The sequence below is a fragment of the Cyprinus carpio genome, chromosome B13 (genome assembly GCF_018340385.1).
Source record: "Cyprinus carpio isolate SPL01 chromosome B13, ASM1834038v1, whole genome shotgun sequence".
Lineage (NCBI taxonomy): Eukaryota > Metazoa > Chordata > Actinopteri > Cypriniformes > Cyprinidae > Cyprinus > Cyprinus carpio.
Genome location: NC_056609.1, coordinates 15,187,054 through 15,291,234, shown reverse-complemented (window position 1 = coordinate 15,291,234; position 104,181 = coordinate 15,187,054). Strand labels below are relative to the sequence as shown.

At 38.0% G+C, this 104,181-nt stretch overlaps 6 protein-coding genes across 12 annotated transcripts; 2 read left to right on the top strand and 4 right to left on the bottom strand.

The window, feature by feature from the left end:
• Positions 1–797: 797 nt before the first annotated feature.
• Positions 798–44,507, bottom strand: zswim8 (zinc finger, SWIM-type containing 8). 4 transcript variants are annotated; one of them, XM_042736748.1, is made up of 26 exons: positions 42,877–44,501; positions 37,573–37,726; positions 36,949–37,043; positions 34,008–34,180; positions 28,638–28,745; positions 19,704–19,785; positions 19,480–19,600; positions 18,960–19,161; positions 18,217–18,392; positions 16,873–18,067; positions 15,663–15,794; positions 15,391–15,570; positions 14,934–15,117; positions 14,729–14,827; positions 14,466–14,590; positions 13,683–13,971; positions 13,387–13,539; positions 12,895–13,117; positions 12,422–12,711; positions 9,303–9,526; positions 8,686–9,177; positions 8,155–8,395; positions 6,429–6,599; positions 5,974–6,093; positions 4,268–4,446; positions 798–2,381 (listed from the first exon to the last, which is right to left on the bottom strand). In XM_042736748.1, exons 1-26 carry the CDS (start codon positions 43,052–43,054, stop codon positions 2,178–2,180), a joined length of 5,790 nt encoding a protein of 1,929 aa, XP_042592682.1. In that variant the 5' UTR covers positions 43,055–44,501; the 3' UTR covers positions 798–2,177. The 4 variants fall into 4 exon arrangements, 3 of the variants coding, with proteins under 3 accessions (XP_042592682.1, XP_042592683.1, XP_042592685.1); XM_042736749.1 differs by having other exon boundaries at positions 8,155–8,335; positions 42,877–44,500; XM_042736751.1 differs by lacking the exons at positions 798–2,381; positions 4,268–4,446 and adding an exon at positions 6,304–6,346 and having other exon boundaries at positions 42,877–44,507.
• Positions 44,508–45,306: 799 nt separating this feature from the next.
• si:ch211-51a6.2 (neurotrypsin) lies at positions 45,307–62,747 on the bottom strand. The gene is made up of 14 exons (XM_042736747.1): positions 62,215–62,747; positions 60,161–60,203; positions 56,460–56,702; positions 53,908–54,046; positions 53,632–53,810; positions 52,378–52,525; positions 51,062–51,240; positions 50,777–50,918; positions 50,389–50,603; positions 49,261–49,402; positions 48,891–49,169; positions 48,666–48,788; positions 48,264–48,544; positions 45,307–47,495 (listed from the first exon to the last, which is right to left on the bottom strand). Exons 1-14 carry the CDS (start codon positions 62,278–62,280, stop codon positions 47,176–47,178), a joined length of 2,499 nt encoding a protein of 832 aa, XP_042592681.1. The 5' UTR covers positions 62,281–62,747; the 3' UTR covers positions 45,307–47,175.
• Positions 62,748–64,835: 2,088 nt separating this feature from the next.
• chchd1 (coiled-coil-helix-coiled-coil-helix domain containing 1) lies at positions 64,836–67,665 on the bottom strand. 2 transcript variants are annotated; one of them, XM_019076166.2, is made up of 4 exons: positions 67,557–67,665; positions 67,306–67,454; positions 66,169–66,281; positions 64,836–65,781 (listed from the first exon to the last, which is right to left on the bottom strand). In XM_019076166.2, exons 2-4 carry the CDS (start codon positions 67,433–67,435, stop codon positions 65,677–65,679), a joined length of 348 nt encoding a protein of 115 aa, XP_018931711.1. In that variant the 5' UTR covers positions 67,436–67,454; positions 67,557–67,665; the 3' UTR covers positions 64,836–65,676. The 2 variants fall into 2 exon arrangements, with proteins under 2 accessions (XP_018931711.1, XP_018931712.1); XM_019076167.2 differs by having other exon boundaries at positions 67,550–67,612.
• An 8,042-nt stretch (positions 67,666–75,707) lies between these two features.
• Positions 75,708–87,054, top strand: si:dkey-191g9.5 (rap1 GTPase-GDP dissociation stimulator 1). 2 transcript variants are annotated; one of them, XM_042736745.1, is made up of 15 exons: positions 75,708–76,260; positions 76,351–76,420; positions 77,573–77,677; positions 78,762–78,884; positions 80,026–80,151; positions 80,788–80,916; positions 81,645–81,770; positions 81,960–82,103; positions 82,255–82,386; positions 82,510–82,644; positions 83,356–83,481; positions 84,027–84,166; positions 84,266–84,392; positions 85,292–85,420; positions 85,579–87,054. In XM_042736745.1, the coding sequence occupies exons 2-15, from the start codon at positions 76,402–76,404 to the stop codon at positions 85,704–85,706; spliced, it is 1,689 nt and encodes a 562-aa protein (XP_042592679.1). In that variant the 5' UTR covers positions 75,708–76,260; positions 76,351–76,401; the 3' UTR covers positions 85,707–87,054. The 2 variants fall into 2 exon arrangements, with proteins under 2 accessions (XP_042592679.1, XP_042592680.1); XM_042736746.1 differs by lacking the exon at positions 76,351–76,420 and having other exon boundaries at positions 75,710–76,260.
• A 3,340-nt stretch (positions 87,055–90,394) lies between these two features.
• Positions 90,395–96,142, top strand: si:dkey-191g9.7. Its single transcript, XM_019076170.2, has 3 exons — positions 90,395–90,573; positions 92,588–93,114; positions 93,667–96,142. Exon 3 carries the CDS (start codon positions 93,683–93,685, stop codon positions 95,036–95,038), a length of 1,356 nt encoding a protein of 451 aa, XP_018931715.1. The 5' UTR covers positions 90,395–90,573; positions 92,588–93,114; positions 93,667–93,682; the 3' UTR covers positions 95,039–96,142.
• Positions 96,143–100,151: 4,009 nt separating this feature from the next.
• On the bottom strand, positions 100,152–103,470 carry mtg1 (mitochondrial ribosome-associated GTPase 1). Of its 2 annotated transcripts, XM_042736744.1 has the most exons (11): positions 103,188–103,467; positions 102,883–102,947; positions 102,694–102,798; positions 102,481–102,567; positions 102,301–102,357; positions 102,139–102,229; positions 101,989–102,050; positions 101,811–101,907; positions 101,634–101,715; positions 101,406–101,518; positions 100,152–101,276 (listed from the first exon to the last, which is right to left on the bottom strand). In XM_042736744.1, the coding sequence occupies exons 1-11, from the start codon at positions 103,288–103,290 to the stop codon at positions 101,179–101,181; spliced, it is 960 nt and encodes a 319-aa protein (XP_042592678.1). In that variant the 5' UTR covers positions 103,291–103,467; the 3' UTR covers positions 100,152–101,178. The 2 variants fall into 2 exon arrangements, with proteins under 2 accessions (XP_042592678.1, XP_042592677.1); XM_042736743.1 differs by lacking the exon at positions 100,152–101,276 and having other exon boundaries at positions 101,283–101,518; positions 103,188–103,470.
• Positions 103,471–104,181: the final 711 nt, after the last annotated feature.

Here is a 104,181-nt window from a genome sequence, read left to right as displayed (position 1 = left end):
TTAATTTAAATTTATAGGTTAGCATTAAACACAAAGTGTCATTTGGCACCAAAACCAATTCCGTGATTGAATAAGCAAAGAATGTCAGTTTGTGAAAGTCAGTTCCTCATTCAAACCAACCGGAATCCCCGACAGACCGCAACATTTCTGCAGTTTCAATATTTGACCTTCTAGCGCCCCCAGGCGATGAAAAACCCTGTCGATGCTGCTTCTCTACAAGCCAAGGTAAGTTTTAATGAGGTGCATTTCTGACACTTGTGACTTTTATCAGATCTGTTCATCCCACTGCCGATATAAACTACCGTTCAAACCTTTGGGGTCAGTAAGAGAAAAAAAACCCTTGCTTTTATTTAGCAAAGATATTAAAAGTGGCATTAAATACAATTTAACAAATTATTTATATTTTTTAAAAATTCCCACAAATATTAATCAGCACAGCTGTTTTCAAGAATGCGCACCAAATCTGCATATTAAAATGATTTCTTAAGGATCACGTGACACTGAAGCCTGGAGTAATGGCTGCTAAAAATTAGCTTTGCATAACTGGGATAAATGGCATTTTAAAATATATTAAAATAGAAAACACTTACTTTACATGTTAAAAAAATATTTCATAGTAGCCTAATATTTAATATATTTCATAATAATATTACAGTTTTTACTATTTTTGATTAATTAAATGCGGCCTGGTTAAGCATACGAGATTTCTATCAAAAAACAAAAACTGACCAACCCCAAACTTTTGAACAGTGGTGTATATAATGGTTAGAACCACATAAACAGACACAGATAGACTCTTTTAGTGTTTTGATTTATCTTTATTAAGTAAACTCTAAATTTGTAATATTGCTTTGTTCCAGTTTAGTTTTTCTCTTTTCCCAATTTATTCTAGATTACATCCTCTTGCAATCAGCAGAGTTTATATATTTATATAGAATTTTTTTTTTGTTTGTTTGTTTGTTTTTTTCCAACCAAGCTACACTTGAAGAATACAAAAATATCACAGTACATTTTCTACTCAGTCACTCTCCACTAGCGAGTTCCAAGCTGGGGCCGACGCTGGAAACACGGGAATCTGGCAGTGACAGTTATAGACCACTCAACTAACGTTAGACAGAGGGGAGCAGTTAACCCATTTTAAAACGAGAACAGAAAAACGAGATTGTGTGGTTCGACTAAACCTCAAAAATATTAAATTGCACAGACACCAAAGTCTATTAACGGTATCAGAAACAGCTAGAATTCAAATATAAAACAACCCAATTTAAATGACAGGAAGCCCGAATTGTTTTTGACTGAAGTCACGGCTGACGTCTTGAATTTCCAAAATTAAAGCTGGGTAATCTGGTCCAGCCAGACTTCTCTGTTCCAGCACTCAAGCCACCAACATCTGACCGGAAAAAGGGACTCGCAGAGCAGTCCGTAATAACATTCTTCCATTCCTCATCCTGCTCTCTGCAGACACACCACACTATACAAAATATTAAAAAGATAAAACAAAAACATTGAAGAATCCTCACCCGTACTTTGATTATTGTTTCATAATAAATGTCTCTTTTATTCTTTTAACAAAGTTTTGTTTTTATTCTCCTCATGTTTACAATGCCATCGCTGAAATCCTTAATGACCGATGGAGGCTCTGTTCTCCAGGCTAGAGGAATGTTGCAGTACGAGTCTGCCATTTAGTGGTTTTGTTTAAACGTGAACCAAACATCAACATAGCAAGTGAGAACCTTTGTCCTCGTATTAACTATCTAAATGAACTCAGGGATTGCAAAGCATAGAAATCAGTGAATGAAAGATGTTAGGACACAGATAAAACATAGATAGCCATCAAGTTACTCAACTGAACACACACAGAGAGAGAGAAAGAAAAAAAAGGAACAAAAAAAAAAAAATCAGACAACACTGGGAGCAACAACTCGAGGAAGGAGGGACCCACTGACTGGAGTGATTCACTCGCCCCAGTATCTCTGTACCACTTTCTCATGACTTCAGGGCCTGAAGGACTAAATGTTCGGTCATGTGGGTGGGCTTGTACAGGAAGTCGCCATGGCTACACTTCCTAACGAGGGGAACGGAGAGAGCTGCGTGTCGGATTGAGCTGTGTTAGTGGTCTGTGGGGAAGACAGCTGCAGGAGATTGGGCGGCTCTGTCCCCGCTGGTCTCTAGAGCAGTCAGGGTGAGAAAGTGGCCATCTCCAACGAGATCCGCTGCCATAGTTCTTTAGTCTGTTTGCCCCTCTTCAGGTTCTGCAGCACATCGTTGAACTGCATCATGCCAACTGGTGTCAGGCAGAACGCCCAGTGGGCACTTCGGATGATGTTCACAAAGTCGTCGTAGTCCGCGGGAGTCAGATGGATCAGTCTATGGTGGATGTACTGGAACAAACATAGAAAGACTGGTAGGACATGAATTCACAGACACATCTCCATTTTATTTTTATATTTTGGTAATTGGTAACGTTAGTAATCAGCTGAGGAATAAATGTTCATGTGTTATGTATAAAATATGTTTTAATGCATCTAAAGTAGAACCATCAGAGCCACATGTCAAGTTTTTTTGCAATTATAATTTGCAGTTAGCAAGCCGTTAATAATGTCACACATTTCTGATTGAAACAGAGCACATAAAAGGGACAGCGATGGAGAAAATGTAATATAGGTGGAAAAATTGAGATGGACTGGAAAAAAAAATTAATTTCTATACTTTTGCACTTCCTTGAGAAAATTAGTGTTGGCTCATAAAACCTTTCTAGGAGGAACTTGAAAGTTTTGCAAGCAATTCAAAAATGCTGAAATATAATTTTTCCTCCCATCTCATATTTTTTCCATCAAGACGCCCCTTTAAAGGCTTCATAGAAACAAGATAGGAAGGAAAACCACAAAGAATATTTTGGTTGTTGAAATGAATTGATAAAAACAAGACTCTTATGAGATGAATGCTGGATGAAAGAGAATTTAACAAAGATAAGTTACTTCAGCTGCAGATAAGAAATTAATATTAAATATTGTTTAGTGTTGTATTGTTGCTAGGCCCATTTTTTATGGAGTAATGGACTACTTTTCTTAGCAGAAACTTAAAGCTAATCTATAAGATAAAACTATTTAACTAACTTAAATCAATATTTCATGTTCATGCGTTTAGTTTGCAAGTGGAAGAATATACAAGAATATTTAATAAATAAATAAATAATACATGGCGCTTTGTTCTGGGGTTTGGAGTTCGTTCAACAACATTTCATTACGGTCATGCCTTTTCGATCTTCCTGTGGTTAAACATGTGCATAAATATTCTTGCTACTGGATGGCACTAACCTGAACCCCTTTTAATAAAGTGTAAACAGGTTATGAAGCGTCAAGTCCCCGGATGTTTATAGGGACATGCAGCATATGGAGCGCATTTCCCACCAGCGACCTACAAAATGACTCTGTGACAGTCTGGGTAGGTTTCTACTCGAGTACAGCCTCTCGGTCCCTCATCTCATTATCCACGCATGGAGAGAGTGGATTGGAGCTGGCACTGTCTCCCTTTCACATTTACCCAACATTCATCTGCAAAGATTTACAGTGGCAGACATATGGTAGATTCTCCCCTTGATCTGGGCATTTTTAAAATGTAAGGCCACTACGAGAGTGGCCACTTGCGCAGATATGTGCATTGTTTGCCCATGCAACAACTTGAAACCGCAACATAAAGCCTCTGAGCCGGCTAGCAGGTAACTGCAAGAGCGTGTCTGTGTGTGAGGGAGAGATAGCATGTGTGCGCTTCTTCTCTAGGAAGCCACTCTTGGCTTTGGGCTGTCACAGTGTGTTTGATGCTCTCTCATCAGTATGCTCCATCCTGTGAACAGACTCAGGCTTCCCTCTCTAGCTTTAACACTTCAGAATTGTTCATGTACAATTTATATTCAGCGTGGGCGACAATGCCGTCACAATCCAGCCTCGGCACCACTCGAATGCTCTAAAACCCTACTCAAATTCTCTACTTGAAACTTGAAACTAAGTCTAACGAATATGAAAACGAACTTTGAGATGGCTGCACCGCATCCAATACAAAATGTCAGCTGTGACGGATGATCTCATGTGTTCGAGTGGAATTTTAACTGCTTCTGTCAGTGGAAGAATGCATGTTGCTCCTGCTGGATCATCGTCATCATCAGGGTACGGATTTATTTCTGCATTTCATCCAATTAGGGATGTTATTGGTAATAATGTCAGCGTGATTAGTTCCCCAGGATGAATCTTAGGGATTTGTGAGGCTGTACCTGTAAGTAGGCCTGCTGGCAGCGCTGCACGAGCTGGTGGAAGGCAGGAGTGCGGAGGTGTGCGTGGATATGTGCAGGGTTTAACCTCTGCAGAGCCTCCATAATGATCTCCTGCAGGACAAACGGACTAAGCACACCTTTCGCTGCCCCCACACAAAACTGGTACACGTGGTTCACACCTAAGGAGAGAAGAATAAGAAAACATTTTGAAATGAATCACTAATACATTGTGTTCTTTTTTAATTCTTAAGTTTCTTTAAATTTAATTCGAATTTATAATTCTGATTATTTAAATCTGTGCAAAAAGCACTGTCAACCATTCTTTTTCTTGCCCATCAGTGCTTTGCTTTTTCTGTTTACATTTTCCTTTTTCCCCACATACATAAAATACAATGAGCCTATAAGTCCAAGACAGAATATCTTGGGATCAGAGATAGCATAACACCTCAGTAAATTTAAGAAAGACCATGTTTATGAATAAATTATTCATAAATCATACCCAGACCGGATGTTTTATAGTGCTAAAGTAATTTGCATTCTTTGTATGGTGAAATGTAATTATCATCGAAGCTCAGCAAGTGAAATATCACCCATCAGTTAAACATCAAGTGGTAGAAATGTTAATGCAAACAACTGTGGAGGACTGCATCTTTATAGATTACATAAAATGTAAGATGTTTTATAATATAATAAATCTTATATTGTTGTATTACCTTTGCATGTCCCGTGCATTTTGATGCAGTTTGAGAAAATATAGAACTGAAGGGCCCAAAGTACTACTACAAAGGGTCAAGATTAAAACCCGACTGAAGGCCGTGTGCTGAAAGCATTACAATATATCCAAATACAATAAAATGTAATTTTTAAAATAAAATTCAATAATATTCTCCAATTTTCAGTGCAAAAATAAAACAGAACATCATAAATTAAGATGTGTTTCAACTTAATAATTACACAAAGGCCTGTTTTTTAGTTATCTTGGAACTGAAAGCATTTTGTCATTTAATATTATGATCAACCAACAGTCCTGTAATTATATTTGTCAAGTTGCAATTCAAGTGTGCTGACATTTAGTATTAAAAAGCAAACTGGAATTTTCACCACCCTTTGTTTGTGTTTGTTATGTTCCAGACTAGAGCAAGTGGAGAATCTGGAGCAAAAAGGGGAAATTGCTGTCATCCTGATGAAGGCTCTCATGCCGAAACGTTGATAATAAAAGAAAGTCTATACTTCAGTGAATGTGCAATAAGTTTCTTCTCTTAACTGGCACCTCCAGAGGTGTGCGTTTGCGTCACCATTGTAAAGGTCTATGTCATTACCATCGTCTTAAGTTATTCCTCACTTCCAGTGGGGACCATTAGGAAAGCATCAAGAAATAAACTAGCCATTTCATAAAATGCCTAACCAACCTGAACATGGCAAAATATTGTCTACTTCTACATTTTCAATTGTAACATTTAGGCCCATAAAAACTGGGAACATGCTGTGATCAGCATGGGATAAAGCTCAGAGTAAGAGGAAAGACAACAGGATGTCAATAACTCTGCTGGAGACTCGCTGTAGAATCACCTCAGCTCTCTTGTCCGCTGAAGGCAAGGTAAACTGCCCAACACATCATTTACAGTCTACTTCCAGCTATTACAACAGGTAACAGAAAATGGACTTGTTTTTCCTAGAAGGCATATTACAAAGATATGTGGGCATACCAAGACGCGCAGCCAAGCCCAACAGCCACTTGACGTCTTCGGTGTACGGGGGGCTACGGGAAAAGTTGTTTGGATGATCGTTGTGGGCCCTCCTTCCCAACATCTCCAAGGCCAGCATGCCTAAATGAGGACAGGAAGATTTCACCATCAACTCTCTGTTCTGTATGACACTTTACTGTATCATGTATTGAATTGACACATGCACCCAACGTCCTACTCTCCAGGATTTATGAGTACTCATAAAACTGAAATCATGCCTTTATTAATATTTCTCACTGTGAGAGTTCTTTGTCAGTCCTGCAACATGGACTCAACCGATCTCTCCCTCACCTCTCTTGATAATTAATCACCACAATTCAGGACCAGATGGATCCTAATGGGTGCAAAACAGCAACATAAGGACAGGCAAGCCATGCCCTAAAGGTTCTATGTAATTAGAAATCAGGCGTCCTTACCGACTCTGTAGGCCGAGTGGAGGTAGTGCAGGCCCTGCTGGCTGACTGGTTGACTGTGCTGCTCGTCTTCCACAGGGAAGGGTGCGCTGACCAGTGAGGAGGGCTGGGGCGAGAGGCCTGGAAGAGAAGCCCCCTGAATGGCCTGGATGGTGGAGCCTGAGTGTACTCCTCCTGTGGGGGCAAGAAAAATAAAATGGTGAGAGAAGGTTCACGGTGGTTCACTGGCCTTGAATTTTGTATTCACAGCTAGAGGTGTGATCTTTTTGTTACCAGTGCCACTGTAGAGCTTTGCAAACACAAATACAAAAATCTCTTTTCTGCACTTCACCTCTGCTTTAGCTTGTTTAATAATCTACCTTTCTGAAAGTGACTTCAAATGAGGTACATAAGCAGTGCTTATATATCTCATTTTAAGTCACTTTGGTTCAGATCTTCAGCTAGCTAAATGAAAAATGTAATATCTGTCATTCATAAATATTATTCCACAACTGAAAGTGTCTGATAATTAGGAGTGGGAATCTTGGGCATCTCACAGTAAGATCCAATTTTGATTCAAGGAGTCACAACCCAATTCTAAAACAATTCCTGATTTTTTCACTGATTATTCTATCATGCCCAGGTAATTTTGAGGCATGATGTCTCTTAAACTGTGACCTGTCCTGTGACAGAAGGCTCTATGCTCAAGATTCAGAGGAAATTACAAAATCCACACTAAACCCAACTTTTTTTTGGTGGTGGTCATTGCTTGTTGCCTTTGTAGGGCTGCATTGTCATTTTGAAAAAGCAAATACACTGAGGCCATTTACACTGCTTATGAATGAGCTATGAACAAAACATCAAATATCCATAAAATTGAATAAATTATTATTTTGTTGGAACACTGTTCAAAAATACAACATTCACACCAGTATGGATTTCATATGACTCTTGTTTGCGGTATTCAAGATGCGAGTTGCCATTCACTATTAATGCAGTGAGCCGAAATAGTGACAGGATTTGCCCATCTTGAATGGCTAAGTTAATTATTTAGTAAATGAGCACCTAGCCAACTGTTTCACAATGATATACTTCAATAAACAACATATTTTCTGTGTTTGCCTCAAAAGCAACAGGAGAAAAATCATCATAGTGTTTCTATGGCTTTCCAAAAGAGGAAAAATATTGAAAGACTCGTTACGGTTGTCAGAAGACAGAAAGATGGTGAATTTGCCATCGCCCCTTCAGCCGTTGTATTAGAAATACTCACACAGCAGATACAAGGTAATACAAGATCTAGTCTTACAATGTATATTTGATGTTAATAACTGGAAACACATCACAGTCTGTGAAAATTATCCATTTGTTTTCAATTTTTGTGGATCAATACCAAATCTTCAAAGAAAGATGAAGACTAATGAACTGCCCCCCCCCCCCTCAACTCTACTGAAAACAGGGGGATTTCTGAGATCAGATTAGTTCTGAGTTGGTCATATGATCTCAACATGGCAGCCACTGTGAAGAACCACCCTTACATAGAAAAAACAGCTATTTAAAGGCCTGATTTGACTCTCTCATGCAAGTATAAATCATTTCAAATACATCAGATTAAAATACTATTCATTTCTGGCAAATTGCTGCAAATGTGAAAAACCTTGCATTTATTCAGCATTCAACTAATTAACATTTGATATGCCCAAAAATTTGTCTTCCTGTTAAGATGGAATTAAATCTATCTTGTCGTTCTTACCTGCCACAGTAGTGCTAAGAGGCAGGGCTGCCTCTGCAGTATGGTACGGGTGGACAGCGATCTGAGTCATGGACGGCACTGAGACTCCAGGGAAAGTGACAGCAGTAGCTGCCATAGGAGGATGAGGGCCAGTAGCCACAGAGAATGGGTACTGAGCACCAATAAAAGCAGGGTGCATTCCCTGAGAAGACAAACAGACGCTCTTAAAACCAGGATGATACGTCTTCCTCACGTCATATACCTGCCGTTGAAAAAATTAAAAAGCCACAAAATTAAGTTAATCCAAGGGAACAGTTGTAAAGATCATCATACACGTATAAACAAACTGTCTTTCCATTTATATTCTGCCAGGAATCTGGCACTACGCATCACTGAATGCCAAGTAAGAGTCTGCATTAGTGATTAAATTTAGTATTTATCACCTTCAGTTAAATGCAGACAAATAATATTACAGACTAAAAAATAAAAATGCTAAGCACAGATGACTGAAAGCCATAAATCATATCACAAAGAAAGAAAGAGAGCTCATACTTGTGGGTAGGCCGCCCCAGACACGGGGAAGACAGCAGGACGTGGAACGTGCTGAAGGGGGTGACCCAAATACTGCGGGGTGCAGACAGTGGGCAGATGGGTTTGGATGGTGGTGTAGGGATGCAGGCCTTGCGTGTGTGCTATGGCTGAGCCCGGCAGCGCGTGTGACTGGTAGATGGTGGAGCCGACAGAAATGACAGGAACTACAGCGGCAGCAGTCACGGTTGTAGTTACAGCTGCGACACCTGAAGACTCCAAGACACCCGTGTTATCCAGGATACCACAGATTCCCTCGGGTGGCGTTCTTCCTGCTCCACCATTGGCCCCACAGCGGCCAGACCCCTCTCGCTGGGCCCCAGAGCCTCCACCCACTGTTTGCTCGTACAGCCAATACCACTGGTGAGCCACCTCAAACAAGACCTCAGGGTAAACACCGCCTCCCTTTGCAGCCTCCTCAACTGCCATGCAAGCTTTCTCCAGCATCACATTATCCTGAAAAGAGAATAAGACAGAAAAGTGTTCTTTAAAGGAAACAAGCAGATGATTATGATATAATTAGAGTAAAAATGTGTAAATAAAAATGATGTACAATGAAAGTAGGCTGTGCTGGAAAATACCTGCTCTTTGCACTGCACCAGGGCTCTCTGAATCTCATTGGGATTGAGGGCGTGAGCATGAGGCAAGCAGCTCAAGGCCAGCTCTGCTGCAGCACGCACCATATTGGGATCCCGTGCTCGCGATGCGCGGTCTGCAAGTGACGCCACCTCCGGAGGTGTGAGGTGCCCATCCCAGCATTCCACCAGGATGTTGAGGGCAGCGCTCCCAATCTCCATGGCCTGGCCTGTGAAAACAAGACATAAAAATTTAAAACCAAACAAAGCATACTGTATAAACTGCATTATCCATCTTATCTATCCATCTATATCTTTTAACCAATATGTATCCACCGATCCATATATATCCGTCCATCTAAATCTATTTCGACCCATATCTATCCATCTCTCTCTCTCTCACTTTATAAATTATATATACACACTCATATATACATATACATCTATCCAACATATATGTGACCCTTAATATCCTAATGATTTTTGGAATAAAAAAAAAAAAAATCTATATGAGACAGAATACCAAATAAAAAATCCAGAAAACACACATTATATAAAGGTTAGAAATTGATTAGCATTTCTGTGGGTGAAATAAGTATTTGATCCCCAAGCAAAACATGACTTAGTACTTGGTGAAGAAACCCTTGTTGGCAAGCTCAGAGGTAAGATGTTTTTTTGTAGTTGGTCACCAGGTCTGCACACATCGGAGGAGAGATTTTGATCCACTCCTCTTTACAGATCCTCTCTAAATCCTTAAAGTTTCCTGGCTGTTGAAGTTCCAGCTCCCTCCAAAGACTTTCTATAGGATTGAGGTCTGGAGACTGGCTCGGCCACTCCGTGACCTTAAAGGGATAGTTCACCCAAAAATCAAAATTATGTCATTAATGACTCACCCTCATGTCGTTCCAAACCCGTGAGACCTCCGTTCATCTTCGGAACACAGTATAAGATATTTTAGATTTAGTCCGAGAGCTTTCTGTTCCTCCATTGAGAATGTATGTACGGTATACTGTCCACGTCCAGAAAGGTAACAAAAACATCTTCAAAGTAGTCCATGTGACATCAGAGGGTCCGTTAGAATTTTTTGAAGCATTGAAAATACATTTTGGTCCAAAAATATCAAAAACTACGACTTTATTCAGCACTGACTTCTCTCCCGGGACTGTTATGAGCGCGTTCACAACACTGCAGTGTATTGATTTCTGGTTCGCGAACGAATCACTCGATGTAACCGGATCTTCTTGAACCAGTTCACCAAATCGAACTGAATCGTTTGAAACGGTTCGCGTCAACAATAAGCATTAATCCACAAATGACTTAAGCTGTTAACTTTTTTAACATGGCTGACACTCCCTCTGATTTCAAATAAACCAATATCCCGGAGTAATTCATTTACTCAAACAGTACACTGACTGAACCGAGCCAGATAACGAACGAAACATTGACTCGTTCTCGAGTCAAGAACCGTTTCTGTCGGACGTGTCCGGTTCGAGAACCGAGGAGCTGATGATACTGCGCATGCGAGATTCAGACTGACACACAGCGCGTCTGAACCGAACTGGTTCTTTTGATGATTGATTCTGAACCGATTCTGTGCTAATGTTATGAGCGCGGGTAAACCGAAGGCTTGAATCAAGGGCAATCATCGCCAATGAAGTCATTACGTCGAGCGCAAAAGAAATGGTGAACCGTTTTTGGCAACTGGGTTTATTGAATCAAACTGTCCGAAAGAACCGGTTCGCGGAGAAGAACAGAACTTCCCATCACTACCGGTGATCCGAAAACCGATGCAACCGGTTCTTGACTCGAGAACGAGTCAATGTTTCGTTCGTTATCTGGCTCGGTTCAGTCAGTGTACTGTTTGAGTAAATGAATTACTCCGGGATACCTTTAATGTGCTTCTTCTTGAGCCACTCCTTTGTTGCCTTGGTGGTATGTTTCGGGTCACTGTCATGCTGGAAGACCCATCCATGACCCATCTTCAGTGTTCTGGCTGAGGGAAGGAGGTTCTCGTCCAAGATTTTACAGCACATGGCCCGTCCATTTGCCCTTCAACGCAGTGAAGTCGTCCTGTACCCTTAGCAGAAAAACAGCCCCAAAGCATAATCTTTCCACCTCAGTGCTTGACTGTAGGGATGGTGTTCTTGGGATCATAGTCAGCATTTCTCTCCCTCCAAACACGGTGAGTCAAGTTAATGCCAAATAGCTCTATTTTGGTCTCATCTGACCACAGAACTACCTCCCAAGCCTTCTCCGAATCATTTTGGTGTTCTTTGTCAAAGTTTAAATGGGCCTGTGCATGTGTCTTCTTGAGTAGGGGGACTGTGCGAGTGCTGCAGGATTTCAGTTCATTGCGGTGTAGTGTGTTACCAATGTTTTGCTTGGTGACTGCGGTCCCAACTGCCTTAAAATCATTAACAAGCTCCTCCTTTGTAGTTCTGGGCTGATCCCTCACCTTTCTCATGATCATCCTTACCCCATGAGGCGAGATCTTGATGGTTATTTTGTATTTCTTCCATTTCTGAATAATCACAGTTGTCTCCTTCTCACCAAGCTTCTTGCTGATTTTCTTGTAGCCCATTCAAGTATTGTGCAGATCTACAATCTTGTCTCTGACATCCTTTGACATCTCTTTGATCTTGCCTATGGTGGTGGGATAGGTTAGAATGGCAGATACAGATTGTGTGGACAGGTGTCTTATACACCTAACGAGCTGACATTAGGAGTAATACTTAAAGTGACAGGACTAATCTGTGTTCCACATGGGCACATAACCAATCTGTGGGATCCAGAATTCTTGCTGGTTGGTAGGGGATCAAATACGTATTTCACTCACTGAAATGCAAATCAATTTCTAACCTTTATATAATGAGTTTTTTTCTGGATCTATCTATCTATCTATCTATCTATCTATCTATCTATCTATCCATCCATTTTTAATATACTGATATATATAGTATATCTATACTTATAGTACTCTTTCTATACTGTAGTACGCTTTCATTCTGATTTGATGCTCTGAAGCCAGGTTTATGAATTTTAAAGATTACATTTGCATTTCAAGGGGATAGTCATAAATCATATTGAAGTTTGTGATCCCTGCAGATTACGCAGTTATCTCTCACCTGTAATCCAGGATACATGTGAGGAATACGTCCTTGACAGCCAGTTTGGAGAGACAAAATTATGCAGGCCGAGGGCATACAGGCCAATTTCAAAGGCACACAGATGCAGGTTGCGGTGGGGCCCTTGATGGCCTCCGCTGGCAGAGGGTTGAGTGAAAATGGAGGTGGAGCTGTTTCCACCAGCTTTAATCAGCACAGTCTTGGCCAGCTCAAAGTAAAAATGGGCAGCTGCCTCGGATGGCTGGTTGGGTACATGTGGAGCGTGGCATTCAGGTCGGCGGCCTTTATACCTAAGAGGGAAAGAGGTAATGTATGACAAACTATAGACATAGAGGATCAGAGAATCTACTGAATTAGAGATTTAATTGTTTGCTGAGGGCTCAAAGAGAGATACTAATGAACAAGCTCTCAAAAAATGAGCCCAAATCCTCAAAAGGGGCAAAGAGGGTAAAAAGGGCACAGGCTTGTCTCACCTGCTGGTGTCAGTACTCTTGGCTCTGGCTCCTCCTCCAGCTCTCCGTGAGCCGCTGGATGACGATGAGCCAAGTGAATCGGAGGAAGAGCTGCTAATGCTGTCACTGTCCTGGCCTCTCCCCCAGGAAGCAGCTGTCCAACCACCTCGAAGGGGACGTCGACTGAGGGTAGGAGAGCTGTCTGAGGTGGTCTCTGGAGCGCTGCTGTCAATGCTTGCCATGCCTGAGAAAACACGTCAGAAGAAACATGACCTTCTCAGACTCTCAAAAATCTCTTTATGCACAGTTAAAAATAATAAAGTAAATAAATTAGTAATATACATGAAATACTAAAATATCATATTTGGAAGCATCATAAAGTTATTTTAAAAAAGGCTAGCGGATAAGTGAATTTGTATGAATTTTTGCAGTGATTTTGTGACAAAATTAAAGAACACAGGTGTTGCATCAAATGTTCTCTTCTGTCTAAGTAACAAACCTACTGTCTCTCACCAGTGTGTTTCTTTTTCTGCCGTACAGGTGATCCCCAGCAGCGTGTGCCGTATGCCCCACGGCCCCCCAGTGCCAGACGACTGGGCACAGTGCCTTCGGGCTTGAAGGGCGCAGCTTCGCTCTGCTGCTCACAGGATGTTGACTGTGCACCCTCTGCCAAATCAAGAAGTATGAGAGAGATAAAATTAAACTGGGTCACTGCAAACTACAAAAGGACCCAAGACAATAACATTTCAGCAGTGAATTTCCCTCTGACATTTAAGTGTCTACTCGTGATATTGGTGGATGTTGTTCACCTTGATCTCTGTTGTCAGCGATGCCCTCTCCTGTCACTGTGCTCTGAACTCCACCACCCACCAAACTGCCCTGCTGTCCCGGCGCTCCCCCTCCAGTCACGCCCTGCACAGCAGCTGATGTTGCTGAAGTGCTGTGCTTTGACACTCCTCCCGTGGCTCCGCTAGCACCATGGGTGGCATGTTTAGATGGGCTCTTTTGGCTGCTGGTGGCTGGTTTGCTCGAGTAAAATGAGCTCAGAGTTTGAGGCTTGTGGGTCTGGCTCTCACGATCCAGGAGCTTGTCCAGAATCTACAAAAGGATAATATCAAACATTAATAGGTTTAAGGCATGCACTGCATCTTAAAAATGATACCATGGCTAAGACTCTCAGCATAAGTATGGATGGTCTTAAAGTGGTAGATAACGAAGAAATCATGCACACAAAAGTTAAAAAATTTTTTTTTTTTTTCAGTCATTTTATCTCATCTTCAGGAACAAGTCAGCATATTAGAAAGATTTCTGACACTGAAGACTAGAGTGAGTAACAGCAGATGAAAATTAATCTTTGCCATCACAGGAATAAATATATTTTAAAGTATATTCCAATATAAAAATGTTATTTTAATTTGAAATCATATTTCACAGTATTGCTGATCTACTAACATTTTTAAAAATCGTATCATCCTCAACCTTTTGAATGGTAGTTTACATTCAATTAATTTCCTCAAACTATGCCATCACTGTGCTTCAGAAGACTGTAATTTTAGCTTATGTATATTACATGAATAACTTCAAACCCTTGCCTTTTTAAGCTTGCTTTGGTCATCTTTATAAGTGATCATCAGTGCTAGAGCCAGGTCTCCTTTCTCTCTCCGTGTGCCTTCACATAGCAGAGGATGCTCTGCCTCACTGACTGTTGTCTTCATACCTTCAAAAAAAAACAGAGAGAGAGAGAAAGAAGAGAAAATGAGGGACAATCGAAACACAGAAAGAAAGAGAATATACTAAACAAAACACATCAGTGCAGGTTGGTTGTGTTTTTTTTTTTACATAAACTGATTCTTACCAAGAGCTGCTACAGCTGCCTCGAATCCCAGCTCCTCATCACCAGGCATTTCATTGTTCCGGTTCCGGCTAGGAGGCCGAGAGCCCGTGGGAGAGACCACTGCAACAGGCAAGTAAAAACACACAAAAAAAATTATGAAAAATGAGCATGGGGATTTTTAAAAAGCTTTTTTTAAATGATTGGAAAAGGTAGATGTGGGACTTACCAGGGGTGCACAGAACGTCAAATATGAAGCTTGCCAGCATGAGGGGCAAAACCGGTCGATAGTCACAGAAGTTTCCATCACGGAGCTGCTCTGCTCGGTCCCTTATGGAAGTCATTTCAACAAGACCCAGAGGAATCTTCTTCAGCAGAGCCACCACCTCTGACTCCTGATATGCCAGCTTCACCTAACACAAGAGCACAGTAGCTCAGATTTAAAGCTTCACTGGACACATTTAAAACAAGGAATCAAAACATTACAATGCATTTTTAGTTTGTCGTCAGTTTCAAAGTGAAAATCTGGCTAAACTCTCTCCAATTTGTGTCCCATTTACTAATGTTAATGATATTATGTTACAGACTTCCTATAGCAGTCAAACCAGTCACATCCCCAACAAGAAACTAAATTGTCGTACTAGCAGATCACTAGGTTTATAGGATGAATGTAATTGCTGCTTTACCTCCAGAGCTTTAGTAGAAGCTGGTGGTCTCTGCAGCTCCAGGGAGAACATGCCAGTGTTGAATGCCAGGTTATGGAGCTCAAGCCTCTCACTCAACACAGTCAGCAGGAAGGCTACTTTAGACAAGGTGTTAGTGGCCACCTGTGTCTGTTTACTGGTTGACACCTTACTCTTTTTACCCTAAACAAGACAGGGAGAGGTCAAAGGTGAGCACCAGCAGGATGTCACAGGTAAAACCTCTGGGAAAACACTGAAAAAGTCTGTTTTGGTACCTTTGTCTGCGGCTGCTCCACCTTCAGGTCGGGCGGGTTAGCCAGCAGATCTCGAGCAAGTTCAACAGCCAATCGGCATGCTTCATTACTATAGCCATGAGCATAGAGAGCCTCCACACAGGCAAACAGTATCTGCAACACATCATTATACCATTGAAAATCTTTTACAATTCAGTGCAATTAAATTGAAATAAAAGAAGAAGAAAAAAAGTTAAAGTTTTGCAACACCAGCCATTATTTTATGTATTTTACAACAATTTTATGTATTCTACTTATGCTGAATTTAAGCCATAAATATCTAAATTATAAAACAACCATCCTCAAATTGAGTCACTACATCTCATCCTTTTACGAAAACATTTATTTATTCAAACAATTTGCTGAATTAACGCAAACAATAGACCACCTGTGTCACCAAATGGAGCAAAGCAAAAAAAATAAAATAAAAAAATACTCGTTTTAAATAAAAAAATAAAACATTTTATTTATGCATTCCAGATAAACTTGATAGATTTTTCACTTTGACAAAGTTATTTAGAAGATAACTGGTCACATTCTATTCCACCAATTTACTGTTTTCTGCCATTTTGGAGAGTTTCACAATGCATACACACACTTTCCCCCAAGCGTAAAAAACGCTGATAACATTCATGCGTGCAAGGTCTTACGGGTTTGGAACGACATGAAGGTTAGTAATTACTGAGAGAATTTTCATTTTGGGGTGAACTAACCCTTTAATTTTGGACCCTACTTTTACATTTACATTTATTCATTAAGGAGACGCTTTTATCCAAAGCGACTTACAAATGAGGACAATGGAAGCAATCAAAATCAACAAAAGAGCAATGATATACAAGTGCTATAACAAGTCTCAGTTAACCTAACGCAGTATACGTAGCAAGGTTTTCCTTTTATATATATAATAAAAAGAAAACAGATAGAACAGAAAAAGAATAGAGCAAGTTGGTGTTAAAAAGCCTTTTTTGCTTTTGTTAATTGTATAATAAATAAAAAAAGAAAACAGATAAAATACAAAATGATTAGAACAGCTAGCGTTAATATATATATATATATTTTTTTTTCTTTTTTTTTTCTTTCTTTTAATAACAGAATTCGAATAGAGAGTGCTAGAGTTAGAGGGTCAAATACATATCAGATAAATAAATCAATTCAGCACATTATGTGTTTGAGAAAAAAAAAAAAAATTCACCTCCATCCTGCCCTCCTGCTCCAGAGGTTTAATCCCAGTAAAGATGTCTGGCTCTTCCTCATGGTTGCCGTCTGCAACCCCTCTATCAGCTCCCTCTTCTGATGCAGCACTAAGGTAATAAGCTTGATAGTCATCTTCACCCACAGCATCTGCTCCTGCTGCCTCAGCTGCCTGAGGTCCTGAGGCCCCTGAAGCCCCGCTCCCATCTCCCTCTCTGCGTCCTCGCTGAGCCTTGCTGGGGAGCGATGCAGAGGGCCGAGTATCATCTACGGGGTCTTCGTCTCCTCCGTTCTCATCCAGATCTGCCTCCACTTCCACCTCTTTCTCCATAGCTACCACTACTGGAGCTGCAATGGAGCAGGCATGGGCATCAGCAGCAGAGGGCAGCACACGTTTTGTCTCAAAAGCACGCTCTTTTGAAGCAGTACCACTGTATTTGAGTGGCTCTCGGAGAAGAGGGCTGGGTGAGGGCAACATCTCCGGCGGAGGAGGGAGGAAATCAAAGGTGTTCGAGGCCTCCGCTCCAAGAGCCAGGCTGGAGCCATCATCCAGACTCAGCTCTGCCATGTCAGGCTCTAGAGAGCTGTCCTCACTGCTAGTTCGCCGTTTAGTGCTGGGGTGCTTCCCGCTGACGCCAGTCGAACTTCCACATGAACCCTTGTTGCTCTGTGTAAGCTTGGCCTTACTACCAGCTGATGGGGAGGAGCTACTAGCTTTATACATGCCTTTACCTCCCTCCTGAAGTGAGAGAGAGACCCTTCCACTCAGACAAACCAGCACGCCTCCACTGTTCACGCCTGACACTCCTTTCCTCTTGCCCACAACGGTCTCCTTAGGGCGGACAGCCACCTCCTGCTGGGGAAGATGGGAGTTGCTCCGTGACTTGTGCTCAGAGGAAGTACCTTCTGACGTTCCACCGCGAGCTCCTTCTCCTGGTTCCCCACTGGTCCCAGCTTTAGCACCCCTCTGCTGCTGCACCATCCTGGCCCAACAAAATGAGCCATTTTTCTTATCTGCACTGCAATAGGTGATGCCAGGTAAAGGGTAGGCCACTTCCCAGTTGAAGTAGCAGCACTCCACAGCTGGTTTGAAGCCCTGGAAGAGTTTGTCAAGAGACTTGCGGTGCTGCCCCCGTTTCACAATCTCTATTACCTTCAGATGCCACTGTTTTAGCTGGGCAGCAAGTTCCAAACGCCTGAAGAGTCACAAAGAGACAAGCGAAGAACATTACTTTACCTAAGTGTTGACAAACACAGCCACAAATCCTTAAGTATTACAGATCAAAGTCACTACAAATATGAATCAAGTTCTTTAGAGCCTAACCAACTCTACCAATCTGCTCACCTCTGGGGACTCATGGTAGGGTCTAGTACTGCCAGTCTCCACAAGACAACCATTTCATCACACATGCTGGCACACGCATGTGCTGCAACCTCTGTCTGGCCATTACTGCGACCTGTGTGCCCACTAGCACTGCTGTGAGAGGCGGATGTCCTCACACTATACCACCAGCCAATGATCTGGAGGAAATACAGAGAGAGCAGTAGACTTATAGAACAGAAGTCAGATTAAAATGCATCTCCAAACAAATATTAATCAGACACAGTCAAAAACAAAGTCTAGAATATATTTAATAAAAGTTTTAGGATATTATCTAATTTCCCCAAAATAAACCTATATGCAATAAAAAATTAAGAAATTAATATTTAGGGCCAGATTAGTGTTAGAGCGCAATTCCACATTAAAGAACAGAGATGCAACATCTCATTGCCATAATGACATAATGGAAACCACTACAAATGCATATTCAATAAGATGAGTCGCAAAAATAACTGTGTCCACACCTTTTCAGCGCTAATTTCCCACTGTGGTTTTTAACCCCAAATGAGGGTTTGCACTGACGCAAGCTGATAGAAAATCTGCCCCTTAAGGTGTTTACAAATGTTTGGCTGTAGATATTCCTATGAATTTGCTATGGTTTAAATGCAGGCACAAATGTGGTAGGTGTTTGCATCAGGATGATGCAATTTTTTTACACATGAATCTGTCACCCTGGTGTGTGAAGTGTGGCCAAGTCAGGTTTGTACCTGTTCATGGGTGAGACACTGTTCGGTGAGGATTTCTAACAGAGGCGCAGCGTTGCTGTCTCTCCTCTTAAACATCTCTCTGACAATGGACAGAAGGTTCCAGATGCCCTCTGGCTCTCTACCTCGCAGGGGCCTCAGCAAACAAGCCCATTCAGCAGCTGCTGGAGGCTCAGTGGATGACAGGTACATGGAGTTCACATCACTGAGAACAACAAGTGACAAAAACAACAGTTAGTTCTGTCTGTTGCTCATCCATCTGTTTGTTGTTCATCTTCATCCACACAAATGCAAAAAAAACAAAAAAAAACAACTTATGCCGTTTTCTCTCTTTAAAGAAAAAAGTAACCAAATGTGTCCAGCCATTACAAATTTGAGGTTGCTTTCAATTTTTCAAGTGAAAATTTGTTTTATATGTTTAGCAAAGCAAAGTCTGTGAAAAAGCACCCAACAGGGAAGGTATGCCTGTTTGGGAAACTCTTCTTCAAAACAATATAGGCAGAACCAGACCGGCTGTTTTTACCTAAACACAACAGGTGATGGGCCACAGAACTTGTGCAAGGTCTTCTTTATGTTGTCACTGAGGGTGGACTCATCTAGATACCAGGTGCTCTGGTCAGAGGCTGAAGGGCCAGCAGTAGGATCTATTGAACCAATTGTTAGAAAAGAAAAATGAAGATTTACAAGGTTTACAGAGAACGAGAAATTTAGAAATTCATTAACTGTGGTTTGTAGGTCAGTCCATACCCGGGGCTCCACACACGGTGTTAATAGCGGTAGACTGGGAGGACAGAAGCTCATCTAAAAGACGCTGAGCTGTCGGCAATATCTGCAGATACAAAACAGCAAATCACAAAGCCAGAAATTAATTTATCATTAGAGACATATCATAAAGAAAAATGTTCTGAGATGGTGGTACTGAAGAAAAGAAACTGAGACTCCATCAATATACTATATTAAACATTTACATATCACATATCTAATAGAAACATATTTACAAAAAAATATGTTTTATAACTTTAAACATTTTTTATAAATATTTTTTATTTAATATTTGAGTATTATTTATTATATATATTTATTCCATGGTCTAACTGGATTCTGATTGGCTGGCAGGTATGCAGAAAAATCACCATTCTATATTAATGCGCTGCTTTAATTGATGCACACTAACCAACATGCATCACTTGCACACACACAGAGAGAGGGAGATCGCAGATTGCGCTACACACACACACATAAACTTGTTGTCAACACTTCCCCGTGATTTTTAATAATAAAATAGCCTGTTTTTGAAATAATTAATTAAACACGCTATAATTCATTCAAATAAATGTGATCTTATGCACTATTTCATCTCTGTGTCTGATTTGAAGTGGGCAGAATGCTAGAGCTAACATGCCATAACTGAAGAATCATTTTTACCCATTTGGTCAAATATTGCGCTGTAAAGAGCAATACTAGCATTAAATAATTTTAAATATTTTTCAATGTTTAAATTTTAAAATCCTTACACACACAAACACATATACATATATATACACATGTTGTTTACTGCAGCATATAATAGATATATGATGTAGATATATAATAGAAGTTTAATTTCATAAAGCACAAGTTGATTTCAAAATGCTTCTACATTTTTTGCATTTTGTGTTTTTCAGTTGAATAAAATACTTTTTTCTCCTAAATATTTAGTCATTGAGGCGTCTCGTCACACCCCTACTAATTACATGATGAGGTGATTAATTAATCGCAAATTAATTACACCCATAAGATAATTGAAAGTCATTGTTGTGTAAAGCATCAAACACGCATTACAAAAAGTAGCTTCTGCAAGAAATATTTAGTTTGATTCAACATAAAATTTAGTACATATACTCTTTTGCACCATGAGGGTGAGTAAATGACAAAATTTTCATTTTTGGGTGGATGAACTATGCCTTTAACAGTTATTATTATTAATTTTACTTTGGAAATATGAAAATCTTTAATGAAATGATATCATAAATAATCAATTAAAACTGCCAGTAGGTGGTGGTAAATGTCTTAATCATTAAGTCGTTGAGTCATTTATTCATTCATTTGATTCGTTCTTATGGCTGTTTCATTCAGGAGTGAAGTAAATGGTTCTCTTTATGAATGGTCTATTGAATCTTTAGGCTTGTTCAACTTGAAGCGGATCATCACCATCAGATCGATCGGTGTGTGACATCAAAGTACCACAAGAGTTATAGAGAGCAGACAGCTCCTTATGCTTTTGAATCGCTCTAACGGTACTTTGATGTCATACACTGTTCGGTTTGTGCAGTGCCGCTTCAAATCCAACGAGCCTAATGCTTCACCCAATTCATTCAAAACGTGGATTAAGAAATGAAATGCAGCTGAGTTGCTTGGACATGAACAGTTCTGATTTGTCCTTATATTTATTTATGTTGGCAAAATTGAGCAAAACAGACAACACTGTGTCTAAAATAACACAATATTAACTTCTTATTTATTGAACTGTTGTATAAGATCACTATCACATTTGCACTTGTGTGATATTGCTTAACTATATACAGTAATGTAAATATGAGACAAAAACCCGAACGGGTATTTTTGACCCATATATTGAATTTTAGGGACATTCTACCTACGATCTCTCGGCTTCATCATGCAATAAGTTTGTTGCCCTGCATCATATTTGTCATAAATCAACTGTATGGAATGTCAGATGACCCACTTAGATCTGGGGCGGGGCAAGTGTGTTAAATGCATTAATTTTAACATGTTATTTTTCACTGTAATTAATCTAATTAACACGTCAAATGAACAGCCCTACTATATACACACACACACACACACACATATACACATACCTACATTCATACATACACACACACACTGGGGCGCAACTGCACATTTGCTGAGGGGTATGCAAGATCAGTGTTAGTGCCCCCCTGTATTATAGTAACCCTTAACACTTACTCCCACACAAAACTTTCTGCAAGTCAATGGCCAAAAGCCCAGCTTGTGCATGGAATGATGCAAACTCATCAAGAGTGGAAAAAGTGACAAAGTTTGAATCCCCTTCCCCCATAGGGGAAAAAAGTGAAAAGTAAAAAAAGAAAAGTTTGTCATATAATATCCCCTTTAACTCCTGATGGTGGACCCCAGACAGAACACATTTTTTTATTTGTTCTTATTTACAAACACATGCAATACTGCTCACTTTTTAGTTATGTAATTTGAAAAAATTAAATAAATAAATATATATATGTGTGTGTGTGTGTGTGTGTGTGTGTCTGTATACACACACACACACATATATTATTCATTTGCCTCAAAGATATTCATATTTTTGCACATTTGTATATAAAATGAATACACCGCAAGTATAATTTACTTTAAAGAACATTTAAATTTTTTCCTTTTTACTTAGAGATAATTCATAGAAAATATGCCATGCTAAGTGGAAGATTTCTGCCAAGATTCACTTACTAATACTATTAAAATGAATGTCATGACTGCCACTATGACCACTAGATGGCAGCAGAGTAATTTGTCTAATTTACCATTTCCACTCTTTAATAGTTCTTTTCACACGTTTTACTAATGGATTTATATTTAGAAATTATAAAATTACTATTACAGCATTAAAAAATATTTTGACTTTTTTGTCAAAGTTCAGCATTGTTTGGTATTAAAGTATGAAGTGGCAAAAGTTTTCAACTCATCAGATCTACTTGAATCACATAGATGGCCTTTGAATTCAAAATGGCAATTTTGGGCAAAAGGTGGCTAGTGTGTATTTGTTTATGATCTTCACACTTTCTCTCAAATGTAAATCAAACGCCCATTCACAAATTTGTTTGACTGCTGTTTTAGTGTTTAAAACACAACTGAATACAGTTAATTTGTACTTGATGTAATTGAGATCGTTGTGAATTAGATCAGGTAATACTGAGTGAATATGAAAATTTTTGTATTATCTTTGTATTGTATTATAATTTTTTTTTAAAGGGCTCACTATAGCTTTATTGTTCAGTCAGCTTGGTTCTGGGTCTCAACACCCCCAAAATCATGTTCTCCATTATTGCATATAGGCCTACTCATGGATGATGTGAATTTTATATAATCAATGAACTTTGAAAAAGTAAACGGTCAATGATCAGCATACTATTAGTTGTTTTAATACAATGAATTAATTGCAACAGTTTTGTCATACCTGTCAAGCTATAGAAAATCAAAATTCTATAGCTTGAAATACCAAAATTAATTATTTTATGCATTTAAATATGGTTTCATTTTCGTACTTTACAAATTAACAAAAAATGAGCGCATAATTTCTAGTACAACTGCACTGTGCTCACATTTAGCCTACTTTTGCATTAATTACAAATGAAAAATTACACATCATCTTGGACCTTATTGTGATCACGAACTGCAGGATATTTCAGTAGCCTACATGCATTTGAGAGACGTTCTTAAATGTGAGGCAAAGCTATAAACTACATGCATGCACAGTTTTGCATCTTTAATCGCCATTTTGGTAATTTCAAGACTTAACTGACGATGCATGGTCGTAGTTTCTTGTGTGTTTGAAGTGATATATGCTAGTGTGGCGCCTCATATTCACGTACAGTTGAAGAGCATGCATCGTGACCACAGTACACAGCTGACAGGACAGGAACGTTTGTTTTACTGACATATGACAACATCTAATCAGACCGCAGTTCACTGTTGTTCTACTGAAGCTCACTTGGCACATGTACCTTTTCAGCGCTAGTTTGACAAGTGCCTGGTGCTTAGATACAGCCGTTCCACGTCTTAAGTTTATAATAAATAAATACAAGGTTGAACAAAAAAATAAAAATTCAATACATTATTATTAACTAAGCTTTTGATTATTTATAACATTTTATTAAAGAAAGTTTTTCACAATGATTTCAGCAAAATGGCTCCCCCTATGTGTGGCGCCCCTATGCACTGCATACCCGGTTTTTGCGCCACTGTATTAGGGTTGCACGTTTTACCGGTACTACGGTAGTATCGCGATACTAAGGGTTCAAAATACTGCCGGTGCCACTGTATTTTTTAAACGGTAGTATCGTCATTACGGTTCTACCGTAAGTACTGTTGTACATCTTGTACATCTTGTACATCTTGTATCCAAGATGGCGCCGAGCATGGCGGCCGTGTTGCGAGCTCCGAGTAAACTTTGCAGTTTTTCGTCTGTTTTACTTGTTTTTTTGTTGTTCTACGTGTTGGATGTTGTTTGTATAACTGTCTACGATAGACACACGCTTCTGAACATCGGTTCCTACGTCGCGGAACGCAAACCGGACTTTGAGTTCTTGAACGCCGGCGCTTTGTTTACAGACACCGCATCAGAGCCCTTTGTCTGGGCTGCGCGGGGCGCGACCGAGGAAACGCCGCCGGAAAAGAGGAAAGAGAGCCGGCGTCCTCGTCAGACTCAGACGTTGTCCCCTCCGACCTCCTCTCCCATCCATTTTGCTGGCTAACGTTCAGTCACTGGACAACAAACTTTGCGAACTGCGGGCACGTATCTCATACCAACGAGAAACAAGGGACCTGCTGCATTATTTGCCTCACAGAAACCTGGATGTCTGCAGTGGTTCCAGACTCAGCCATCGAGCTTACGGGGTTCTCCGTGCACCGCTCGGACAGAACGAAAGAGCTCACAGGGAAAAGCAGAGGTGGGGGCGTTTGTTTCTTTATCAACAACTCGTGGTGTGATGAAAGGAACCTACACTCTATAAAATCCTTCTGCTCCCCTGATCTGGAATTTCATATGCTTCTGTGTCGACCATTCTGGCTACCGAGGGAATTCACAGCGGTCATAATCACCGCTGTTTACATTCCCCCTCAAGCCAACACAGACCAGGCACTCAAGGAACTGTATGGGAATATAAGTGAGCAGGAAACCGCGTACCCAGATGCAGCGTTTATTGTTATGGGGGACTTTAACAAAGCCAACTTCAGAACAATAGCTCCGAAATATTTTCAACACATCACCATCAACACGCGTGGTGATCGTCGTGTACTGGACCACTGCTACTCTCCTTTCCGGGACGCCTACAAATCTCTCCCACGCTCACCTTTCGGCAAATCGGATCACTCTTCCATTCTGCTGCTGCCTGCTTATAGGCAGAAACTGAAACGGGAAGCACCCGCCCTCAGGACAATTCAGTGCTGGTCGGACCAATCAGACGCTATACTACAAGACTGTTTTGATCACGTGGACTGGGACATGTTCCGGGCAGCGTCTGATGACGACATAGAGGCGTACTCAGAAACTGTAACGTGTTTCATCAGGAAGTGTGTAGAAGATGTAGTGCCGACAAAAACAATCCACATCTACCCCAACCAAAAAACCGTGGATTAATAGCGATGTTCGAGCAGCCTTGCCAGCGCGGACATCCGCTTTTAAATCCGGAAACGCTGATGATCGCAAACAAGCCAGTTACGATCTCAGGAAATCCATCAAAGCCGCAAAAAGACAATACAAAAACAAAGTTGAAGAACAATTCAACACCAGCGATGCAAGAGGCATGTGGCAGGGAATCAATAAAATCACAGACTTTAAAGGGAACAAACCAGCTACTGTGAACATTGCCGCCTCTCTACCGGACGAGCTTAATAACTTTTATGCTCGTTTCGAGGCTCACAACACCGCCCACACAGAGAGCGCTCCCACAGCTGTTGCAGAAGTGGAGAGTGCACACTCCATCTCTGTCGTGTATGTAACCCGATCCTTCCGACGGATGAATATCTGCAAGGCTGCGGGTCCTGATGGCATCCCAGGCCGTGTGCTCCGAGCATGCGCATTCCAGCTAGCCAGTGTTTTTACAGACATTTTCAACCTCTCCCTCTCTCTCTCTGTGGTTCCCTCGTGCTTCAAAAAATCCACCATTGTGCCCATACCAAAGAAAAATAAAATCACATGCTTGAATGACTGGAGGCCTGTTGCTCTCACACCCATCTTCAGTAAGTGTTTTGAGAGACTCGTCAGAGACTACATCTGCTCTGTGCTGCCTGCCTCACTGGATCCGCTACAATTTGCATATCGTAGCAACCGTTCTACAGACGATGCTATTGCTTTCACTCTACACACTGCTCTCTCCCACCTGGAAAATAAGAACACCTATGTGAGAATGCTGTTTGTGGACTACAGCTCAGCATTTAACACCACAGTGCCTGCCACACTTGTTGCGAAGCTCCAGACTCTGGGACTAAACAGATCTCTGTGCAGCTGGATCCTGGACTTCCTAACAGGCAGAAGCCAGGTGGTCAGAATGGGCAAAAACACTTCATCCCCGCTGACCCTCAACACTGGTGCTCCTCAGGGCTGTGTCCTCAGCCCGCTCCTGTACTCCCTGTACACACATGACTGTACAGCCACACACAGCTCCAACGTCATCATCAAATTCGCTGATGACACAACGGTGATAGGCCTGATCACCGACAACGATGAGACGGCCTACAGAGAGGAGGTGAGCACCCTGACTAAATGGTGTCAGGACAACCACCTCTCACTCAACATCGACAAGACCAAGGAGCTGGTGGTGGATTTCAGGAGACAGAGCAGAGAACACACACCCATCACCATCGACAAGACACCTGTGGAGCGGGTAAGCAGCTTCAAGTTCCTCGGTGTTAACATCAGTGAGGATCTCACCTGGTCTACACACACTGATGCAGTGCTGAAGAAGGCACATCAACGCCTCTTCTTCCTGAGACGGCTGAGGAAGTTTGGAATGAGCCCCAGCATCCTCAGATCGTTCTACACCTGCACTATAGAGAGCATCCTGACGGGCTGCATCACTGCCTGGTTTGGAAACAGCACCGCTGGCAACCGCAAAGCTCTGAAAAGGGTCGTGCGAACTGCCAGCCACATTGTTGGTAGGTGAGCTTCCCTCCCTCCAGGACATCTACACCAGGCGGTGTATAAGGAAATCCCGGAGGATCATCAGTGACTCCAGCCATCCTTCCCACAGACTGCTCTCTCTGCTGCCCTCAGGAAGACGTCTCCGCAGCATCCGATCCCGCACTAGCCGACTGAGGGATAGCTTTTTCCCTCAGGCTATCCGACTTATGAACAGTCTGAACTAATACACCCTACAGCATACTCCACAATATGGTATGCCACACACTGCACTTTAACTTTGACAGTTCAACACCGAACTATTTAACACAATAATCTACCTGCTACCACTGGATTCCATCCAATGCACATCCATAACATTTCTGTATCCAGCCCACGTACACTTAGCATATTTTCATGCGTATATATGTCTACATAATCTAGAATGTGTACATTCTGTGTATAGTGTATAATGTGTAGTGCTAACTGTATGTATGTACATATTGCGTAAAATGTGTAGTGCTAACTGTAAGTATGTCCAATAGTACACTGTGTGTACTGACTATATGTATGTGCATATTGCATATTTTCACCTGTTGAAGTCTGTATGGTTATATGTTAACTGTTTCTGCAATTTCTGGTGCACGCTCCCAAGAATTTCACTCACCAAGGCACATGTGCTGTGGTGATGAAACAACAAAACAAATAGACTTGACTTGACTTGACTTGATGTGGCTTGTGGGGCAGTTGATAAAACGTCCGAACACTTGAGTTGCAAATAAACAATATAGTGTCTTTTTGTCTTCCTGTCGTCTTTCTGCGGTGCCCTTTAAGCGCGCAAAAAACCTGTGTAGAATTTGTGCCTTATATACCATATATGGTATTGTGTTTTTGTTTTTTTTCGACAAGCTTCTGATTCAGTTAATTTCATTTTAATTTGCAATGTTCTGTTCCTTTGAATACAATGCATTTAAACACGTTTGACCGCGACAATCTCTTGAAAAAGAGCAACTCACGTAGTGAAATATGGAATTACTTTGGATTTTTACCTGATGAGACTGGAAAACCTATTGATGACGGAAAACCAATCTGCCGTGAATGCCGTCAATCAGAACCATGCTGCCCTAACTAGTGCCCAAATCCACACAGTTAACCCTGCCCCCAGCAAGTCGCAGCCCACCATCGACAGCTTCTTTGAGAAATCCAAGAAATTCAATTCTTAATGCGGTTTTAATATTTCGTACACTGAGAAGAGTTTCAATTTGCATGACTTCATTATTGTACAGATGGAGTACATGCATGACACATTTTAATTAGTTGCTTCATGACTGTTCTTGAGTTTTTCAAAGAGCCAGTTATTCATTCTCATTAAAAAAAATATTCTGAGTACAATTTGGTCTGTTTTCATTTATATCTTAGTATGTCTGACATTTTGCTTCATTTTGTAGATCTGAATTTTGAATTAATACAATATGGCATGGTATGGCGATACTACTTGGTATCGTGATACTTCAGCTGGTATAGTATCGTAACATTTGTTTATGGTATCGTGACAACCCTACACTAAACATTTTACACACAGCATGCATTTAAAATTTTAATATTATTAGTTATTGTTATCTGCCTCAGTGTTTACAGAACCACACCAAAGCCATGACACAAACCAAACTATAAGAAATCTGAGCCGTCGCACCATAATAAGGACAATGAGGCCACTGTGTGCACTTCATCAGAGTTATTTAGAGCCGTGCAAAGAAACTTAGGAGCTCGGAGAAGCCATGAGCAAAACTAATAAATAATGCATGTCTCACCTGCTGTGGGAGTTCACTGATGAGGTATTGTGCAAACTTCTGGAGTTGATCCCGCTGTAATCTGGACAGGGACTCTGACACAGGTGCTCGAAGACACACTGCAGAAGCCTATAAACAAACACATGCCAAGAGTCACTGATACTTGAGGTTGACATTGACTGACATACATAACTGAAATCAAGCTTCACTGCTTTAACTCCCACTCACTAGTGCAAACTAAACCAGGAGCAAGCTGCTCATTAGCAAACACTCTGTGCATTTTTAATGCGTCTGGAGGCTTTGATGCCTTCAGGTGGCTGTCCCAGTGTGCCGTCACCTGGTACTCTCCTCCAGCATGAGCAGAAAACCCCTCATTTGCAAATGGCCCATACATAATATATGAGCTCCAGATAGACACGCTTTGAGCCGATCAGAGCTAATTCTCTCTTTAGCTCATAGTGAGGTTATTAAAGAGAATGCGGAGCATCCCGTGGGGGCAGCATTGTGAGCTACTGGAGTGAAATGTGTTGGCCGTGTCTGGGAGATGGAGGATGGGGAGGAGAGCATGGTGGATGAAGGACGGAACTGGAGAACTGCACTGAGGAGGATAAGGAGGACGGAAACGTTTAGGATTCCTGGACAACACCCCAGTACGGCTGAGTGCAGGATTAGCCATATGGCTGAGAGTCTAACTCTATGAGAAACCACATACTTCATACTTTAGCCAGGGACGGCTAAACGGACCGCGATCACACTAGTCAAATGAACCGGGCATTGGGGGCCAAACGGACTGAGTTTAGGGAGCAGGGTTAAGATTGCCTAGTGTGAGTATACACATACTCTCCCGCACACATGAGTCTCTACCCGCCCATCAAGTGTTGTCCCTCAATGCACTCTGTTGGGTCCCGCGGTCCTGTTTTGGGTACTGCAGGTCTCTACTCGGAAGCCACCTGTTATAATGTTATGAACGAGGCTCTGGACTCCTGCTCTTCTATAACAAACTATAAAATAATTTTCTATAAAAATGTTAATGCTCTGGCAGTAACTTTGGTTTTATATTTAATTTGATTAATGTTATAAGTAGGGCTGTGACAGTCGCTGTGACGGTCGCCGTGACAACCGCGTCACCTGCCACCGGCGGTAGTGCACGTGACGTCACGCACTCTAGGCACACTTGTTTTGTAAACAGTAATAGTAATAGTTGCCAATTGTTTTATTTAGACTATAAGTCTACGGTAATTTACAAATTACATCAAACGCCATACACAGAGTTTCCTTAAGATTGGCAGGTTTGAGCGCAGGAAAATACAGTTTATGCATTCAGCAAATTGATTTTGTGTTGGGCGATGGACCTTGTTGGGAAACCAAGTAATACATCGCTGATCTGGTGCCATCTCCATTGAATAAATTATATAATTAATATTAATTATACATGTAAATCAACACCGCGCCACCGGCGGTAGTTGATCCATTACCACCGCAGTGGTAAAAATATGCCACCGTCACAGCCCTAGTTATAAGTTGAGATTTACAATAAATATTTTAACTGCTACTATGTAAAAAGAACACTGCTGTAAAAAGGCACCTTATTTGTTTAAATTGTTTGAAAAAAACAATTGTTATTGCACTTTTGTTCATATAGCAGTACTTTTTTATGAAAAATTACGCAATACACTACTTTTGAATTCATTATTGAATTTTGTGCATAATGGCAAAGCAAAACGTTTTTAAACATCTTTGTAAATTTATTGTAATACAAATGATTCCACTGGATAAGTAATCATACCCTTATCTGGGACAGCTGAAATTTAGCTCAGGAGCATTCATATTGCTTGTAGATGTTGCTACACTTTGAGTGAAGTTAACCTGTGGCAAATTCAATTGAATGGACATGATTTGGAAAGGTACATTCGTCTTAATAAAAGGTCTAACAGCTGAAAATGCATATCAGAGCAAAAAAAAAGAAAAAAAAAAAGAAAAGAAAAAAAAAACCTGCCTGTAGAGCTCAGAAACAGGATTGCATCAAGCCACGCATCTGGGGAAGAGTTTAGAAAAAATTCTGCTGCACTGAAGGGTCACAGAAGCATGTAGTCTCTGTTACCCTTAATGGAAGAAGTTTGAAACAACCAGGACTCTTCCTAGAGCTGGCCAAACTGAGCAACTGATGGAGAAGGGCCTCGTCTAGACTGATGACAATGAACCTAATGGTCACTCTAGTTGAGCTCCATGATCATATGTGGAGATGGGAGAAACCTACAGAAGGACAAACATCACTGTAACACTCCACCAATCTGGGCTTTATGGCAGTGTGGCAAGAGTCAATCCTCTCTTCAGTTAAGACACAGGAAAACACACATGGAATTTACAAATAAACACCTAAAGGACCCTCAGACTCTGAGAAACAAGATTCTCTGGTCTGATGAACCTCAATTCCAAGCATCATGTTTGAAGGAAACCAGCTCTGCTCATCACCTGCAGAGTAGCATCCCAAAAGTAAAGTGTGCTGGTAGCAGCATCATGCTGTGGGGCTGTTTTTCAGCGGCAGGGACTGAGGGACTCAGAGTAGAAGGAACGCTCAGTGCAGCAAAATATTGAGATAGCTGATAGCCTTAATGGAAACCTAGTCCAGAGCATTCAGAACCTCAGACTGGGCAGAAGGTTCATCTTCCAAGAGGACAGTGACCCTAAGCACACAGCAAGAGTGGCTTATAGTCAACTCTGTGAATATCCTTGAGAGCCTCAGCCAGAGCCTGGGATTGAATCCAGTCAAAAATTTCTGGAAAAACCTGAAAATGTGCATCTGGCCTCATCCAACCTGACAGAGTATGAGAGGTGAAGAGATGAGGAGAAGAAGAATGGCAGATAATTTCTAAATGATGCTGTGCAAAGCTTGACGCATCACACCCAAAAAGACTTGAGGTTGTAAAGGTGCTTCAGCTATGTACTGAGTTAAGGGTATGAATACTTATGCAATTAACTTTTTTCAGTTTTATATATATATATATATTATATATATATATATATATATATATATATATATATATATATATATATATATATATATATATATATATATATAAGAAAATTTAAGAAGTTGTGACAATTCTGTTTTTGCTTTGTAATTTCGGTGAATGGAGTGTAGACTGATGTGGGGAAAAAAGTAATCCAAAGCAGTATAACATAAGGCTGCATCATAACAAAACGTGAAGAAAAAAGGCACCGTATATATTAAGTGAAAAATATTAAGCATTTCTTCAATTTATCATATCTGTACTTCAATATTTTTTTTTCTAAACAGCCTTAAAGCAAAATGAAAATCTCTTGGAATACCCAGTTTGAAAACCTCCTATGATCATTATGACAGTGTTCATCCCGACAAAATGTGGGCACTGCGATATTGCAAATGGTTTTAGGTTTGGGTTCTTGCAATATTTGAAAATTCAAGTAAACGGCAAATATGAAAAGTGCCACAAAAAAAAAAAAAAAAAAAAAAAATACATGCATTAAAGCAATTCATTAAAACTAGCTCAAAGACAACATTCCAGCAAAAGGTTGCCCTGTAATTACTCTGGTGGTGACTATTCCAAAACAGTTTAGGGGACATTATGTTCATTTTGGTCAAGATTAGGACCATTAATAATGTTTATAACACGGTTAAAACTAAGAATGTTTTTAATGCAAGCTGCAACCAGTTTTTACCAGCACAATTAGGATGGTGGGATGTATTGATGCAAGTTTAGCTGTGAGGACAAACTGACAGCTCACCAGACATGAAAAAAATAAAAAAACCACACAAGCCCACTCAAATAGTTAAAGGGCACAGCGATGATAAAGAACGAGAGGCCTAATGACTGACACGCACAGTTTATCACCGGTATATGCCCCTCTTGCTACTAAATATATAATATCATAATCCAATAGTATGTCTGTTTGAGTTTAATGGCAGGTATCTTTCTTTTTGTCTTGTTGTACTAAAGATTTAGAAAAAGCAGGAATGCACAATACTTTATGGCACTCTTGATGATACTGTTGAGTAGGTGGGCTAAATGTCAAACTTGAAGCATTTGAACTTCAGGCTTTGATGTGAGGAAATGATAGGTAACCTCCTTAGACACCAGCCTCAACGCACAAAGCAGCAAATGAAGAAATGCTATAGCAAAATTAAATCTTAATGTCAGTGTTTTACTGCAATTACTGTGTGTCTGATAAAGGTCTCATAGCATAGCAGATCTAAGTATATACTGTTTATACAACTCACAATAGCAGAATACACACTTAAGCTGTTTGCAACAAACAGGACTGCACAATAAGTGTAATTGCATTAAAGTCATACATTCTCAAAGCTATTTGCCAAGAGACACCTATCCTACAAATACAGGCAAGTATCATATTGCAGACACTACCTAAAGAGTCTTATTCTGCTAATTCTCTCCTTTCTCAAATTTATAACACCATTTACAAATTCAGTGGATTTCTAGCATTATTTACAAGAAACCAAACAGGAGAGCTGTGTATTTGTTATTTACAACCAAACTAAACATGCAAGAAAAAGTTTATGCAAAATAAGTTTGTTATAATTTCCCCCAACGGCAGCAAACAGAAGAAAAAGCCCACATGCAAATGCTAAACGCCACCCACGGCCCGGGCCGCCGGGTCTATCTGACTGTGGCAGGGCCTCCTACGGCGGGGTGGGATATCACAGCAGTGCAGATCCTTCCCTCCACCCTCCTGACTCCACAGGGAGGCATCAAACCTAATCAAAAGCTTCTCAGTGCTCTCACGCCCACGGTCACTCCGAAAAGATAGAAACCTAGAGACAGATCGTGCATGTGCTGTATGTGAAATCCTCCCCACAGATATGTCCATCTGAACCAGGCCATTGTGCACATTAAAATGCATGTGTACATTGTGTTCTGAGACACAGAGAACTTTTGCCTTAAGTAATTGGTTTTTGTTAATGCATTAATTTTTTTAACCTTCAGGGAAGATTTTCAACTACGCTATAAACAGATCTGCGGTGTGAGTTCATGAACAGGCATATTAAAATATGCTTTTCTATTTTAAGCTCTGTATTTTACCACATTCAAAATTCCAGCCTCGTTGTAAAGGTATTTTGCAGCATTGGCAGATTGTTTACTTCAAAGGAAATATAAGTAAAAATGCAACAGAAACACCAGAAAAACAATAGACAAAACGTGTGATAGGACAATTACTTTCATGACACTTATTAAAATTACATTTTATTTTATAAAATAAATAAACCAAATAAAATAATTTTACATTATATTACATTAACAAAAAAATAAAACACTTGAAGTCAATTTAATGCTGCATTTAACGATATGAAATGTATGTGTGTAATACATGTAATGTTCATCTAAAATCTCTTACATTGTGAATTCTGAAGAGGCAGAGGGCCACAACGTGGGCACACCATTTGGCTCCTGCTCCACAAGTGCAGCTGCAGGAAGTGATGCGGCAGCGGTCAAACATTACAGCCACATTGTAGGCTCCTTTTGATTGGCCGGCCTGGGGCGACACTACTGTGGCACTGAGGTGGAAGCCTGTTTGAGAAAGCAAAACGCTATCAGTCTGTGATAACACATTTCGACTCAAAAAACTAGTTCATATTCTCCTTTAACTCTGGACAAAAATGTTTGTGAAATACAGCAATGAAACTTTGCCTTCGTTGTTGGACTGATTATTCTGAAAACAGGCCATTTATAATTCTTTTTTTTTTTTTTTTTTTTTTTTTTTTGCATTCTATATAAAACAAGCAAAAATAAGAGCACACATTATGAAATTTGTGCCCAATGCAAGGAGGTTTTGGGGAAAAATTGGGAAAGGTTAATGTTTAAAAGTCTGAGGGAGTTTGTTGATTGTAAGGCTGAATGATATAACAGCAATTGCACTGTACACAGACCATACAGGAAATGAAAGACATCTGAGATGGAGAGAGAGAAAGAAAGACTCCAAATGTGTGTGTGGAGAGTTGAGTGCAGGGGGTTGGCCAAAAGCTTTTACCACTGGACAGCGGCCAGTGCTCCTCTGGCCAGTAAGAGCAGAGGTGGGGGTGGTGGGTAGTTTCAGCTTATAGCTCCTGTTCCAAATTCAACAGGCCTCCTCAAGCCAACTCTACTACACCGCCTCTTTTTTTTTCCTTTCAGTCTACCTGTTAGTGCCAAAAAGCACCCTTCTATTCCTTTATTCCTGACCCACATTCTCCTGTCAGCTGTCCCGGCTAAAACAAAAGGCCCAAAGAATTTAATAATCAATCTTGATTTAAAAAAAATAAAAAAAGACTTTGTATAAAACAGTGTCTTTCTTTAATTTAGTGAATCACTGCCTGAGCCAATAAGCACATCATGACTGCAAATGTCACTTGGTTGTCATCAGTAACACATCATGAAAGAATATAATACTGGGTTGCATTTACAGTGATGTAAAATACATCACTGAAAACTCTCACTAAACTGATCATTTACCTCACATGCACCATGAACAATTAAGTGACTGAATGGGTCTATCTGACTCATATCCCAGCAGGCAATGCAGCAATTCTGTTGAACAGACCAATAAGCCTGCAGCAGCAACCAGGCAGTTTGGGCAGGTTGTGTAAAGGCTGATCCTTGGAGATTTAGCATTGTATTCTCAATATGAGGTTAAACAAAGAGCAAAGGGAAGAGTTTTGGAAGCACTTCCCTTTTAGGTGCAGCCCTTCTGTGTCAAGCCGTTCTGGCTCCACTCTGGTGAAATGAGTGAGAACGTCTGATTTGGCCTTGACAGGCAGTTGGGAGGTCAGTGCGGTGAGTGGTCACTGATTGGCCAGGGCAGTTAGAGGAGGATTTCTTTTTTCTGGCTTTGAGGAAATTTTCAGTGTCATATAATTGACCATAACCCCCCCCCCCATTTGCTAGCATACAGTAAACAGAAAGTGTTGAGCGAGACGCATAATTCAGAGGAACCAGGCACTTAAGAGTGTTCAAAATGCAACCAAAACATGAAGCGTGCTTCCGAAAAACAAGCTAGTTAGATGTTTACCTTCTCATAAGGCAAGCTGATTAAACAGCAAAATCACTATTATTTTTAGAACTACTGACACATCTTTCCCTGAAGCATCTTGACTCATTTAATAACTCACTGCTAACCTTGAGCAAAAAAAAAATAACATTTTATATTTGACAAATTTAAAAAATTACTCGGATATGCAAAATTCTACATCAATGGATATATCCAGACAGCAATATGAACAATATATTGTCAATAATATAGAATGCAATTTCTTTTGTATGTCTCATTTATGAACATACAAAAAAATGCAGATCAAATATATGCACATCATCTATACCTACCGATATACACTTCCATTTAAAAGTTTGGGTTCAGTGCTTTTTTTGTTATTTGAATAAATTCATCAAGGATACATTCAATTGATCAAAAGTGACAGTAAATACATTAATAATGTTACAAAAGATTTATATTTCAAATAAATGCTGTTTTTTTTATTAAGAAAAGAAACAACAGTTTTTAACACTGATACTGATAAGAAATGTTTCTTGAGCAGCAAATTAGCATGTTAGAATTATTCTGTCTGACAAATCATGTGATACTGAAGACTGGAGTAATGAAGCTGAATATTTAACTTTTTTTAATCACAAAAAAAAAACAAACATTCAATTTCAATATGCGTTATATAAATCGAAAAAGGTTATTTTAAAATTGTAATATTTTACAATGTTACTGTTTTTAATGTATTTTTGATCAGTAAAAACACAGCCTTGTTGAACATGAGACTTCTTTCAAAAATATTTCTTAAAAAACGTTTTGAATTGACAGAGTTTAAGGTTATGTTTTATCCTTTTGTCTACACTCTATGGGCCATTTCAATACTCTGTGAACAAGCATGAAGGCAGACCCCTGGAGGGTGTGAGTGTGTGTGCAGGACAGGTCAGGCTTGGGCCAGCTGCATCATGATTTCCCTCTTCTGCTGTACGGCCCACTGCCTCAAACAACAGCATTCATTCACAGCCTGAGCTCAAATCACTCACATACACTTATGTACCATGCCTCTGGTTTTCTCTCAGGGCATATGAAGACATGGCACTTAACATGTACAGAGTGCATCAGAGCCAAAGACCTGCACCTCAGGGCTGAAATGACTCTTAACTCAAGGGAGGCTTATTCTGAATGCTATTTTAAGATCTGCATCCTATAAAACTATTTTAAGATTCATGTCGAAAGTGCTTAATACAGCAAAGCAACTTTCAGAAGCTTTTGCTCAAAAACAGAGCACTTGTGGCATGGTAAATGTGGGATGTCTTTGATTTCTCACCTATCTGCAGAGGGTCTTTCACAGCTCTTACTCTATAGAGCTGTTCACCACGCTGGAACTCATCAGGGCTGCCGTTGGCCAAACAGGAGTACAATCTGCAAGGACAGAGAGAAGAAGGATATTAAGCAAAGCATTCAACAGGTCACCCTGTCATACTCTTAATCTTAAAGGGCATTCTGGTAACTCGCTGGTTAATCAGATTAATCGTAAAGGTAATCACAAGCATTTAAAAGCAAGCCTTGGTTTTGATGGTTTTACATCTAAATCTTCACATTCATTCTTGAATCATTTGAAGTTAACATGTGTCTTTTCTTCTCCCCCTGCTTCACCACCCCTTCTTTGCAATTTCTGTAGTGCATTAGTTTTTAATATTTCTCATGGGGAGTTAAACCTCTTTTTTGGCTCATTTTATCTGTAAAAGAAAACATGCCTAATAATTCTGCACACCTGAATTTAAGGAGTTTTTAACTTCACTTATAAATGATTAAATACAAAATTAGTAGTTATTAAGATTGATGTGGTTTGGAATTGGTAAAATGTGGTTGGGAAAAAAAAAAGATCATCAGAATATCAATGTGCCTAATAATTATGCACGCGGTGTATTAGCTATTACAAAACTTTCACCTGATGTCCTCCTCATTTTCTGGGAAGCTCCAGTAGGCAATCCGCAATTGCAGCTGCTCAGGAACGGGAGGATAGACCTTTTCCACCACCTCAAATGGAATATGGAATGCCACCTGCTTGGCCGACAGCTCCACCAGAGGGATGACTTGTCCATCTAAGAAAAGAAGTGATATGAGTTACTGTTTTTGTTACAGGCAAACTACATTCTCAAAGACTGAAACTAATGGCATCAATGGATATTCAGCAGCAATCTGAAGATGTGTTTACATCAAGAAAAATATCTAGTGCAAAAGTTCTGTGTGACAAATACTTTCATTTAAATGAATGGCTATCAAAGTTAGGGCTGGGAACCGAACACGGTTCTGGTTCTTTTTTGAAAAGAACCAGAACCGTGAGCAATTTCTAAGTTTCGGTTCCAATAACAGTTTTTGTGCGACACGTGACCAAGGGCTGTGAGCAGCCTTGTGCTGGTGTTCTGATGATTTGGAGTTTCCCTTAAAGGATGTCTCAAACCAAATAACAGAAACGCCGCCCTGCCTCTTTAAATACTGAGCACACGGTTTCTAATAACGCGCACTCCACAGACGCGCGTGCCGCGTCATGTCTTTAACTGCCGAACACGTTTCCCCATAACTGTACATGCACTCGCGCCTTTGATAACTGTGCACATCGTTTTGTCTGACTATACACATACCGGCAGAGCGCAGCACCTGCCGCCACTAAATTACATTATATTTGTCCCATATTGTCATTAATATACATACAGACTTCACCTTGGACCACTAAATAAATAGACTGCTATTGTTATGCAAGTATGAGGGTTATGAGTGATAAACAAAGTGATAGAAAATATTTATTTTCATGCATTTTAAATGTTTAAAAATGTGGAAACCACTCATTGCATCACATCATCTCCTGACTGCATTGTTATTTGTAAAATAGGGGCTTTATGGAGTGTGTGTATACATGGTTATAAGTATAACAGTTTATATTTCATTAATTTAGGGAAATGAACAAGTGTCTTAGTCCTCAAAGGACTATTTGGCCGACCAGCTTATTCCTGCTTGAAAAGCAAAAAATGTTATTGATAGTATAAAAAAAACATCAACTTTGAAGCACATGCTGATTGATGGACTAGCATTACTCAACATTACTTACTACCTTCCAGCAACACTACATTCAATGAAGGTAAAATAGTAAAAAAACATAATAATAGTTCATTTAAATGGAATCGGAACCGGAAAATTTGTATACTGTAATATATATGTTGAATTTTGACATTGCCAACCTTTAAATTAAGTTGACAGTAAATAATAAACAGTATTAAGCACCGAGTAGTTGAGTATTGTGCATTTTTCCTTACCGCAATTTTTTTTTTTTTATAGTTGTTTAATGATTTTAATGAAAGACACTAAAAATAGCCATGCAGTAAATGTGACATTTACTTTTAAGGAGAGGTGATCTTATCTCTTTTCCATTGCACTGCAAAGAAAACTGCCTAACCAATAAGATTTCTGCTTTTGTACTGTAAAAAAAAAGACTTTTAGATTACGTTTTACAAGAAAATAGTCTTTCAGTATTTCTTCTTTAAAATTTGAAGTTTAATTCAGTGTTACTTGCCATTTCTTTGTAATTATTTGTGAAATATACCAGAAATGTATTTCAGTGAAAATCCTACACCAATTTTTTTTTTTTTAATTATGACTTGGTGGCACTCAAAAACTGACTATTTTACCAAGCAACAGTGAATAAGACAATAAGTCCAGAACCAGACCGAATCAACCAAATTTTCATGCTGGTGTGAACAGGCCTTGATCAGTAGGGTGATAAAATCACTACTTTCCGGTCACAGCCACTCCACATCAAACAAACAAAAATACTTGGCATTACAGGCAAATAGCTGAACAATAGTTACATAGATGGGTGCATTTCAAACGTCTCATTTTGAAACAGAGGGAACAAAACTGAGAAGTGAGGTTCAAGACCTCAGGCAACCCATTTTGTTGTAAACCAGACTGCTCATATACACTCAAGGCTAAACACAAAGAAAACAGGACAGCTGCCAACAGAGACTAAATGCTGTCCACTGAGAGAGGTGGGGTGGGGGTGGGGTTCAAGTATCCTGCAGGGTCCTGGATTCAAGTCACCAATTTCCTCCAGACAACGATAAGAGTGGCCAGGCTGTAAGAATGAAAAACACTCAGACTAAAAGACACTCCTTCAAGAGCAACTGAATATTTGTGCCTACAGCCTAAAGTTAACCCAGGCACAGGTTTCAGTGGCAGTGCATATAATGAAACTTAATTTTCTACATTGAGCCGCAGGGCTGTAGTGACATACTTATCTCATTAGATATTATTAAGATCCATCTGAAATGAACACCAACATCAGGAGGTCATTGTAATAACCGAGCTTTAGGCAATGGGACTGTAATCCACTGCACTCGGTCACCTTAGAGCTGAATCTCACATTACATTCAGGCAGACACTGCATTGATACACTGTCACTACAACACTATGGAGATCTCACATGAAACCATGATACATTTTTCCACACATTATGACCACAATGCATGTCGTGCTTACTACAAACTTTAGACCTGACTAATTGAGTATAATAGCACAGCCTTAAGTGTCTTAGTGTTTTTATTAAGTAGTTACTACTATATAATAAACTATTAAGGACATACACTTGAAGGTCCCAAATTAAATTGCAATTGCAAATTCCAAGTGCATTTAGTTTTTAGCTTTGTAAAGATAATTTGTAATTACCTTATTAATCAATTAAATACACTGACTCATTCAAGTACAAATCAAGTGACTGTCTTTATGGGCTTGTCCTAATATCAATATTTGTGGTCTTGGTCACTTAAGAGCATGTGCATAGGACAGGAAGTGCATGTTCGAGACTGTCCTTGGACTGACACAATGTCTTTAACACATACTAAATTCCACACTCTAGAATCATTCATTCAACAGAGTCATTCACACGCTGATTCATTCAGGAATTAAACAACTGACTGTGAGCAAGTTACCAAATCTTACTCATTTGTTCAAGAACACTGATTAATTCAGGAATGAAAAATCAGTTCGTTGCTTGAAGATGCTCAGTGTTTTTCCTGCACTGACATTTGGAACTTTTTTTATTTGCGAAACAAAAGCAAGAACTTACAGTATTGTGCAAGTTACTCAATAGAAACTATTGAACCTACCACTAAACAAGCTCCTAAATTTGAAGATTCTTTTAAAACACACCATACATATTAATCCTTTTGAAATACAATCAGCAGAGCTGTCCATTTACACAAAGTGTGACCATTCTACTAAAAATTAGTCAAGTTGTGCATTGTTTTATCTAGGGTTAAATCAGACACCCTTAACCATAAAGGTCAACTGTCAAGTACTGTCAAAAGAATTAACTTTCACAAAAAAGTATGCCAACATGCCATTTAACATTTTACCATACTGTTATCAATCTACCTCCAACCTGGTATTTAAGCTGTCATGCAAAGCATTAAAATAAGTGTCATGATCAAATAGTAGATGCAAACCACACCATTTCCAGACACCCACGTAATCTAAAACCAACCGCCAAAAGATGAGACGCTACTACTTTGGAGACGAATTACCCAGACCACAAGCAGATGCAAGAGTACATTATAGACAGCCAGTGGGAGTCATAGAGACAACGACTTCACAGGGGACAGGTGACTCATTAAAGATGCTGCCAACAAACAGCTGCTCAGCAACAAGATGTGTAGAAGTGTGAGTGAGATCCCAATGAATCAGGTGGCACACTCATAGCCAGTTCTGTCTGACTAAACCATGGTGACCAACAGAAGAAGAGTTAACACAGGCTGCGAGACAGCTTTGTCTTTTTTGAGGCTGTGAATACGTGAGACAGTCTCTCATGAGCGGTCTGCTGTCCCACTGCTCCAAACTCTACCGCCCGCTACCCAACAACCAGAGAACAAAGACAGCCGGCTCACAGAGTGCTATATAAACAGCCACGTCTGAGCGATCGTGTTCCCTCAGTTCCAGCGCCAAGAAAACGGGCACGTGAAATACCCCTGATTTACTTTCAGAACTGATTCGGACAAAAACCAGGGGGATTTGGTGTCTCAAACTGGGCTATGCAAGATCAGCAGCATTATGCAGATTGATCAAATAGGGCTTTTTTTGTTTAACCACAATCCTCTGCTCTGAGGCAGTGACCTGCACAAGACAAAGCTCTTTTTACAGCCCTCTGCTGCTTAACTCCACCCAACCCCCCACAACACTCACTCGCTCTCAATCTAAACACCACATAAGGCCTCCCTTTCCAAACTCCCTTAACTCATCCAACAAATGCTACACACTCTGCTCACGGATCTGCAGCCGCACAGATCTCTGTCTTCACCACTGACAACCCTCTCCACACATGCACAGCACGGGGCTTTTGGTGGGCCGGAGTTTCGGCAGTTTAAAGAACTTGCAGTAATATGGAGTGACTGACCAAAGCTGTTTCAAACATCATTTTAACACATCACAGTTGCGCTGCAATATCCAAGTTCTAGACTTACAGCTTATAAAGGAATAAAACACAAGGATACTGCAAAATAATATTTTCATAGAGAGAAATTTAAGTTAAAAATGAACTAAAAAAAGTAAGTTATTTTTGAACAATGTTGAGGTTAAAACAACATTGGATCCCACTGACATTCATGATTTTGCTATCTCACTTACTTTTAAAGCAACTTCTGCATTATTCTGCTATTAGTTAATGGATGTCGTGCATTTTAAAGAAACCCTTTACCTTAACTCATATTTCACAAATAAATCATCATTATGTCTGTAACAGTCTATATGGACTCACTTTTGACAGATGCAAACCAATTTGCTGTTGTACTACAGGTTTTTAAGGAAGTGATCTGCTGTTTTTTTAGTTGCCATCACATCCTAGAGGCATTTTATACCATTGAACCTTATAGTGAATAGTACAAATATATGTATTTTAATAAGTTGCACATAAATTATATATTATAATAATGAAATGTATTACTTGTGTCCCCACTAATGCAACTTGTACCAAAACAACTCAACCTATATCTCCAGTACAAGGTAACTCATTTGTCCACATAGGCCCACGTATGGAAGAACAGTTAAACTTGGTAGTTTTAAACATGCAGGTCACATGACATTGTTGCCCATAAGTTAAGAATACAACCTGAGGTCAAAGGTGCAGCCATGCCAAGGCACGGTGTGCTCACATTACAATGACAGCACATAAACCACTTCACAGCACATGAAGACAATTTTCCATTACCTTTAATCTTCACAGTGGGTGAATTTGGGCCGGCAGACTGTTTCCTCCATCCTCTCCAGTTCTGGCAGAGACTTTCCGCCTCTGATATGAACGAGCACAGGGAGTCCTCTTCAAAACGGTCCGAATCTTCAAAGGAGAACCTCTCGCCGTCTTCCCACTCAGCGAACATCAGTTCCATCACATCCGCTGTGTGGAGACCTGAAAGCTTCAACTGAACGTGCCTCTGCGCTTCTGTTGTTTTGAGAGAGTGACACTGGCTCAGGGGGAGGGGAAACTCACACTCAACCCAAACACTGTGTGAGGGGCCCTGCGAAGTCCCTCAAGAAAGTCTGTGTTTCTTGAAAAAATGTATTTAGGGTGTCAAATGGAGGATCTGCACATGACTGCGGTGCAGTTAAGTGAAGTTAATCCATGCTTTTAGAACTGCTGGAGACTCTCAGGGGTCTAGTTCTTCAGAAAAGTGACACAACCCATAGCTAAAATTTCATAACCTTATACACTTCTCACTTATTTAAACCTACGTAAGTGTTATCTTACATTGTCAAGTGTGGACTTACAAGACAAAAACACTCCAGAAATGTATCATCAGACATTTGTTGAGGTTTAAATCTCCTGAAATAAGATTTTGAAATCAATAAGCCCTTCTCCAGGAATCTGACTGCCCTTAAGTTTCCAAACTACATAGCAAGTTGTGTTAATCGACAGCAACTGTAGTGACTCGCTTAGTTAGTAAAGTTCAGGGCGTTTAAGCAAGCATAAGTTTTTTTCACTAAAATTTTCATTTAAAGCCCCTCTCCTCTGTTTGTCCCACAGCTGCTCTACGGTTAACAAAACAAGACAGCGCTGAAGAAAGACCAGCTCCCCGAGTACATCTAATAACCCTCCCCGGGTTTATTTCTCTTAAACAAGGCCATTTCACAATAGTAAACCTGTGTTAACCCAAAACAACTCCTGCACGGTTGTTTTTTATTTCGTTCGAGGTAGCTCTGCTAACTCCGAAAGGCTAGTCGGTTAGCCTGCTAGCTTTCCAGCTAGCCCGTAATCACAAACACTTAAAAAACTGTCAAAATAAGCGCTGACACGAGCTGTGCTTATGTCCGTACAATAAATACAGACGGAATAACGCTGTTTTTGGTGTTTTGGAGCAAAAGCCGTGGTCCCTAATCCGTGGTTTTGTCGATCCAAGTTGCTGGTTACCCAAAACAAATGACTCGCCAGTGCTTTTATCTCAGCATTGTGCCTCTATGTGGGTTTACAGGAAAATCAGACGACTAAAATGCCGATGTGACCCCTCGACCAGGACAAACGTCCATTCGGGGAAAACATAATTAATTGTTTTTAAGCCACCTCTAGCTGCCTCGTATGTGTCTTCTCCTTTGTGTGTAAAAGCTTGTCATCCGCTTGTCTTCATGTGTCACCGGCCGGTTCTTTTCTAGTCCTCCGTCGTTTCTAAGCAGCCAGCGCTCTCTGGATCCAAAATGTATTTTTAAGCCGACAATTTGGAGTCGAGATCCCCCTGTTCTCTCTGTCCTGTCCCCCTCCTCTCCTCTGCTCTGCTCTGCTCGGGGAAGATGAAGATGGCTCTCCAGCATCAGCTGATCCGCACTTCCGCTCGACATTAAAGCCAGACAAACACTAGTCTCTCGTTTCAGTGCATATTGTCTTGCATTACACATTATGTGGCAGTTATTTGTTCATGGATATGTAGGTCTGGCACTAAACCATTAACCATTTAGAATGCATTTCAATTGTTTGATTTACCGTAATACTTTAGAATCAACAGCTGAATATTGTGCAACAGATTGCCATGTATGTGTCGGACTGATTTGGGATATTACATTCAGATAGCCCACATTAATAACAATAAATGAATGCAATGTGGTGACTTGGATAAAGCTTCTTTGATCGCCAGAGTTTAAAATCCATAGTATAAATCAAATATTACACAAATTAACACTTTCATAAACACTTTCAAAACCAGACACCACTCCAGTGTACAAAACTTGTTTGTGTGTGTGTGTGTGTGTGTATTAATTTGGTGCCATCTAAATTAAAGGTTTATGTTTGATTGCATAATAGTACATAATAGTCATTTTTAACAAAATATTCCACAGAAGAATAATTAATAATTCTAAATCGGTTTATGGTCAAATAAATTACTGTTAAAATTAAGTCTAGAGGTGAAACTGTCATGATAAATTATACTATCACAATGGAAATGTAATAATTTATACTATATATATTTATATGTTTATATGCAAAAACAGAACAACAAAACAGTTACCTGTTTTTCAAAAGAACTCTTCATATAATGTCCATATTAAAGGACAGTCATAATATATTTGCAAAACTGATCCCCCCAAAGAAATTCCAAGTCATATAAATTCTATAAGTGAGAGAGAGAAAGAGAGCGATAGAGAGAGAGAGAGGTGTAGTTAATATGGTCAATGGCGATTTTCAACATTTAATACAATCACAATGTGTTGGAAATAGATGATTAATATCATGATGCCAGAATAATCACGCTGCATTTCTGATTAACTTGTTTTTGCTTTCCCATCAACATTTTGCAGAACAAAAAAATAAAATAAAATCTTGGTGTCTAAACATCAGAATATTCACAGTTTTGCTAAAATAGTTTTTAACCAAGGCTAAATATGGCAAATTAGCAGCCTTTACATTTTTATATAATTACATCAAGGTTTCTGTTTGGGATTGATTAATAACAGACTGTTAATAGAAGAGTAAGAACCAAAGCGTCTACAACATTTGAACCATTTGGACTACAGTACATGGAATTGGAATTGTGTTAACTTGACTAATTACTAAAGTGATCTTCTCCTTCTTCCTGTCTGTGCCTAATTTCAGTATTTCTTGATTGGGACACCAACTGGAACAAAACAGCATCACTGTTATAGCTCAATTCATTAATCAAAGCAAGAAACAATAATTTATAAGCCTATGTCATCTTGTTATGTAAATAAATACAATGAATGAACACCTGTCTACAGAAAAAGCTGAACACTGCAGGAAGCAAATGTAACATAACATCACTCAGCAGCAGATTCTGACCATGTGTGAAATAACGGTGTAGTTCAAGTTAAACACTTTAGTTTAAGGACCAATTCTCACTATTAACTATGAATACGGTGATGAAAAAAAAAGAGAAAAATATTTAAATCCTTTGGCAATAATTTGCAAAACCTTTCCATTCTTTCACAAAAAGTGAAAATTGTGTTCTCCCAAGAAAATCTGCACTCGTTTGCTAAAACATTTAATCTATAGTTTTCCCTCCATGATCATAGTATTTCCAAGACCAGTTTTATGTTCTCTCACAAAATGCAAAGTTTCTTTGGGAACATAAGAATTTTGCAAGAAACACAAACATTCAACAAGCAAATGCAAATTTTCACAAGGAAATGTAAAACTTTGCAAAAAATAAAAAATAAATAAATGTTTGTCAAGCACATGCAAAGTTTCAAAGGGAAACAAAGCCATTTGCAAGTCAAACCTAAAGCACTGATATATAATTTGGGCTCTCATATTTTGTCCATCACCAAATCCCCCTAAAGAGACTCCATAATATCCAGCCGATTAACAGTCCAATACTTCACATCACTGATATTATCACATTATCTGTTGGGTAGGAGCTTGAGAAAAAAGTGGGCTTTGTTATATGTATAAATAAACTGAACATACTATTTTCTGACACTGGTTTTCTGCCAAATTAAATTAAAAGCTCAAAAATGGTAGTCGTACCCTATACACCTACAACAAGAGTACAAATAATCAACATACAAGTGGAATGTTGACGAATCTTTACATACAGGCATGCCGTTCCTTATCTTAATTAAATCACAAAACTAAAAAAAACTAAAAATAAAATAACACGTTTAAGTGCAAAATGTGAACTGATTTAAGAACCTGATCCAGAAGAGCCAGACCAGAATACAGACCTCCCACAGATGCTCCATTTATATGGCATGCAGATTTAGTGCAAAATGACTTATTTACAAAGACTTAACCGTTGAAGACCTTTCAGTCCCGGAAAACTCTGCTCACTTAATGCAGCTGTCCCTCAAAAGCATGTGGCTACATGTTCTTGTGCATATTCACGAACGCTTCAAGTGCACAGAAATGGAACTGAAATGGCATGGTGTAAGTAGTAAAATGTGCAACACATAAAACAGGATCAAAGCAGCTTTAAACCTAATGGCCAGCTGGTGATCCCTTCATAGGCATTACATAACATATATTTTATACTATGCGGTAAGTGGTTTTAATGTTACCACTGTAACATCATGCTTTGCCAGTGCTGTGGGTGACTTTCTCTATCCACTTCAGGAACCGGCCGACCCGTGTGTACACACCGGGATAGGTGGGGTCACCACAACCGTGACCCCAGGAGATGATTCCTGTGAGCATCCAGTGGCCAGCCTCACCCTGGCACACTAGTGGCCCCCCACTATCACCCTGACAGCTGTCCACACGGCGATGGTTCGACAAGCTGCCTGCACACAACATTCGGCTGGTGAAGCGACTGCCGTAGCGTTTTTTACACTTCCAGGAGGGCAGTAACGGAACCCAGGCTTGCAGCAGTGTTCGGGAATACTCCGAGTCTAATACAAGATACAAGAATAGAAAGAAACATTAGCACCTATAAGAACTTTTTATTTTAAAATTAAAAGTATGTTAATATTACATAAAATATACACTACCATTCAAAAGTTTGGGATCAGTTAGATTTGTTATTGTTTTTGTTTTCAGAAACGTAACTTTTTTTAAAGAATGTGTTCAATTGTAAAAGTATAGACATTTATAAAGTAACAACATAATGTTACAAAGGATTTCTATTTCAAATAAATGCTGTTCTTTTGAACTTTAGAAATCAAATAGTCCTGAAAAATTGTCCACAAAAATATTTAGCAGCACAACTGTTATCAACACAGATAATAATAAGAAATGATACTTGAGCATCAAATCAGCATATTAGAATGATTTTTGAAGGATCATGTGACACTGAAGACTGCAGTAATGCCTGTTGAACATTTTGCTTTGCCATCACAGGAATAAATAACATTAAAAAAACACACACAAAAAAAAAAACAGTTATTTTAAATTGTAATAATATTTCACAATATTACCGGTTTTAATGTATTTTTGGTCAAATAAAAACAGTTTTGGTGAACATAACAGACCCTACACTTTTGAACAAGACTGTATTTAAATTTTAACAATAGAATTTTTGCATGTATTTGCAAAATTATTTGGCTTGCAAAGTTTTTTTTTTACTCATTTTGTTTGTAAATATTAATACTTATTTGTATTGATTTTATATTAATTTTATTTATAATGTTTTTGTCTAAATATGTTTGAGTTTGCAGTACCTGTAATTCCCCATCCGGTGATAACACAGGCGATAGGCCTCTTGCCCCTCCTGTTGCTCTGAGGCGGAAGGCAAACTGCATTAGTGTGGGGGTTAAAGGCCACACAATTCCCATCTGTGCCCTTCAGCTTCAGTAAGGCGATGTCATACTCCCAGCCCTGGCTGTGGTACTTCCCGTGGATCACGATGCGCTCAGGAGAGAGAGTGCGCTCAAAGTCGTCCCTCTCCTCTGTGTGGTAGTCGCCGAGCCGCAGCACATAACGGGACGGGTCTGAACCAAACCTGAAAAAAGAAATGTTCATGCACAGCATGGCCAAACTGTCATTTATTACAGACATTGTAATAAAGTAAAGTGTTTGTCATTCTCCATAGAGCCACTAGATGTCAGTAGAGTCTCTCTCACCTCTTAAAGCAGTGAGCAGCAGTAACGACCCAACAGGAATTGATGAGAGTCGCCCCACAAAGTGGATGGGTGCCTTTCGATTGAGACCTAAGCCACAAAGATACTTGCCACGGCCAGTCTCCCCTACATGACAGTCACAGATGGTCAATTAACAATAAAAAAAGGATTAATAAATATAATGCACGTTACAATGCTAGTGAACAAATAAACCCTAATGTTCATTACCGTAGAGATTTGTCTCCTCCAATGATCCTTCTTCTGCGCCTTTGTGTGTTGGGTCTCAAACCACATTCCTGCTTGTTCATGCTTCTGTACTTTATGGGTTCAGTGGTGTAGTCACAGATGACTCCTGCATCCTCACTGTGCCTGCAGTCATGGGCGTCCGGGCCTACAGCTGAACACTCACCCAATGAAGCCTCTGTCCCGACACACTTTACATTATCCAGATGGATGGGTCCCTGACCCTCACCGAAATAAGCCATGGAGCGGGCCTTCGAGACCCCGCTGAAATTGAAAAGGGGAAAGAGGAACAAATAAGTAACTGACAATGTTAGGATGTGTCTTTATCTTCTTTGAACACATGAAACATGCTTACACAAATCCTAGCTGTCTGCAGACCACTCCAGCATTGATGTCATTCCAACCATCATCACACACACTGCCCCACTGGGCGTTAATAAACACCTCTATGCGGCCCTCCTTACGGCTCTCGCCATCCACCAGCCTCACCAGGGGACCTGGAACCACAGCATAACTAGAACAGCACAGAAAAGATGGACTTCTATATACCTGGATAAGCAGTGAATTATATGATTGAGAACAAAAAAAGTTGCAGTGTGAAATCCTTATATTCCCTATATTCCCCAGAGATATTTAATAGACTAAGGATGCTTTATGGGCTCTCTTGTTATTCAGTGCTAGAATTTAGTGCCTAGTTATAAATAACAGAAAACAGATTTATGGTATATTTATATAACTATAATAATTAAAAGCATTAATTAATTCAATTAAAGGTGATATTACATTACACATTATACTGCTAAAATTAAAAAATGTAAATTTTAACTTAGTTTTCAACCAGAAGGCCGGGACCCACTAGGGGGCCTCAGCAAACCTCTAAAGCCCAAAACTCACTGCACGATTTTTGGCTCTCCCAGACGATGTTTGGGATTATGGATTATCTTAATTATAATTGTTTTATTTAATTGTTTTAGTATATCGATGCTCCCACTTTCTGAAAATAAAAAAGGTTGGAAATAAGCAGCTTTGTGAATACAGCAGATTCACCAAAAAATATCTTGGGGGTCTTTTAAGTATTCAGATATTGTCTTTGACTGTGAGAGCCTTGGAGTCAAAACAATTGAGGACCACTGCTTTAAATTGCAGGAAATAAAAAAAGCACAGCATGTTAACAAAGATTTTTCTGTTTGTCACAGAGCAACAATTCACTTTCTGACAAGCGCAATAACTTTTTTACACCATGTCTTAATCATATTCATCAACATAAGTATGAATTTCATTATATGTATGCACTTCATTATATGTATGCACATGTATAAGCATGTCATTATAATAAAAAGTTTTCTAGTATCCAATTTGTTTTGGAGGGCTCTTAAAAATGTTAAGTGGGCTTGTTTCTTAACATCTGGTTCGGATATCAGTAACATCTGTTACTCTTGATGATAAAAACACTAATAAAAGTTTTTACATGGACTTTACGCACCTGTGGCAGGAGCCACTTCAGGGATCTCATTGTTCTGTCCTTCTCTTTCACAGCGTATGCCCACATCCTCACTGTGAGAGCAGTCATGCTGCCCCCACTGACCATGAGCACAGTCCAGCAGAGAGCTCTCTCCCCCTTCACATGTCACCTCATCCAGCAGGATCAACCCTGTACCCTCTCCATACATCCCATCTGGAGCCACCTCACCTCGCCCTCTATTGGACAAATAGCAGTATTGCAGTAACAGAGCAGAAAGCTAAATGAAACAAACTTCCCGGTCTCCTCCTGGTCAGACTTGAAATGTACTGCTTTTAATTACTCCAAAGTAGCACATTACATGTTTACATTCAAGAATTATGTTATCAACCAGTCCAAAAATACAGCTTACCGATAACCCAGCTGTCGACACACCACCTGGGCGTGACGTCCGTTCCAGTTGTCATCACACACTGTGCCCCATTCTCCAGCGTGATAAACCTCAAGGCGTCCTTCCCATGGACTATCACCTCCTACTAGACGCAACACTCCATCTACAGCAGCATTAGCATGTCTACATTTAATCAGTGCACTTACACACACAAATAAAATGGCGATAAAAGTCCTTGAAGTACTTTAAATGTGTTTTCATAAAGACAGCAGACACAGCTCATGTCACAGTCCGTGTCATCTTTACCTGTAAACGGGTTGCACGAGACTCCAGCATCCTCCATGTGATCACAGTTGTGCTGGTCCCAGGGCGCATGAGGGCATTCCTCCAAAGATAGCTCATTTCCTGTGCAATGCACTCCATCCAACATAATAGGCCCAGTGCCCTGCCCAAAGTGTGCCCATGTCCATGCCTTTGGCACACCACTGAAAACAAACACACGCCTGTGATTCATTCCCGTACCAAAACCGTTTAAAAGTTTGGGGTCGGTAACATATTTTGAAAGACGTCTCTTACGCTCACCAAGGCTGCATTTATTTAATCAAAAATACAGTAAAAACTGTAATATTGTGAAATATTATTACAATTTAAAAATATATATTTTAAAATGTAATTTATTCCTATGGTGGCAAATTTGAATCTCATTACGCCAGTCTTCAGTGTCAAATGATCCTTCAGAAATCATTTTAATGTGCTAATTTGGTGCTTAAGACTTTTTTATTATTATTATTATCAATGTGGAAAACAGTTCAAGGAAACCATGATACATTTATTACAGGGTTCTGTAATAAAAGGGTTCTGTTAAGAAGCATTAACTTCTTTAACACCTTACTGACACCAAATTTTTTGAATAGTAGTGTATATTTAAGATCATAATGATCATAACAAGGATGAAAGAAGTATAAAGGCATATAGTACTACTTTAGTTTATTTACATAAATTTGCAGTGATACTTACATTGCAAAACCATTCAAAACCAGGACTGATGTACTGAAAAGTGTATGTTACACAGATAGTGAAGGGGAAAATCAGTTGCTTTCTGTCTCACTGCAGATTTATGGAGTGAATCCCTGCACCCCATCAATCATTCATACACTCCATCCATTCATCTATATTAATAAAGTATTAATAAAGTGCGTTTGTGTGTAAAAAGGACAGTCCTTATAGTCTGCACTGATTTGGGCATGACATTATCAGTGTTTCCTAGCTCTTGTAAATGCTGAATCTTTTGTGCAAAGCGTTTCAAAATGTTGCTAAACAAACACAGCTCAGCAACATCCTGATGATGATACAAAAGCTTTCAAGCAACATTAGAAGACCTTGCAATAGATCAGTGTGCAGATCCTTGTACTAATGCTATAAGACGGGTTTTTCAAATGGAAAGCCAAAACACATTTATTGAATTTGATATCAGTACAGTTTCATTCTTTATGGTCTAAAATCAAATAGTATTTTACATCAAAAAATGCTATCTGTTTTTTTTTTACATTTTTTTTCTTACACAGTACAAATTTATTCACAGCTCATATTTGGAGACATACATATGATGACAGATTTCTTACCCCAGTCCCAACTGTCGGCAAACAACTTCAGCATCAATATCATCCCATTCATCATCACAGATAGTACCCCACTTTCCGTTATGGTACACTTCCACGCGCCCCTCGAAATCCTCAAGGCCTCCCACGAGCCTCAGGGGGGCACCATTGCCTAAACAAACAAAAGTCCAATCAATCGATATTTCATTCATTTATTCACTGCAGTGGAGGATGCATAGGACAAAATAATTAGAGTAATATTTCACACTTCTTGAGAGCAGAAGCTTAAAACTCTTCTATATGCTTCAGTAGAGAATCCCTTTTACTGCTTTGAGGCATGTATGTGTGTATGGTATGTGTAAGGACTCTTGGCAAAGCCTCAGCACTCTCAGATTGCTTTCTGCTTCCTAAAGTTTCTGTGTGAATAATTCACAGCTCTCTCTAAATATACCTGACCCTGTTCTAGCAAACCGTCCCATTACAACAGGCACACTGTTTATGACCCTACTTCTGTCTCTCATGAATTCGGTCTTCATTTAGCTTCACAGAAGGCCTTTCCACACTATAACACTGTTGAAAATATAGTTGTAAGAGTATGATCAGCAGATACAGGAAGCTCAGCTGCTGCTTTATGAACTGTGACTCTGAGAAATGAAATTGAGAGCATGGGACAAAGATAATATTTTTCAAACTTGCATTTCTTTATATATATATATATATATATATTATACACACACACACACACACACACACACACATATACATATAAATGCATGTTAAGGTCATTAAGTATGTAATGTAATGTGTAAATTGCCTAATGTGTAAAAAGTAATTTGTTTAAAAAATATATATACTGTTCATAACTTTGGGGTCCCTTTTTTTTAAAGCAAGGATACATTTAATTAATCAAAATTGACAGTAAAGCCATTTCTAATGTTAAAAAATATTACTATTTCAAATAAATTCTATAACATATATATGTGTGTGCTCATAACTTTGGGGTCACTATTTTATTTACTTTTCAGCAAGGAAAAGGCATTTCTAATGTTATATATTATTACTATTTGAAATAAAATCTATTCTTTTTGTTCATAAAAGAATCCTATTCACAAACATATTAATCAGTTCAACTGTATTCAACGTTGATAATCATAAAAAAAGTTTATTTAGCATCAAATCATCATATTAGAATGATTAATCATGTCTAATTCATCAATGAGGATCATGTGACACGAAAGACTATAATAATAATAACCCACTCAAATTAAACAAACTTACCCTCAGGTACTGCACACACCACTCCGGCCTCATTTCCATGGTTACAGTCACCAGAGACGTACTTCCTGCTCCGGCACTTCAGCAGAGAATCTTCATTGCCATGGCAGCCAAGACGTTCAAAGTGAAAGAGACCAGACCCTGGTCCGAAATAGGAATGCCGAAGCGCAGTGCCGATTTCACTGTTGGGAGTTAGCAGGTAATTAAATGACAGCACATGCTGAGTGTTAATCAATACAGAGCCTCTAGCTGATCATGAATAGAATTTGCAGCTTATACCCGAGCCTCAGTTGTCTACAGACCACACTGGCATCTCGATCAGTCAGGTGGGTGTCACACACTGCTCCCCACCGGCCATTCAGGTACACCTCAAGACGACCACTCTTATTAGACGAACCCCCCACCAACCGCGCCTCACCTGGGGGAGAAGATGCACGGTCAAACATATTCAGGGATTTAGGAATGATAACGTATAAAAAAAATAAAATAAAAATACTTTTCTTTGAACTGTTAGGTTTTGAGAGGGATAACAAAAAAGGAAAAAAAAAAATAATAATTTAAATGAAAATTAAAATAATTTATAATATAAATAAATATAAATATATACATTATTTAAATAATGCATTTAATTATAAAACAATATTTAGATTATTGAGATTAAATTTTTTTCTTATCCCTCTCTCTCCATCATTTTTAACTTTCAAACATTTTTATATATTATATTATATTATATTATATTATATTATATTATATTATATTATATTTATTATATTATATTATATTATATTTAATTATAATATAAATATAGGTTTGTTATATTATATTATATTATATTATATTATATTATATTATATTATATTATATTATATTATATATGGTTGGTTTATTGGCTGATTTATGATGTTCCTGAAGGTTTATGGAAAAAATCTGCATCAAAAATGAGAGATTGGAATGGGATAATTGGATAGGTTTTTTTGTGTTTTTTTTTTTTTTTTTATAATTTATGGCCATAATTTAATTTAAAAGGTCAATCTTGCACATATTCTCCAATTATTTAACTTAACTCTTCACTTGATAAATTGTATGAATACACAATTTTTTATTCTTTAAAAAATCCTATTTTTATAGTCTTATGTTGCGGATGCTGTCTTCTTTCATTTCAGCAAAGAGCAGACATCCTAAAATGAAATTAGGTTTTACCTCCATCTTCTTTCTCCTTGACTAGAGGACAACTTGAGTAAAAGTGGCACATCTTACCCCTGCCTCCCCCATTTACATTTACAGACTCTGTGAATCAGCTCTCAATAATAAGTACAGAACGATCACATTAGAAACACTCTGTGTCTTGCCAATTATCATCTTGTTACCACACGTCATGCTCACACAGACATGAATTTCAATGCAGACTCTAATTGTTTGAGTCTGTAACAGTGTTTAATGTTATTACATAGAAAGGAAAAGGAGGAGAGAGGCAGACAGAGATAATAACAGCTCACAGAGATAAGGCCAACAGATTTCAACACCAGCTCGGTACTGAACCACAGACACAGCCAAGTGATGACAGACCAGCACAAAGAACAGACACTTACCCAATAGGAGTAACAAATGCACATGAGTGATGTGAGCCTGATTGATTATTAGAGCGGGGAAGATGAATAGAGGACAATGAAAAGAGAGGACAGAGAGAATCCTTGACTGCTGTTAGCTCACTGGCTGTGTATAATAAACGTCACTCAGCTTCTGTACAACACCTACACTTATATGACAGTTATGACACAAATACTCACCAGGACACGTTCACTTAATAAACACAAACACCATGGTCCAGTAGGAACTTTTTTTAGGTCAAATGAGGCTAGAGTAGAGCCACCTACAACTAAGCCTACAGCCCCAAATGTTTTTGTTTTCTGCATTTTTGAACATTCCAGGCCTTTCTACTATAATAACTTAAACCAAAACCAGAACAAAACTTTTGTTACCTGAAACATTTTTTAATTGAAATAAAATAAAATGTTTAAAAAATTAAACTTACTTTATCTCAGCTAAAGGCAATATTTCTTGTGTTTATTTAGTTTAACTTGATGTACTAAAACAACTAAATAAAGCAGACAAAACCACACAGTATTAAAAACCACAAAAGTATTAAAACTTTCAAATGGAAACAGAACGTATAAAAATAAAACTAATTCAAAACATTAATAAATACTATAATAGTATCTCAGTGAATTAAAACAACACTGGTGTGTACTGCAGGTATTTTAATTGTAATGACTTTAAAATTGAATTTATGTATTCTAACACCCCATTTATATGTAAAGGTCCCTATTGAGTCAGTTACTATTTAAAGTGTATGTCTAGGAGTTTATAATGTGTAGCATTTAATGTTTTAGTTTAAAGCCTTTCTAGGAGCTTAATGTACAACTTAGCTTGATCTTCAATCAAAATATGTAAATAAATAAATATATTTATTTAATCTTTATTAGCTCCAGAAAGGCATGTTTTGGTCATATTGGTAAATAATTAAACTTTTTAAGAATTAGCCTACACTTTTGTCAAATGTACCAGCCTATGGGTGCATTTAATATCGTTAAAAGATATTTAGTGCATAATTGAACTAATAATCACATAGCTGGGTCACAGCATATGTCTGATTTTTACAGGTTAGTCAGACGCTAATGTAATGATAACTGGCTGTTTGTAAATGTCTTTTTTTATTTTGAACTCACTTCTCCTCAAAACTCAAAAGTAATACAAAAACAGCTATTAAAATGAAAATTGAGCTTTTGTAAAATATCTTTAAATATGAAAAAAAGCCAGTCAGGAGGGCTCACCCTGGTGGCAGTCGCAGTAGGCCCATCCGATGGCTCCTGACTTCTGTCTGAAAAAGCACCAGGGGTTGGATTCACGGTCAGGGTTTCTACAGTGGTTGTGGTCGCCCAGTCCACGGTTGGGGTACTGCAGCACGTAGTCTGGAAAGTCAGTCCATTTTAGACAGGAAGAGCCAGAATCTGTCTGAGACACAGATCCATTGTAATAACCCAGCTCAGTGAAGCCCTGAGAGCAGGAAAGAGGACCTAAGGGAAACACACACACACACACACACACACACACACACAGAGACACAAGACACATGAAGACATAAATAAAATCCAGCATTTGACTTATAAGAGTATGCCCTTGATGGAGCAAAAAAGACAATTTTAATGCAGTTGCAAATAAAGGTCAACTCATTTTAAAATTCTTGGCATGAAAAAATGCAAAAGCATGACCTAAAACGACCCTGCGTTAACTCAAAGTGGCAGTGTAAACTGTGTAAACCTAAGGTGGTCTTATTAGCTTTCTTATTTGTCTACTTTTTCTCTATCACTGAAAACCCCTACAGTGCTGCCTCTTGATGCAGTGGGTGAGGACAGCAGTGTGAGACACTAATGATGGCTTACTGCACTGCTGGAACAGCAAGACCTGTGAAGACCCACTATGATGAGTCACACATCCAAACGTGTTATACAATATGAGTGTGTGTGTGTGTGTGTGTGTGACAGAGAGAGAGAGAGTGTTTGAATAACATAATAATATTACTTATAAACCTAAAAAATAAAATATTACAAATAATATAATCATACATAAGAAATAATACAAATAATAATGTAATAATATTTAAAATAAAATATTTAAGTAAATATTTTTTTTTTATTATATATATATATATATATATATATATATATATATATATATATATATATATATATATATATATATATATATAGTATTATAAAGTATTATAATTTATATAATATATTAACATCTTTTTAAATTACTTTTTTTTTACTCTTTAATGAAAACATTTTCTTTTAGAGGTAGGGTTTAGCATTATATAAAAACAAGTGTCTTGTGTATGAATATGTGTGTGTGTTGTTTAGGCACAAGAGACACACAGCATATTTTCAGACTAATTAACATTATTGAATGATTTTGATTACTAATGTACTTTTGCTTGCTTGGATCCATTAGTCAAATAATCAGGAAGAATCCTTCTTCCAAATGATTCTAATCAAGACCATTAAATTAAACATTAGTATTTTGACTTTGGGCCACAGTGAGCAAATTACATGATCTAGTCTCTTGTGAGAGAGCATTCTTTAATAAATGTTATGGGTTGCAGGCGGCATGAAACACAGTAATGACGACAATCCAAGATCATGCTTTACTGTGGGCTGTTAAATTAATTTGAAAGCATTTAAACTATCATTTAATACAGTGATTCATAACTTAGTAGAAACATTCTTATGCTGTTCCGCATATGCTGCCAGTCTGCCCTTTATTTCATTTCTGGAAATGTCACTAGAAAGGGAGAAAGCCCTGGGCTTTGTGCCCACTATCCAAGTGCAAGCAAGAGACAGATGTTAAATCCATCCACCTAGACAGGAGACGGATATTTAAATAGAAGAAGTCACTTCACTGGGTGCTTTGGAGGCATTTATAAAAGCGAATGAAATTAGGTTTTAAAGAATACTAACAGAAGACCCTCTTTAAGGCAATTAGGGGTTTACTGAGAAGCAGAACACACATAATTTCAGATTAAATCCAACATTTTTGCAAGCAAGTAAAAGTTTTTCCACCCCAAATAAAAATGTTAGAAATCTTACTCAAAGCTCTTGAGAATTTATGGGTCTGCTATCAGATAGTGCTGTGCAGGATCAAACAGAGGCCAACGTGCCCTAGTCTCTCTTTAGAAGCAGGTGCTAAACCCTCAGGGAGAAAGAGTTGAGACCATCTCAAACCCTGAGCATTATGGGCCAAAATTCTTGCAGAGGTAACGCCAGAAAAGTATGCATTACACCTGCATGTGTATACAAATCTATGCCCAGCGGATACGTAGCCTAACCGTGTCTTTGCTTGTGTAGATTGCTTTAGCATAGACTTATTGAGCTGAGATGAGTGCTGATGGGCAAGATGAGCATATTAGAGCTGGAGCATCACTGAAACTCTATTACACTCTCCTGTTCTGTCTACATTATTCCAAATATAACTGTAAACAATGTACTGAAAAAGACCTGACACAGTATCATTCCCCATCTTATTAAAAAGCATGTTTATCATCAGAGAACAGTATTGGATTTCTTAGGTGAGCCGTTTTTAAACCTCCATCCATTATGATTGTTTTGATTTAAATCAGGCAGATGGAGCATATATATATAGTATAATATAATATAATATGATAATATATATATATAAATGTTCATATTATTAAATTATTCATGTTTTCAAAGATTAAGCGAGTGTTAAATGACAGCAAAGGTTATTTAAAATAAAAAAATAGAAATAAGCAAATAAATAAAACTTAAAAAATCAGGCAATAACTGGTATACCATTGTACATTCCTATATAGAGCAAAAAACTGTGGAGAAGAAATTTGATCTTTGGTGTTTCTTTTAATGGCTTTAGCATGATTGGTCTTCTGTACAGCATAAATATTTGTTAATAAAATATGTTTAGACATTATAAATAGTTTCCATTCTTGTACACTGGCTGGTTATTAGTTCAACAGTCCTGAATCTTTTCTTGTACACATTCATGTCTCGTCTCGTGAGAGCTCAGGTTCCACGATGTATGTCGGTCTGGACATACAGTAAAGCAATTTGCTGAAATAGCATCAGGGTAGAGTTCCAGTCATATTTTCCATGGTGTTACAGTTATAGAGCATGATAAAGACCACCAACAAGACTCCTGGTGATACCACAAAAGACTAAATATAAGACGTTTAAAAGCGTAGACTGCTGGTCTGAGTAAAATAGTCTACAGATGAGACAATCATAGAGGAATCTCACACTGCCTCAGCATGAACTGGGAGTAGGTTGACGATTCTGTGGGAAGGTTGAGTATATTTCAGAATCCTGCCCTAAGGATGTCAGCGCACAAACCTGTCCAGGCTTGGAAGACAAGGAAAGCATTAAAGTTCACAGAATATGAATATGACACGTGTAATAAGCAAAAACAGCGGGGCATTCAATCTCAAATTAGCTACTTCTCAAAGCCCATCAACGCCACAGTTGTTTCACATCCATTCACTGTCATCAGTAAATGTTTGTGCTTCACTCATATTACAAGCGCATTGAATATTGGGTTTCTCTCCATAGCAATCTTGTCTGAAGAGCAATTGTTGCGGTTGAGTATTTCTTTAACTCTGCCGTAGGGAAACATCGACGAATGCATCTCTTGACAGCCGAGTGGTTTTGCATCAGTTAATGTTGTATTAGATATAGTGCCAAGAAGGGATGTGGGTTTTGGCATTGAAAGAGATGCTCTTTACAAGAAGAAAATACTGTGACATTTCAGCCGCTCCCAGTAATGAGTATGTGCCTGAATTAGGTGGCATAATTTAATTTCCCAAGCAAATGGTGACTCAAAAGAGATGCAGGTATATTGTCAATTCTCATTAAAAATGGATTCTAGCTTGCACCTTTATTTAACCTTTAAGAAATAGTAAAAAACAAAACATATATATAGACTTGTAAATGCAGTGAGTGCCTACCTGAGCTCTGCAGTGTATTCAGGTACACAGCGCTTTGTCCTGCCTATGAAGACAAAATAAGAACAGTAAGTTCACTTCTTTCACTTAAAGTACCATGGACATATGTTTTTTTTTGGCCATGTACCATAGTATTCTTTGAAATACCTTAAAGAGACATTTAAATGCCACAGTAAATTAATAGGTAAGCATTTGGTATTGGCATTTTGTTCCCTCTCGCCTACAGTCACTGATTGGTGCCTCGTTATTCCTTCACAATGAGGCATGAAGTCACCTTCCAGCACCTTCACCCTCTCTGTTCCTCTCCGGTGGAATGAGTTGCTGACACTATCACACCTTCAAGAAGTTCTCTCTGAACTTTCTCTACTTTCCTCTAGCTTGTTTCCCAAATTTGCATTCTAATGAACATGCTTATGCTCTTCAATTATATGTGGATAAAAGCATCTGCTAAATGCTTAAACGTAAATAACGTATCATATATATTTAAGAAAGTACCAAGGTATTAAAATTTGATTCTATCACTGTACTTTGATACTCTTTGTAAAGGTATGACCACTAGGCATGAATTATGACTTAAAAAGGTTATTTTAATAGGATGCAAGCCTTATTTTCAGTTTATACCATTTGTTTTGTTTTGATCCTAGTTACCAGCTGCAAGCCTTAGTCAGAGGTTTTCTCCCTGGAGGAAGGTTATCAAAGGTATCCGTTGCTTTACGACGAGGAAACGTCACATAAAGACATGAGTTAATAGTGCAGAGCAGCTTTGCTTTACCAGTACTTCAACTGAGATCAAAGAACACTTTCATGACCATCAAGCCATTACGTGACTGCTACTGTGTGATCTGGGTGTGATGAAGGGACCGAGCATCATGCTTTTCTCTCATCCCGACAACACTACAAACGTCTCATCCTACCGTTCGCTTGTACTGTAATCAGGATGAGAGTAAAGTGTGCTGCTTGTTTCCATCAACAGGGATTAAGTATGAGATAGAAACAAGAGACTCAGACTTAAGTAACTAAGAAAAAACAAAACATCAAGCACACGTTAACTGTCCTATTGTCCTAATAAACTACACCCCCCTTGTGCTCCTTGTTTTTTGTACAACAGATCTAACTACATTCTCAAGACAAAACACTACATATAACTAAAAGCATGTTTTTATTTTTTATTTTAGATATTCTTGACAATATTACAAAGCCTGACTAATACCAAAATCCAAATGATTTGAAGACGATTGGGTTAAGCTTTGGTTTTCAGATGTATCTATCCATGATACGTAAGGCACAGTAGGCATATTTTTCCAGGGCAGTTAGGGAGTATTATATTATGTTCTGTTATTTTCGTTAATGTTTTATTTTATTATAATATCCCTGCTGAAACATCTTAATCCAGCCTTATCTGTTGGTCACTTTTCAGTCATCTCATCAGGCTAGGAGAGCTACAGAACAGCTGAAGCTCATTTTAAACCAGCTAAAACCAGAAAACCAACTTAGGCTGGTTTAATTATTTATTTATTTATTTTTCAATAAGAGATATAATAAAAGCACAACTCAAGATATTGTGGAAACAGATTCATAAAGGACATGTAAATATGCATATGCACAGCTCTCATTGTCTCATTATTATTTAGATCCTTTAAAGAGCTGAAATGTATTAGGGGCAAAGTACGCCTCATTCACAAAAATGAACAATGACTGTACAAGATAATGCAAACAGTAACAATTACCACACACTTTCACGTGATACAAAGCGTTAATGTCACACACAAGTGAAAGCGTCAAAGGGTCATAACATGCGCGATCATAATTTATTTCCGTGTATAAAATGTAGGCTACTGTGCCATTTAAAGCCCAGTACGGCTGGGATTTTTTTTTTGTCACACTTAGCCTATTAACCAGCTTTTTTTGTCGCCGTCTGAACTCCTGTCTACTAAATCCCCAGGATCACGTCAGGAGTTCTTAGTAATTTTTTTCAGGATAAATCACAGCTATACTGACTGTTTGTTAGCTGGCTAGGAACTCGTAAGTTAATAAAGCAAAAAACTGCGTTTACATACCTCGCCGTAGACACCGACAGAGAAACGAAGGACAGCAGCAATAGAGAGGAACCCGCTGATGTCCATCCTGTCATTGACTATACATCCAGCACAACTGTCCCATCATCGCTGCCCAGGGGCACACAGGGAAAGTGTACGCCTTCCCGCCTCAAAATGTTTACAAATTTATGTACGGAAGAAGAAACGACGAAAATGATGAAACAGAACAAAACAACATTATGTAAACTTCTAAAAGTCCAACGCCACGACTGACACCCCTCCCATGTTGAAGTCTGACTGAGGTTTATGTTCACTGTGAGGTGACACTGAAAGAAGAGACGCCGCTCCAGCAACCTTCACCACAGTAGGCTACACGTTACAGATGATTATAGGACATAAACATTTATGGATCACAATGCGGAGAGGTTGGCCCCTTATGGCAAGCCGATTTAACAATTATTCCTTTAAATGAACTAGCATCTGTTGTTACGTTACTAGTCCTTGGTTTAAATAAGAAATCCAGCAGTGACTATCTTCTGCAGTTTCATTAACTATTAAGAAAATAGCCATACACTTATGCCTATAGTTTGTCATTCGTACTAGTAGGCTAAAACTAGTTTATAAAAAGCCAACAAATGTTTGCTAATTTTATTTGGCGGACAAATATTTATTAAATAAATAAATACAGTAAAGAATAGAAAACTGCTTAACTTCTAATTTAGTAAATAAATAGCATTGAAAGATTAGGCCAAACAACTTTGCCCAAAGTTTGTAATTGGCATCATTCTTAATAGTAATCACCTATGACATGCATGCAAAAAAAAAAAAAAAAAAATTTAATTAGCACAGAGGTCTTCATCATAACTGGACTTTCTGGTGAAAAGGTCTCTCTGATGACATATGCAGGACTTCTCTAATCATTTTGTCTGCTCAAACCCCACCCCTGTTCATCTGCCTCCACTTTTGCAATGGCCAAAAATCCAATTAACAAATTATGAATATAGAACCAAGTCCTCATCTTTTTTTCTGATAATCTGAAAGAATACATTACAATAAGAAAAAAAAGATTTACTTCGGTTTCTTTACTACTGTCAAGCAATTTTGTACGATAGAATTTGTACAGAAACATACAATTTTAGGGGGAAAAAAATATGCCTAAGCATTAAGTTCTACCCCTAAACCTAACCATCTATGGGGAATAAGCAGATCATAGAAAAAAAAGGGAGAGAGATTGTAGCCAGCAATTTGCAAATAGTTACAAATATAAATAAGAGTGTAGTGTACAGGGCCTATTTTAGATCAGAAATATAAAACATATCCATTAAAAAAAATCAAGTTATTATCTGCATGAAATGTTTTTTGAATGGATTTTTGAATAACTCAACAGACCCTTGTGCCGCATCCCAAAAAAAATGCGCCTAAAGCTCAAAAACAGAGAACACAGATCTTTTGCGGTCACATGGCAAATATAAAACAGACAGACAAGGAATTCCAGTTCTTTTCCATAACCCCTGAAAACTCCCTAACATAGGACAAAGGGCATGTGTTGATAAGGTGGATATTATTAACCACTTGGACAATCTTTAAAATGTCTTGGGATTTATGAATATCACATTAAAAAACAAGAGCCTAAATACACAGGTGGTTGAGCTCACCTTGTCTTGCATTCTTCACCTGTGTACACACACAGACACATGAATACACCTCGTTCCACATTGTTCACCATTCATACATCTTCAACAGAAGAATCACTTACTCATAATTTAATAAAAGATCAAAGCCTCCTTTTAACCTGAGCACAACAACATGTTATTCATATGATAAACATAATTCTCCTATACTTAAATTAATTTATCTATAGTATCAGTGCATTTGTGTCTAAAATTGAGTTGGTTTTCGCACATTAAGAAAAATAACATGTTTTCTAATCTTGCTAAGAGATGGATCATTCACAAAGCATATGTCATACTTAAGATGTAACAATTTGTAGATTTGATCAAAACAACCATGTTTTATCAGGCATCAAGGAGCTATAAAAACAAATAATAGTTTGCTTTCTCTTATCTTACGCCCAGAGGTGTGGCTGCATTGCTTGGCATTCATCCACACTCTGTTCTGGGGTGTTAATCTGGTGTATATACATGCTTAAGGAACTGGAGACTGGAATGGCTTACTGTATATAACATCAAATGCCTAGTAAATATAACAGGTTGATGTCAAAGGTCATCACTGCAGTCACCATAAAGTATTTTAAATTCAATCTGGAAGGCATTGACATGGTTGCACCTTTCTGCATTCATTGCTGTAGCTTTTTTTAGTCTTATCCTAAACTATTTTGGGCTGTTCATTGTTACTTTATTCCTTTTTTGAAGTTTGTGCTGTTGACAACTGTGCAGATTTTCTATGTTGTGATTGAGCAAAGTTTAGACTTACAGCAGACAGCATTTCCTTTGGGGTCTAAACACATTACGCTGCAGACAACTGTAGATAATCAGCCTAAGGAAATGGTGGGCTGTGTTATCACAGGATGGCCAGGGTTAAATTGCATTAAGGGAACTAAAATAATTCACGGTCACAATGTTTAACAACATTTCATACCAATCAAACAAAACATGAAAAATAACATCTGAGCAGAAAGTGAATTGTTTGTAAGTTAATATGTTTAATAATGAGTTATTTATATCTTCATTGCAGAGCTCTCATGGTCAAATTCAGTACACCGTGTTCTGGCATGTAACGTGATCTGGCACTGAGTACTTCTCCCTTGATCTCCGTTTTCTGATAATTGAAAATGGCTGAGACTAATTATATTGTGGACGCAGCACGAAACAGGAAGAAAATTGGTAAAATAAATAAACTGCTGGGTTTTACAGGTCACAGCTCAGTTATGCAGGGGAGATTTCAAAAAGTTATACCAAAAACCAATATGATAACATTCAGATTATCGGAGAAGTAACAATGGTATAGTCAAACATCAATAACACTAATTACAAAATTACTAAATGGGACACTTCACCCAAAAATGAAAAGTCTATCATCATTCACTCACCCTCACGTCATTACAAACCTGTATGACTTCTTTCATCTGTTGAACACAAAAGAAGACATGAAGATGAGTAAAGGGTGACAGATTTTCAATTTTGGGTGAACTATCCCTTTAAGTGTGTGATGGAACCAGTGTTTGTTCCTTTGTACTGCTCTGATGAGATGACCTACAGAAGTGCAGTAATGTAGTAATCACCAAAAGTGCCTTAATTCAGAACCTTGCGAATGCAGTTCATTTGCTTTGTGAGCACCCGCCGATGTCCTTTTGGCAGAGTTTGAGCCCCAGTGACAGCTTCATTGCATTTTTTTTTTTTTACAACTTTCCACACCCGGTTGTCATCAACTGCCTGGTCCAGTCATACACTCAGACTAAAGTCCCCATCTATACAGCTCAGATTATAAAAGTCTCCATTCTTTGACTAATCTGCATTATTGGTCCTAGATCTCACTGCTCAGGTTGGGAAATCGTTTTAATAAGGTGTTGGCTTCTTTAGGCAAAAGTCGACCCTGAGTTCCCTGCTTTCCTTTGGCTTTGTTCTGCGCCTGCAACAAGTGAAATTAGGAAACAATGTTAAATAAAATAAATATTGCATGCACTTTATTCCAATTCAAAGGCTTTTATACAAGTCAACTAGCTTTCAAGCTTTAGAGGGAGATGCTAACAGAAACTTGATCTCACTAGATGCGTGAGGATGCCATAAACACGGAAACAACAGATGAGGGTGGTAAAAAAAAGAAGAAGAAAGCTCTAACAGGAAACTGCATTGCAAAGTGGGAAGTGTGTTCGCCATAATCAGGAAATGGCAGAGAAAATCTGGTTGTTCATCCTAATTACCCATTCCCATCTAATTATCAAAACCATGTTAATTAAGGATGTTACATTGCTGTCAGCTATGAGTAGGCTGTTTTACAGAGGATTTCCTACGTTACCTTTTCAACACATGTGTAGAAGGCTGAGACTTCTTTAGAGCAGACCGAGTTGTTGAAGTCATTCAGTTTCCAGCAAGCCATAACTAATGACATTTCCGTTACACAGGTGGCCTCTGTAACAAAGAGTGTGTGTATCACCATGTAAGGGCTTAGCAAAACAATGCATTACAACAGGCTTTTGATGTTGCCTTAAAAAGCAAATCACCATCACTGGTATTTCCAGTCCCATTTAGAAAAGCAAAAATAATTTTAGTGCATGCATATAATTTTAGTTTAGCCAATCAGTTACCTTTAAAATGAAGACTGAGTGGCATCATGTTACTTTTAATGAATGTATAAGTGCTAAATGTATCTCCATATTTTTTTTTTTTTTCAAATTGAACTACAACTGACTTTAGTTGACATTAAAATTGTAGTTAGATTTAAATCTGAGATTGTTTTCTAGCAAGAACAATGTTTAACCAACCATATAAAGCCTTTGTTATCATATTTGATACAGGTATATGATTTTCTAAGGCCTCTAAATTATCTAAACATGATCAAACCTTTCTACACAGTCTACTACATGCCTGATGTTTGCAAGTAAACAGCCTTTTACTAATTCTAAAAATGTCTGATTTCAGGTACTGGTAGATATAATGTTGCTGTGAAATCTTTAACAGCTTGTAATATTACTTTTATCTTGTTATTAATATTTCAAGATGAACATTTACTGGACTAAAGATGTATTTGTACATCGCTCCAGCATCATATAAGCATTATATATATTTTCCCCCACAATTAAAACTACTGAGCTTTGATCATAATCAGCCTCAGTGATTTTCATTATAAGCGATCACTTTTGTCTTTCTTTTTGGCCACATAAATAATAACAGCTACACCAGAATATATGTACTTGCTCAGTTAGGAGCCTTGAATTAAACTGAGGTTATTTTTTTCCCCTTTTTAAATGTGTGCTACAGTCTCAGACTTACTATATCATACATTCAACACATCGAATAAACAGTAAACAGTGAAATGGTGAATTAAACATTTTTTTTAAGGTAAATTCTGTAACAGTTTCGATCTAAAGCAGGCCAGTAGAAGAGGCCAAGAAACTAACTGACACCGAACAGTTTAACTGGAAAAAATCCTGACCTCCCTTCTTCAGGCTGCGGCTGGCGACTTCATTCTTCAGCGCCAGAGGTTTGATGGGTCTCAGAACGGGCTTTCCATTCTGTCTGCTTAACAGTTTAGCAACCTTCTCTTGAACCACAGATCCACTCATCGCCTTTCTGTAATGTCTCCTGCCGAGACGGCACAAACATTAAATCCAAAACAGAACTGAAACGGAGACTAATAATATAACATAATTAATGACTTAAATGTCATTGCCGAGTACTTCTTACTTCACGTCCTCATATGTAAGTCGCCATTTTCTGTCGGAAAACGTTCTCTATCGGTTGTTATGGTTACCGTGGCAGACACTGTCGTAAAAGTATCGTGAGTTGTGTCTCCTTTTCATGGTTGTTCATATACATAAAACAGATTATTCAGTGATTATTGTACTTCAGATATTATGAGCATCTTATGGAAACCCATTTTATAAATACACTAATTCAGGGCTAAGTACATTGGAAATGCTGTTAAGTGGTCAAATCTAGATCAAATCAGAGTTGTTTCTAAGGCTGGTTCACCTATTATTTGAATTCCAACAGAATAGAAAGCAAGTCTTCAAATTTTGAAATTTGCTGAGACCTAGTACACACTTAAGGATTAACTCATTTGCTTTTAACAAGAACTAGACATGTGCTTAATTGTAAACATAAGGACAGGATGCCTGTAGGTGATGCAGGTTTTCCAGTAAAAGTTTTACTCAGGACTTTTTTTACACACTCAAGACACAGCAGGGTCCTGTGAGAGCACCAAACAAGCCAGAACAGACTTGATTTTCAGTGTTGTATCACTAAGCTGAAACCCAATGTTCTACACATCTAACAATTTACTCTAACAGAAAATTACATTGATTTTTTTTCTCTACATCAAGAAAAACCAAAGCTTTCCTTTCATGCTTTCTCCCAGAAAACAGGTCATTTGGATTAGATATTAAGCTGATTAAGAAACATTTTTTGCATGGATATGACTGAATGTAGCACCACAAAAATGCTTACATGAAAAGTACTTGAAATTAAGTAACGTTTTTTCACTCTAAATTAATGATCAAACGGAAACTCGTCTCATGTACGCAGGTCCAGTTATAAACATGCAGAGACAAAGTTTTAATGGCCATGTTGTTTTCTCCTCTAGACTGCAGTAAAATCAGACCTGCATTTTTTTTAAGAGTGACAGATGTTGATGGATTGGCTAACCATAAGTCATGCCATAGTGGAGAGATAAGAATTTGCATGCAAGGTTTCTGTTCAAATGTATTATATTCACTTTAAGTGAATATAAAGATAAGGGAATATTTGCTCACAGTGAATGATGCAACATAGGTATGTTTGACTTATTTGTGTTTTTTTTTAACAAATCCTTTTTGATAATGTTTCACCCGTCTTTTCCAACCTTGATGAACACCAACTGGTCCATGCATTTCATTAAATGGCATCTTCATAATTGCTCTGGTATTCTGACTCTGTCTCTGCTTGTTTGTAACAGGGGCAGGGCTACCTTGAGTTTTCAGCCAGCTGGAACAACTATCGGGATCATAAACGGACTGAGTTTTTGCACAGGCTTAGTTTGGGAAGTGTTCCTGGAATGTACGGGACTGTTTATAATTTGTAAAGTAATTCCATTTCAGGATTTCATATTAGCAGAGTTCAACTATGAGGTAAATTACAAATCATGAGCTAAAGGCAAGTTCAAACACAACATGTGGACTGTGGTAATGAGATATCATTAAGTATTTTATAAAATAAATCACATTGCAGTGGAGTGCATGGAAGTGTAGGTCCGATTTCAGTCGCAGTGTTTTTTGTCTATATAGTTTTTCACATGCCGGCAGAATATGTTGACATGGACAATACCTAAGAAACAAAGACTTCCCCTCCCTGAACTCTGACCTTTCCTGCTCCGGTTTGCTTGACTGAACTAAATTCAATGGCCTGTACACAGAAAGTTTTTCCAAGGAAGTTTTTTTTTTTTTTTTTTTTTCATTTTGGAAAGACTGTGTTTTCTCTCAAGCTCTCAATTATAAATCATTCCGCGAAACTATTTATTTCAAGCTTCATTCAACAAGCCTGACAAAGCTGCTTTTTTCCTCTTAGAACTAGGGCTATGGGACTATGAACGTATTGATAGTTAAGTTTGTATCAGGACTTAAGTGCCAATTGCTTTCTTAGGACAATCCCTTTTCTAATCTAACTGCTTCTAAAAAAGTTAGTTCTTAAGCTAAACTAAAGAGTCAGACTCTAAGAGTCTAGTTTGTTTTTGCACCATGAAATACATTTGCAAATTTTAATTTGTGAATACCTCAATGTACAACTGAGGCCCATATAAAACTAAAAGGATAATCTGTGGCCACATGAAAGCTTTCTCTACTTTTCTCAGCTAAGCATTCAATTTAACCATGTTTCCTCTTTCTTAACCATGTTTGCCTGTATTTTTTTCTCTTTTTAGTCAGCTGTGCTTGCCCAATGAGTTGCATACGCTGCACAAACATACCAGACCAACTCGAGGTCATGACATTCTCCTCCCTCATTGTTGCACTGAGTATTTGTTCACCTACCTTACTGCTCTGTAAGGCGACCCTGTAACCTATAAGAATGCAGATAGATCTCCTTTGAGACCCTCTTTCATCACATGATCCCACCAAAAATCTTGACTACTACATTCGTTAAAGTACATTAGCAAGTTTGTATGTGACAATAGGTTAATCCAAGCCTACATATGAGTCATAGTAGGTGACAATGCAACACATTTGCTCTTGGATTATATTCAGTGATAAAATGAAAAATAATAGCTAAGGTCACTGTGGGAATCAAGCTATTGAAGTTTCTTGGATATATTTCAGTAGTAATCTCTCACTCTAATTTTAGAATGAGTTTAATGGTTGTCAGCATCAGTGTAACGTGATGTGGAGGAAGAATGGAAGGCTTAATATAATATCATTAAACTCTCTATAACTTACAGTCAGGGGGAAAGGAATTAACAGACTTTAAGGCTTAAGCTTTATGTGTCCATAGAGGAAAGAAACAAAGTTAAATAATTATTTTCAGCTTTATAGAATTTTAAACTAATTGTGACCCACTTGCAATAGTTTACTAAACAAGTCTGATAATGCTTTTATCTAGCTTTCTCTTAATTATTTCTCTTTATTATTTTTAAGTTAATGTGATAAGTTCCACCAGCCTGCTGTTAATATTATATTATATTATATTATATTATATTATATTATATTATATTATATTATATTATATTATATTATATATATTATATTATATTATATTATATTATATTATATTATAATAATGATTTTTATTTCTCTTAGTTAATGTGAGAGGTTCCACCAGCCTGCTATATTCTATTCTATTCTATTCTATTCTATTATATTATATTATATTATATTATATTATATTATATTATATATTATATTATATTAATGATTTTTATTTCTCTTAGTTAATGTGAGATATCGTCTGATTTTATATATTTCTCCCCACTCTTTTTAGTCAAATGGAACTCATAAATATAGTCTTTTCATTCAATGTTATGATAATGGGAGATGTTCCCTGGGGATAGTAGAAGCCCCCTGAGTGTATGAAGATGATGAATTTTTGATGAGATGTCATGGTGTGGGCCTTTTTCTCAGATGGCACATTATGGCGTGCCACAGACACAGGGGTTCTCAGTCCAGACCTCCTGTAGAACTCAGCCATGACACCCCATCTGCCAAACAAGGACATTCAGAGGCTCGGGGACAGTACGTGGACGCATACACTATACAAATACTGAAAAAGATGTGTACTGTGTAAATACACACTGGATGTGCACGTTTTCTTGTGTTACTCCAAAGCAGAGGATTGTATCGCATCTCTGAGGTCTTAATTCAGCTCTGTATCTCTGGCAAATGCATTTCCCTATTAGATTAATTAATTCAGTTATTCCATGAATTTAATTTCACACATGTACAGTAGACAGACGTTGTGAGACAATATGAGGGTGAGAAGATATCAAGGTTTTATCCATGGGGAATAGACAGGAATGGAATATGACAAAAGTGTGTGTGTGTGTGTAATAGAGAGAGAGAAGCAGAATGGAGAATAGAGTCAGTCTGGTCTCAGAGGACTGTCTGGAATTGTGAATTGATTAATACAAGGCAGATCCATTAGCTAATGAAGTCTGTCTGGTCAACAGTGCATTCTGTAGAGCAATTACTTCACCTCCATCCCGCATCTTTTGACTTTGTTCCTTCATGGTATATTGCAAGGCTATTGCATCAGTGATTGGCACTGTTTATTTGTTTTAATTAATTATTTTTAACGATTACTGTTGCATATTCTCAATATGTATGTAAGACTTAAGTGAACTGTCTGTAAGAAAACAAAGCAGTTTGAAGCAAAAGTACCTATAAATGTGACTAATATTGCTATCAGATATCTCATAAACAGCAAACTTTTTTGATTGGGGTTTCATTTGTTTCATGGTGGCTTCAATTGCAATCCTCACATGATAATTTTAATTACATTTCCCATGATGATAGTCTGGTGGGTAATAATAAATCAGAAAAATAATAATAAATCAGATTGTGTAAATGTTGTTAGCAGACAAATCCATTAATGCAGTCTTAAGAGTCACATGATCCTTTAGAAATCATTGTAATACGCTCATTTGCTGCTCAAGAAACATTTATTATTATTATTATTATGTTGAAAACAGCTGTGCTGATCAGTATTTTTGTAGAAACAGTAATACATTTTTGGTTACATTGTTTTTTTTTTTTTTTTTTTTTTGTAATGTTATGTCTTCACAATCACCTTTAATCAATTTCATACATCCTTGCTGAATAAAAGTATTAATTTCTTGAGAAAAATTATAATGATACCAAACTTTGAATGGTAGTGTAACCTATATATTTTCAATGTTGACAATGCTGTCTTATGGAGATGTGTTCTTCTTGAACTGGGCTGCGTTTCCCAAAAGCATCGTAAGCCTAAATTGATCGTAGCTCCATTGGTGACAAACTTAAGCTTATGATGCTTTTGGGAAATGCAGCCCAGGCCAACAGTGCTTAGACAACACAAGAACTGAATTCCTCTACTCGTGCATTTGGGTCAGAATGGATGTTTTTAGTGTGACATTTGACTTTTTGCCCTAACCCTTGATCTCCTGACTCAGATTTATCAGCAGGAAAGGCCTCAGTAAGAGAGTCAGTAGACCCTTTGTTTAAGCAGATGTGAGCTCCCTGATTGTTTTCTGCTGTCATGTTTTGTCTGTTTGGGTTCGGGTTAGAGGCTATTATAAGAGCAATATCAAATCATTCACCGGGCCCAAACATGTTTCTGTAGAGGCCTTTGACACTAATGATATTCGAGTGCATACATAGCATCATCATGAGGCCCTGGAGTCTTATCTGTGCATGTTTTAGTGACAATTTATTATTATGGTGACAAATAATGTTTAAAACATGCTATTTATAATGTGAAAAATATCATTTTTATCATTTAAACTAAAGCACATTCAAATATATTAAATCAGGTTATATTCACAGTAAGTCTGGATAACTGACTGTGCTCACTCTATGATCATTGACATTTTAATACAAGCCTCATATGAGCAAATATACCAGTATTTACAGTAACTACTTGTGCCACCTTCATGACAACCTGCAATTTTGTTTAATAGTATTCTATGAAAAATGTGCCAACTCTTCTCTATAGACATACAAACAAAACGCTAAATTTTCTTCTCAAATGGTTTGACTAAATTGACAGCCTCATACTGCCACCTGCTGCTACAAACCATTATATGCAAATGACTGGAGAAATGACTATGTGAGCTCTTCTTTGGTCTAAATTGAAGCACACACTGGGGCACAGCCACACATTTCTATATAAAAGATAAACATGTTTTGGTTTTTCACAAGTAAATTAATAACACTATTAGTGTCAAAAGTACCATGGAACTAGCATGTTATTTTGGACATGTATCATATTCTTTGTATACAACATGGATATTGTAATTGTTCGGTATCGTGGTATACTGTAAATCAAAATACTGTGCCATCTAAATAAATGTACAGAGTAGCAGACTTTTAGACTTGGATGTGCTATTTTGCGACATTTTATTTTGATTTTATGATTTGTGTCTTTTAAATGACTGCTAAATTGCTATTTTTGATGATTGATGCTGCCCCCTGCTGTTGATACTTGCTATTCTAATGTTGCATTCCCCTGCAAGTCATGGCACTGCTGGCAGAGCTTACATTCAAATTATTAAATATTTATATACAGAGAATTATTGTTGTCCATCAACACAGATAATATTTGACACCTGTTTTAATTCTGCTTGGCTGTAGCTTTATAAATACATCTAAACACCCTCTTAGTAGTAACAACATTTGCGTCATCTGCCCTCAAGGTCATCTGTTTTCATTTGATTCAGATGTGACTTCCCTTTGCAGTTATATTTTATTACTGTCACTAAACACTCACAGATACATTTCAGAGGGCCCTGACAAGATTTAAAGGGACAGTTCAGCCAAAAATGAATATCCTGGCATCATTTACACAAGGGCTGTCCACATCAAAGTCCCACATCATAACTATCAAGTCCACATCATAACTATGAAGACAACTACAAAAGTTTTAATAATCATTCTAAATCTTTGAGAATAGGAAGGTCCACACACCTCAACTGATAACGACAAAGAGGAACTATATTGTTGAAATTGCTTTCAGATTTAAGGAATATTTGTAACAAAAATTATAACTAGTGTTGGGAACCGGTTCTGTTTTTTGAAAAGAACCTGAACCGTGAACACGTGCACGTCGTTTTGTCTGACTGTACCTGTACCGGCAGCGCGCAGCACCTGCCACCACTAAATTACATTATATTTGTCCCATACTGTCATTAATATAGGCTACATATGACTTTAACTTGGACCACTAAATAAATAGACTGCTATTGTTATGTAAGTATGACGGTTAGATTATTTAGAGTACAGGTGGAAAAATGTGGAAACCACTCATTGCATCACATCATCTCCTGACTGCATTATTATTTGTAAAATAGGGGCTTTATGGAGTGTGTGTATACATGGTTATAAGTATAACAGTTTATATTTCATTAATTTAGGGAAATGAACAAGTGTCTTAGTCCTCAAAGGACTATTTGGCCAACCAGCTTATTCCTGCTTGAAAAGCAAAAAATGTTATTGATAGTGTAAAAAACATCAACTTTGAAGCACATGCTGATTGATGGACTTGCATTACTCAACTTTACTTACTACTTTCCAGCAACACTACATTCAATCATAGTAAAACTGTAAAAAAACATAATAATAGTTCATTTAAATGGAACCAGAATCGGAAAATTTCTAACTATACCCAACCCTATTAATGAAGATCCGTATACTGTAACATATGTTGAATTTTGACATTGCCAACCTTTAAATTAAGTTGACAGAAAGTAATAAACAGTATTCAGCATTGAGTGGAGTATTGTGCATTTTTCATTACTACTATTTTTTTAATAGTTGTTTAATAATTTTCATGGAACCGGAAAATTTATAACAATTCCCAACCCTAATTATAACTATAGGCTAACGATAAATATATTACCGTCCACGCAAGTGCACGATAGTGTTCTGTTTATTATAAATGTGAGCTGCAGATATGCCATCTGTCGCTTTAAATGCTTGAGTTTTTAAGTTGGGCGGATTCTGATTGGCTGTCTGATTAACTGGAAAGAAAATTATTCTGAAAGTGATTCCAATGATACTGTTTCTCTGTGTTGTTATCATTGTAGCTGAGGTATGGACGTCCCTGTTCTCATATAATTAGAACAATTATTAAAACAATTATTAAAATGTCCTAGTTGTGAACAGGCCTTTTGTACATCTGCTAAACGATAAAAACACTGACAGCCAATCAGAATCCACGACTTTAGCACGCTCACAGTAAATGTCTGTTGGTGTGAACACAAATATATTTATCATTAACTGCTCTGCTCTTGTCATGCAACTACTTGCGCCACCTTCATGACAACCTGCAATTTTGTTTTATAGTATTCTATGACAAATTCCAAACCCTTATGACTCTTTTTTTGTGTGGAACACTAAAGCAGTTACCAGGCAGAATGCCCCTGGTCTCCATCCACTTTCATTATACAGGAATACAGCAGTTTGGACTTTCTGCTAAACGACTCCCTTTGTTTTTCACACAAAAAATTAAGTCAAAATGGTTTAGAATGACATAACCTGACTAAAGGTTTTTCCTTTTTTTGGGTGAGCTGTCCCTTTAAATGAGTCTTCCCCACTGAGACAGCCACAGTAATATCTTGATAAATAGCTGCCAGATCCCCTGGGCAACAGACCAAGTGTTCATATTTCATGTTTGCGCTGTAATAATACCCAAAGATGGAGGAGTGTACAACTGCAGTGCAAAACATGTTTAAGAACTGAGGGTAGTGTGTCAGCCTCAGCGTCTTCCCCAGGCTAATTGTCAAATGATGAGCTTTGAGCAGCTTTAGGATTTAGAATGTATTATGAGGAGGAAGGGAGGGAGAGGCAGCAAGAATACTGCCAGACAGCCGAGGACCAGGGTGGGGAGGATTGCATCGGCAAGAGACACACACACACATACACACACACACACACAGAAATAATAGGGCATGTGAATTAGCCAAAGTGGATGCAGCATCACTGAGAGGCGCAGAGTGAAAGTGAGGGAGTGAATGACAGCGAGGGACCAGAAGAATACGCATGTGTGATCAGCACAAACGGGAAGGGTGAGGAGCTAAGCAGAGGAGAGGAGAGGCACGGCTGCTTCACTGACTTCAGGCGATCTCAGGGCTGGAGCCGTCCATCCTGCCTCGTGGAGGGCTGCCTCTCTAACCACACACCGCCGAGACACACACAGAGACTCACAGGACCTGTGGTCATGGCAGACATAGGTAAGTGATTCAAATCTCTCCTTTGCAAATCCTCTTTGAGCTTCTGCTTCGAGTTGTTTACTGTAATACAAGATGTGTAACTTTGAACAGATACGCCATCTGCATCTAAAGGTCACACTTCCTCAGGTTCAGAGCAATCGAATGGTGATTAACCCTTCAGGTGAGCGGAACCCCATTGATTAAGAGGTGTATCCTCAGCGTGTAGGTGTTTAAATAAGGGCATGCTGGGAGCCAGACACCCAGAGTTAATGAGAGCCCCAGGGTATCCTCAACCCCCGCCCAGCTCTCATACGCACTGCTGCTTTCCAGCCTGCCCTTTACAACTATAATGGAGAGGTCTTACTGCAGGACATATCTATTGTGGATCACAGGGAGTGTGGGGAAGGGAGAGGTGTGATAGCCCTCCTCTATGTCTATTTTCACTCTGCTTACCAGGGATTATCGGGGTGATTACTTACAGAAGAGATACAGAATCGTCTCTCTCTTATTTTGTCATTGTTTGCTTCAGGGAATGAATGTCATAGTGTGCAAAGGGGAAAACAGCAGATAGTGTATGACCTGTACTGCTGTGTAATATATACTATGGTTAAAAGGAATTATTTTTCATTGATGTGTTTATCCACAGGCTGAACAACTCACAGACAATGCTTGATCTTGATTTTAACTTTAATATCACCATAAAATCAAAACTGACAGTCCTAATTTGTATGCAATATTTGCAGTATTTATTATAAATAATTTATACATACACATCATTAATTCTATGAAAAAAAATTCTTTAACCAAAAGCATTAATTGCAATGGCATCTCTTCTCTAATGACTTGTGCATCAGTGTAAGGACAGCAACCTGTCACTCAAGAAATAGCAGCAATTAGCAAACAACAACCATCTAATCAATTCCAAGTGGACCACATCATGTCCCATCCTACATTTTTCTTTTTCAAATGCCATTTCACTCAGATATATGTCAGAATAGGGGTGATACACAATTGCAGTTCCATTTCATGTCGACTTGAAATAAATTGCTTTACTTTAAAAGTAAATGTTTAATGTAATCTAAAAGAAAAATTGGGTAAATTACCACGCACAAATATCCGACATCAACCCAATACCAATATCATAATACAGACATTCAGTTTAGTTCTTTATATTTCAGTCTAATAATGTGCATGGGAAATTCACTGAATGCATGGATAAGCTCAGCTGTATCTGTAGTATAACTGAGATGGTTATGAATCATCATGACAATGTCTTGTTAGTAAATGTTGTGCGGCAGTTGGTGATGTAATGATGCTCATGATTGTGTTCCAGAATCTCTCAGTGAGGCCCTGAAAGCCATCAGTGTCAGCACAGAGCTTGTGGAGGAGGAGCTGAAGCCTCATCTGGATGTTCTACTCAACCTCCTATTAGAGAAGAGTGAGTTTACACTAAATAACTACCCCTCCATCTAATTACATATCTGTCAACCCGTCATTACATAAATCTGTTTTTCATTCATATCTATATGGTTGTTTATTGCAACATCCAATCCTGGTGCCATGACCCTTAAGAGAACCTGTAAAAAAACGCGATCACATGAGAAAATGACGTCTGTTGATGCCAGAAGCCCTACTGAGTGAGGGCACCATTTAGCCTCGCACTCATTACACACTCATCCTGCTGTGAGCTGCTATTTGCCTCTGCCTACTTAAAGTACTCTGTGTGTGAGTGTGTGTGTGCAAGTGTGTGTGTGTGGGAAGACAATCCAATGTAGGGGGCAGCAGAGGGTCAGCTTATCTTCCCGCTAGCAGATTTGGGGCACAAGTAGGAGACAAGTAATCCGCATTTACATTTGAGAGAGGCAGAGAGGGAAGGCGAAGGAGAGAACGGGTTAATCTCATTAATCTTTCTCTCCTTTACTCCATTTCACTCCCCATCTTCTGCTCATTCTCGCAATTTAGTTTGCACCAGCTGTCCTTCTTGGCACATTCCTTGCACTTTTGGATCGCAAGTGCATCTAAAAATGGAAACGCAGCCCCCGCAAAAAACACAAAGTAGATGTTACCATGGCAGCTAGGCTTCCTCTGACAGCTTGACCTGCCACCGTGGCCCTTGTGGATATTTTTCTTGAGGAGAACATGCTTTAATGACAGATTTCCTCCTGCTAGTATCTCTGTCTCCGAAGCAGATCCTCATCTACCACTTTGAATTTGAACAGATTACTCTGAGGCCTCTGTGTCAAAGCATCTCTGAAGTGCGCAGAATAAAACCTGAGGGAGGAGATAAAAGAAACAGTGAAGCAACAGGATGAGCTATCAGGAAGAAAGTGCAGTCTGAAATTGATTTGACTTCAGTGAAAAATAGGGAAGCTTTGTTAAAGCGTTCAGTTGGTTTTATTCAATGTGATATCCAGTCTACAAAAACAGAGCACACAACTGTAAGGAATTTTACCCAAATAAACACATGCATTTATTTATAGTGCATCAGTATATGAAATAATTCCATCAATTTCTATCCCCAGAGAAAGGAACAGCAGAGAAAATAGTGTCCAGTGGTGTTCTGCCCATACTTGCTCAAGTCCTGAAGAAGAAGAGTCCCCTCACCTCTCAAGTCACCTTACTGGTGGCAGAGATGGCCAGAGAAGGTAAATGAGATTTATAATACAGTCTGTTGCTTATGTGGATACTTCTTTAGTTTTGGCCACTTTTATATCTCAGGGGAAAATAAAAGGCCCTTGATTTTATTGTTTTATCTTTGTCCTAGACTTTATTTTACACAGACAATCTATCATTCAAAAATATAAATGATTTCATGAAAAACTATTATGGGCAGAGCGGGGCACAACCTAATACTTTTTGACTTTCTCAGTTTGTGAAAATAGACATGGGCTTTAAAAGTGTAATATGTTTTTTTTTTTTTTTTTTTTTTTTTTTTTCATAATTACAGTGTATTTACCCCAAAAGAATGGAAGTGAAATGTGTCAACATGACCATTTCTTGAAATAATAATTTCTGAACACTGAACATTAAATACCACAATTAGTTAAATAAACATAAACAATTTCAATAGTTATTGTGTGAAATGATTTATATCAATGAGGGACAGATTTTTGACTCGCAGTAGTAGTGTTATTTACATCATAATGAAAATTTTGACTGAAATTACATTTTTTGTAAAGCTGAATATTGTTGGCTCTGTTATAAATTGCGTAAGTTCCTCATTTGTAAGTCACTTGGATAAAAGCATACAAATAAATATTAGACATGTAATATGTGAAGGAAACAGAGAAATTAAGGTAAATATTTCTTGTGAACAGGATATTTTTATTGTGTGATTTCCAGGGAAAATAACATTAGCCTTAGCAGTTAGCCTTAGCCAAGGAGTTTGTCATTCACAAAAAAGTAAGAAAAAAAATCATTTCCATTAGTGTCAATTCCAACATAGAGTGATGTCCTCACATTGACAATAAAACTTGCAGTGAAATCCTACAAACAGCTTGATAGAGGACTAAATGATGTCTAAATGATGCTTATCAGCATCTGTGGTTCTGTGAAGAACCTTTAACATCCACGGAACCTTTCCATTGCATAGCAAAAGGTTCTTTATGGTGGAAAAAGGTTCTTCAGATTATTTTTCACTAGGAAAAAAATGGTTATTCTAAGAACTGTTCACTAAAAGGTTTATTTGAGAACCCAGAATGGTTCTTCAGTGGCATCACTGCAAAAAAAAACAACAAAAAAAGGCATTTTTGCAACCATTATTTTGTTTGTGTGTTTGTGTGCTAGCTGCAGTGAGGGATTGCTGTATTGAAGCAGGTCTGGTGACCGCATTAATGCCTTTACTGAACAGCCCAGACCAGGACCAGCTCCTGCACACAGGACGAGCAATTGGACGGATCTGCTTTGAAAATGGTGAGTGCATTGGAGCAGGAAAACTGCAGTCTATCCAATCGTGTTTCTCACCAACAGTCTTGATGTGTCTCCAGTTGGTCGCACAATTCTGCTAAGCTTTTTTGCTTTGCTTTTATTCTTACCACAGAGTTCATTTGAATAGTAAATGTCAGGATCTTGATTCAGTTTATCCTTCAACTTCTTGAACACGCAGTTCCCATGATATTATGGTTCACTGGTCCGCATTTGGCATTAAAACATTGCGTTTGAAGGGATTCTTGTCTTGTCTCTAGTTTGCTCTGTCTTTGTGCTGAAAGGGAAATATTCTAAATATTCAAAAGATGGCTTAGTAGCCGTTCCTTAGGTTGTCTATGATCAGTCCTATAAGTAAAACATCCTACCTAACAAGATGCTTTAAACATAAAGTGATAATATAAATATTCTGCTTTTGTTTTGTTGAGGCTTAGCTTTCGACAGACTATTCATATTGAGCATCCATTACACACATTCAGAGGAAAATAAATTACTATTCATTCCCTGTGCTCCTTTTTTCCATTGTATTCTCACATCTTCTATAGCTCTCAATGCCAATTCCTCTCTTGGCTGTCTGTGCTTGTGTGCCCACTCACCCGTCCTCCCTGTGCCTCTCTCTCTCAGCTGTCCAGCAGACGCAGCTGGTGGAGAACGGTGTAATCCCCAGGCTGGTGGCCATAATGCAGCAGTATCCTGAGAATGACCCGCTGGTAAACGTCTGCCTGCTGGCACTCTGCAACCTTGCTGATGTGGGTAAGACAAAAATAGAGAGCAGTGAAGCTTTAAAATCATATATAATAAAAACAAAAAAGCTGACTGGACATTGCCACACTGAGTAGCGATACACCAGTTTTACAGTTCTATAGTTGAGACCTACCTCCATTATATACTTACCTGCTTTTATTTATTTATTCAGTAACTAAATAAATAAATAAAATAATACTAATAATGCAAATAAATAAATGGTCATGTATTGATATTAAATCAATTGATTAAATAACAATACATGACCATTTATTTATTTATTTATTTATTTACATTATTAGTTTTATTTATTTATTTACATAATAAATGTATAATATTTAATAATAATAATAATAATAATAATAATAATAAACACTAAAAATCTAACAGGAATCTAATTTAAGTGAATTTAGGCATCACAACTACACAATAATGTACTACATGAAAAAATGGATTTTCATTTAAAAAATTTCTAAAGCTTACATTTTACAATTTTATGACAAATGCAATTTAAATATAAAAATAGGGGAAATGAGCATGCAAAATTACACAATATTGGTTAATATGTTTATACCAATATATTGTATATACAATAACCACTGCACTACCAATGTATTGTGCATCTGTAAGATTGATGCAGTCTTGTTTTTATAGCCACCTCATTCTCAATTATACTTTTTCGCAGAAACATTCTTATAATATCTCTGATATCTAGTTACTGATATCACTATGTTCAGATGCTGCACGAGAGGCCCTGGTGGAAGTGGGTGTGGCGGAGGTCTTGACCTATCAGCTGAAGCGGGCACCAGACGCAGAACGCCGGCATCTCATACTAGAGGTTCTTGGGTCACTGGGAGAGAGTGGTGAGCTGCATAATATTTAAACCATATCTAAATGTGAGCCTGGACCATACAACATTATTCGTGTAGCGTACTTTGGTTGAAATCTTGCCTCAGTCACTACTCTTGCTGATGATGTCTAGAAGTGAGCTAAAAATGTACTTGTGCATGTCCTTGCAAATCCCTGTGTGACTACACATTCATGTCTTTTAGATGCTCTGAAACTGCAGTTTGTGGATGCAGGCGTGCCCGAGGCTCTCTCTGAAATGATTCGAACTCTTCAGGGTGGCTCTGACACATATGACCTCTGCAGTATAAAGGTGGCCTCAAACCTCATAGTCACCCTCCTACTGGGAGGTACGTCTCTTTCTATTATTTCACAGCTAACGTCATATTGCAATGGATTTTTCTATTTAGACTATTCCATTATGACTCCATCAACCTTAGAACATAACAGAGTCTAATGAAATATGTCAACAATGCAATGCTATTCTGCCTGTCCTTACAGATGAATCAATGCAGAAGTGTTTTGGGGAAGGAACGGGGATGGTGTATCAGGATGTTCTCTCCTGGCTACAGTCAACAAATACTGAGCTGCAGTTGTCAGGAGCCCTGGCCATTGCTAACTTTGCCAGAAATGGTGAGAAGATAAACATGGAGTTGTAGTGGAGTGTGATAAAGGAATCAAACTTTAAATGACTCAAACTTTATTGCAGTTTAAAATGATTGAAAATAGTTTTCTCTCTCTCTCATTTTTTCTTAGACAGCAACTGTGTGAAGATGTTGGATTTTGGAGTTGTTCCTCGTATTCTGGATCTGTTGGAGCAGCATGTAGCAGAGGGAGATGTGTCTGTGCAGCACGCTGGCCTCAGTGCACTTAGAAATCTTGCCATTCCAGGTTCTACATTTCTTTCAATGTACAATTCTATTAAATTTTTGTGAGGGGCCGGTAAGATTTTTTAACCTTTAACGTGATTAATGACAAAATTTTCATTTTGCGGTGGAGTAAAAGTTCTTTAAGTTCATACAAGGCTGTATTTATTTGACCATAAATACAGTAAAAACTGTAATATTGTGAAATATTATAACAATGTTAAATAATGGTTTTCTATTTGAGTATATTTTAAAATGCAGTTTATTCATTTGATATCAAAGCAGACTTTATTCCAGTCTTCACTGATTTGAAATAAAACTTTTAACAATGTAAAAGTCTTTACTGTCACTTTTGATAAATTGTGATCAGTGTCTTGATGAAAAGAAATATTCATTCCTTTAAAAGAAATCTTACTGACCCAACCCTTTGAATGACCACTACAACAATGCATTTTGCAAATACATATTTGAGTTTCCTGTAAAGAACAACATGGGTTTTCATCTGCATATAGTGTAGTTTAGTGCAAGGACAGGTTTGGATATTGGCCCCCAGTATGGGATGCAAGTGTGTAGGTGTTTCCAGCAGGTTTCTTAACCAAATTTACCGCCAGATTCACTAAAAAGAACATACTGGCTATGCTAATTCACCAGCTAGCCAACAAGTACAGATCTGACATTTTAACAGCTTGTCTGTGGTTAGATCTGTCATCCTGCTCTCTCTGTTTTCCTGATGTAGCTTCCAATAAGGTGCGTATGTTGGAGGATGGAGTCACAGAGAGGATCAGGACCCTTCTGCGCTCTGACATGCCCCCCGTCCAGTTCAAACTGCTGGGCACTTTACGCATGATGGTGGACGGCCAAGGTAATGATTCAAGAAAACTGCATTTATGTGAATAGTTAGGTCACAGATTAAAGAGACTAGTATGCATAAACATATCAAATTAACTCACATGCAAATTCACTTTAGAGAAAAGTGACTCTTAAATTCATGCAGTGCATAGACTGAATAAGTGTGACTACATTCATTTGGCTTTTGAAGAGGAGGACACGAACAAACAACATGTTGTCGTTTTTAGACAAAAGCTTTGCTAAACTATATAATTACCTGCCAAGTGACTATGATGAATTAACATTACTCTTTACAACTTTAAACTGTTGTTCAAGAGGCTGTAATTTCCATTATTTTAGACACCCTTGTATGCAGACAAAAGGCCTGCGAGGGCTTTGACAAACTAAATTACCGTGCTCCAGTGATAATTTCCCTTAACAAAGGTTATCTGAGTAACTAAATACAGATGGAAACAAACCTTAAAGTGCTGCCATGGTATCTCTTTATTATTGGTGTTATTTTTAGCATATTTTCTCTCTTTGTTTCTACTGTACTCTTCCTCCCCTCTCCTCTCATAGAGGAAGCAGCTTCAGTTTTAGGGAAGGATGAGGTTCTGTTAGCACGGGTGATGGAGTGGTGCGAGGCTAAAGATCACGCTGGGGTCAGAGGCGAGGCCAACCGTCTTTTAGCAGCTCTCATAAGACACAGCCGAAACCCTGTGAGTTTCAGACAAACACAGTATGTGTAATTGTAGTCATGTGGAACTATAGTCAGATCAGCTGTTTATCTAAAATAACCCCCTCTGTTGTCTTTAAAGGAAGTCATCCACACTGTGATTAAAGCAGATGGAGTCCAACATCTCATCTCAATGGCAACCAGTGAGCACGTCATCATGCAGAATGAGGCTTTAGTCGCTTTGGCCATTGCTTCTGCAATAGACATCGGTAAGAATTTTGCTTTGTCTCCATTTAAATAATATACTATACATGTAATTTCCTGTTTAGGGAATTTTAGGAATGTTTAAGGTTATTTTGTCATCCAACAACCTTCTGCAGGTTACATTGTTACACCGGCAGGTTATTATCATAATGAGAGAGTCATTGAGTCATTCATTAAACCAAATCATTCAAAAACACAGCTTCATTCAAGACAGAAATACCATTTCTGTGGCTGCATTCAAAATCACAAATTTTTGTCATTGTTACGTGACCTTGCGTTGTTTTATTGTCATCCCTGCCTGTTGCTTCATGGGATTTAGAATACAGTACTACCTTTCTCATCATGTTTGCCTATTATATAATAGGAAAGTATGTATCTTTGGATGCAGCCTTTGTGTGCTGGTTGGAGACACGCGAGTTCATTCTGTTGTGGCTTTGTTTGGAACTATTTTTGTTGGTGGGGCAAGTAACTGACAATATTGTGTCTAAAATGTCAGTTACTTAATATTAACTTTTGTTTTTTGAACTGTTGTATAAACATTCACAATAAGGACAGCTGAATGAGAAAGCAGAGTTTTGTGTATGATTACAGAACATTCTTAAAGCAACTGATCTTAATTTTCCAAAGCCTTGAAAAATCAATCTATAACAATCATTTATTTTTCATATTTCTGCTTTAAAAATCTGTTATATTCTAAATGCTAAGGCAATATCACCCTTGCAGCTGTGAGTACTGTAACCAAGATCTGTTAACTAACGAGTCAAAATAAGTTGTGCATTTCCTTTCAAAAGCTAATTTTCTCTTATTAAAACAAGTTATCATTTATTAGATTAACAGTCTTTTGCATGTGGGCTGCTCATTGACCTCCTTGTGTTATGTGGTCCATTTCTTCCTTTCTGTGCAGAGGCAGTGCAAGAACCATTTCGCGATGCAGATCTCCTTCCCACCTTGCAGAAGATGCTAGATGACCCTGTTGTGGCTGTGGAGGTCAAATTCAGTGCTTTAGGCCTCATCTGCAGCCTTGCCAACTCTAGTCAGTACCACTAAATGACAAAAGATTGATCTCTGACAGTCCTGTATTAGATTTGTACTTACTAACTAATCAAATTACAAGAAATTACAAGATTCTGTGAGCTCTAGTTTTGAACTAAATTATATATCACTCTTTACCATCTTCTTTTTCTCCTTCAGGCATGTTACGGGAGCAGATAACGTCTCTAAACCTGAAGGACACCCTGTCCAAACTGTCCGCTCACACCAGCACAAAGCTGGCTAAGCAGGCCGACACGGTGATGGCTGTTCTTTCTGAGACCGCTTAGACCTGCAAAGTCATCTTCCAGATATCCTTGTGGGGATATTTTCTGACATTTCATCCCCATAAGGATAGTGAAACACACACACACACACACACACACACACACACACACACACACACATGCACAGTTACTCCATATAGCTTGGTATAAATCAGACCAAAGCAATACAAATGTACCCTGCTCACCTCGGAGACATGTGGTGCGATTTCATCATCTAAAGTAGGAGGAAATCAGTTTGTCCATAATAGATGTCATTTGTTGTCAGCTGTCCCAGGAACAGGAACTTTAGGGAGACAGACTCTCCATCAGGCATCAGTAATGAAACTGCTACCCTCCGAAACAAGTGTTCAAGTGTTCAGTGGAAAATAACTTAGTAAGTATCTGCATACAAACATGCAATTATACTCTCCATGGACTTCCATTATAAGAGCACTAGATTTAGCGAAGCCGCTGTATCTATCTATGAGCTTGCTGTCTATCCATGGAAATGAAATAATAACAAACATTTAATTTTTATGTTGCATACCAATGTACTGCACTGCTCTTAATTTGAGTAGTGTTATATTTGTCTTGTGGTTTCTTTTATCAGAGTACATTAGCACTGCACAAGTGATATTTCATCTTAAAGTTATATAATGTTGAATGTAAAATATATATTGTTAGAAAAGAGTATGTCTTGGGTTGTCTATTTTCATATCATAGCTGGCCTTACTACTTTAGTTTTCTGGTGTAGGGCTTTTTAATGCAGATTCTTTGATCATGTTGATCATTTATTTCTAGCTAGCCATGAGCACAAAACTGAATCTCCACATCATGAAAGCAATAGCCAGAAACATATCAAGAAGAGTTCTTAAGCTTCCTAAGTCTAAATAAAAAAGCAATCATCATTGATAACTCTAGCAGTGTTGTGTAAATGCGGTTGTTGTGTTTGCATCTTTGTATCCATGTCTTAAACATTGTTTGCTCAGTTTCTGTCAAGGTCAGACTCCAGATGATCGACAAAACAGAGCAATTTAGTGAAGACTGTGTCAGCGGAAGTAATGTTTTGAACCATGTCTGTGAGTGTGTGGCTTGTATATTTCCAGAGACAAATGGCCTGAGGGCAATCACAAGCTTTTCCGATTTAACAAGCTGAATGCGCGAGGTGGCTCGTCCGTGGCCAATTAGAAGGCTTCATGCAGCACCGAAGATCACCAGGCTCCTCACAGTTTGACAGATAGCACAATCCCTATCCGTCCTCCATAGCTGCGCTGTGTTGATTACATTTCTAAATAAATAGACTATTTTTGTGTGTAATGTGTATGGTTTACCAGAACAGCTTGTTTCTGGCAATAAAGTGAAAATAAAGTGAGATTGCCTGTTTTTATACTGTTTATATACTGTGATGTTCAGGCTGGAGAAAAAAAAAAACATCAAAATTGTTCAATATTATTTCAATTTAAAATAATGATTTTCTATTTTATTGCATTTTATAATATAATTTATTCAAGTGAAGGAAAAGTTGAATTGTCATCATCCATTACCCAAGTCTTCACAGGTCACATGATCCTTCAGAAATCATTCTAATATGCTGATTTATTATCAGTGTTGGAGATAGTTGTGCTGCTCACTTGTATACTTTTTTCCAGGAAATTGATGAATAAATCAATTCATCAATTTCAATTTCAATTAAATGAATTAATTGATACTTTTATTCAGTGAGGCTGTTAAATTGATAAAAAGTGATAGTAAAGACATATTATGTCATTATACATATACGCATACACACATAGAAGACTGTAGTATTAATTCACAATATTACTATTTTTATGAAGTATTTTTATGATACATGATTCAGCTTTAGTGAGCATAAGACAGCATTAAAAATCCCTTACCAACCCCAAACGGGTTGAATGGTGGTTAAACACACACACACTTTAGATTAGAAAAAATATTTTCTTCCTTCAATTATATGACTGTACGAGATAACATGGTATGTGAGTTATACATGGATGATGTAGAAAGTTTAAAAACAAAAATGCCATCACTCTCCATTCTTGCCACTTTCTTGTACATGACCACTAGATGGAGACAACAGAAACACTACTTTGACCAGAAGGCAGGCTGACACTGAAAACAGTGTGTATTAACACTTGTTTGCAGCACAGCTCTTTTAATTGACCCTAGGGAGCAAACCTTCATTACCTTAACAAAGAAAAAGATGGGAAATGAGTTCAGTAATTATCACTTTGCTGTCTAATTTCATGCCAATTGCTATCTACAATCTGATTATTTGCCATTCATGGTAGCCTAATATTTTAATTAACTTGTGTAATGAAGTCAGAGTACCAGTTACAGTTTTTCTATTTCCCCCCTTTGTTAAAGCGCTTTGTTTGATGTATAAACTGCGTAATATTCAGATGGCCATTTCTTTACTGCCATTTGACAAATGTTTTTCTGTGTAATGTTTGCATTAAACAAACGGTGGTCATGTTTTGCAGAAGCTGTGCCGAGTGAAACATATGGGTAGTCTCCACAGGAGATTGGTACGACAGGCCACATGCCCAGAGTTCATCCACTCTCATCTGTCCCACAGCACCCAGCTGAGCCTAATCAGTGTGTCCCTCCATCATCCGCTGAGTGGACCTGCACCTTCTACACCACAGCAATAAAAAACCTCACCATAGTATGAAAAAAAAAATACTATAGAAGTCAATATCTACCAGCAACTGTTTGGTTACTAGGATTCTTCAAAATATATTCTTTTGTGCTCAACAGAAAAAAAGAAAATCATACCGATTTGAAAAAAGGTGAGTAAATGATAACAGTGCGGTCAAAAAAGTGAAATTTCAAAGGTGAAATCCAGTCATAGAAATAGGACTCCGCATGATGATGGGAATTCCAGTTCTTTTTTAGTGAGCCATATCATTTGTCTCAGTTTATTAATAAGATATAGCTCTTTCTTTTATATTTGAGCTAAATTTGACCTACAGCTATATATATATATATATATATATATATATATATGTGTGTGTGTGTGTGTGTGTGTGTGTGTGTGTGTGTGCAAAACAGCATTATCCACCATCTGAAATACTGTGTCATCGGGTACTTTTCTTCATATGTTTTGGGAGTGTCCTATTGTCAGTAATCTATGGACACATGTAAACTTTGTTTTATCCTCTTTACTACATGGTTAAGCCGAGTTAATGATGATTCTGGCTTCTGTATAAGCTCAATACAAAAAAAGAATGTTGTTTGCTGGTTTTACATCCTTAAAAAACACAACAAAACAAAACATTGGATCACCACAAATGTGTGGGAAAAAGTATTGGATCCATAGTCTTCTTAAAATAGTAGCCTGTGAATGTACAACAGCACGAATCAATAAGGCCAAACCTAGTACTAGTGGTGTTTGGCAGTGTTTTTTTCTTCTTCTAAAATACAGGATTATATAAAATATAATTTTATATAAGTTAAGAGTAATTATTTTTATATTTTTTCTCATTGGAATATGTAAATTGATTATATGTCTGTTATTGTTGTTTTTGCATTCTATCCTGAATGGATGTTATTATATTATTTGTTATATGTAAAAGACTAATAAAAAGTTGATAACAAAAAAAAAATAAAAAAATAAATGGCATTATCCAACATTTTTGGATGTATCTATTAACAGTGAAATTTTATGACATTGTCTGTATGAATAACCAGAGACATTAGGAGAGTGTTATGACTGGTGGCACACACACATACACATCAGTACAAGGTTCAGTTGCTGCATTGAATGCATGTAATTAAGCATTGTGGCAAAAAGATTGTCCTATTATTCTGTCTTGTATTCATTTACCAAGCAGTTAATCAATTCATCAATAAAAAAAAAAAGATTCTTAGATTTCACTTATGTTCAAGCAGGTCATACAAATTTACCACACGGACCATTAGAAAGCTTCATGGTTTGTGAGTGACTTCTGTGTGAACATGTTTATACATCTCTATGCTGTTGACAATTGACAATGCCATTATGGCCACAACATTATACTGCAACTACACCTATTAGTTGGTTTGTGTCATTTTAAAATATTACATTCTGATAAATTATAAAATTTATCATATTAAAACCTCAAACATTTGGTTATAACAGGTTACACTGCAATTCTGCAGTAATAAACTTTTTATAGACATACTTCAAATTGCAACACAGGTATATTCCTGTTTTAAAATTTACAGAGCTGGTACTGGGTTTTGCTTAGCAGGAATTACCAGGTAATCAAGTGGAGACCAAATATTGATTCTTAACCTCAAAACATGCTGATTTTCCTATCCTTGTGGTCATTAGAAAACCGCAGCTGTGACACTCACGGTTGTAATCTGTCATTGCTGTTTCTGAAGCATTACAAAAAAACTACTGACAGTTATGTACGATGGCATCAGACTTCTAAATATATGTACTGCAGTACAAATGCTGTCCATTTTTTTTGCTGTTTCAACGTCTGATTGAATAAACTGCAGTTTAGCTATTTCAGAAATTATCCTTTGCTCAAATGGTGAACTAATATATTTAAATTAGTTTGACTTCAAGAACCAGAAGCACACGTCTACAATGTTTCTGAAACTGAATCAGTAGGGTATATTGACACTTTAACATCAAAAGGTGAGAATGTAAATATGCTGGTGTGGGTGTGACTGGAGTTCAGGTAGGTGTGTGATCAGTGAACAGGTAAGAGACTCTAGGGAAGAGACAGGGAACAAAAGTGCCCTTTGGAACAGCCATGACTCACGCTTGAAGGACTATCTTTCATAAGAGAAAGTTCTGAGTCCCATTAAAGGACACCTAAGACAGGCACAAAAAACTCACCCAGGACCACCAAAGCAATGATCTCAGTTATGCCAGGTCAGTACAAAATGATTATGATCAATGTAAATGATTATTTATCAGAAAGGGACAGTCCGTATAATATTTAGCTGTGTTTTACCACTGGGCCTGATTTAAATAGTTTTGGCGCTCCATTCTGAATAATATAGATTCAGTATATATGTGATTTGGTGTTTGTGATTATATTGATACTTAAAAATGTATTTAAGTGCTACATACTTTCTGTTCATTTACATATAACTGGTGTGGGTGTACTTAAGTACAAAGATCAACAATGGAACATTTTATTGTGCAAATTATGGGTCAAATATGTTTTAATGCGTTTAATACATCTGTATTAAATTGTAACCCATTTTGTAAACATGCCTATTATTTTGAGACTCTTTCTCTTGTAAAAAGTACATTTTCTCATACTGAGTCACTGAATGGCTGTCAGCAGTTTCTTTGTTTATTAGACACAGCTACATTGCTTAACCTTGTTCCTATCTGTTGCCCTTCATTGCCGGGCCAGCAGTGTTTTATCAACAATGCAGCACAGAATGCACTCTATGAGCATGTTGCGGCTTTTTCCTATGTCTTACAGAGCAGAATTTGAAACTCTCTGTAAATAAGGTCAGATCACCCATTTTGCCACAGCACAGCTTGGTATTGTGAAGTTGTTCTATAATGTGAATTGTCAATAAACCTTCAAAAGTGTGTCAGCAGCACAAGCAAAGCCCAATTTCATTTTGAAAAATGGACACATCAATAGTAGCCACATCCATCTTTAACACTCTGACAAAAAGGAAGCATCAATCCTTATACAAGACTGATGATTGGTGTCCGCTGCTTTGTGGCTTGTTCTTTCTCTTGGTCCATTTCTGTATTTAATCTGTGTGCTTATGACCACACCCCTGTCCAGATGTTGAGTCTTAGGGATTCTCTCCCTCTGCACAGATAGATAGATAGATAGATAGACAGACAGACAGACAGACAGACAGACATACAGAGAGACAGACAGACAGACAGACAGACAGACAGACAGAGAGACAGAGAGAGAGAACACTCAACCTGCACTGATCTGATGTTTCCAGCACATGTAGATTATGTTATGCCATATTACTCTATTATATTACTTAGATGTATATTTTGCCTCTTCGAATCTAATACTTTATCTTATTTTATTTTATTTATAACTTATACACTTACATACACTAATTCATTTTGCACTACATGCTTAATACTTTTTATATATTTTTATTATTACTATTATTCTATTTCTTTCTTTTAATACATATGTGCACTATTTGTAAGCAGCCCAGCTACAACTGCTTTGGCAATACAAATGTACAGTTTTTGTCATGCCAATAAAGCTCAACTAAATTGAAAATTGAAATTGAAAATTGAGAGATAGACAGACAGACAGACAATGATAGATAGACAGACAGACAGACAGACATAGACAGACAGATAGATAGATAGATAGATAGATAGATAGATAGATAGATAGATAGATAGATAGATAGATAGATAGATAGATAGATAGATATTAATAAAAAATATTTCAAAGAGGGTGGTGAATTATATTTCCTCTGTTAACTAGAGCACCCAGAAAACAATTAATAAACTGGTGAATGAACAGCTGAATGAACTGTCTGCCCACAAATGACAAATGACCTGAGGGACCAGTGTTCATTCACACTTCACTGTTCTGATCCCATGCTAGTGTGTGTACATAGAGAGACAATACACAATATCATGGTATCACAATAAAAGAAGAGTCATCTCATCTCCATTGAGAAATGTTGTTTCCATAGCAACAAGGGGAGAATGATGGTTAAGCCAGAGAGACCTCGAGAGGGAGTGGCACTTCTTTATAAAGAAAGACAGAAACACATTTCCACTGTGTTTGTGTGTATGCATGTTTCCAACAGACAGTGAGGGCATTTCAAGGCCTTTCAAGGGAGCGAGTAAGGGAGGGAGGGTAATTTGGCCGTCAATCCTTTGATTTTCTTCACATTCATTCAAGTGTTTCCCCTTTATTTTCTGTCAGATGCATGAAGTGGCATCAACGCCAGCGTTTTAACCACTGCTGCACCTCCTCATCTCCATATTCTCCTCCTCCTCTCAGTATCCAATTTCCTTCAGCCCTCCACCACATCACACATGAAGTCTTTCCCCACAACACCCACACAAACACAGGCACACACATTCCTGCTTCATTCTCTCTCTTGTACACACACGCACACACATGCGCGTGCTCACACACACCCTCCTGCCTTGGGATTTGAAGATGTGACTGAGGCTGGTTTGTAATCAGATGAAAGACGAGTATAATCCCGAAGCTCCCTCCATCTTTTTCACTGCTGGAGTGGAGATGCTGAAGGAGAGGACAAGGGCCAGGATGGGTGATGTGTGACGGAGAGATCTGTGCTGACGGATCCTGCCTTTATAAGGACCTGGACTGACGCTGCAGTATTCGGAGTCTGGGATGACCGCAGAGATCATTGAAGAGAGGGTGGACGGGTAAAGACAGGGAGAGGACATCATAGAGAGCTTCATCTGTGACTGGGACACAAGGTAAGCATTTCTTTTGAAAAAATGGTCTGCCATTATTTTTGTGTGTGTGTGTGTGTGTGTGTGTGTGTGGATGGGTTTAGATGCACAGGATGGAGTTCTCACCTTGACAGGTATTTTTGGATTTAATGGAAGAGAGATGCACTCGGGCCTTTAATGAACTAATAATGAAAAGCTGTTTCATCCCAGTGTGTCTAAGTAGCACTTTCCTTTCATGTGTGACATACTGTAGAACTTAATATGATTCATGAACGAGACTTTAACTATCAACAAAGGTTTTAATATGAATGTTTAGAATTCTAATTTAAACATTGAACATGTATTAATGTTATTTCCATTTTGTTTATGTTTGATGTAGATCTTTTTTTTTTTTTTTGCAAGTAGATTATTTTCCCACCTGTTAACAATATATATTTTCTAAAACCAAAGCAAAGGCTGCTACTAATACTCTAACGAGAGTTAGTTGACTTGTAGTGGCAAATTTACTAATAATGAACAGAATTTCTAAAGTGGACAATCAAAATAAAGTGTAACCAATGCTTTTTTCCTACTTAGATCCAGCAGATATCCAATGGCAGAGGCTGGGCAAACTGTGTCACTCCCACCAGGGGGCAAAATCCCCTCAGACCCTGTTGTCACAGTTAAGTACAGTTCAGCAGAGGTGAAGCCTGAAGATGTATCCCCGAAAAGCTCCAATGAAGTATCATACACCCCAAAAGACCGCAACAGCAGCCAGATTGATCAACACGATACAAGTGTTCACTGTATTTCTGAGACTGACGTGTCTGACGGTGTGTGTTTACAGCCAGTGAGCCATCAGAATAAACACACATGTAGCGGTTCACTGACAGTGCACAGGGAACATGTCTTATCTCCTCACAAGGTCCTACAAGACCACAGTCTCTTATCAATACAAAGAAGCCACTCAGACAGCTTGCAGATTTTTAAAGAGGCGACAGATTCTCCTCTCTACTGTGAAACGGGTGCGTCTTTTTGCCAAGGACGAGACCAGGATGTTTGTGCGCAGTCGTTTCCTTCTTTAGTGTGTAAACAGGCCATGCCACTTCAGCAGAACAATACGATGACCACATCCACTAGAGCAGGAAGCAGCGGATCGGGCAGCCCAAGTCAACCAGCCAAACATGGCTTCATTCAGATCTGTGAAGTCATTCCAGAAGCCACCTGCCCCAGATTCGAAGAATCTGTTTGTTGTAACTCACACTTCCACCATGGAGCCATTGAGGACACTTTTGCAGCATACTGCCACCCACAACCAATTCCTGCCCCGGCCCAGCTGCTTCCACACTTGGTAGGAATGGAGAACTACAAGGGCCAAGTATCAGCAGGCAACCTGCTCGCTCTCCCTCGGCTCATCTCTTCTGTCAGCGAGACCGGATTGGACGGTAAGCGACTCCTCCGCTGCTGCAATCCAGACTGCTCTTGGCCTGCTCCGTTGCATCCAGTTGGCGCCCAACAGCAGGTGGATGAATCGTCCAAGAGGGAAGCAGGGACCATGACCACAGAAAAAGAACTGAGAGATGTAGGAGTGCAAGTAGGTCAGGACTCTGAGGAACAGCCCCAGCACGTGTTCCCCGAAGTGTGCCTGGCTGAGGAGAAGACGAATGCGAGTGGCAAAGCGGCGTCAAAGAGTCAAAAGTCTCCTGTGAAGGAGGTGAAATGGGATGCGGAGGGCATGACCTGGGAGGTGTATGGAGCCTCGGTCGATCCTGAGGAACTCGGCCTTGCAATTCAGAAACATCTAGAGATACAGATCAAGGAAACTAAGGGAATAGCAGCAAAGCTCACGCGCCAGAACACGACAACATCCCAGCACAGCTCAGGATTGACCCGGAGGAGAAAAAAGGGGTTGTTGGGGTTTCTGCGCCACCCGGGCTGTTGTTCTCGCACCACCGGTGCAGTGGACTAAACAACCCCTAACAGACATTTCAAATACTCTTGGGTATAAATTTGACAGCCAAGTTAAGATTAAAAATAGGGAATTTTTGAGCAACTGTATTTTCTTTAAGTCCTTATATATCAGATAAATCATGTCTTCCTTTAATTTTGAACACCTCATTTAAATGCTGTAGTAGTTTGCTCCTTAGATTTAAGAGCTTTTTATAATATAGAGAAAGATTGTGGGATATTTTATAATAGTTAACTGCTCTTTGGTTTATGTTTTCCCATCAGCAAAGCATAATGATTATGACCAAGTTCCTGCCTTGAATTATTCTATGTGGAAATGTAATTTAATGAAAAACTTTTATTGTTTAAATCTGTGGAAGCACTGTGATGGAGGTAAGAGAATACAGTAACTGTGGCGCTACCTGCTGGTCAAAGCATGATAGTAAGACACATGTGTAAATGCTTTTAAAAGTAAAACACTATTTACAATACACTACCCTTTAAAAGGTTGAGGTTTTCAGAACTTATTTTAATATGTGATTTGGTGCTCAAGAAATATATCTATGTTTAAAAAAATCATTGTGCTGTTTAATCGTTGTCAGGCTTCTTTCATGAAAAGAAAGGTCAAAAGAACAACATTTATTTGAAATAGAAATCTTTTGTAACATTAGATGTCTTTACTGTCACTTTTGACATCCTATCTAAATAAAAGCATACATATATGACCCCAAATCTTGACCCCAAACTTTCAAATAATAGTGTACATTAATATTGAATAATAATATCAATAAAATGTAAATAGTAAGATATTAGATATAACAGGTGAGCTAATTATTTTAGTCCTTATTTGTCAGTACATTTCCAAAAATATACATAGTTCTGAATAATTTAAGTTCCAATCGATTTCACATTTAATGAGAAAATTAGCACTGGATTTATTACAGCATGACAGCTAACAAAGAATACAGATTATACAGTATTCAGAGTAACACATTTTGACACTTGGAAGTAGAATATGGTTTGTTCAGTTATTTGTCAAAGCAAATTAAATGTGTCACCAGCGGCATTGTTTTCATCTTTGAATTCTGTAACAAATAAAAGCAACATGGCACTTAATTGAAAACAACTTTTTGTGTTTTGATGTTTTTTGTGACACATCATGAGTATGAAAGCTATCTATATTGCTTTATATTAACTACAGCATGGCTTTCCTTACTGAGTCTTTAGTATCATAATTTGAACAATGTTTGTTATGTTTGTGCCCTCATCCCCCATGTTCATGATCAGCAATACATTCATTTACAGGCAAAATGACTGAACTTTTAAAGCATGCAGAATCACCTGAACATTTACAAAACAAGATCAAAAGATGAATTTTGATCGAGTATAAAATATTCATAGATACCAGACCTTTACATGTGTTCAAGACTACCTGGTCTGCGACACGTTCTAGACTGTATCCCTATAGTGACACCATTCCATCACATACAAATCCATACATGAATAAACATTCAATTTATTGCCACAGTTCATAAACTTGCTCATGTCCACAGACTGGATTTCCATAATGTGTGTCTTCAAGCATTTTTAAATTAGGCTGTATTTTTAAAAATTATAGTTCATCTTTAATTCATTCGTTCAGCAGCAAACCTGATAAGACTACCTGCCATGTTTTAATTCATCTCCAGCAGCAGCAGCAGCAGCAGCAGCAGCAGACGCTACGAGCAGTGCTGCCTTACATAACGCGTGCATTTTATTTGATCTCACACATGATAGTGAGATATCGTGGGATATTCTGCGGACACGGGCACAATCGGAGGTAAGTACCTTGATATGGCTAAAGAATATGAATTTGAACATGCATATTGGGTTGTTGCAGTAGCATCCATAAACCCAATAATACACATTCTACTTCATGGACACAGTCGCGAGACTCCACAGAAACGCCTTGTGTTTGTGCGAACATCAGTCGACGTCGCGTGAATACAGTCATATTATTAGACATATCTGTGTCTATTCTCATAGAGGCTGCAAATGACAATAATGGATTGAATTTACGTGTTCTAAAAAATCTAAATGAATTATTGATATCGTGACCATTTTGAATTTATGACCAGGCAAACTCTGAGTAAATCGTATTTTTCTCCTCAAGTGTCTCTTGTATATAACACAAGATTAAGGAAATATAGTTTTCTGACCTATCTAACAGATATTGTGAGCCGTAAATGGCTGTATTTCTAATGACCTAGTTGGAGAATAGCCTGATTTACCATTTCATCGCTTCATTAAACACACGACAGTAAATAGCCATTTTTTTTCAAGCGTGATTAAAACTAAACCAGTTTAATCTATTTATTAACAATATGAGCTCATTAGCCATCATCAGTATGTTTTTCTTTGTATTATATCTATACACATTGTTAGTATTATATATATATATATATGGAGACACACAGTAGGCTAATCTTTGAGCAAACTTATTAAACCTGAACACATATAACAAAATACCTATCTTTGTTAAACACTTACCCTATACTTTGCATTTCGACACTTAAGTAGCCCAACTTGTGTCAACTGTCGATTCATTAATGGATGTCCTTATATTTGAGAAAAAATCAATTCAAGTGCGGTCTGTAAATTAAATGGTAAGTTCTATATATATATATATATATATATATATATATATATATATATATATATATATATATATATATATATATATATATATTAATGTAGGCCTATTAGCCTATTTAATATATGATTTTACCATAATAAATGCAATGACAATGAAATATAAAAACCCACACACAATACTAGGGTAAAACAGACAAATAATTCGATATGAATTAATTAATGAATAAATTAAAAATGGCATGTAAAACATATAACTGTTAACAAAAATTAGAAAGTAATTTTAAATAAAGTATAAAAATAAGGATTTAAAAAAGTTTTTCAATGCAGTGGGAACCATGGTTATTTAAAAAATTATGTTTTTGAGGGGATGAATTAAAATTTCTTAAGTTTGGCCCATTTTAAATCCTTTGAAGTCATTTTGAGGCCCCTAGTGGAACCCAGATCTTCGGTTGAAAGACACTGATAATGCAGTGGCATTCTTACATTTTAAAGGGATACTCCACCCCAAAATGAAAATTTTGTCATTAATCACTTATATTGTTCCAAACCCGTAAAAGCTTCATTCGTCTTCGGAACACAATTTAAGGTATTTTGGATGAAAACCGGGAGGCCTGTGACTGTTCCATAGACTGCCAAGTAAGTTACACTGTCAAGGTCCAGAAAAGTATGAAAGACATCGTCAGAATAGTTCATCTGCCATTCAACCATAACGTTATGAAGTGATGAGTCTCCTCCACGTCTCTCCATATCACTGTATGCTGCATATGCTCAGCCGTGCCACAAGGATGCGCTGTTTCTACGTGTATTTAGCTTTGATTTGAAAGAAAACAGTGCACCCTTGTGGCGCGCGAATGATACAGAAGAGCATACACAGCATACATACGGTGATATGGAGAGACAGAGGAGACTGTTGACAAAGGAATTTTTGTGTACAAAAAGTATTCTTGTCGCTTCATAACGTTACGGTTGAATCACTGATGGCAGATGGAGTATTCTGATGATGCTATTCATACTTTTCTGGATCTTTACAGTGTAACTTACTTGGCAGTCTATGGGACAGTCACAGGCCTCCCGGTTTTCATCCAAAATATCTTAAATTGTGTTCCGATGACGAACGAAGCTTTTACGAGTTTGGAACGACATGGGGGTCATGATTAAAGACAAAATTTTCATTTTGGGGTGGAGTATCCGTTTAAGTATGACTTAAAACACCTTAAAGTGTCTAAATACAATTAGGAGCCGCTGTAATATTAGGTAAAATAAGTAGATACAAAGAAGTTCAGCAGAGCTTTTACATATATTCTGAGGGTTTATTTTCTTCTGAATCATCTCCATGCTTTTATTGCATTCCCAGGGTGATCCAGAATGAACAGGGCTGTTGCCACCTGCTGGATATTTCTCTTGCTTTCAGCATTCCTGTGCGATCAAGTAATATCCAAAGGTGGCAGGGGAGGAGCCAGGGGTTCAGCGCGGGGCAGTGCCCGAGGAGGCCGGACGTCCCGTACCCGAGGTTCTCCAGCTGTGAGGGTGGCAGGGGCAGCAGCAGCTGGGGCTGTGGTGGCGCTGGGAGCCGGAGGATGGTATGCATCGGCCCAGCGTCGACCGGATGACAGCTCAGAGCTTGGAGATGATTACTACAGTAACAGAACAGACTGGGAGCTTTACCTCGCCAGGACATCAAATGCAATAGTGCATGACTCCACTACCACTAGATTTTCTGCTTTGCTCTTACCAATAAACTTTGTGATGTACTTTGCCCCTTGAGGGCAGTTTAATACAGTTTGGCACAGCTTAATAAGCTGCTTATGTATGTTACTGTGCAACACCGATGTTTAATAATGTGTGCATTAAAGGGATAGTTCATTCAAAAATGAAAATTTGATGTTTATCTGCTGACCCCCAGGGCATCCAAGATGTAGGTGACTTTGTTTCTTCAGTAAAACACAAACAAAGATTTTTAACACAAAACCATTGTAGTCTGTCAGTCTTATAATGGAAGTGGATGGGAATCACGGCTAAAACATACAATAAAACTAAAAAAACACATACACAAACAAAACCAAATTAAACCCTGCGGCTCGTGACGATACATTGATGTGTAAAGACACAAAATGATCGGTCTGTGCAAGAAACTGAACAGTATTTATATCGCTTTTTTTTTTTAACCTCTGATTCACGCAATGTCCGAACTGTTAAAACTACCCTGAGTGCATTCTCAGCAGCAGGCCCATGAGGCATCTTCTTCTTCTTGCTTTATGGCGGATTGCAGACTTATAAGTGCATTACCGCCACCTATCTCTTAAGTGGAACATTGACACTCTATCTACAATCTCAATTAAGAGTGTCAATGGTTTGTGTTAAAAATCTTCGTTTGTGTTCTACTGAAGAAACAAAGTCACCTACATCTTGGATGCCCTGGGGGTAAGCAGATATATATAAAATTTTCATTTTTGGGTGAACTATCCCTTTAATGCACAACAAAGCAGATACAAAGACAAAGAAAGATTTAAAACCTCTTTATTTAGTTTAGTAAACATATAGGATCTGAAAGGTTAGTTTGCTTCAACAGAAGCATTAGTATCTATACAACTATAGACTACTTAAATTATGCTGGTTACATCATGTACTGGACGGCAATAATACTGTGTTAATGTTGTGCTGCTGCACTGTTGGTGAAACTCCACTGTTCTTGAGATTTACGTGAACCTTTGTCTGTTTAATAATATTTATGTTCACATTTAACTAATAATTGTAAGTAGATTGAAGAGGTATGCTGTAACACATTTAGAATAAGAAAACAGTATTTCTAGCTGTACCTGTACTTCCACTGCTTGGGGTGTGAAAACATCCTCTTTTTAAATTATTGATAAATAATTTGATGGATTTAAACAATTTTGTATTTCTAGTAGAGATTTTTGATAACCCACAAAAAAAAAAGTGAATGCAGTATGTATTAAGTGCACAAGTGTTTAAAAACGCAAAGAAATTAAAGGTGTGTGTGTATGTATATATATATATATATATATATATATAAACAGCACACAAGCTCTCTTTGCCAGCTGTTGTTAGATTTATTTAACAAATTATACTTTTAAACATCAAAGCAATTACATGCCAAACATTTCATTAATACGCGTATATTAATTTAGGAAAAAACAGATGACGTAGTTTTGTGAAAGTAGATAATTGAATTGTTCTTAGTAGTTTTGTGCTGCCATTTGATTGTTGGGTTGAACTATTTGGTTTTCACATACAAGATACCAATGCTGTTTAAACACAAATCAATATTTTATTGTATCTTCAATTGCAGTAAAGAAAAAAAAAATACATTCAATGCACCTTTTCTGATAAGTACACAATAAAAATGAGATGTGCACCAAACACCCTGGTCACCAACTTTTAATTAAAACATTAAAAGTAGTAAGTGCTTCATTTATGTGCTCAGTGTCCAGTCTTGTACATACATACATACATTAAGGTCAAGCTTTTTTTTTTTGCAATAAATGCAAATAAGCCATTTAAACACTATTAATCAAGCATAACTTTCCCAAGTTCTCCTTTGCGAAATGCTCTGATGAAGTCATAGGCTGCTGCACTGTAGTCTGGTAACTGGACAGTGATGTTGCCTAAACAGTTGATGTGTTATTAGTTAAATATGGTCAATGATTTATCAAATATCTTAAAAAGTTTAAGTGAGGTTGATTTGTGTGAAATCACGAAGATGAAAATTGAGTGGCTTGAATGAATGAACTCACCAACTCCAGTGATGGCCTTCACACGCTTGGTCTTGCCGAGCTTCACTGCTATACACTTCAACACATGCTGAATATCATCGCTAGGCTCTTCAAGATTGTACTTTTCAACGTAACTACATTAGAAATGGTCACAACCATTACTGATTATTCTACTGTAGACTCAGCTTTATAAAACACGCAACAAATCATTGTTTAGTGCTTGTAGATTGTCTCCATCGCAAAACCTACCTAAATCTTTCCAATCTGTTCAGAGAAAAAAGCAGGTAATCTGCAATGACATCCTCACCGACTAAATGGTCCAAAATGGTGCCTGTTTGTAAAGGAGACACCTTCATTACCTTACAATAAAAACAACATTACAACAACGATACATTAAGATTATTTCCCAGAAAGTTGTGAACTTACCACATAAAGCAAGTTTCATTCCTGTCTCTATGTTCTCTATTCTAGGTGGCAGGACCCCTGGGGTGTCCAGTAAATGAATTATGGGTCTCTCACAAACCTAGTAAAAATACAAAATCATCTAAAACTATGTTTGAACAAATCAATCCAATTGAATCCACCAAATGATTATAATTAATACCTGAATTTTTGTCAGGACTGCTTTTGTAATTCCTGGTTCACCTCCTACTTTTGAAGCTTTGCCTGACAGCAAGAATATCTAACGTTTAAGACTTATGTTTGTTTGTTAAAATCAACTGACTGCAAGAAGCAAAAGGCATAAAATAAATACCTTTTTTCAAATATGTTCTCCTTACAGCATTAATCAGTGATGATTTTCCCACATTTGGCACACCAATGACCATCAGGCAGTAACTTCTGTCCTACACAGATGAATAAGAAAGTCAGAAAACTTTACAGCAAAATATAAGCTACTGAAATAATTGAAGCTTACCTCTTCTCTATGAAAACGTGACCCAGTTTCTATCAACTCTGTCACAAGAGGAACAATCTGGAACATCAGACATCCAAAAACAGAATGTTTAAAATTATAACGTGCTAAGTTTTCCAGACTTTCATTTAGAAATAGAGCTTTTATTTCGATATATCTGATGTAACGTCTGACACTGCTCACCCTTTTTACGTTCTCATCTCGTTGTCTTAAACAGTCTGTAAATAAAACATTCCTCACACCTTCTCTGTCAAGCTGCTTCAGAATACTCTGGTGGAAAAAAAAAACAAAAAACTGTTAAATCCTGTTTTTATTAGGACATCATTTAAGAACTTTCCATTGTTGCATTTACTAAGACAGTTTAAAGCAATAATGAAATGCACAAGATTATAAGACCTGCTTTTTTGACGTGTCGGCCAGATCTGTCTTGTTCAGTATAAGTATGTGTGGACGGACATCAAGACTCTCTTGAAACGAGGGATTTCTTCCAGAAAAGGGTATGTTGGCCAGTTAAAGAAGGTCTTCGACAAATACTGTGGTTTAATCATTCAAAATGTCCATTCTCCGCAGTAATAAAAAGGATATTCTAGCATCATGGATCTCTATAATGCAATCAACCTTCCTTAGACTGGCTCTCATCTGCTTGAGTCCTAAAAAACAAAGAAAAGGTCACAATGGTGAGCATATTTCTGTAGGAGAAAATTAAATATTACACTTAAGATTCTAGAGACACATGAAAATAGATTTAGACACCTACAGACAGTACATGTTTAGATTGGCCCAAAATAGATAAACACCGAAAGAATGCTGAATGATTAAATCACACTTGAAACACACTCAAAGAACACTAAATTGTACAGATTTAGTGGTTTTTAGTATTTGTCACGCACCTTTAGCCATATGTCCAGGGAACCAATGCGCCACCTCTCGCTCACCAAAGTCAAACACTTTCCTAAACTTGGCAGCATTGAGTAAAGAATGATAAATCCTCATCGTAGCCGCTCGGTCGGTCTGAATACAGAATTAAAAGACCGCTAGTTACTAACAAAATCGTCTAAATAGAGTCTTCCTAAGATTTCAAAACAATCTAGCAAATATCACTCTCCTACAGATGTCACACTTCTTCTGTGCTGTGACTGCACAGGAACAAACCCGCTCGTCGCCACCTACAGGATCGGCAGGGGAACTAGTGACAGCTGAGTGAGCAAAACCGCACAGACACGTTCTGTAATATAAATATTGCAGGTTTAATATTTTGAAAAGCTCCATAACAATCCAGCCTCATTATTAACGTTATTTCATTTTTATTCTTGAGATTAAAATATCTAAAGTGGGAAGATGAGTTAGCCGTAACCACTGGCCAAATTAAATGTAGCCCACTGAAATTTCTCTAATTACGCTGATAATGTCATTTTCCACAGAGCAAGTCTTGTAGTGTAAATCTGATTCCAATTACCATTTATTTTGGATCTCTTGAGTGCTAGGCTATGATAACAGTATAGCAATAGCGACCTCACGTGCAGGGAAATATAAACACAAATTTGGTACAGTGTATTTTCTCCATATTATATTATATTATATTATATTATATTATATTATATTATATTATATTATATTATATTATATTATATGATATTATATGATATTATATTATATTATATTATATTATATTATATTATATTATATATGTTGGAATTTGGAATTTAAGAAAATAATTTCAGCAAAAAAGCAAAAAAGAAATTCAAATCACGTTTTGCGACACACAACCCTAAACAAAGATACCGTTCATTTTTACTATTTCGACTGCTGATTCAACGAGTAGTGACTTTTTCTAATTAGACATAGCCTAATTAAAATAATTAGCATAGGCTTACCAATAAAAAT

What these genes read in the sequence shown, in the direction of transcription:
- si:ch211-51a6.2 (XM_042736747.1), bottom strand. Translation starts at nt 62,280, where the DNA reads ATGGACATCAGCGGGTTCCTCTCTATTGCTGCTGTCCTTCGTTTCTCT. An exon ending in GAATACACTGCAGAGCTCAG is followed by an intron (nt 56,703 to 60,160) that starts GTAGGCACTCAC and finishes TGTTTCCCTTAG; the next exon opens with GTCCTCTTTCCTGCTCTCAG. An exon ending in TGAAGTGGCTCCTGCCACAG is followed by an intron (nt 49,403 to 50,388) that starts GTGCGTAAAGTC and finishes CTGTGGTTCCAG; the next exon opens with GTCCCCTGGTGAGGCTGGTG.
- si:dkey-191g9.5 (XM_042736745.1), top strand. An exon ending in TGCTAACTTTGCCAGAAATG is followed by an intron (nt 82,387 to 82,509) that starts GTGAGAAGATAA and finishes ATTTTTTCTTAG; the next exon opens with ACAGCAACTGTGTGAAGATG. An exon ending in TAGAAATCTTGCCATTCCAG is followed by an intron (nt 82,645 to 83,355) that starts GTTCTACATTTC and finishes TTCCTGATGTAG; the next exon opens with CTTCCAATAAGGTGCGTATG.
- mtg1 (XM_042736743.1), bottom strand. Translation starts at nt 103,290, where the DNA reads ATGAGGATTTATCATTCTTTACTCAATGCTGCCAAGTTTAGGAAAGTG. An exon ending in TAGAGATCCATGATGCTAGA is followed by an intron (nt 102,799 to 102,882) that starts ATATCCTTTTTA and finishes TAACTGGCCAAC; the next exon opens with ATACCCTTTTCTGGAAGAAA. An exon ending in CACGTTTTCATAGAGAAGAG is followed by an intron (nt 102,230 to 102,300) that starts GTAAGCTTCAAT and finishes TCATCTGTGTAG; the next exon opens with GACAGAAGTTACTGCCTGAT.
- si:dkey-191g9.7 (XM_019076170.2), top strand. Translation starts at nt 93,683, where the DNA reads ATGGCAGAGGCTGGGCAAACTGTGTCACTCCCACCAGGGGGCAAAATC.
- chchd1 (XM_019076166.2), bottom strand. Translation starts at nt 67,435, where the DNA reads ATGAGTGGATCTGTGGTTCAAGAGAAGGTTGCTAAACTGTTAAGCAGA. An exon ending in CCGCAGCCTGAAGAAGGGAG is followed by an intron (nt 66,282 to 67,305) that starts GTCAGGATTTTT and finishes TCTTTGTTACAG; the next exon opens with AGGCCACCTGTGTAACGGAA. An exon ending in TCTACACATGTGTTGAAAAG is followed by an intron (nt 65,782 to 66,168) that starts GTAACGTAGGAA and finishes CACTTGTTGCAG; the next exon opens with GCGCAGAACAAAGCCAAAGG.
- zswim8 (XM_042736748.1), bottom strand. Translation starts at nt 43,054, where the DNA reads ATGGAACTGATGTTCGCTGAGTGGGAAGACGGCGAGAGGTTCTCCTTT. An exon ending in TGACGTTCTGTGCACCCCTG is followed by an intron (nt 14,828 to 14,933) that starts GTAAGTCCCACA and finishes TGCCTGTTGCAG; the next exon opens with TGGTCTCTCCCACGGGCTCT. An exon ending in AAGAGTACTGACACCAGCAG is followed by an intron (nt 12,712 to 12,894) that starts GTGAGACAAGCC and finishes TTTCCCTCTTAG; the next exon opens with GTATAAAGGCCGCCGACCTG.